The sequence below is a fragment of the Thunnus thynnus genome, chromosome 21 (assembly GCF_963924715.1).
Source record: "Thunnus thynnus chromosome 21, fThuThy2.1, whole genome shotgun sequence".
Classification (NCBI taxonomy): Eukaryota; Metazoa; Chordata; class Actinopteri; order Scombriformes; family Scombridae; genus Thunnus; species Thunnus thynnus.
The window spans coordinates 18,848,586-18,990,680 of NC_089537.1; the positions used below are offsets into that span (position 1 = coordinate 18,848,586).

Consider the following 142,095-nt stretch of genomic DNA (forward strand, 5'->3'; position numbering starts at 1 on the left):
CCTAGTGTGGACCAGAGCTCTTCACTCTTTGCAGGATTACAATGCAGCAACCAGGTTACACGGGCACATCAATGAGCTTAGCTTTTAGACCATGAGCCACTATGTCTGATGCCTCAGGACTTGCTGCATATTGATCACAGCCTGTAGTTCAGTGGACAAACACAGACACAAAACCAGAGCAGGCTGGCTATCACATTTCCATATCCACTCTAACATGATGGTGCTTATTGATTGCTCTCATCCCAATGGCTGCTAATAAATACCTTGTTGCTTCAGCTCCTGTAGTTTTTCCCTGAGCTTGCATCTCTCCAATATGGATCCCTAGTACTGCGTAAATCCCCCATTTGCTCTAAGTAGGACCATCTGCCATTACTTTCTAATAAAGATTAAATATATAATATATAAAGATTTAAGATCTTGGATAATAGTGTCGAGGCAAATAGATTGATAATGATAATAGATGGCTTTAAGACAAGCAGAGCCATCAGCTAGGGCAGGGAGGAAATCAGGAAATGAATAGCTGCAGTAATTGCGTGTGCGTGCGCGCGAGCGTGTGTGTGTGTGTGCGCACGAGCATGTCTTGCCTGGCAGAATTTGCGGTGCACAACACAGAGACAGCAGGCTGTCTGGCAGCCTTCCATTTGTTTAATTATTTTTCCTTTTTTTTTACCCACCTGACAGGTCTTCACTCATTCAGAGTGTTGTGACAGTTGGTAGCAGCAACATCCAGACAGATGAGTGAACGACATTATACTGAGCTGCTCACTTCTCTGTGCTGTCCTCTCCGTTAGCCTTTGTACACTTCCTTTGCTGAGGCAGCGTGTCAGTTTCTTATTGTAGGTCACCTCAATCATAATGAACAGGACTGCTCGATTCTTAGTAGTCTAATACTACTACTTACTAAAGTAAAACAAGTAAACTAAAGAAAAAAGTTATTTAATGATAATATAGGTGATTTACTTTGTGTGTTATAGTGTACGTTTTGTTAATAGTTCTTCATGTTTTTTACAATTATTAATTTTAAAAAATCATTTAAGCCTTGCAAGCATTCAGTGTGTAGAACATCAACACGGCACATACAGCTTATAGAGCTGTTTGTTCATTGATTACAATAAAAGTGTACTGTAATGATGTTTATTTTGAATAATAAAAAAAATAATGAAAACAGAAATCCAGGCCAAGAAATGGTCAAGGACATGACCCCCTGTAAAACCACAAAATGTTGTTTTTACATTTTGGGTTTTTGTACTTATTAAAGAAATTTGATATATTGTAAAAATCCGCTTACCAACACCTCTAAACAGCTTTAGTGTTGGTAAGCGGATTCCTTTACCTTCAGACAGACCCAGGCTAGCTGTTTCCCCCTGTTTCCAGTCTTTGTGCTAAGCTAACTGGCTAGTTAGCTTAGCATAAAGACTTCTCATAAATATAAGGCTACCAGCTGTAGCCTTATACTAAACAGCCAGATATGAGAGTGGTACTGTATCAATCTGGCATAGACGTATTGAGTGGTATCAAGAACATTGGTAATACAATAAGCATAGACAAGGTAGTGGCCAGAGTAGGGGAGGAAAGGAAGGGAAACAGTCGTTTTTCTGTCTGTATCCACCTACTGTACCAGTGCTTGAATGTTTGGAAAGAGGAAATGGAACTGGGAAAAAGAGACTAAGAGGGAGAGAGGGGTGGCTGATCCATAAAGAAACATAAATAGACAAAATCAGAAAGAAAAACATAGGGAAAATGCAGACAAAGCAGGTTCCTTGCTCGAGTCCTGTCTTCCTTCAGAAAACAAGCCATAAGTTCCGCTGAGCTCGCGCATCAAGAGCTCCTGTCCCTCTGGCTGTTACCCATGAGCACAAGGGCTGGACACCCATCCCATCCTGTCCCAGAAAGACGCATCGTCCGACGTGGTTGGGGTGGAGGGGCAGGTGCTGCTCCCCAGTGGGATGACGGTGGGGGGGAGGAGGGACAATGTATGCAATTCCTGTCTGGCACACTGTCAAGCTCTCACGGGAACAAGGCACAGGAAGTGTGTGTGTGTGTGTGTGTGTGTGTGTGTGTGTGTATGTGTGTGTGTCTGTCTGCTACTATTGGGACTCTACTCCCCTCCCCTGTGAAAGTGAAAATCTGGTGAGGCAGCAGGCATAAGTGGAAAAAACTGCAATGCACTTGGATGTGATATAAGGTCAGCAGTACTGTATATGCACACAGACACACACACACACACACACACACGTGCATACACACACACACATACACCATAAATGCCTTTCAGCAGGTCTGTTGTAAAAGTCAAACGATCCATTTGAGCCCCATTATACCCCAGCTCCTCCTCTGCCTCGTATGGAACAGATTCAGACAAACTCCCACAGACTCACATATTTACAATCAAAACATTTATCAAAAATAAATCCAGTGTTTCACTCAATTGACAATCCTCCAGGAAACATGTTCAGCAGTCAGAAACATTAGCAGTCATGGTTTCAGCAGGTTGAATTCTAAGAGGTTATATGGTCTTGAAATCCACACAGTCTGTGCTACAGTGTAAAGTCATATTAAAGTTGCAAAAGGCAGCTTCACACCTCGACAGCATGTGTTGCAGCGAGAGATCCTCAAGTGTTTGGGCTTTTACAGGTTTAAATTACTTTTGCTACATCCACACTAATATGTTTTCATTTTAAAACACATAATTTTTGCTACGTTTATGCATGACGTCCACACTGATCCGGCGTTTTCAAACCCCTAAAACAGAGACTTTTGAAAACGCTGCTGACCCTGTTTTAGTTTGAAAACTCCAGGATTGCATTTTAGTCTTGACAGGTGGAAACAGACTGTTGAAAACAATGACGCAGACACCCACGTTCGTTTCCTGATTGGGTCTTATCAGTCATGACTTATATCGTGTTACTTTCAGTAACAGTTCCACCTCGTTGTCGGTCCAAGCAAAAAAATCTCTGGTATTACTTTTCGCTATTGTTGTTCTTCCTCCATAGTATTTTCTGCAACTAAGCAACCAACCGCAGAGTCCATCTTTTTGTGGTTTTATTGGCGGTTGGCAAACAGCTTTTGGGTGCTGCCAACTACTGGATTTTATCAGTTCCACAGTGCAAACTATTTACAGCATTCACCCCAAATGCTCCCATTCACAACACTGTCCATTCTATAACCCAGGCCCAATTGCCTGAGTTCATGCAAATCCCTCCCTCAGTGTTACATCCAGCTCTTCTCCAGACATGTCCACAACGTTCAAGAATCTCCTGGCAGCATCCAATACCATCTTAATCCTTTCCGACTTTGCCTGTATTTCAACAGCACAATTGATAACCATGGCAATGAATGCCAAAAGGCCTTTCTTGTCCATGCAGATATTTTGTTCAGCTCCATTCCTTTTCTGCTCCAGTTCCTTTTGTATGGCCACTATCTTGTCTTTTTCTCCATTCTCATAACAGCTTCGGTGTAAGACCATCCTTTTTCTGCTCTGATCTTACTCACTTTCACTTCTTTAATCCTTTTTGTACACTGTGATGACCCCGCATGGTGCTTCCCCTCGCAGTGCGGGCACTTTGCTGGCTCTTTAAAATCCTCCATATTGCAGTTGTCCTCCTCCCACATCTTCTGACTCCTCTGCACACTGCAGTAACATCTCCATATCCCTGACAGTAGAAACATCTGAGAGGAGCCCTCTCATATGGCCTCACCTTGTAACACACATAATCCAGGCACACTCTTTCCAGTGCTTCTCCTTTAAAAGTCAAACATATCGACTTACTGTCCTTCTTTTTTTTTCCTTTTCTGAATCTTTTCATTCTTCTTGCTTCAAACACACCTTCAAAATTCTCAGACGACTCAGCATCGGTAGACTGTTCCAAGTCAGAAGCATTCCACACAGCTATAATCTTTATATGTACTGATATCCAGGGCCCTGACATTTAGATACACAATCGATAATGACTATCTCTCTTCTAGTTATCCTGAATGACTTAACAGCTCCAACTTTTTCTTCAACAAACTTTCCAACCTCATGTGGATTCTTCCTCAATTGCTGACTGGAATCACTTGAAACACTTGATAAATACTTCTTGCACAGAGTACACAATCTGTTTCATGCTTACAACAGCAGGACGGAGATCGTTTTTGTTTTAAAAAGCTGTTTTAAAATGAAAATGTATTAGTGTGGATGTAGCCTTTATTATCTGGGAATATTGTGAGGAGATGTCAGATGATGAGTCCTGTGTGTTCAGGATGCTTTGTGTTTGTTCCAGTTTGTGGATTACTAGTTGTTAGATGTAACTGTGGTTTGCAGAGTAGCATGGTTTCTGGGTTCAAATCTACAGGCTGTGCTGGGGTTTTTCTGTGTGGAGTTAGCATATTTTCCCATGTCTGTGGTTTTCCTCTCCCTCCACAGTCCAAAGACATGCATGTCAGGTGAATTGGAGACTCTAAATTGCCTGTAGGTGCAAGTGTACATGTTGTATCCTGCCTCTCTCACTGGCATAAGCAGGGATAGAAGATGGATGGATAGATGGATGGATGGAGATTACATTACATTTACTGTTAGTAAATACCCAACAGGTTTTTCCTGTTTTCCTCAAAGACACATACTTTAGCTCTTGACAGTCCTACTGGTAGACACATTAAACATTAGGTTACACCACAGTCTCTGTCTTGGCAATGCTGCCACTCATTTGTTTAGACTTGGAATGCAGAGTTTGAAATGATCCTCTGTGGGTCTGTGGGGCTAAGTAGAAGCCAAAGCGTGGGCGCAGAGTGGAGGAAGTATACAGTGGCCTGGGTGAAAGTTGGTCTAATCTGTGCCAAGTGTGAGAGGAGGAGGTTGTGTTAAGGCTCCGGGAATTATAAAAACAATGTGTGGCAAGTGACGGACCCTCTCCCGGTGCCCCGAAGGATTTTGAATTTATCCAAAGAATGCCATATTGTTGCTTTGTCAGCTACACAGTTTCATCACAGACTCAATTCCTGAAAGAAATAAAATTGCATGAGTTTGTTTACAGTTTTACAAGAACGTAACAAATGTAAATGTAAATAATATAACATGCATGAAAAATGCATGATGGTGTGTGCTGTAGTACAGCTGCTAGCTAACATGTCTAATTGCCTCTGAATAGTGTTAATTAAAATGCATCTGGAAATGGAGGATTGTATCTATTGCATTATAACTGAACATCACCTTAACTTAAATTTTGTTACTTTTACTACTTATTTTGTGTAAAAAAAAATCCATCACACAGATTTGTGAGTTCAGTACCTACAGCGGCCCTGAAAACTCAATGCACTGCAAGTTAAGAAAACAGAAACCATCACCAAATACACAAATGGTGAAACAGAAAAAACACAAATGGGTTAGGGGAAGGGAGGGAGGGGATCACAAGTACTGGCTGCATTCTGAGAACCAAATCTATATTTGCAGTCTTTTTGTATTTGGTTGTAATTTAACTTCATGAAAGCTTTTGCATTTTTTGCTTCAAGCATTTGATGTCTGGTTGATCTTGCGTGAAAAAAAGGCCATTAGATCACAGGAAGGGATGTGTTTATATGTCTGTCGGAATAAACAGAGTAAGAACTACAGTCGGTATTTAGCATGAAATGATAGTCACCAAAACTAAACAGACAGAGTAAATGGCTGCAAACTAAAACTACATCTTTAGAAATACCCCCAAAAAGACACTGATTACAGCACTTCATTTATGATTGAGGTGATATCTGGGAAGTGCACTGTAAATCACCAAAGACCGAGACAAAATGATGAAAAAAGAAGGCCACAGATTGCCACTTTTACAGGATAATACCAGTGTTTTTGATGCCTGTATTTCCGTTCTTGCGGCTGGTGTCTGCACGCAGTCTGAGAACAAGGAGAAGCCACTTGCATGTCATGTAAAGCATGAGCTGTTTGGGTGAAATATACACTACGCTTGTTCCTGACAGGCAACTTTGTCTGGCATTAGTGATTTTAAATCAGAATAGCTTTACAGTACGGTGCAGGCAAAAGGTTAAAGGTGCAGTATGAAAAGAATTACGATATAAGTCAGATGAAATAACAGTGGCACTGCAGTGTTTGTTCAAGTAGATGTCCACCTGCTGTGCACCATGACAAACCTATCATAAGCAAAACAGCGTTTTATCACTTTGAAAACACCAACTGGAAGCACAATATGTATCCTTAACCAGAGGCCGACTTCCCTTTGTTATTCTAACATGGCTGCTTTATCTGGAGGAGATCATTTTCACATAAAAGGCATGATACAGTATCATTCATTACCGTGTTTCATGCTGTATAGTACACACACATACATGGTATCAAAGACCACAATAAAAGGCTGTCCTATATTCTTCACAAATGAAAGATACACACACACACACACACACATAAACACACACACACACACATACATAGACCTGACGGATTACAGCCAGCATCTGTTGCCCAGATATGAAGATAGTCGCTGCCACAGCTGTTATCCAGAGGAAGTGGAGCTCGGCAGGGAGGCAGCCCGGGGCCAGAATGCAGCCAGGGCTCGGAGAGGAAAAGGGAGGATTTTATCAGCGTCTCCATCTGTGGAGGCACAAGACAAGATGAGAGACACACCTTTCATTAACCTTCACCTTCCTCCTCTTGTTCTCGCATGTGCATGTGTGAGTGTTTGTGTTTATGTGGTCAGATGGCAGATAAAACGCTGGCAGAGCAATTTAGTTACAGAGAGTGAAACGGGTTAAAACCCTGCTTTCAATCTTTGTTTGAAGATTTTTCTACAGTATTCTATATCTACTGTATCTATATGAACCGCGTTCTTCAAATTTGTTTTGTATTTCATTTATATTAAAATTTTGAGGATTGTTTAATTGTCCGATATGTTCCATCTTTGGTGTTTTTATCATATTATGTTTTGCACATATTACACATCCATTTCTTTATCTCAGTATCAAGGCATTTGTTGTTTAAACCCTACCAGGAATTAAATTAAGACAAATATTTAAAATGAAAGAAACAACAGAAAAATATCTTTTTATGAAAAAAGAAGCAGGCTAGAATCCATTTTGTGCATCATTTTGAAATAAGTGGTTCTGGACACTTGGCGACAGTTAATTTTCTAACCCGTGGCACAAAAGAAGAGGAAGGGATAGAAAGTAGAAAATGCTTGACTTTATGCAAATGAGGGCACATTTCTTCACATGTCTTAAGACATATAAAAATACTCTGCTTTGAATAGTAATTTGTGTCTAATATGGTTTTTTACACCAAAAACATTCAATTACCTTGTTAAAGTCTTGAAAATTACATCTAATGCTTCTCCCTCTCATTGAAACATGGAGATATAAATATGCTTTCATTTCAAACTGCTGGACGCAAGATGTCTCCTACTTCATTGGAAAGTCCATTCTCAGTGTTTGTGCACTGGAGGTTTCAAGTTTGGCTCCAAACTAGTTGTGATGTCACAAATCATGCTTGTAGGTACACGCCTTAAATTCAGATTTTAAGTAAGCACAGAGAAACTTTCCTCCTGCTGCAGTTGAATGTGTAAACAGCCCTCTAGTGTCAAACTCTGCACATATGTCATTATACAATGAAGATAACACATCCAACTACAGCCATAGTAATCAAAACACATTTTTGAGTGGAGGGGGACTTTAAGTTCTTTAGTGACAAAGAAAAAGTGATGCAGTGTTGGAACAGGAAGTCTTTACCAGAGTGGGGATAAATGTCTTGGGAAGAGAGGCATATTATTGTAGTTTGAGAAATTAAATTGTATAAATAAGTAACACAAAATATTCTGTAAGCTTTCTCACCAAATAATGCACTCATAATTTTTCAAATTTCTGTAACCTGTGCTCTCTCACATACTTCATACACACTTACATATTATACATAACACGTGTTCCAGACCTCTGTAATGCATTTCTACTGTATTCTAATATTTATCTCGTCTGGTTTTATATCCTGCAGTTTACTGCTGTAATGACCATTTCCCCCCAAGGATCATTGAAGTTTCATCTCATCGTCTCTACCTCTGTCAATCCTAATTCAGGAGTGTTGACCCAGGGAGTAATATTTTTCAGAAACAGCTGACCTTTGTCAGGCTGAAAGTGTTATGATGAGGAGACCTGTAGCTTAACGCCAGCTGACAGGTTTGACATGTAAGATTTGATTGGTGCCAAGGGGTGTGTCAGACACTGACATGAAAAAGAGGAAAAAGAAATTGGGCTGTTAACATTCATGAGAAATGATCACAGTGTCAGAAGGACAGCATCCACTTGTCATCGCTCCAGACAGCACTTATCTATTTGACTGGCCATCTTTCTTCTTCTTTCTTCATCCCAGTGATGTTTGAATCTATCTTTCTTTCATTTTTTCTGTCCTTCTGTCCTTCCTTCCTTCACTCTTTTCCTTACTTACTTTCTTCCTTCTTCCCTTCTTTCCTGTCTTCCTCCCTTCCTTCCGTCCTTCTTTCCTTCCTTCTTTCCTCCCCTCTTTCCTCCATCCCTCACTTCCCTCCTCCTTTCCTTCCTTCCTTTCTTCCTTCCTCCTTTCCTTCCTCCCTTCCTTTCTTCCTTCCTTCCTTAATTCCTCCATCCCTCACTTCCTTCATCCCTTCCTCCCTTCTTTCCTTCCCCCTCTTCCTCTCTTACTTCCTGCCTTCCTTCCTTTATCCCTTCCTTCCTCACTTCTTTCCTTCCTTCCTCCATTTCTTCATCCCTTCTTTCCTTCCTTTTCATCCTGCATTCCTTCCGTCCTTCCTTCCTTACTGTACTACCTCCTTCCCCCTTTTCCATTTCTTTACCTTTCCAATTTTTTAATTTCAAATTTTTCTATCTTCAAAACTGTCTGATCGAAGATCAGTCCAAGCGTCACCATCCGCCTTTGTCAACTTTTATCAGCCGGTTGCACAAAGACACATTCAGTGAAGCTCTGGATGCACAAATATCACACATATTCTATCACTGCTAACTAGAGATAGAAGAGCTCGAGTTTGCAGTGTGATCAGAATCAGGGCACAATGCACATGCGAGCAATATAAATAGACAAGGTGAAAAAAAAAATGCAGACATACTGTAGATAGGAATAAATAGAGCCACAAGAGATGTTTAGCATCATGAAGTAGATCTCAAAGCCTGTCGTCAAATGCTAAGTGCATATCCCTGCTTATCAGCCACCTGTCCATCCAGCCCCCTCTGCTCTCCCAAAGCACCTGAGCTGCTGGCCGCTCTTCACAGGCCTGGACCCCACTGTTGTGACTGTGGGAAACATGTGACTGAAAGACTTAATGGGCAGTCTAAATCACAGGCCTGTCACTTTGTGCCTTCATTCAGATTAATGTGCACACCAACCGGCCAGGCATTAAGCCCCACAGGCCCTCTCAATGACACACCTCAGCGCTCTGTGGCACACTGCTGCGCACCTGCTGCACACAAATACACACTGAAAACCCACACGGAGGCTTGTCATGCTCCTTAAGAAGCTCATGCACTCAAAACACACACGCCTTCACCAGGAAAAGCAAATAAAATCAGCACACTGCAACCTTGGAAAGAGATGAAATGGAAAGAGTGAAACAATGGGAATGTCGGGGAATCAAATGTATCTCAACTGCAGAGTCCTCCAACAAAAACAAGACCATGGCCTTGCTACTCCATCTCACCATCAGCCTTCAGCTAGCAACTGAAGCACTTAAACATGTACTGTAGGACATCTCCTCATGATTAATATTATTAGTTTCCATTCAAATGTCCTGTAAATTTTAAATGATTGGTTGACATGAGACAATAAATATGAATCAGGTGTGTTTCCATAAGCCTGGGGGATGAATTAATATGATTCCTCAATAAAAGAATGAAGTAATGTTAGAAAGATTTATAGAAATCTGTTCAAAAGGATGTCAGCTAAAGATTATGTTTCACTTTTACTTGGAGATTTTACAGACAGAAATGACAGCACATCCAACATCTGTAGAGGTTGCTGATCTTTGCTGTTTACTGCTCAGTATCTTAAATGACAAACCTTTGTCACCTTAAGTGAGCATTAAATTTTTTTTTTCTTTTTTTTTTCCTGAAATGTGTCCACTTCTACAGTATCATAATTTCTTTGAAAAGACTTTGTTGGAAACAAAGCTTCTGACACCCTGAGTATCAACAGTCTCAGTCACTTCCCAAAAACCGGTTTCATCCAAAAGAATCAGATGTTAAGTATTAATTCTTTGGGATTCGGCAATGAATTAGTGCCTCTTTTTTATTTTCTTGGGACAAGTTCTGTAGTGGCACCTGATATTGCTGTCTTGAAAATGCTCATAAATCATGATGTCTTCTCTTTTTCGCTTTCTTGGAGCTCAAAATAAATCTCAACAGCATCTGGCTAATTTTAATGAAAATAGTTTCATCATCTGTTGGAGAGAAGAGGAGAGGAGAGGAGAGGAGAAGAGAGGAGAGGAGATATGAAAGGATGCTCTGCCCTCATTTGGTAGAAGAGAGAAATGCAGCATTCAGGACTGAGACCTCATAAAGCATCAACATTCAGCCCCTTCTAACTTTTCAAGTATTTTCTCCTTGAAGATAAATTTAGTACTCTTACAAAGCAACACTAAACACTGACCTATCACAAGTTAAATTTGGATGATCAAACACTTTGTACATGCATAGATTATATTGTAAAGGCTCAGAGGGTTGCTACAAGCACATTTATTAAACACAGTTTTTCTAATTGTGAATCCAAGATACATTATACAGTATTACACAAAGACTCGATTGATATGAAGGAATAATGTGTCATTATTATGCATAAATATGCAACAGTCCACAGTATGTGTACTTTCTTAACAAATATTATGGCCTTAACTATCTAATTCATACTTTCCAGTGTCTTATACAGTAAATGTAGAAGAACAAGGTACCGTATTGAGCTGTGAGAGCCATCATGGCTGACAACAAACGCTGATACCTAAAGTCAGAGTTTCTCAATAGAAAAACAAAACACCAAAAATAACAGAATGCTTAGCAGGAACATTGCCAAAATACCCCCACAAGGAGATTTGACCATTTAATACTTGTTCAACACCACTGAATGAGGTTATAACTACTTACAACTCAGCTACATCCTGATTCCAAATTTGTTTTAGCGCACAGAAAGACAAACTAATAGATGGACAGTGAACATGCACTACTTAATTTGCGGACTTCAATGACATATATATATAAAAAGAGACTACATTATATTCTATTGGAGCCTAAATTATCAATTTAAAGAGTGTGTGTGTGTGTGTGTGATATTTAATTTTGAAGAACTTTTAACCCTATCCATTCTCATCAGCATAGTTTTCAGCCACAGCAGGCAGCTATTTCCACTGTCCCCTACCTACCCAGCAACAAATACAGAGTTATTATTGGACTAACATTCATCAGGTCATAGGAAACACAACTTCAAATGAATGATTGTGCTACGTGTCTGCTGGATTTGAAAATAAGCTACCATATCAGCTTTATAAAGTGATGATATGTCCGTATTTTGTTTACAGCTTGTTTCTGCTGCCACCAAATGGACAATAAAGCACTTGAAGCAGGGTTTTGCTGGTAAGCACCATGTCTAAAAGACTTAAGTTTCAGGCAGAGGACATCCATCAGCATACTGACAATCTAACAATTACATTTTCCAAGCTAAACAACAAAACTAATGTTAAGGTGTAAACTTTGCATGTAGAAAAAAGTTCTAGTCATTTTTTTTATGTTGTGGAAAACTGTGAGAGCCAAAGTGAGACAAGAAAGAGTTGTTATACTTGAAAGAAACTATAACAATAGCCTCCAGTGTCTGTGGTCATGTCAGGCCTCAGATGCTCAATTATAACCAGTCACTCTTTTATACAAAGCAAAGCTAAAGGTTTCTGTAAGCTTCATATAAAAATAAACATAGTTGTCAAGCCCATTGACTTCCAGTAGCACCAGACAAACAAAACACACTTGGTCTCTAATATTTCAAACACAAAAACACTAGCATGAGTGTTCTTTTTCAGTAACCGGAAATAGTCCTTCTAAGAGCTCTTTTCTGGGAACAAGCCATTGCTATACTTCTCTTCACTGAAAGGAGACCCCTCACATAGTAGCTGAACAATGTTTGATTTTTATGGCATTGTTAAAGGACGAACCATTTCTATGAAATGGCCTCCCTTGGTAAGAGCCTTCTTATAATTTCCAGACCCCTGGTTGAGTGTAGCTCTGTATTACACCAATTAGAGCAGTGAGTCATATGTCACTAGCCACCGGAGGATTCTGCCTCCTCCACTCTATGCTATAAATTTACCTCTAGCTGTTTCACTGGCAAGGCCTATTGTCGTTCAGCTGCTGACTGACAGCTGAAACTGATATGTTACCTACACTCTGGGGTCAGGGTGTTGTGGTGAGGAGTGTGTGTGTGTGTGTGTGTGTGGAGGTGAAAGGTCAGGGTTCAATCCAATATTACAGTATAGCGCAATTGCAGTCATTCATCTCCTTTAACCACTTTTTTTCTTTTTTGCTTGACTCACCTTCAGTCTCTGGGTGACACACTGACAATTCTACAACAAAACACATAGGTTAAAGGGTTTTCTTCACTGTTCTCTAGGTTCACAGCAAGTAAAACAACAAAGAGCTCCATTTTTTGCTCTTTCTAATATGTATCAACCTCTTTGACAGTTATGTCAGGGATTTGGCCCAGCCCCTAAGGCTTAATTAGATTAATGGAAGAGATTGGAAAGTATCTAATGACTTATCTCCTTGTATCACTGGACGGCGGAAAGATGGAGAGGCATGAAAAAGTGAATGGACACTAGTCTGCTTCCTCCTCCACTCGTCCTCTCCTCTCTTCTGCCCGCGACAAGTCAATGGTCCTTGAGAGAGCTCGGAGATGCATTACACGAAGCCCACGGCTGAGTCAAGCCCCGTCTGTATCACAGTGGCATTTCATTGGTTGTTCCTCAGCGTGACAAGAGGAATGGAACAGCAGAATATGGGCTGAGTGTGTGGGTGATAGTGGTGTAATTTTATTCTTAACGAAAAGCCAGCGTATGAGTGTCTTACTGTGATAAGGGCTAAATGAAAACAGGAAAATATGCAAAAAATGTGTCCTTTTGATTATAAAGTCTACTGTGAATCACAGTCACATGTGTGCTGCACAATATCTACAGTAGTAGAGTGCTTAAATGTACAGGTTGACTACTGGAAAGACAAAACATATGAAAACTCTTTAAATTTTGCTTAACTTAGAACCTGGAAAGATTTAAAGCTGCCCTGTAGTGTGTTTGACTACTTGTGACAGTTTGGAGTAATGTTTTGATGAGTGGGTCCACTTTTGTTGTCTTTTGTAACAAACAGGCCTCACACAGAGGGAGAAATCAGGATCTAGCTGTAAAACTGAATACTTCTCACTTTATATTTTATATTCTCAAAATCATTTATGGTAAAGTCTACATGTTTTTAAATGAAAATTAACTTTCCAAATACAGGGTTGGGAGGGTTACTTTAAAAATGTATTCCAATATAATCACGAATTACCTGTTAAATAATGTAGTCAGTAACGTAATCCAAGTATCACAATATTAAAGTAACATAACCTAATTACTTTCTGTTACTTTTGGATTACATCAATACCAAATATGCAATAAAGACAATAGAAAAGAAATATCAATAAGAGGACTTCAAGTTAAGTGTATTCTGTAAGATAAAAGAACAATGTAACCTTAAAAAAGAAAATGGGGAAACCAAGATATTTACCATCAAAAATCTGTCCTCTGCTCAGTGTATTTTTAAAGAAGCTCTTATACTATATGTGCAGCGGCATCGTGGCCTTCACCGTGTTTTTTATTCAGATTTATCTGCATCATACGAGTTTTCTCTAATTCATTCAGTATTGAGCGTGCTCTGCGACCACTGACACATTGTCAACTCCGGGCGAGTTACGCACGCAGTCGTCTCGGTGGAGAGCCGTTATGTGCGCTACAAGCTGTCATATACTCAAGCTCTCTTTTGACTTATTTGTACGAGTCTTTGGGACTGCCACAGTGCATAACGACCGTCCCTGCCTGCCCTCGCAACATAAGTTCACTGTGTGTGAAATGTGTGTACATGCGCCCGCTGTGCGCACCTGCGCGCGCCATGTGTCATCATCCTCTACTCACATCATCGTGGATCAGTGAGTTATTTTGCCCTCCCATTCCTGCTCTGCTTATTTGGGACTATAACAGTACATTGTAGTATATCGTTCTTTATTTTAAAATGTATTTTAAAATTGTAATCATGCTAATAATCCCAGTTTTTACTAAATGTATCGTTAATCTCATAACGTCTTTTTTTCTGTAACCTTTTTTTGGAATCCCAATTACGTAACGTCGTGTATTCTGTTACTCCTCAAGCTTGTCCAAACACCACTACAATGCATCTGTTTTAGAAAAACTAAACCCAGGATCTTACCTTTTCTAGGTAAAAACATGTCAGGGAGCTCAATGATTGGTGGTCCCTCTATAATTTTGTAGAAGGCCTGACCAATACACCTGAACACTTCTTTGGAGGGCCATTAAAACATACCGATCAGATTTTACCTCTAAGAAGGAGGTAAATATATGTATATATTAATAAAAGACGCCAGCTGGAAGGCTCACAGAAGCCAATAAGGGCAGCAGCTTCTACACAAGGAAAGTAGGGATACTGTTGTTAGGTTTCTGGTAACACTGTCTTTGTGACTGATTTTGGTGAGGAATGAGAAATATCTGGCCAAAAGTTTTGGTTATTTTATTTTTGTGGATTTAGTCTCAGAGAGTTTTGGAGAGCATTTCTGAACTTTTTTTCTAAGTCCAATAGTCATAATTCACCACTTTCACATTATTTCACTGACTGACATTTAGTGGCGGTAATGTGCCCAGAAATGTACTAATGTCCTAGAAAAAAGGCAAGAGAGATGAAAACTGCTTGCTAGTAAAAATTGATGGAAACAATGAAGGTTTCAAATTACTAAAAAAATCAACTTTGCAAATGTTCCCAAAGGAAGAAGATGAATCCAACACTTGTGTTTGGCCTCAAGGATACAACCACACAATGCATTTTAGTGAAAAACACTTTAAAGAGGACATACTATGCTTTTTGTGATTTTTCTTATTTTTTTTAATATTGTTATAATGTCAGATGTCTGTGCTAAACATGGTCAAAGTTCCAAGACTTGAAGTGAACGTATATAAAAAATGGTCCCTGCAAGTCAAAAGCCAGGGCTTCGCTGTCAATGTTGCTCCTTGTGATGACATCAGATTGTTTGTTTGTGCCTTGTTTATTTGTACCGAGGGGCAGCTTCCAGAAGCTAGCCAATCAGAACAGAGTGGGCTCATCAGGAGGGGGGCCTTAAAGAGACAGGAGCTAAAACGGCCTGTTTCAGACAGAGGCTGAGCTGAGGGGCTGCATAAAGGGCCAGTATAACATAAATAAGGAGTTTTTTTAAACTGTAAATCATGTTAAGATGTTCCAATAGAGCTCCAGAATATAAATATAGACCCGGAAGTGTGCATGATACATCCCCTTTAATGTAAACATAACTTTGTTTACAAGAAAATTACACAGTGTACCTTTAAAACACTACATTTGTGAAAAAATGAGTAAGAACCTCAACCTCATTAATGCTACTTGTTCTTCAATGTATTTAAGTAAGTAAGAGTCAAGTCAACCTCAACTCCACTTGATTCCCCTTTTCTTTGTGCCAACTAGAAATACTGATACTGTGTTATTGACTTGCACACACATACACAAAACACAACATAAGCAGACACAAATAATCAGGTATAATTGGGTATATTATTTAAATCCTACACAGCATACATGTACAGTATGTGCTGCAGTGCATGGAGGATGATGTGTCAACATCAGTTGTTGCAGTTGTCATGACAGGACAAGTAGTAGTATTCCACTCATGATAAGTGCAGTCTGTATGCACAGACAGTCCACCAATGCCTCAGCCCTGCTTTAGTGGTCAGCCATAAGCCTATTGGGATCTTATATGACATGGTGATGGGCTTAGATGCCGCTGGTGATGGTGGCAGCTATTCTCTGTGCAAGAGTATTAGCGGTGCTAAAAGCAGTACGTAATACCATCAGGGCCAACTGTGTTATGAGGACGTGTTACTTTAACTGAGGGAAGAGGGCAGGGGATGAAGCAAAGGTTCACAGTGACGCTCTTTAGCTCCTCAGGAGTCAGTACATTCCCTTCCTAGTCATTTACGGACAACACAGCAGATGCACCTTTAGGTTTCTGGACATGTTTAGCAAGTTGAAGGGCCTCCTCAGTGGCCCACAGGTGCCACAAGCTTCTGGGACCACCAGTGTAGCTCCTAACCCGGCTCCAGACCCAGCTCCAAAACCTGCTCCACCTCCAGCTGCAGAAAAGGTAAAACATGCAATGGAATAAAATTCTTCTGTGATCCTCTTGCAAACTTCTGTTAGATATCATACTGTTCAGTATGTGCCAGTAACAGCAGCAGCAGCCAAGACTGAAACCAAAAAAAGAAAAAAAGAAATATTGCATCCAGCTTGTAATACAGCAAGTCTGGTTACATTTGTTTCTCCTAAGATCACTGCAGTGGCTTTTTATCTGTCCCTCTATCCATTTAACTGCTCAGTGCTTATGCCAACAAAGAATCAAATAAATTTGTTTCATTACAAGGACCTCATTGAAATCGCTCATTACCCGACAGGCACTTTTAAATTCATTTCATCTTGAACACAGCAGATTTTTAAAAGTGTCTATCAGGCATGGGAGTAATTTGTCAAATGCTAAATTCACTATGCTTTAAAAACGCTCTCTAAATTAAAGTGTCTCTCTAATGACTGGGCTTTGACTAATGAAGTCGACTATCTGACTTTGGGGAAAATGTTGATTTGTCGTGTAGGAGGAGAAGCCAGCCGATAAGGAGAATGAGGACAACAAAGTGGACAAACCGCAGGGTAAGTAATAATTCATTTTAGAGGCTGAAATGGCAGGTTTAGAAGATAAATTGCTGTATGTCATTGTTTGTTTAGCTTTATGTAAGATGGGCTGTCATCTCTCATTTTACAGAGGGTTCAGGAATATGTTGTAACCCTCTAAATTATATTTCTGTCCGTTAGTTTCGAGAACATACACTTACTACAATACACAAATATCACAGTTTCACTCATGTAACTTGATTATTTGATCACTCTTTTCTCGCTCGCTATGTCCAGATGCTCTGACTGTAAATATGTGTAGAAGCATTTTGGATCTTTATTCCTGTAATCCTTTTTCAAAACAAAATTTGCAGAGTATCGGGAAGCCGCAAATGGCTGCAATCAGCTTTTGGCACACTTGTAAGTCGGCGGTATTGATCAAGAAGAAAAATCAGATAGACAGAAGACAATAACGATGCACACAATGACAAAATTTGACTGTTGACAGCTGATCAATATGGAAAGTTCAGCTCTGAGCTTATTGTCAGTCCAAACATCAGTTTTCCAGGTTTCTGAGGTCTATAGGAAATGTAATTTTAGTGACTTGTTGATTATGTTGTTCATAGCTTAGATACCTTTCTTCTAGAGATTTTAGAATCAAGGACAATCACCCACTTTCACCCAAAAGAGCTGGTCATTCTCTTACTTAATGTATCAGAAAGTCAGGGAGAGAGCAAACCAAAACTCCTAACCAATCTTATGACTGCAGGACATGCCGTTATGGACATGTACGGATGAATCTGGACTTGTGGAAATTAATAGTTTCATCCATGACTTTGGTTCAATTTATGCACACTTTGTGTCCTTCTCGTCCACAGTATGTCTCAGTCATGTATTTAACCAGCGCAGCACAGATGCCAAAAAAGGATTTAAACAACTGTATTTTGCCTCACTGCTTTATATAGCCCTTTCTTGAACTGTGGTTTGGACTGTTAGCATTTTAACATACTGATACTGTAAAGCCACGTCAACTATACGCTGTAGAATCATCTGGAGGGCATTATTTTTCAAGGAACTTTGAAATCATAGCACTTTTCAAAAAACAAGTTACAAAGTGATTTCAAGTAAAATAAGGAGTAAAAAAGTTAAATAAAACATATAAATACATATAAACATATAAATTGAGATACAAAGGCTTTAAAAGGAGCAGTAAAATCTCTTAAAGTAAAATTTGTAAAAAGTAAAACTTGCAGGTAACTAGTGAAGGGCAGCAAGTATTGGTGTGATGTGGTTTCTTCTCTTAGAGCATGTCAACAGTGATGTGTATAACTTGTAGTCCTGGATGCTTCACCTACTGAGACCAGAATAAAGTGTATTACAATAATCATGTCTCCAGGAGATAAAATGTAACTGTGGTTGTCCACCTTTCTTAGAATCAACTCCAGCCCCGGCACCGGCCCCGGCTCCGGCCCCAGCCCCAGCCCCGGCCCCAGCCCCTGCCCCGGCCCCAGCCCCTGCTCCAGCTGCAGTTCCAGCTCCAGCCCCAGCAGCAGCCCCAGCAGCAGCCCCAGCCAACCCTGATCAAGCAGGAACTGAGGGGTAAGATATATACCTGTTTATTGTTTGTTTTGTAGAGTGATGATCAACAAGCATAATCAAATAATTTAGCACCAATCACAATGACATCGATACACCTTCATCAGCAAGTTTTTCTCTACCTGATTTGTTCTCAGCATTAAGAATATGGAACAGCATAAACATAAGCAATTAAAGAGACTAGATGTAGTGTTTTTATCCCTAGAGTATCTGCTCTGTCTCCACACTCAACATTAGCCTACCAAAACACACACCTGCCAAGACACTGACACCACCAACTAGTATCAAATTAATCAGCCAGTGGACACTAATTAATCAGACTCCCTGGCAAGATGGCAGAGAGAGACACAGAAAGCCGCATGTGAGATCTTAATCCCCTGGTGCAACATGCATATTAACAAGAGGATGACCTGAAAGTGGATTAAAAGCTTTTCAGCTTTTTAGATGTAAGAAGCTCACCAGGGCTGCTTCTGGCCCAGCAATAAAAGCCATGAGGGCGATAGGTAAAGACAGATACAGCTGATCCTCACAGTTATAAACACACTTGTCCAAATGAGGAGACTTGATGTGAATGTTTCATCAGTGAATAACAAGGGAGTGATTGTAAGAGCTGGGGGCTCTGTGTGGAGCACAATTAGAGATGCCTGCAACCAGATTGAATGATGTGTGGAATAAATAGCCTGTGAGTGTCAAGAGTTCAAAGGTTATGTTATTACACTGTACTCCACATGAGGGCTGATCTTTGGCATGATATAAAAGAATATTGCGTACCTCTGATGAACATAATGTAGTGTTCTATTATTTTTATTGATTACGAAAAAACCTTCATCGACTGACTAATTAACACCCGACTCTGCTGTTCGCCTGAGCTCTATGAAACTTTATAGCAACTTTCAGCTTATTATTTTTGTTTTACAGTGCAACTATTTTGGTTCAGTGTCATGGCTCTCATAGCATTGTTATTGGACGCAGCAGGCAGCTGTTTTTAGTGACAAAGCTTTAAAAACAGTTGATATGCTACTTGTCCAGCACCAAACGACACACAGAGTTGTTGACTACCTGATGAATATAGTTGTACATTTAGCAGCTAATCAGCCAAATATTTCCTTCAGGAGTTAGTGGAAATCAAAAGCAAAGGCTAAACAGAGAGTGAATATTGGACTTAAATCTGACCTGGTGGCCAGAAAAATAACTCAAAATGAATGCTAATGCTATGTGTCTACTGGATGTGTAAATAAATAGGAAACTGTTTGGTAGCCAGTTAACTATATCAACTTACAGGTTGATAATATGTCACAGCTTTGTTTTCACTATCCCCAAGTGGCTAATAAATCGGTTATTGCAGGTTTATACAAGACCAAGTGTCTATACAGCCACACTTGCAGCTTCGTTGAGACCAGGGTTGCCAGGTCTGTGTGACAAAACCAGGACAGTGGCCAATCAAAAGGAGCCCAAAAACCAACCCAATACCAGAACTCAAAATATGCCTCTGCCAAACCATATACACTGCTTTTAAAGTCCAACAGCATGGCTATCATGCCCAAATGTATTGTAATATCTACAAAGTAACACAATAAATATTAAGTGTGCCAGCATTAAAAGCAGTTTTCCAGAGTTGGAATTGAGAGGCGGGCGCTGGGCGGCGGAGAGCATTATAGCACCTTGTGTGTGTCTGTGTGTACGTGGGTGGTGCGTTGGCATGTGTGTATATGCTGATCTGGATCAGCATATACACGCAGTTGGTAGGATTTATGTATAAATAAATTATTTCATTTAAAACATTTCATTTTATTTATGGATATTATTCATGTAATTTGCATGCAAAATAGGTCTACCCAACTAGCAGACAAAATTCAACCTACGGCAACACTTCAAAAGTAGCCCAATTCTGCAGGAAAACCACAGACCTGGCAACCTTGGTTGAGACTTTACTTAGGCACAGCAGTGCTTTAATCCAAATGCTAACATGCTCACAGTGATGATGCTAACATGCTGAAATTCAACTGTTAATATTTACCATGGTCACATAGTTTAGCATATTTGTATGCTAACATTTGCTAGTAGCACTAAACATGTTTCCACTGAAGCTGACGGAAATGTCTTTAGTTATGCAGATGTTTGGTCATAAACCAAAGTTTTGGGCATGTTAAATTGCACCAGATGAAGAGTTTTGAAGATGCACATTTTGTGTTGATCTATCTAGTAAATGTTGAATCTTGAGATATTTCAACTGATAAGTGAAAATTTTGACCTGCTGGTTAACTATAGGTAGTTATTAAAATGTATCCTCTGTGCACCATGATATCAGTACCAAATAGTGGAGGTGGGGGATGGTGTGTTTGTGGTGGAGGGATGGGTAGGAAAGTGAGTGAGAGGAGGAAGCCCAACTCTTGGAGTGTTTGAATCAGTCTCCTCAACTGATGTGTGCTTAACCAGAACTGAGTTCACATCCTCACTGCTGTGCAGGAAATCTCCCACTTTGTGTCCAGCATTGTTCCAGCTCACTGTGATGCCTCCCTCATGATGCATGGAAAGAGTTTTTCTGATTCATGAGGGAGTGATAAAGAAACAGGCTGTATGCTTTTTGATTATTACAAGTATATTTTATTAGCTTTGATTTGAAGATCTTAAATTAAATATATTGTTTTTTTATGTCACCAGTTATGGTGCAGTGCTGATTGATTTGTAATGACACATATGAGTCCCTTTTCTGGCTCCTTTGAACCAGACGTGTTACTGAATTTTGTCCACTAGGAGGCGACATATGAACACAGATTCCTGTGTTTGTTGCACTGATTCTGGCTGTCAGCTGAGCCTTTCCACTTCAAATGACATTTCACAGTTTAAATGTCTTTATTTGACATTACAAATCACAATTACTGTACTAAGTCATGTGTGAATGGTAGTTCCTGTAGACTCATTTTATTTACATTTATTTTATTTACCATGTTATATTTTGCTCTAAAGTGTATCACGAGGAATTTTTCTAAGAAAGTCTTATCCAACATAAACACGAACATTGTAGTAAACTGTTCATTTTTTTCCTGACCTTTCTTTTCCTTGTTCAGACAGGAGGCGGCCTCACCTCTACCCATAGTCATCAACAAGTACTCAGATGCGCAGCTCAGAGCCATAGCCAAACAGATGAAAGAAAGACTGAACATCTACAAGGAGAAAGTGACTGATCCACACGCTTCATCTCCAGAGATCAGCCCTCCTGTCAGTGAGTACAAACACAGATTTATTGCGTTTCAGCTGTGTTATAAAGCATAATATTTGTGATATATGTGAATGTGAATATCTTGTTAATCATAAGTGACACAGTTTTCAAATTATGAGTATTTCCTGTAACATTGAGTCTTAATGTTGTCCTTTCAGCACCACTGCTGCGCAAAGACCACTACACAAAAGTCATCGAGGAGAGGAAAAGGCAAGCAGAGGAGGAGCGGATAAAGAAGGAGGAGGCTGACAAGAAGAAGAAAGAGGAGCAGGAGCAGAAAAAGAAGGAGGCCGAGCAGAAGAAAAAGGAGGAGGAAGAGAAAAAGAAAGCAGAGTGTAAAGATGAGAAGGAGGAGGAGAAGAAAGAGAAGGTTGACATAAAGGCCAAGTTTATTGCATTTTTCTGGTCTTTTGTTGACATTCTGCTGAAGCCAATAGAGGACAGCATGGACTCTGTGGTGGGGACGACCATCGACCCTTTCACAGGTAAACTCCTAAATCTTAAGACTATGGTTTAAGTTTAACAGGCACATTAAATTCCCATCATCCCCTCTCTCTGCAGACCGTCGCTACATCGCCTGGCTGAGCGTGGTGACTCTTGCCTTCAACTACAACACCTGGTTCGTCACAGCCCGTCTGTGTTTCCCGTATCACACTGAGAGCGCCATCCCTCTCTGGTTCGGACTGGACTTGCTGGCCGACGCCATTTACCTCATAGACAGCATCATCTTCCAGCCCCGCAAACAGTTTGTCAAAGGAGGAGACATCATAGTGAGTCTTGCATAATCCTTTTTTTGTGTGTGTGATCAGTTTTTATCAATATTTAAACATGATTATAGTGGTGAGGTTACAAGTTGATAGATCACAAATAAAGTAGATGAACATAATCACAAATGTCCATTCATTAATCAGCACAAAATTGCCATTCCATCTACAATCTATTAATCGCTTGGCAGCTGTAAGGCTAGCGACCCAGAGACGTCTCTGCTCAGCACAGAGTTCCAAGTTGGAGCTGTTATTAAGTAACGGGACTTCTGGCAAGTAAGAAATTGTTTTGGACAATATATATGGCATCTTTAAGCTTCTGAAACCCTCTTCCAGAACTCTGCAACCCTTGGGCACTCCCACACCATATGAAAAAACGTGCCCAATGCATTTTAGTGCATAGCAATGCAATGTGCAGGGAGTGAAATATGTTCTGTGTATGAAAAATGAGTCATAACCCTAACCGATAGAGGCTGTCACATGGAGACTGAAAACTTTTTTTTTTTTTTAATATTTTTTCTTTTTATTATTCTTTCAGAAAGACAGACAGTTGACAAAGAAGAACTACAGAGAATCAGAGAGATTTATGGTATGGTATTTGAGGGATTCTTTGAACTTTGAATTTTAGGATGATGTCATCTTAGTGACCTCATACACATGTCTCTTCTTAACAGGTAGACATGGTGTGCCTCCTACCTTTCGACTTCCTGTACTTCCAATTTGGATTCAAGTCCATTTTCAGAGCCAATCGTATGCTGAAGGTGAATTTACTCATGTGTTTCTCCTGTGTTGAGGAAAACATTTTAAAAAAACATGCTAAGGTGACTTTCTTTCTTGTCTGTTGCTGATTTGTTCATGCTTGTTCTCAAGGCAGATACGTTTTTCGAGTTCAGTGACCGTCTAGAAAGCATCATGGCCAAGGCTTACATCTGGAGGTAAGTTACAAGACATGTAGCAGCTGTAGTTAGCCATCACTGTTGTTATCATACATAATAATACAAAGCCAGGATGTGTTTGACTTATCATCGGGTCAAGACAGAAACTCATCTTATGAAATTGTCAGAGTAAAAACATAAGTAAGCTATTCCTGCAATTTAACAAACTCCTTAAACGTCAGATATCTCCCTTTTTAAATGGCATAACCTCTTTACTCATCCGTTAGAGTGATTCGCACCATCGGCTATCTCCTCTTCATGCTCCACATCAACGCCTGCTTCTACTATGTGGCTTCAGAATACCAGGGCATCGGCGAAACTAAATGGGTTTACTCCGGCCTGGGCAGTGCGTAAGTGTTATTACATTAACGCTTGTGTATAGCTAAATAGCATTCTTGTTTGTGTTTGCATATTGCACAGTTTTAAAGTATCATTAATGTGTAAAGTGAAGGTATAAAATCTTGCTCACCATTACTCTCGCTATAGCAATACTACTACCTTAATACTATTACCATACAGTTACCCAATAACTTACCATGTTTTAACTGTCAAAGTGTAGTCAAAATGAAAACTGATACTTTATATCGATTTATATCGATACAAGATAATCCACTCAGTATTGTCATTTCAATTAAGATTTGTTAAATAAAGCTCTATTTAATTATTTAAAAAATAACGTTTTTGAAAAGTTTAGTGCTTTATGAAAAAGTAATTGCTCTTTTGTTGATAAAAAAAAATAAATTGAGCTGTAAACAACCACACATGGCAAAATTTGACCAACATGAATTTCAGACATAACATAGAGCTTTTATCTGTCTTTATTTTGTCATTACGATGGCTGCTGCACTGAAACAGAGTTCCAGTCTTTTAAAAATCATCCCTTAAATATCTGAAGAAAATGCCCAAATTTAAAATCCATTGTATGTTCCATCTCTGCTGCTGCTGCAGTTACCTCAGCTGCTTCTTCTATGCGGAGAAATCCCTGCTGATGATCGCTGAGTTGCCAATTCCTGACACCATGTTCGGACAGATCTTTCAGATGACAAACTACCTTTTTGGGGCATTCTTTATGTCCGTCATGCTTGGCCAGGTAGTTTCTTTCTTTGTGATATTTTTAATCACTGTTTTATGTTTTCTTCATTATATTTTTTTTCTATTTTTTTTTTTGTCTTTTTTAATGGTGATTTGGTCGATCTGTTTTGGGATCTTTTTTTCCTTTTCTTTCTTTCCTTCTTTTCCTTTTTTTACCTTTTGACCAACTGTCATATACTTTCTATTTCTTTTGGGTTTTTATTTTTTAAATTTGGCAGCAAGACATCCAGGGAATCAAACTCGAAAAACAGGAGTAATAACAACTCAAAGCGTTCACTGAACTCTGGACTTCCGCACTCCCTACTAAACTCATGCGCACACATACTGTACTTATTCCCCTTTCCACAAAACAGGCCAGTGACATAAAGTATAGTTTATGACAACCCCTCTAATGCCCCCCACCCTCTCCACAGGTACCTGCGATGTTACTACTTTGCTGTCCGCAGTCTGATCAACATCGGGGGTCTTAACGAACCCCACACCGTCTTTGAGATTACCTTTCAGATGACTAACTTTTTCACGGGCGTCTTTGTGTTCTCCAGTTTGATTGGACAGGTAACATAGAGACTCGTTCTGCCCCCGTAGCATGAGTCACGGTCCCACCTTCCTCACTTCATCTGGAAACTTCATAGTCTTTTTAGTGTAGTGATGTAGAGATAGAACGAAACCTGTCCATTTAGGATTGATACTGCCGATCACTAGTCTCCATCATCCATCACTCCATATGTTGTTGTATTTTAATGGTTCCCTGTAAACGTCTTGACTGTCAAAAAGCTTGTCAAAGGTTCTAAATGTGGCATTTTAGCATCTGGAAGACATTAATCCTTCTTTTCTAATAGTTTTCCAAAGGTTTCCTTAGTTTGTGTATTTATTCTCACTGTCATCCTGCCTCAGATGAGAGATGTCATTGGTGCAGCCACAGCAGGGCAGACCTATTTCCGGACCTCCATGGACAACACTGTGGCCTACATGGTGACCAACCACATCCCCTCTTTGGTGCAGAACAGAGTCCGCACCTGGTACACCTACACCTGGGATGCTCAGGGCATGCTGGGTCAGTAGACACTGCATGCAGTGTGTCAGAAACTGTCAGAAAGCCTGGAGTTATAGGGAAACTTCAAATCTTCATGCACATGTCATCTTAAAAACAAGACATGGTTCTGCTTTCCCTTGTAGCTCCAGACTCATTTGACATCCAATTTAGACCTAGAACTAACTTTTCTGTTTTGTTTTAATGATTTCAGATGAGTCAGAGTTGCTGGATAAGATGCCTTTGGTGATGAGAACTGCCATTGCTGTGGACATCAACCTGGCAACTTTTCAGAAGATTGATCTTTTCAAGGTGCAGGCACACTGAAGCACATATAAACACAACAGACACAGTAAATCAAGCATATTCCATTGTATGTTAAATATATTTTTTTTCCCACAGGGCTGTGACCAGCAGATGTTGGTTGATATGTTACTGAGGCTTAAGTCTATTGTCTATCTACCAGGAGATTTTGTCGTCAAGAAAGTGAGTTATCTTATTGTCATCCTGGATTTTAAATGTTAATTTTAGTTGTTTGGCCAAAAATAATCCATCCCTCCAAAAACCCATCAGTGAAACCTTTGTGGAAATATCTGCTGCTTACTCTGTCAAATTGTGCCCATTTGTATTTGTCATTTTCTTGCTTTGTTTTCTCTGCAGGGTGACATCGGTAAAGAGATGTACATCATCAAGAGTGGAGCGGTGCAGGTGGTGGGAGGACCTGACAACAGTATTGTGTTTGTCACACTGAAGGCTGGCTGTGTGTTTGGAGAAATCAGGTAAGATAAAAGGTTATGCTTTCTAGCTGTCAGTCCACAACAATGTATTGCTTCTAATCAGTTTTTTTATTCTCAGTCTGTTGCAATCATCCAAAGATGGAGGAAACAGGCGTACAGCTAACGTCAAAGCTTACGGCTTCGCTAACCTCTTTGTCCTGGAGAAGAAAGACCTCTTTGACATCCTCGTCCACTACCCGGAGTCTCAGAAAGTGCTGGCCAGGAAAGGAAGGTGAGACAGAGGCCTGGCTGAAGACAACACTTTGTTTGGTTTTACAATAGTTTTGTCATCACTCACTCATACACAATACACAATAAAAAAACAGCATGTATCGTTATCATCACATACACTGACCAACAGCTTAAACCCCTAAAAGTTGTAAAAAGCTGTTTGTATTAATAGTGATAGCCTCAGCACTTATTGACAGTTGCAATTAAATCTTTTACGATCAGAGAGAATATTATAAAGTGGATCCACATCCTTACAGTCCTAACTATCTTTTTAGATCTGTCTTTTTTTTCAAATATTTGCTTATATATTAGACTAGATTGTGTTATTAGATTATTTACACACAATATTTTCTCCACTGTAGGGACAAAAGGAGATTTTTGATACAATTGCAACAGCTCAACAAAGCTTTAACTTACAAGTATACATACAGGCACTTTATCAGTGAGCATTTGTTCATATTGTGTGTAGGAAACTAATGAAGGCCAAGGGTCCAGCAGCAGTTAAAGTTGAAGAGGACAAGAAGAAAGGACTGGCGCTGTTCGGACCCAAACCTCCCACACCCAAACTGCTGCGTGCTGTCGGTGGAACTATTAACAAAAGAATGATTGACAAATTGAAGGTAACAACTCCTTTCTCTCAATTACTGTTTCTCACATATCTACATTTGATCATAGTAAAGTCATTGCAGTTGTGCTGACTGCTTAACATAATGTACTCTATTCTTTTTTTCCCCCCCAGAGTGCTGCTGGTGGCCGATGATTGTATGTTATTTTTATTTTATTTTATTTTTATAATAACTCCTTTTTGGGAGTGAATGTACAATTTTATTTTCAACCTCTTACTGCTCTTTTGTACTGAGCGTGTTTTGTTTTATGTTAAGATGTTGTTTGAGATGGATTATTGATAGATTTGGTTTGACATATCTGGAACTCTGCACAGACAAGGTTGACCACAGTGACCAGTTACATCTAAATTAGATGTAACTGGATGAAAAGAAAATTCAAAATTACAATTAAAACACCTTTAAAAAAACAAATCTATTACCCAACCTGGCTGAGACAACAAGTGGTGCTAAGCTAACAACAAAAACTTTATTCACATATGTATTTCCAAACTGTTGTGATGAGATGTGCTGTAAATGATTCCAGAGACTGTCTGTCAACCTCAGCTACTGCCCCTTGTGGATACTGCCTGTTGTATACTGAATATATATTTTTATAGTTTATAGTCTGTCTGCTTTTATTGGCTATATTTATTTATTTATTTAAGTTTGCCAATGCACATTAGTTGTAAAAGCAGACAGAGATTATCCACCATTATAACAATTTATAACAATCACTGAAAGTAATGCTGACTATATAATATTTGATTGATTTGATCTCCGCCTATATCTACTTAAATAAATAATATCCAGCTCACTTATAGTTGCATCCTGTCAGTTATATTCTGTCCTGTTTGTTTGTTGTGTATCTGTCTGTCAGTTTTGTGTTGGTACACTAGGAGTTAAGGACCAGACAGAGAGAGAGAGGTGCTAACTAATCCAGTTAGTCAGACAGTGACATTGCGAGGGGGTTAATTAACTAAGTGATTTGTGTGGTTGGAAACTCTACAGCCAGAAGTGACTGAAATAACCTCAGCACAGGCTAATTTTGTTAGCTAATTTAAACCGTGACTTACTATCATGTAATTCATATGTTATCACATAATTGATTATGTTATATTGAAAAATGCATTCAATTCTGTGTTGAATGTAGAGGTAAAGCAGAGAATAGACATTTATTTCAGTAAGATTAATGGCAAAAAGAGTAACCAGTTTGTAATAATAACAATAACTCTGATTATCAAACCTTCAGTACTGTGACTGGGTGTAATTATTATTAAGAAGACATGTTTGTATTCCATATCAACTATCGCCATTACTTATGTGCCAATAAATAAATGGTCCATGGTAAATTGCCACTTTGCTGGCAAGAAGACAGTTGTCTTGCGTGACACTGATTAGTGGCACTGATAGCTGATCTGTTGACTCTGGGAGAAAGAGCACTCCCCTTTACAGGGAATTAATGGGCCTTAGGAATAAATTACCGCAGTCTGTTGTTTGGATGTGAGACGTGGACTACTGTGGCTCATGGGATTCTTGTAAGGATTAGTGATCCATGGAAAAAGGGGTCTTCAGGAGGAGAAGTGGATGAGCAGGTCTGTTCGCTGTAGCCCACACACAACCGCACCATGTTCAGCAGGTTGAAAAGGTTGATAAAGGCGCCCGAGCCTCCCCCTGCTCCAGCCGCTGCCCCACCTTCTGCAGCAGCTCCACCAGCGAAGGTAAGGCCTTGACTACCATTATTACCTTTGAAAATTCAAGAAACTAGAATAGAAATGTATTTTTGAAAACATTTGTTTTACCTTGACATTTGTAAAATCAATGCATTTTACTTGCTAATTTTATAAAATTGTTAATATTTATCAGCTGCCCCCTGAACAGCTGTCTGGCAGTTTTCATACGTGCAAATATTAAATGAATCAGATTTTGTATTTTCTTCTTGTTTGTCACACACATGTTGTTTTAAGGTAAACAGTAAGAGCCTCTGAAGCAGCGTGGCACTGATAAAAACAGTTGTTGTTGTAGCTTCAGCAAAGAGGCTGGGCCTAGATGAGCAAAGTTAAGAAGGGAAAGACAAGAATTAATTGCCAGGGTCATTGTGTGAATTAGCAAATATCAAAACTGAAGCCTGGGTCTGGATTTGTTGTAGTAGCATTTTCAGCATTTTTAGATGCACTTCCAACAAAATAAGTCATACAACCGGGTCCTACTCTGTCTCATAATTTGTCTGTCTCATTTTCGTCTGTTCGCTACTTCGTTATTTTGTCTTTCCAGGAAGAAAAGCCTCCTGAAAAGAAGGATGAAAATGAACCGCCAAAGAAGGAGGATGAAAAGAAAGAAGAGGAAAAGAAAGAGGAGACAAATAAAGAGGAAGAAAAGAAAGAAGAGGAGAAAAAAGAAGAGGAGAAGAAGAAAGAGGAAGAACCCAAAAAGGAAGAGCCAAAGCCAGGTGAGAAGTCTTGCTTTATTTAGTCTTACTCCATCCATCCATGTTCAGTTTTATACTGATTATAATGTTACCGCATACTTGTTTTCCAGTAACGCCAGATTACGCTTAGTGTTATATGTACCTTCTTTACACAGACCTGTACAGACCAGGATTTGGTGTTATTTTCTATGCTCTATATTAGTTTTTGTGGAAGATTGTGTTGTATTGGACTCTCTTTATACACTTTGATTTTAAGTTTTGCTAAATGGAATGACATGGACATGAACTGAACCATACTGAGTGAACTCTTATTTACTGACTGGAAATGCAGCATCTTTCTTCATAAATATAATGCAGAAACTATCAACAACATACTGACATAAACGCATGATGCAAACATTCTTATGTAATGGCAAGTCTTGTGCAAGTCGGTGCACAGCAAAAATGTTGACACTCAAGTTTTATTACAGTGTGAAGAACACTATGCTGTAAATTACATGCATGGAGACTGATGTCATATTTTATCAGTCTGCAAAAATCAGATGAGGATCAATCTCTTTTTTTTTTACAACAACACTGATATATAATGCAGAAATGAGTGATTTCAAGTTATGAGGGAACTGTTAAGCAGTTGGTTCACTGTGTTGTTCTTTTTGTCTCGGGTATTAATAGCTGCTGATATTAGTATTAAATTTCATTTTTTAGAAACGGATTAAAATATCTTGCTATCATTTTCTTACAGCTCCAGCTCCTGCCCCTGCTCCAGCTGCTCCAGCTGCTCCAGCTGCAGCAGCAGGTGCTGATCCTGCTAATCCAGAGGGGGCTGAAGGGTAAGAACACATCATGCACCCAAAGAAATGACTGATCAGATGACAAACTAAAAGTCAGCATATAATATTATTTTTAGTACTGATGACTGAATTAATTTGCCATTCAACTGTCATCTTAAGCTTTCAAAACTCACTTTTTTTTGCTTTGCTTTGACTGTTCTCATGGGATTCATATTCAAAATTAGATTTCGGACATGAAAAGAAAGCATGAGCCCTTCCATAAAGTAAGCAGTAAAGTACCATTTTGGACATTAATTGAATGATAGTACAGTGTTCAACTCAAGCATTAACTGCTGTGGAGACCAGATGACAGATGGTCATCTGAAATTGTCGAGGTTGAGAAGTTGTAAAAAAGGCTTAAAAAGGAGCGCTGACATCTGTGCACAGATAAATGTGAGAGAAGAAGATATATTATCTCTGAGCTGAATGTTTATGTTGGATATCAGATGTATTTTTTCCTACTGATCTCACAGATCATACTTCAGTATGATTTTTTTTTAATCTGACTTGAGACCATCTTATCCAGAGAATGTTAGAAAATCAGGATTCTACACAGAGATTGGATAATCACAACAATTATCTTCTCTTGCCGTACAACAAATAATTCATAAATCAATAAAACCTTTCCATTATGTGTCATTGGACCTTGCATCTTGTTCAATAAGTGTTTGTTAGTCAGTGTTAGTGATGAGTTACTTTGTTTGCCTGTTTGAGTAAGAAGAAGATGACAGAGAATAATTGTTTATTACTGTTGATAAAAGAGACGATTGCTGGATTGGGAAAACCTGCACAATTTAACACCTAAATTTGAAGAATGTTTGTATTTTCAGCTGATATTGTTGGTACTGCATCAGGGCAGTGGTGGAAGAAGTACTGACATTTTTACTTAAGTAGCAATACCTCACTGAAAAAATCACTTATTATTACCTCTGAAATGCAGTGTAGAAGCAGTATAAAAATGCATAAATTGGAAATACTCAAATAAAGCACAAGTACTTCAAATTTGTACTTTGGTACAGTACTTGACAACACTCTGCACTCTAACAATCTTTCAGGTCTTTTGTGTTGCCTCCAGGCTGAGATCATATGAGATTAAATTCACTGAGGTCTGTTTGAGACAGGAAGAGGATGTTTTAAACATATATTTTAAGCATTTAAATCACCACTCAACATTATAGACGCATTAAGCAGTGCTGTTTCTATGTCTCTAGTCACTGTATTCAAAATACAAGTACTGTGATACTAGCTGAGACTGTAGTAGTGATTAAGAGCTACGCAAATAAACTTGACTTGGCTGAGAATACTTTGATCCTGCTTGAGGTTGAGCTCTGTCCATTTTAGGAACTCCTCATTAGTTTCTAGGAATCATCGTAGCGTACTACATCAGCTTCAGACAGCTTACATGGACAAGCTGTCATTTAACTTCAAATGATTTGACTTTAGGCACTGGGACTAGGGACTGTTGCTCCAGTCTGACATCCAAATGTCAACATCTTGTATTTACTTTCCAAACAGGATACATTAATCCTTTTCATGTTATTGTGCAGACTGACTCTATATAACTCCCCACATATTATTTTATCTTTCCTTACAATAAGACACAGTGACTGCACGCACTGCAGTAACAGCAGCCACAATAACACCGTGACTTGCAGCCTGTGACTCCTAAAGTAGGAAAGGAGATTAGGAGCTTAGCAGTATTTGTGACTGAGATAGAGACAGCATTCACATGCAAGTTGGAGAGTTGATATATTGTTTTTCTGATAATGATTTATATTATTTTTTTGCAAGACAGCTTCAGCTGAAACAGTCTTGTCTAAAAGAGAAAAAAAATGATCTTAATCATATTTTCTCTTAGAGGTTCAGTTAAAAGTGGAACAGAAATCCAACCTGTTTGTGGTCTCGCTGATGTTTGGCCTCTTAAAGAGGTGATGTAGGGTAGTGTGTCCGCCTGTTTTTTCTTCTACTACAGATGCTCAATAATCATAACATGAACTACACTGTCATACCTGATAATGTTATTGAGAATAGAATACTCATTAACTGAGAATGCTCTCTTCTGGTTTATAAAAAGGAAATTCTTATTTTAGCAAAGTAAACCTCCCTGAACTTTTTGTCCCTCTTCTCTTCTTTCCTTACAGCTCTTATTATCATTTTTATATTATTATATTTTATATTTAAATATTATTTCTCTCATTAGGACCCTTCTCTTCCCTCCCATATAATTCAGTGTCATCTTGTCTATGGTATTCCTTAATTCGTCTTTCTTTTTTGATTTGTATTCCTGTTTTCAGTGAAGAACGCCCTCCGACTCCACCTGTTGTCTACACCCGTTACACAGATGACTGCCTCAGATTTGTGATCAAGAAGTTAAAAGAGCGGACGCAGACGCTCAAAGAGAAAGTCAGCGACCCGTATGCTACTTCTCCAGAGATCACCCCACCTGTCAGTAAGTAATGGCGAAAACAACCCAATGCATACATACAGAAAACAAACCCACAAACAAGTGCCATTCAACAAATCATCATTCTGTTCTGTTCAGCGCCCATTCTGAGGAAGGAGGACTACATCAGATTGAAGGAGGAGGAGCGCATCGCAAAAGAGGAGGCGGATAAGAAGAAGGCAGAGGAGGCGGCCAAAAAGGCAGAGGAGAAGAAGAAAAAGGATGAGGAGAAGAGGCTGGAGGCAGAGAAGAAAGCTGAGGAGGAGAGGCTGGCAGAGGAGGCCAGGAAAAAAGCCAAGATCCTCCCGGACATCAACTGCTCCTGCTTCGAGGTCCTCCTTCTTCCCATAGAAGAGAAGATGGATACGATCCTGGGGACCACCATAGATCCTTTCACAGGTGGGTGAGCTCATTGCAGGCTAAGTAAGTAATGAGATGCATAAAAATACTGAAATCTGTGTGTTTGTCTCTGCAGATCGTCGGTACATAGGCTGGTTGACTTTCGTAGCGGTGGCATACAATTACAACGCTTGGTTTTGCTCTGCCCGACTGGCCTTCCCTTACCACAACCCCTTTATGAACCCCTTCTGGATAACTTGTGACATTCTTAGTGACGCAGTGAATGTTATTGACATTGTGGTTTGGCAGCCTCGGCTTCAGTTTGTCAAAGCCGGAGACATTATTGTAAGTCACAATATCATTATTGTATTTTGTGTTCCACACACATTCTGAATGTTATCACTGTATATAATTAACATAAATACTTCTATACTTTGCAGAAAGACAGAGTCTTGACTAAAGAACATTATCGGAAATCGCAGCGATTTAAGGTGAGAATGTAATATGACCAAATCAAATTACAGAATTAAACAAACTTGTTGTGAAACATAACCAAATTTCTTTTTTTCCTCTTTTTGTAGACTGATATGATCAGCATCATCCCCTTTGACCTTCTCTGCCTGTATTTTGGATTCTCTTCTATATTCCGACTCAACCGCTTCATCAGGGTAGGCAGGCAGCTGATTATTTTTAACTGAAGATGTAAATGAAGAAAAACAGAGATTTTTGTTTGTGTGACTTCATAGTTCCTGTTCAGTTTCTCCTCTTTTATTCCTTGTGTGTTCTAGATTGAGTCTTTCTTTGAGTTCAGTGATCGACTGGAGAGTATCATGGCAAAGGCCTACATCTGGAGGTAAATGCTTGTGGAGTAAATACAGGAGTAAAACAAGCCTCCATGGAGATTAACACTGATTTTATTGTATTCTTAGTACAAAGGCTAAATTTTTTTTTTTTTATTGTTAGGAATATGAGTGGGCTCTGTTGCTAAATTGTTTGGATTAAAGATTGGTTTTTGAACATCATCCATATTATGTTGAATTAATTATTATAAAATTTTCTTCACATTATACATCTTCTGCTGGTTTCATGGCAATATACAGTGTATAAAGTACCAGTCAAAAGTTTGGACACACTTTCTCAGTCAAGAGAATAGGAAGGTGTTGGAACTGCATTGGCTATTGATTCCCACATGGATCAGTGATATTTTATCTAATCTACCTCATCTATTATTGTCTTTTTCTATTGCTCTCTTTCTGATGCAGAGTGGCTCGCACCACAGGCTACCTGCTTTACATGCTGCATATCAATGCCTGTATATACTATAGTGCCTCAGTATACCAGGGTCTGGGAAAGACCTTATGGGTGTATAGTGGAAAGGGCTCAGCGTACGTACTTTTTACATTTGTCTTGTTTATGTTTGTGATATTTATGATTTAAGGGCCATTAGTGGCATTGTTAGAGTTCTCCATGGTGCTTTCACGCCGACATTCAGGCCAAGTGTCTCTGTCTCTCTCCGTGGTGCTGAAACACTGTGAGCCCATCCCTCTTTCAGCCTCTGTCCATGGTGCTGAAAATGTCATTTGGTCTCTCTATGGCTGCATCTGAAATCACTATTTTCACTAGTTTGCCATTTTATTAAAGTGTCCAAATTTAAGCTCTATACAGCACATCAAAAATTCACACAGTGGAATGAAAAAAGTAGCATCCATCGTATGTACACTGCTTCCCAATCCCACAATGCAACAAGTCACAATTTATAGATATGAAAATTCCAGTCATAATTACTATAGAGTAAATTACTGAGTATCCATTATATCAGGGGCAGTTGGAGTGATGCCAGATGCAGCCTATCTGTCTAGCTGGAGCACCTGTAAATGCCCTAACAACCACAAGCATCATTTAGTCATGCCCTTCCAACCACCCAGAATACCCTAGCAACCACCTACTGACACCCAAAAGATTGAGAAAGCAAGATTAATGTGGCAAACACCTAGCAATACCATACCAACCATTTAGCATCACCTCAGCAAAAACCTAATCTGATACAGCTTTATTTAAGAAGGAAATGTGTAAACTTTCTTCAGAAAATGTACCCTTTACCAGTGTTACACCATCACTGTTTTTATGTATTATGTACCCTTTAATGATTCCATATATTTCTCTAAATGCACTGTGACATTCCCCTGTCATATGGGTTGTATGTGTTATTGAAAAGAGCAAAACATAGCATGAAGGTACTATAGTGTCTTTTTATTAAAATGAAATAAAGATGCTTTGCTGCATGTTGTCTGTGTTTTTTCACTCTTTACTGTCCTTCCACAGGTACCTGCGTTGTTATTACTATGCTGTGCGCAGTCTGATCAACATCGGGGGTCTTTCAGAGCCTGTAACCATCTTTGAGATTTGCTTTCAGATGGCTAACTTTTTCATTGGTATCTTTGTGTTCTCCAGTTTGATTGGACAGGTAGGAGGATTCATAAATCTATCATGTGGCAAATGTTCGAGGATCTTAGACCAGTATATTTGTCCCTGTCATTCAGTGTGTTACTAAGTACTCTTATCTATTCTTAATGCACTTCTTATCAAAAGCTTTTCTCTGCAATTGTAGAACATATTTTAATTTAATTTCTTTTCAACACTCTCCCTTTCTTTCTTTCCTTCTTTCAGATGAGAGACGTCATAGGAGCAGCAACAGCAGGTGAGACATATTTCCGGGCAAATATGGATGAATGCGTTGCCTACATGAACACCTATACGATCCCCAGGCATGTCCAGAACAGAGTCCGGACCTGGTACAACTACACTTGGGCTGCTCAGGGCATGTTGGGTGAGTCTTTTCTTTCTTTCTTTATTAGGATTAGCACCAGCATTGCATTGGCTATTCTTCCTGGGGTCCACCACACATACAGTCATACACACTACACTATACATATACACTATAATCACATAAACACGAGAAACAAAACAGCTCATCTCATAGGATGAACAATCAAGTACCTATAGAAGAAAAACAAAATTGTCATCTGTTCAACAGGAAAACACTAGTTTACTAGTTTACAAACACACACAATTCAATTATGGTTCCTGAAATGTTTGGAGATACTATTTAACGATATTTTAAACCTATCTTTTGTATTTTTTTAACAATATGCACTGGCAATGAATTCCACCTGCTAATGGCTCTGTACATTACTGTTTTCTGTATCATATATGTTTTGCTTTAGGCAACATGAACCTTCTTTCTGTTGCATATTGATTTTGATAATTGTGTTGAACAAACTGAGAAAATAATCGTTCATATAATATCTTTGGTGCTCTTGTCACCAGTATACTTCTGATTAAACTTAACAAAGCATAGGTGGATCTCTGACTGACAGCCCAGTCTGTCATGTATGTCTATCTGTAAGAGCACTGTAAAGCACAACATGCAGATTTATTTTGAGCTACTTGTAATTTTTTTTTAATCTGTTTCATTGAAGCACTGGATCAAATCATGAAACACTAACCAATCTGTGACAGAACTAAAGCATTTAGAACTTGTCTGATGACATGTGGTGGCATAGCTTTTAAAACTTTACTCAGTCTCAGAGCACTTTATCCCAGAAACCTGATGAGACACTAAAACTCTACTCAAAACCAAACTGATGAAACTCTTTTAAGATTAGTTGATGCATAACGCAGGATACAGTACTACAGAAAACTGGAGAGGACATGTGTTGTGTTTACTATCTTCCTTTGTCTGTTTTTCTCATGATCACAATTTCGTTATCTTGACAGAACAAGCTGTGCTTTGTTGTGGTCACAAAATCACAAATCAAAGATCAGTAAATAGTAATACACACTGATTTTTTGTAGGGCCTCTTCAGGCTTCCATACTGCATTACTGCATTTAAATTAAGAATTCCTTTGAAAAAAAAAAAGGCAAACCTGTTGGTGGGATGACTGAATAATGATGAAGTATCATTTACATGCTGCCATGTTTCTCTTATCCTTGTTTCCTTGCATGCAAACACGTCACCTTCAGATGAGTCAGAGCTGCTGGACAAGTTGCCTCTGGTGATGAAAACGGCCATCGCTGTGGACATCAACCTGGCGACTTTCCAGAAGATTGCACTGTTTCAGGTGTCGTAACATTCACTGTGTTCTTGCATTAGAGCTGGGAAACCAGCCTGTGTCAGGACTGTTGACAAGAAGACAAACTAAACAATCAGCCCACAGTCATGAAATCATATGACATTGTTTTGAAAGTTTACCCTATTTTTCTGTCAAGACACATTGGCTGAGAAACAATGAATGTATTTGACTACTTAACCTAAATATGGAGTCAAACAGCATGATAATAACTGTAGCATACTGATATTGTTTCTTCCAGGGCTGTGACCAGCAGATGTTGGTGGACATGTTGCTGAGGCTCAAGTCTATTATCTTTCTACCAGGAGATTTTGTTGTGAAGAAAGTGAGTATTTGTGAGAGCGTGTCCGTCTCAGTGTGAAACAGTCGGATAAAAAGATTGTTAAACTATGGTGATGATCATGAAGTAAACAACCAACAAGGTTTTGTGATCTGAGTGTAATGCTGACCAGTGTTTCCATCTTGCGCTCTCCTCTGCAGGGTGACATCGGTAAAGAGATGTACATCATCAAGAGTGGAGCGGTGCAGGTGGTGGGAGGACCTGACAACAGTATTGTGTTTGTCACACTGAAGGCTGGCAGTGTATTTGGAGAAATCAGGTTAGTCTGCAGGAGCATTTACTAATCATGATGTACAGTACAGTGTAAAGGATAACACTTATTGGCATGATAATTATAATATATTTGCTTTGGTCAAATCTTGTGCCATCATATTTTTCTTATCTTAAAGCTAAATTACACCAAATTTTAACATTTACAAGTCTGTTTTAAGCAAGAGGGTGTAGTAAGAATAAATTGATTTGCAAGCTTAAAATGCTGTACCTTTGTTACAATATGGGCATATTAGCATGTTATAAAGATGCTACTTGTATCAAAGTATGAATAACCTACATCCTGCAAATTAACTTATGTTTTCTGAACAGTATCAACTTAACAAAAGCAGTGCATATCACAGGGCTGTTGAATTAAATTGTATTATATTGTGTGTTCGTTGTTTGTCCCATGCGTTTCCAAATTGTACGGAATGCCAACACCAACTTTTTTTGTTAGCTGAGTGTTCTACCCTTAATGACTAAAAAATTCATATCAAACCAATTCTGTGTTAACTGTCATGGACAAGTGGTTTATTTCTGCTTCCATCTCCCACAGTTTACTACAGTCTGCCAAAGACGGTGGGAACAGGCGCACAGCAAACGTTAGAGCACATGGCTTCGCTAACCTCTCTGTCCTGGAGAAGAAGGACTTGTTTGATATTCTCGTCCACTACCCAGAGTCTCAGAAAGTGTTGGCCAGGAAGGGAAGGTGAGTCATGTTCTAACTGCGCAACAGAAAGAAGAGTTTTGGTCAGATTTTCCTCAAGTATGCAAAGGATTTATTGTGATTATGGCTGTTTTAGTGAATTTTTTTAAAACATCAGTCAAATCCTTGTTATACTACTGTACATAAGATGCAGCTTGTTAAGGATTGTGTGTATATGTGTGATTGTAAAGGAAACTGATCAAAGCCAAAGGCCCTGCAGGTGCTAAAACAAACGAGGAAAAGCAGAAAGGACTCACCCTCTTTGGACCGAAACCACCAACACCAAAGCTGCTCAAACTCTTTGGCAATATGCGCAAGGTAAGTTTTCACACAGAGGCAACATTCTTCATAGAGAGATAGCTGCTGAGTAGCAGGTGGTCTGATTTAGCAGTAAACAATTTGAAGTAATTAAGTAAATACCTTTTCACTTTTTAGAAAATGTAGCATTGAACAGCTACAGTTTTAGAACATTAAATCTACCAGAAACACTGATGAGCCTCTAGTATAGTATTAACTTTGTGTCTTTTTTTTGGTCTTTTGTCCACAGAAAAATGCAGCAGAAAAGAAATGAGATATGTGATGCTTCTGAGCTTCAACATTTCACATCTGAATCACTTATGTTCCACTTTTCATTGGCTACTGAAAGGCTCACAAGGCAACAGATTCACAAGGAGAGTTGTGACATTGTTCACTTGTTGCAATTTCTAGTCCATTCCAACACCAAAGCTTTCAGATAAATGATGTGACAGTCTTTAGCACAAACATCTAACTGAAACCAATGAGATGTAATGAAAAGTTGCAGAAACTGAGTGGAAATGTAATTATAATCTAATGATATTCACCTTGTAAACTTTTTGCTTTAGAGATAAAGAAATGTCTAAGTTTGGATTGATTAGTGCCAGTAGCCAAAGCTGTGTGTGTATATTGTAAATTGTGCTTCATTTTTCATATAAAACAATGTGGAGATCTTTACTACAAAATGTGTTGTTTTGTTTCCTCAGGATGAGCTCTTTCACACGCCAGACTATGATTCTGTCTGTAGTTATTTAGTTATTTTTTTAATAAATGAATTAGAAGAACTGGAAAGTTAGCGTGAGCAGCGACAGCATTGATGTTTCTGTGGACACTGTGATACTTGTTTCCACCATGAAATTTACCACTATTGGAAGACATTATAACAGACATAATTCCAGCCTATCAAGCTGAAAATTTTCTCCATGAAGAAGCAAACTTTGTACAGCCACCTTTCAAGTCTACATAAGGTATTTCATACTCCAATGTTAGTTGCATGTTTGGGTAGCACTTTTAATTCAAGACTTGTTAATTTGTCCTCTTATTCTTACGCTTGCTGACACTTTTTATTCTTTTCCTCTCTTCCATTTTCATAAAGCACTTTTGTACAATTTTTTGGATAACTGCTATGTGATTATAATTATTCACAGGTTAACTAGATAATACTATACATTATGGTAACAAAGGAGAGACAGGAAAGATACACTTTAAAAGTCAGTGTTATTTGGTAATGATAACACCTGAGCAGCCTGAAGCTTCTGACAGACATTATGAGTCCACTTCACAGAATAAAACGCACATAAAGCTATAGAAACATGATTGCTAATTTAAAAAAGCAGTGTAACATGACACATAATAAATGGGAAAATAAAAGTACATACAATTGCAGAATAGGCTGAAAACAAAAGTGAAAAATAAGGCGCGTACACTGTTTTAGTAGCTTCCTGTTCTCATTCACAATACTGCAATTGGACATTTTCTCTCAATATGCAGAAAGCAACTGATCTTAACATGACCTTTTGTTTAGTTTTGGACTGACTTTTTGTTGAGACTGTGACCATCCTCCCCCTCCAGCTGCTCTGTGATAGTGTACATTTACAGTAAGTTCTGGAGTCTTCACGGCTGTTAAATGAGTCTCTGTTCAAAGTCAGATGTTTGGGTCTTGTAGTCTGCAGGATACTTGGCCAGTGTCGTCCAGTTTATTGCACTGGAAGTCTTTTTCTAAAGACAGTTCTTTAACTCTGGAGCTTCCAGAAGATCATCTGTCTGTCCTCTCCGCCTGTGATCACTGTGGTGCACAACTCATTCATCCACATGGCCGTGACCGCACCTGGGCAAAGACATAATAATTATCTCCGTTTTCTATAAACATAAAGCATTCAAGAACATAAAAATGAAACTTTTTATATTCCAAAATACTGCATTGAAAGTGCTACTTGTAGCATTTTTACCTCATGAAATTGTTACTACATTACTAACAAAGACTTTCAGCTTCTTCTGGCATCTGCTATGTTTTTTATTGTGAGCCACTGGTTCAGATTTGGTGAGCAATCCACCAAATCTAGTTTTGCCTTCTATATAAAAGGAAAATTGTTTCTGGCACAAAACTACTGACCACCAATGATACAGCTAAAGCTTTCAGAATTTTATTTATATATAGATGGGAAAAAAAAGAGAAAAACTGATGGAAAAAAACGTGTCTCGGTGATGTAAAGGTGTACTCCAGCACCCAGTGACATCACTGTTGGGTGTGGTCAGAGGTGAAACAGGCTTGAAAGTTGAGGGAAGCGAAAACACTGCTTTTTAGTATGGTGTTACATTATTCTTTAACCAGGTGAATGTTGAATGTATTTAATCTGTACCTGAGTGAGCAGGGATCCTTGTGGTGACAGTGTTGCTGAGCAGGTCCCACAGCAGGAGGTCACCAGACTGCCCCCCACACAGCACTGAGCTCCCGTCCCAGCAGAAACACCTGGAAACACACACAAATATTAAAGGTTAAATCCTACTGACTTCCAGATTCCACTACATCCTGTACATGTTTAAGTACTAATCCTGTTCTGAATTAATCCAGGGCAAAAAAACTGTCACTTCATAGTGGAAAAAATATATAATAATGGTTCTTAGATATTCTATGACTTCCTGGCTTTCCAAGGACCTTCTGCTTTGGGTAAAGCTGTAATTTGAGGTGAGAGTCTTTCATTCTCTGCAGTTGGTGGGATCTTACCTTTGCTCCTCTTCAGCTTTCACAGATGAGATCACCATTCCCGTCTGGACATCAATAACCTTCATGCAGGAGTCAGCACCAACACTGAGAACATGTCGACTATCTGAGGATGCAAAAAAAATCAAAGTCATTTATTTTAAAGTCTGGCATGGTTTCTAGGCAACCCGAAGGTTCACTGTCAGTTGTTTCTTAAAGGCTAATTTACTTTTCTAAGACAGCGGGGCTAGGCTAGTTTAGGTTGATGTCTCGTCTATCTCTACTCTCTCAAAAGGGAGCAGATTTGTCACACTGCTCAGATCTTCAAAATTCACTTTTAGGTGCCCAGATCATTTTCATGTCATTTATCAGTTCAGCTCTGATAAATAACAATGCTGTTTAGTCAAAGACAAAAAGAAAAACTGAGATGTCCACTTCTGTAATGTTGGCAATCAAATTGCCCTTGTTTTGGCAGTAAAAGTTTGACTCATACAGCAAAACAAAACAAACATATGCCAGCCACTTTGATACAGTGTTAAAGTTGAAATGCTTTGTAAGGTGTAATAAGGAGCTTAAAGAGCAAAACAGAACCAATTACTGTAATGACTCTTGAGAAAACAATATTTTCCCCTAACTGAAAGGCAGTCTGTAGGCTCTGATGAAAAGTCAAGCCATCAATCAAGAAGCCCCTTAACTGGATTGGTAAATAGATATTTATCACAGGTTTCTGTAAAGGCACACCTCTAGCATATACCTTGTATCAGGGCAGATAGTGTAGATTACATATATATATAACCTACCAGTTTCTCATAAGGTTGAATTCTAAGACTTTCTCTTCAGCGTATAAAAAAATAAGTCCAGACTTTGCAATTACACACCAACCAGAGCGGTCGAACACGTACCAGGACTAAAGGCCATGTGATGGATGGTCCCAGCGTGGCAGTGGATTTGCTGCAGTGTTCCATAGCTGCTAGTGTCCCAGATGGTGACGGTCCCATCCTTACAGCCAGACACCAGCAGAGTCCCTGCTGGATTCAGACCAATAGTGTTCACCTGAAGATGAGAGAGATAAACAGACAGAAAACAAGTTGGTTCATTTTCAGCGCTGCTTCTACTTTTCAGTGTTGGACATATATATAGATATGTTTATCTTTCAAGATAATTTGGTTTTAAGAGGGTTTTAACCTTTGTAAGTATGTTACAAAAGTGAATATCATTTCTATTATTCCATACAACATTAAAATATGCATATTGGCTTATCAACTACAAAGACTATAAAAAAATAAACTTTTTCCACCCTGATAATGAAGATATGTTGAGTCACAAGTCATAACAGTCAAACAGGCAGAATCCTGACCTTGAATCAGACCCCATTAAGCTCCATTTCTTCTGTATGCATCAAGGATATTATATCAACTTTACAATTTTGTAACTGGTTTAAATACAGACACATTTCTTCAGTTTATAAGTAAACCTTACATATAGTATGTAAACCACAGTTATCACCCTCACTCACCCCAGCATCATGTTCCAACTCAGCCAGCAACTCAAACTGGGATCTCTTGTGACTGGATAAGCTATCAGAAGCACACTGCCAGACCTGTGACATGAACAACATCATTCACTGTCCTCAACTGGCAATTAGACATTAACTGAGGGTTTAATCATAAAGACAAAATCGTCATGTTGTGGCATCATTAGCGTGTTTCCGAGACCCTTGAACTTACCTTGACAGTGGAATCCCAGGACGCCGTGTAGAGCTTGTCATCAAACCAACACATTTCACTGACGGCATCATCGTGACCCATCAGCGTGTCCTGCCGCCTGCCGTACGGGATGGAGTAGAAATAACTAAGGAAGAGGAAAGTGCGGGTCAGCTGAAGTTTTATTGGAAAAACAAAATCAAATGTGGACATATTTTATACGTACACATTGTTGTCCCACGAAGAACACACTACAGTTTTACCATCTGCTAGCATCAAACATGACGATAAGGCCTGAAAACAGTCCAGAAGTTCAGAGAGAATCAGCATATAACAGAAAGCAACACAGAGAAAAAAGGTGAATGTGAAAGTAAAGTACAGCTGTATACCATGTTAGAGAAAGACATGCTTCTCTGGAAGTCCTTCAACTCTTTGGAAAACATTTTAAGTGTTGAGTCTGGAAGAAAGAGTGACACAGTTAACGTGCTGTACAAGGTGGAAACAATGGAAGTTGTCCTTTTATCACCTCAACACTAATCTACACTGACTTTGTAAAAGAAAAGAACAAGAGCTTGAAAAATGTTTTCCGGACCTTGAGATGTGGAGAAAACAGCTGCTCCGTCTCGAGTCACAGTGATGCCCGTCACAGCCCTGCACATTCAGCAGAGGGACTCAATTATTTAAAAACACACCACAAACCTGAATATCCTGAAAAACTTCTGCAAGTAAACAAATACATTGGTAGGAAAACTTGGAAGTACTTTATAAGTGCAATATTCTGAAGTCTTTAATATTTCATGTCAAAAATAAAAGTGTTTCTACACGATGACCAACAAAATAGCAGTTAAGTGATCTAGAGATGCATTTTTTCCTGTTATTTTCTGAACTAGTTTTACAGCGGCCACCTGTCCTCAGCTGTTCCTCTTTTACGCAAAACAAGTGTTCTCAGAATACTTTTTAATACACTGCTATTTGCTTTAACACTGCAGCTGCCTGCTACCTTCTTGCTTTGCATGCACTTCCTCATATACATACCAGAGCTTTCATTTCACTTTACACAGTTGTGTGTGGATATGAAATTTTTATTTGTACCCTGACCTAATTCTAGCCAACTGGATGCCTCCTGACTTACTCCTTATGGATCTTGTGGCTGGACACTGGTTTCAGATTGCTCATGTTTGCCCAGGCCATCTTCCTGCTCTCCTCTGTCAGGTCTTCAAAGGACGAGTCTTCACCCGGAGAGGCTGGGAAACAACAGAGAGAAACTTACAGTATGGATATGTGGAGATACATGCGGGAAATATAAAAATAACATCTAAACTATGTTTTATATGGTTGTGGATGTTTTCTGACACATCTTTTGCCTCCTGTTTGTTTTTATGAGAGTTTACACACATGACAATGAACAATAAATCAAGCCTATCATGGATTTCATGTAAATACACCCATCACATTCACTGCAATACAAACTGCCTCCCAATCTGCAAAAAGAAAGTTCTCCATTCACAAAAAAACTGGACTGAATATCAGATCACTTGTCTTATCACCGTGGTGGCAACGTAACTGTGCTGTGTGCAGTTTCTCACATCATTATATATGTGTTTCTGCAGTGCTACCTGGAGACAGCTCGCTGACTTGTGAGTTGAGGCTGGAGCTTCGAGTGATGTTATGAAACCTGGGTGTGATCCTCTGAGGGTGAGGGCTGGTGAACAGCTGTTTAGGCGTCTGGCCAAACTCCAGTATCTGTGTCAGCATGGCGATTCTCTGGTCAGGGTCCTCGATGCTTTTCACAGACATGAGGGTGAAAGTTAGATACATGATGCGGTGGTAAATATTTGGAATGATAGTTCTTGAGGGATTTTCTTTCATACCTATCACAGTCGATGCCACCCTCATAGGTCAGAGGGTGAAACACTGAAAGACAATGAGATAAATATTAGCCTTTGTCCATTGTTGGTGGATTTAATGTTGAAATTAGCTGTCATCTATTTTACCATTATGGGCTGCTACAGCTTCACTGCCTCTCTGCTTAAAACCAAACACCAGGTCAATCCACTCATGAAGGTGCTCTGACACATACTGACTCTCCAGGGCTGTCCTGTGCTTTTCAAGAAAATCACTGGCATCTGGTGTGATGACAAACAAGACAAATATACATAGACAGAAAGAATAATTTACTCTACCTCTTCATAAAATTACCAGTATGACAAGGATGACACTTGACACCTGGGGTCAGATAGAGTTTGGATGTATATGATCATCAGATGGTCAACAGGAAGTTACCTGAGGCCCATGGTGGGAGAGTGACATCACAAACTAAGCTTCCGTTCTGCCTTCTGCCCAAATCAAGATTCAGTCTGTTCTCCAAGAAGCTGGAGTCATTCCCATAAAACTCTGGAATCAGCTGCATGACAGAAGAGATAAGTCAGATAACACATGTAACATATCTATCTACAGAGGAATCATATCAAAACACACTAGAGACTGCACTGGGAGACATAAGGTACATCCCAGTTCCCTTGATTGCATCTACGTTTCCCTCACTTGCTTCCTTTCCTTGCATCTTAGTTTCTCCCACTGAAGAGAGACACAAGGAAAAGATGCGAGGAGAGTGAAAACAAGAAAATGATTTTAGAGACATGACGTGAAGCGATGTCTATTTCTGATGACAGCAGCAGCTGATCACAGCTGGATCAGCTGTCAGTCGGCTTTAACAGCTGGAGTGACTTTTGATGGAGTTTGTATCTGCACACATGTTGACTGTGCTGATACAGTTATCACTGCCAGCAACTGTTTTCTCTCTGCAGCCTGTAAGCTGTTTAACAAACACCTGCACATGAATAAAAACCTGCATTCTGTATTACAGTACCTGCAATACTGTGAACTGTGTCCTGCTCAGACCCATGAACCATTTCTACTGGCAGAATGCGTTTATATTATTTATTAATTATTTGCATCTGTATTTATTAATATTCTGATTGTTAATTCATTATTTAATAACCCAGAATATGATTACGGTGTTATTTTAACACTGGAAATGACTTATTTGGCTAAATGTTTTAGGGAAAATGGAAATGATGTAACTCATATCAAACCTGACGCTCAGCCTCATGTGTGCCTGAGTGGATATGATGAAAAATCATGTAAAACTGATTCTTGCTGACAGACTCTCCCTGACTTTAATTTAATTTTATCCATAATTAAAGTTAACAGGGGAAATAACAGATCATGAAAAGAAAAATCTAATAAATGAGGAAAGTTGTTTATGGATCTTTTGTTGATCAGTCCTACAGTTAACACAGATTTTTAACTAGATGATGAATCAGAAAACAAATAAAATATAGAATTTAGGAGTGATACACTTGAGTTTAATTTGTAATCTGTCTCCACTCAGTGATGTTGAGATGTATCAGATCAGTCTGACCAACTGCAGCACCCAATAATTAACTGATACTCATTTAAGGGGTGTGTTGGCCAGTAAAGACTTCAGGAAGGCTGCTCTCGTGTATCCTCACTCATGGCTCCTCAGAAATAAGCAGAAATAAGCGCTTTTGGACAACCTCCATGATGGTGGACCGTAACGGCTTCCGTGTTAAGCAAGGAGTGAGGAACGATCATGCCAACAAATAACTATTACACAGGTAAAATGATCCCATCCATGAGAAACTTTCTGATTTTTCCATATTGTAGCCACATTATAGCATCAAGTCTTCACTATTAAGCAAATATTTGGGGAATATGGCCCATAGTGTCTCACTAACATAACGATAAAATGTGCAATAGATTAATATTTTTACCTCTTTGAAGTCCGTGGCCCCGTCTAAGCAGTTTTTCCATGTTTCACCTATGCTGTAACAAAATAAATACATGTTAGTTCATACAAACATGCAAAATAATATCTTCACACTTTTTTAAAAGCCCAAATACTCAATTTAATTTGGTGATTTATAAGATTAAACTGTTAAACTGTTAAATACCACATTTCCTCACTTTTTCATACATTACAATTTGGCATGTTGTTATGTTCATAAACTGTCAAATTGATTAGAGAAATACTGTAATCGTGTTTAGTTGTTACATGCTGTTCAGACATGATTTCAATAGGACTGTCAAGTAACACCAGTAGATGTGAATTAACTGTGTCCAACAGCCAGTTTCAGTATTCACGGGGTGTTGAACATGGATCACACTGAGCTGTTATTTATGGTGAGCTGTGCAAGACACAAACACGCCTCACGAAACAGGGGGAATAACATTAGCTCACATATTTACAATAAGTGCAAAAGTGAACAACAAGTAATTAAGAAACACAAATAACAAAAAAAAAAACTCAAATTCTATCATCTAAGTTTACTTTCAAATTACAGTCTGCATTGCCTCACTGATGACAAGACATTTTAAAAACATTATTTTAGTTGTAGGCCAGATTGGTGAACTGATACTATGAACAGTGTTTGTTCACTTCACAGTTGAAAATGTATGTTTGACTCGACAGAAATAATTTACCTGTTAAACATGCGATCTGCATGATCATAGCGGCCATTCTGAAGACACAGCATGTGCTCTGGAGCTGCAGAGGAGAAGACAGAAAGTATTAAAATATTATCTGGAAGGTAAAAAACAAACTTGGCTTGAGTGTTTCAGCAGAAACAAAGAACCATGTATCAACTAATTCTGTACTGCTCCCATATGAATTGTTTCCTTTCATGCTCTTTAGAGAATTTGCTTCTGCTTTACTTGATGAATTTTAATGTTAGTGTTTGACCTTTTAATTAGTGAACTGACAGGCTTTGTACCAAACAAACCTCAGTCTACAGCAAACCCTGATGTGATGTTACAGTAAATACAACCTCGCGCACGAAAACAGACGGTGTGGTTGAATAGTGGTCGAAACGCATATAAACACACTGAATACAGGCGGCGTGTGCTGCGGTTTGTTGTGGATGTGTATTAGTATTTAAGTACATACCAACTCTGACCAGGTAAAAAAGGACATAGCCTGGAGATGAGTAGTGGCTGCCGTACATGAAGCGAGGCTCAGGCATGCCTCTGTAGCGAGCCTGAGAACAAGAGAATGAGTCAATGGTTACTGAGGACACTCAAAAGACACAAACATGGTAAAATCAGCAAACACTCAACTGAACTGCAGATAGAGAAAGAAAGATGACTAAAGTTTGAGTCTTTGCCCAAGATACAGTAAGTTAAATAAAACCCACTGACTACATCTATAGTAAGAATTGAATAAAATGTGCTCAAGCAGTGTTGTCAGTTTTTCCTCGTTACTCTAAGCAGCAGAGTCTCACCAGTAGCCTGTCCAGTCTCTCTTTGTTTAGGGCTCCCACTGGTTTGTTCAGGTCTCTGAATGTGGCGGCGTTTGTCATATCTGAGAGACGGAGGAAGGATACACATTAACACTGGATACATCTTTAATATGTGTGATTACAGTGAGAATTAAAACCTCTACTGCTCTACTGGCTGAGCTAGGCCACACATAAGTACATTCATTGTATCATCAGAGGTGGAAAGTACTGATCTGATGCCGTGCACCTCAGGCCTCTGCAGTTTGTTGTATATTAATCTATAAATATCTGCCTTTACTGTTGACCCACCCAGCTGCGTGCTTGTATAGTCCGCGATGACCCAGGGGAAGACAGGATACTGGGAGAGGTCGTTGCAGCTGCGGTCAGCCAGGTTGTTGAGGTGGAGGAGATACTGGTAGTTACTCAGATGGCCACGCTGCCACTGCAGCATGTAACTCTCTGCCGTGTGTTCTGTCATGTGGTTCTCTGAGGAAAAAAGAAGAAAAAAATGGTTCCAGTTATGGAATGTGTGTTACAGGGTTTCACCAAAGGCTAATACACAAGATATTTTAGGAACTGAAGACACTTTGTAATAAATTCATTACTGTCTTTGAGTTTTCTCACCCAGGAACGTGGCGATGTAGTAATACATTTCATCTCTATCTGCTGTGTTGTAAAACTTCAGGTAGATGTCAGAACAGAAGTCGTTCTCAGTACAGAACACCTCAAGACCCTGGGTGAGTAGAGACACGTGCACACAAACACATCATTAACCTATTAATACACTTAACTTCAGTGTCAGTACTCACAGTAACGTACTCACCAGTGGTCTGAGTCCATGACGTCTTTTGTAGATTCGCCTGACTCGGTGGAGTTTGATCTGAATCACCTGTTCCTGAAATGATAAGTCATAGAAAAACAACATAAATACCTGAGCTCATAGTTCATTTGCATTGAGGTGAGGTGTACTGCAGGGGTCACAATGTGGTTGCAGCCGGTCCAAACAGATTTGTCAGCTCACCGGGTATCCGTTGAGTGGCTGGAAGTAGAGGTTTTCATCTGTTATGCAGACGTGGCCTGGATTGCACACCAGAGGCATGACCATCTCCACAGCACACTCCATGTGAGGCTTCTCAGCAACGCTCTGAAAGCTTTACATCATATGCCCTGAATATTTGTAGTATCAAACAGCTGGATGTGACACTTTTTTTGGATTATTATATTGCATTAAAACACTGAAAGTACCTAACACAAATAAAATGGCCACAAAAAAAACAAGTCTGTGATGTCACAGACAGTGGAGGGAGAATCAATGCAACATACCAGTTTTTGTCAAATGATGATCTTGCCAGTCGTGATTGTAAATTGGCTGCAATCTAGAAACACAAATGAAGAAATGTATAATTGGATTATGCAATGTTACTTTATAATCAAGGATTGAAGGAAGAAGGATAATGTGGAGTAAATACGAGAGGTGGAATGAATTATTTATGATTTTGTTTCCTAGTGTTTAATCATCTTTCAGGCTTTAAAATGCCTTCTCTGTGCTTGAGGTTTGAATGTCTGAATGACTCACCATTGCAGTCTGGTCTCCAAGCTTGTCCAGACAGGATGCTCTGTGGAGCTGCAAAATTGACCAAATTAAAAAGGAGCAAAACAAAGCCAACACATACCAGAGCATTTAAGCAAATACAGCCAGTGCTTTGATTTATGTGCTCCTGAGTCTCTTTTGAAAAGAAAGATGGACTAATCACATAACAGCTTAGTTCATTTAACAATTACACTCTGCTCTATTCTCCAGTCACTGTGTTAACACTAGGTGTTAGAAATTTCCGCTCGGACCTGGAGCCATCATTGTTTTGGAATAACTACATACCTGAAGTAACGTTTGGACGATATCTTCTGTTTTACTCCAAACCTCCAACTGAAAGGTCATCTTGTTTGTCCCCTTTATTCAATGAGAGAAGAATGATTCATTTAAATTAATGAACACATCTTGGAGCCATTTCTGAGTTCTCTACACAGATTTTGGGTTAAATTTTACTGTTTTATGTGTCAGGATTAGCATGAAAACTGGACTGAACCTCCCTTGTTGTCAAATGTGATGCCCCGAACACACTGAACCAAAGTATCCAAATGGTCCAAATCCACATTTTATCTGAGCCTGTGATCACTCAAATGTGATTGATTGAATTTCATGCATATATTTACCTCGACAGCAGAGTTTTGCCCTCAGATTCAACTTTTTTAGTTTCGGTTTAAAATTATTCATAATAATAATCAGCTCAGACTACGGTCATCACTGTCTTAGGCTGTGGCGATAACATGCTGATCTTGGTGCAGTCAGAACAACCAAAGGGAAGATGTTTTTTAAGCTGAGAGTAAAAATGGGCTACAACATGATAAATGCACAGACTTGCTCTTCAGGACTTGCATGAATGGATTATCATAGTACAAACACAGCAAAGAACACAGTGACATCTGTGCAAACAGCTGAGAGCACATAAAGATCAGGAGATCCTGTGTACAGCTTCGGTTGACTCACCCTTTCAATCCTGTAAGGTGCTATGACATTACTTTCTTTGATGTAAATAACCTGCAATTAAAGTGAAAATGGAAGTTGTTTATTTACTTTGAAGACCTGCAACAATAAATAATACAATTATTACCATGTATTAATAAATATTAGTACATGAGGACTGACGAAAATGATATCTTGAAGAAAATGATAACTCACCTGTCCACATAAAATAGAGATTGTAGATGGTTTAGGTCTATGAGGAAAACACAGATCAAATAAGTTCAAAAGTGAAAAAATATCACTTTAGTCCTTTACCTAAATAATGTTTGAAGGGAAGTTACCATCAGCACTAAATCCAAAATTAAAACACTGACACTACGCCCCAATAATTTGTAGATGTTGGGTTCAAACATGGTTTCTAAGTGTAGTTAACATTTATAGGCTACTTTAAAGTGACCAAACCAGTTACACAAACTAAATAAACATCAGCGTGTGAAACCATGCTCACTCATTGAAAGGGTTAGTCTCGTGCTCCGAAAACTCAATCTTCTTACAGTCTCGAAGAGGAATCTGCAGTTAAAGAAACAGACACAGAAACGATGTACAATCATTTACAAACACCTGGTTGATGTAGAGACAGACATAGAAAGTACAATACAACATCTACACAAAGATGTTTGTCATTTCAGTACGTTACCCTTATTTTTTCGTTTTGCTCAACCTGCATATATACTGTTAGTTCTTATCATTTCTGCTTTTTGATAGAAGATGACCTTTTCATGATTCCAATTTATACATTTTAGTGCTGTAACTGCCAACTTCATTATTTTTTATACATAATTTCCAGTTAAGTTGGAAAATAAATCATTTTATCTGGAAGCAATGGTTAAAAGACATAATATACATGAAAATATGATTAAAACCAACCTTTATAATTGGCTCTTCGAGATCCTCTGGATCAAAAATGATTGATCTGGAACAGACCTTGAATGAGCCTCTGATTTTTCTGGAAGGAACAAAGGAAACACTGTTAACAACTCGCCCCTTCAGTTTAATATAACCACACTAATACTAATAAGACTGCAAAAAGGATCATACAAACATAACCTGATGCATGAATGAATATTGTGCACAATAAGGAAACAGCTTCAACAGTTCTTTTGGATCAGTAGTCGGTATCGGCTGATGCCCAACGCCCAGGTATCAGTACTGGGAATGAATGATGATCAGTGCATCCCTATGCTTTACAGTGGTTTTTTATTAGAGGCTCATTAATAATTAACTTTTCCCCCCTCAGGTGGATGTAATCACAAGAGGCACAATGTACTGATTATCACAATCACTGTGTAAACACAAATTATAGTATCATGAATCTTCCCTATCTGCTTATTGGGTGTATATTCCTCTTTCTTTGACCTGGCAATAGACCAAATTTATGTAAATATCTTGTTCTGTCCGGTTGTTGAGTTTCTTTTAGTTTGCTTAAGCCTTCCTAACAGGATAAGATCATGTTTGAACAGCTGCTCTTTACAAACCAAAGGAAATACAACAAGCGTTAAAGAGTTAAAAGAAGCCTCACTTAAGAACGCATCTAACATTAAGGTTTTCAACCATTGCTATTTTAGTTGTAAGTTCACAAAGAAACACCATCCACAGTCTTTGATGTTACAGTACAGTGATTGGAGTTATTAACTACAGATCATTTCTGTTAATAAGTTACCTCTCCTTGGTTGAGCTGGTTGTCACGTGGTACGCGGTGTGCTGTTCAAAATAATATTCCTCCAAATCCAGCAACAGGAGAGAAAATCTGGGGAAGAACAGCAACACAGGATTGTGAAATAACAGAAGGCAACAGCTAAATGTCAGCTAAAGTGTGTTGATCATGTAAACAAAAGGGTCAATGCACCAGTAAAATCAGAAAACCCAGGATTGCAACCAGCTGTCTCTCTGAAATTCATTGAGGGATCTTTTAATACACTGATTAATACTAGACAACAGATTAATCTAAGTTATTATTTTTCTGATGCTGTTAGATGGTTTCATGTTTTGTGGACACAACTGTTAAAAAAGACAATATTTTTAATGATCATCTTCAATTTATTTGGTCAGAAAATGTTGGATTGGGCCTTTAAATATAAGTACTTGTGTTTAATGTTGAAAACCAAAGTAATGTAGCTAAAATCAGTCACCTGTATTGGATCTTCAGGTTTGATCATACTAGCATTGTCTCTCAAGATGAAAGCATGCATTGAAAACTTGAAAGCAATGTTGCAAATAGTTTTTTTTAAAGGAACAATCAAACTTTCTGGTTAACTGCTAGCCTACACGTTTTGCGGTGATCGAAGCTTTTTTTTCACTTTTGATGAGGTGACACAGTTTCCCACGCTCTCTTTTGTTTGTGCTAAGACAGGCTAAACACATCTGGGACATATACTGAAGTATCTCTACAACTCAACCTGACAATAAAGCGTCTCCTAAAATGTTGGAAAGTTAATTGAGGGCATCACTGCACTGTGGGATTTTTAAGCATCTAGCCTATATCTCATTGACGATTGTGACAATGATGCTGTTTTTGTCAAGATTTAAACTACACTTCCCATAAATCTTGTTGCTCCATGTCCTATGTGCTCATTCCTATTCTAAATGATTTCTGGTTGAGCCTTTCAACCATTGCACCATCCATAATTTCCATAATTTTGTTTTATTTGTTTACTGGACAAACAGCAGCTTCTTCCCATCAAATCCATCCTACACAGTGCACAAAGTGCAGCACTGAGGCTGGTAACACTCCCAGTCTTCCTTGTGTTAATCTGCTTTTATTAGGATCATTATGCCATACAACAAATTTTGTTGGCGTTATAGTGCTATATAAAGAGCTACATGAGGCATCTTTTGTCAGACCTTGTCATACAAGTCACTATAAAATAATAATAATGTAAAAAAAATTTAGAGAGTCAGCAGGATCGGTCCTGCAGCTCTCTTCAGTGTGAAATATTTCTGCAATGCATTACATTAGTACACCAAAACACTGTGAATAGTAATGTGGGTTTAAATGTGTGACATTCTCACTTCCTTCACTTACAGAAAATAAACACCTCTGTCACTAGCTTGAACTTTCCCATAACAGCATCATAAGCACATTTTAAACACATTGCAAGTAGATGTTAACCACTGATATATCCAGAGAATGACTAAAGCCATTGTGGCAGAGTAGTATATCTACATATCAATACAGTACAGTGAGTTGAGCTTGGCACAGCTGCAGGAGTTGGGAAATACATTTGGTTAGACGCAGTTCATAAACATTCACATCATCATAATGAACACAGTAAACCTGGAGGCAAGAAAATGAGTTGGAACTATTCATGACATGTTGACTTGTCATAGCAGGAGGAGCACAGGTGTATCTAATAACATTAATAATGGCTGAAGTGTCCCAGGAAGGCATTTCAGTGAGTCAGCAGGATCAAGGTCCTGAACTGATCCACCTCAATGAACTGCAGCAATCACTGATGTAACTAATCACACCTGAGTTTCCTGTAGTGAAAAGGTCTATATGCCAAGTTAAGGCAGGAAAAGCACTTGTTTAAATAATAATACTAATGATGTTTGTATTCCACTTAGCTGAGCCAGTTCCAGTTTACTGACATGGTTTAACTGGGACAATAAATGGAATGGAGCCAATAGTCGTGTTATTATTTACATGTCTGGAATAAGACTTCTGTTGAAAAATGCTGGAAATTGTCCTTTAAATGCGGTTTCTATTTCAGTGCCATTATACAATTCTGTGTTTTTGCTGTCATGTTAGCTTACATACAAATGATTCCAGTGACTTCCACGCAGTGAGGTATACAGATTGTAAAAAAAAGAGAGCACTGGTATCGGATGAGCACTCAGTATCAGCCAGTAGCATGAGCTGAGGTACCAGAATCAGTATCGGGAGAAAAAGAGTTTGATGCATCCCCACAGTAAATATGTGAAAAGCTTTGTATTAGTATGTGAATTAGATATTGAGGCGACATCAATGGAGAGTCATTTTTATATGTTCACCACATTGTTATCACCTGCGATGATTGAGGCAAAAGTGTAATCAATCTTTAGATCTGATTTCTCTGAACACTACACTAACAGACACATTATAATTCAGTTTCACCACCAGTCTGCAGACAGCTCTTCACAGCTGTTGCTGAAATTGTTTACCTCCATTCTTCAGAGCTGAGCAATTCTTCTTCCTAGCCAAGTAGATCCTGACTGAAAGTGCAACGCCTCACAATAGATCAGAACCACAGGCAACACAATTTAAAAAAGCTTTTAAAGGATGAGTCATGTGACCCTTCTGGTAAATTTGGAACATATATAATTCAACAAAGACTTATTCAATACTACTTTCATTTGTTCACTGTGGCTCCTATATGGTCAATATGCACTTTAAGACAGTGTTTCTCAGACTTTTTCACGTCAAGGACCCTTAAACTGACACAAATTAAACCAGGGTCCCCCATCTGATAAGATTTTTGACCAAAATAGTCATAGATTCTGTCATTGTGTTACCTATGGATGGAATTATAGTGAAAATAAATTATTCACCATTTTGCTGGTGACCCCCTGGAACCCTCTCAAGGACCTTTGGACGATATTTTTTAAGCTTACATAATGTCATTTTGAGAAACTTTTAGGATTGTATGTGTTGTTCTCTTCTTCAAATAGAGAGGACGTGTCATAATAGTTAACTCTGAATAGACCAACACAGTAGGAAAAATGGATTAGCAGCAGCTGACAGTCACATATTCTACTGCACATTAAACTCCTGCTCCTCTCTGAGGCCACTCTTTCTGCCTTCAGTAATAACAGGGCATCACACACAGACAGTGCAGCTCTCATTAGCTGAGTGGCGCAGCCTGACGTTACTAATGAGATCACACAGTCGAGAAAAAACCGCTGCTGCTGCAAAGCTCGGGCTAAACCCGCAGAGAGACCCCCCTTATCTGAAACAATGTGATGTTAACACCAGGTGAAGGACCACAAACCTTTCCTTGGTTCGTTCTCGCGTCTTTAAAAAGGCCATGACTGCACACCATCCTTTGTAGAAACTGAACACCGACCAGCCTCCCTGTAAACACGGAAACTTGCTGAACAGTATCACGTGACTGACCCTGGGACAAACGAAAGAGGGTTCACTCTGACGCTATTTCGGGATACCGTGACTGCATTGCAACATTTCACCCAGACAGAGGAACGTTTCTTTTTATGGAGGACCAAACTTTTATCAATGACAAAATTACATTAGTGTGTGATTCGTTTTTTATATAGTCTTATATTTAACTTTTTTTTTAATGGCAACATATTCTGAGTGGTAACCAGGCTGTGTATAACAATACAACATAACTGCTTGGTGCAGTGTAAGTTTTAGTAATTACTAAATCTAATTGTCCAGAAATATGTTTATCAATAGGACTCAGTTACATGTTATACTCTGTATTTATTCATTAGTATGAAATAACTAGATTCACTGATGCCATTGTCAGGAGTGCCAGTTTTCCTGGCAAAAAGCCACTCATGACAAATGAACTCCTAAGAAAATTAATCTTGAACGCTGAAATTGTTTGCAAAATGCTGCTTATATCCACTTAGCTTAATTTCCATACTTCTATGAGGATAAACCTCTCAGTCTGACTTACGGTTGCAACTAATGATTATTGTCATTACATATTCATTTGATGACTGATTTTTATGTCTATTTCTAATTGATTATTTTCTCTGTAGAATTTAAGAAAATAGTGGAAAATTAACACCATTTCCAAAATAACTTGTTTTATCCAACCAACAGTCCAAACCCCAGATATATTCAATTTAAATGGACATGAAAGAACACATCCTCACATTTGAGAACATGGAAACAAAAAAGTGTTTGCATTTATGGTTGAAAAATGACTTGATTAATTTATTATCAAGATAGCTGGCTAATGTTCTGTCAACTGACTAACTGATTAATCGATTAATCATTTTACCTCTACCATGACTCCATACAAGTCCTGAGGTTCATGTAAGCCCAATTAAATATTTGATAGTAGCGAACTTGCATGCACTTGCATATTTAATACTTTATAACTGCAGGTGAAGAACATACCACAAAACATATTGTTATTTTTGTTTTTCTGCAAAAAATGTACTTCAGAAAATGAGCAAACGCGTGACACACATTTGGGGCAGTGAAATATCACCCTAGAATAGACGATCTTTGTCCCGCGACGTCTTGACGTGTCATCTGGGACTGTGAGGGAAGTTTCCGATCTTAAAATGTCTCTAGTTTGAAACAGGCTACATGTAGCAAAATGTAGTATTTGTAATGTAGGAAGCATGTCCCCGCTGCAGTGTGTCGGCAGGTCAACATGCAGTGGAAAAGATACATCACTGGTTTTGCGTTTAGCTTCGTTTTCGTTGTATCATATTTCACGAATAAGGTGAGTGAAAAGGTGGATTGGAAACAACATTAGTTTGGAGATAATCACATTCTGTCTCAGCAGAGTTAAAAATACAGTGTGACTTTTTAATTTTGTAATTAAAAACCAGTTTATTTTGCTTACATTAATCAAAAATACAGGTTAAAGACAGCAAAGCTCCATCTCAATTCCTGTATTCACAACGTGCGGTTCTCAAAGTGGGGTCCGCGGACCACCATGGGTCCTTGAGGGGGTCCCAGCAAAATGGGGAATAATTTATTTTCAATATAATTTCATCCATAAGTGACAAAATTTATGACTATTTTGGTCATGGGGTTCATGAACTTGCTGTAATAAATCATCTAAAAGTAAACATCTGATCAGATGGGGGACCCCGGGACAAAATCTTATCAGATGAAGGTCTGAGGTCTAATTTGTGTCAGTTTAGTTGTCCTTGACGTGAAAAAAGTGTAGAGAACGTGACTTATGTCTTTGAAAAATCTGGAAAATTGCAATGTAACACTTAAGAGCCTTTTCGAATTGCTGTTACGAATCAGGCGTGATCCTGTGAGCCATCACAGCAGGACTGTCAACACAATCTCAACTCTTATCTTTGTAGAAAACATCTGTAGCAAATGAAAATAAAAAGGATGAAAATGTTGTAAAAATGACATTTCACTGAAAAGCTGCTTTGTGTTGTGTGAGAAGGACTGTATGCAGAATGGAAGAATGACTCCCACCAATAATAAAAAAACATCCGTAGTTAAGTTTGTGTGCAGATTAAAATGGTAGAATTTTGAAAGGGGTTTGGTGCCAGTGATTAAGCATCTCCTAGTGTGAGAAGGATGACAATAAAGTGGAAACACAGAGAGTAAGAGTCATGCAAAGATGAAAACAAATTTAAAAACGTGACCACCATGATAAGGGAAGTGAGAGGGATATTTACATTAGTGTACTTGTCCATCATCCATCTATTGACTCAGCCTGTAATCTTGCAGGCAGCCCAGAAAAGTCAAATCCAAGGTGTGAAAGTCAAAATTAGACCTAAAACCTAAATTCTCTTTTTTTTCCAGTTTGTCTTGTCTGTGTTGAAATTCACCTATCCAACCTTATTTCAAGGGTGAGTAGCTGAATTTAAATGTGACATCTCTTTCTGAATTAGTACATGGAATTAAAAAAAGGTCAAATGTTACATTTGAATCTTTCATACAACATTTCAGAACTAAACTTTGATAACAGTTGTTGGAAACAAATCTGAACTGGCAATGAATAAGAGAATTGAACTGTGTATTTTAATTATTTTATCAATGTTCTACTATCTAAATGACAGAAAAAATACTAATTGCATACATGAAACCTGCTGTTTTATGTTTGCTAACAAAACAAATGTACATTGGCTCAGATGGCAGACATTTATCGGCGCTGCCCTGCTTCTACTCTCTGGAAAGCTGGGATGGGTGGAAATGAGCCGCATCACCAGGTACTTAATTTCTTTCCTTAGACAACTGTAGGATTGATGTTCAGCTGCTCTTTGAAGAGCTTCGTTTGATATGTTTGAATGTTCTGTTTCAGATCAGCTGCTCTTTCCTGGCTTCCAGGCTCCCTCCTGTTTGTGGGAAACATATATGCTGGTTCCAGGGCCTTATCACGCATAGTAAGCAACATAACCCCTAAGCTGTAGATTTAATGTCAGTAACACAATACAATAACTGTATCTTGAATCCTACAGCAGATTGTTGCTTTGCTCTATATTAATACAGGTTGTGTCTATGGGCTGATTTTTCAGTGGTTTTGATAAAACTCTGCTTTTCTTCCTCATCCAGGACATTCCTCTCTTCTTCACTCTTCAGAATTCCTCTCATGTTGTCAGTTACGTAATCCTGAAGGTTGTCCACAGAGAGGTAAGTGTGACTATATACAACTATACTCCCTCATCTTATTCATGATAAGTTAAAGGAAGCAGACCAACACAGCTGCTCAAAGACCTTGAATAGTCTTATGTTGTACAAGCTTTAACTACAATATATCTCACTTTGACCTGCTGTTTTGATTTCTCTTTTTAACAACAGAAGACGCAGTGGCTGAAATTGATCAGGTTTGTGCTGTGCTCAGTAAAGAAACTAGAACAAACACGATATTTAAAAAAAAGCACAAAGATGAAAATTTCCCTCCTTCCAATAACGAGACGACATGTTTAATTGTGCTTCTTCCTCGTGTAGCATATGTCTCATGCTGCTTTCAGCCATCAACCTTCCCCTCTATGATCCTCAGGTAATAATTCCTCATTATCAAATGTTGTACATTACTTCTTATTGACTGTGCTAGATCACGTGTTGTACTTGGCATCATACATCCAAGTGTTTTTGATCAATTAATGCTATAAATCTATTCAGTTTACATGTTTGCCCACTTTGTAGGTCGACTATAGCGGTTACCTGTGGGCTGTTGGTCATCTGTTCTGTGTTGGTAAGTGTTGATTTTAATTTATTTAAGTTTTAAAGAATCTGTGGCTGTAAATATATATATATATATATATATATATATATTTATGTATGTTTAATAATTTCAGTCTCGTGATACAAAAAACAAACAAACAGACAAATGTTTCATTTTCTTTATAAAATAATATGAGAGGGACAATTTAATGCAGCCATGTGTGTGAGATTTGGAGAAAGAGTTTAGTATAAATGTCATGAGAATAAACTGAGATGATTGAGTGAAATAGCTCTGGGATTACATAAAGGAAAGATTAGTGGCACCAGGTCTGAGTCTTGAGGGACACCACAGATAATTAGAAGAAACATAAAGTTAGTTTAGACCCAAACCAGATTAGATTACAGTAGAAACATCGGTGGTGTCACCTTGAAAATTACAGATTTACCAGATACTAGACAGATGTCGTAGGATTTTTTGTGTAATGTTAAAACAGTGTGGGTCTATAAGTGGTTTAGGAAACCAAATAGGATATTTTTGATTTTTTTCAGGTGCATACAGAGTGTTTCAAGTTCACTACAAATCCAGTAATTTGAGGTAAGTTTAAACACAGTAATGCACATTTAATGGCAGTAGAAAACATATAAACAGTTAACACTAAAGCATGTTCCTGTTCTCACTGAAAAGTTGTTATTTTTTCCACACATTTTCATGCCGCATGACGCTTCACTGAAGACACTTGTGATGTTTTTGTTGTAGTGACCTTGAGCAGCAGTGCATTAACTATTTGTTCAGGTAAGAATAAATCTAAATGATCTGGATGTGATGCTGAATTTGTGGTGTAGGAACAAATACAGAAATATTACTGTCGGAGTATTACTTTGGATATAAAGTAACAAAATAAGCACAAACCACTGTAATTTAGGGATGAAACCCATGTGAATTTGCACACTCTGACAAAGTTTTGAAATGTCTAAAATGATCTAAACTCAAATTCTTTAAAAGGTTTTGAATACAATTACTACAGTACTTGTACATCATACTGTACCTGCAGAACTATTTTCTCATTGGTCTATATTGCCTTTCATTTTAGAGATTCACTTCCTTTCAGAAAGTTTGCTATTGTCTCAAAATAACCTCAATGCAACATACTGATGGTCTTCATGGAACTCTATGAGAAGCATGATGACTTAAAGTTTCCAAGAAAACTCATACATCCCTTTTCCTATGAAGTCAGTCCTAATATAGTATAACAGAAAGTCTGGAGGGTTTGCTCATCATCAAGGTTTGGAGGACATTTATAAATTAATGTGCAGAAGGAATTTCCAACTACATATAGATATAAATAATAGCTTACTTGCAGACAATATTCTGAATATACTTAAATATTTATAGACTCTTAATGCACATCAGTTGACTCTGTGGTGAGTTAGAAGGAGACTCTTAAGTTGCAAGTCCAGTGTTTTTTTTCAAATAGTTGCACCAACTGCAGCTTCAGGTGTTATTAGAGACTAATTCTAGTGTTTTCCTTAAACAATAGTGTACTGCTGCTGGCCGTTGCTGCTCACCCAACAGGTAAGAATGATCATGTGCAGTTGTGCGATGGAGATATTTACATTGGTTACATGGTCTGCAATATGGCATTCCATGGCAACAGATTAAAAGTTATAATATATACATGTGCACCTCACAAACTGACCTTTGCCTCTCTGCAGGTGACCTCATGGGTGCCTTGGAGTTTCCCTCCCTTCAGTCCCACACATTTCACTGTGGTTGCTGCGCCAGGTGAATCCTTTCAATCTGTAGAGGATAAATAGTTTTTTTTTAGTTTATGTATATATTGAATAAAGCTATCCAAGTTTGTTATAAAAATAGGACTCCAGGATTTTGCATTGAGACTATTTTTGTGGCAAAAAATTGTCAAAAAACCATCTGCATAACCTTGTGGGATCTAAAAAGAAAGATTTAAGACTATTTATAAGATGTTGAGGCCTGCATGTCCAGTTCTATCTTTACATGGTCACACATACATACAGACTTGTGTTTGAACATTCTGGAGAAGTGTTACAGCAGCAGCAAAGACTTAATATTTGAATTCACCAACCCACTCTCATTATAAATTGTGTGTTATTTCACAGTGCTTTGCTGGGGTTTTTGTTGCTGTTGACCACAGTCAAACTTAAAAGTGGATTATCTCTCGAGCACTTTGCAGTGTGGATTTTTTTGTCTAAGGTGATTTTCTGATTTTCTTTGTCATATATAAGCATGAAAGGATTTGTAGCAGGGTGCACTTCTAGAGGCTCATAGCCAACACGGTCATAATTCACACAAAAAAGAAAGAGTGAATTGTTATTAGTAAAATTTGAAATGGGCTGACCTGCTGCCTAACAGGAAGTAACTGTTTTGCTATCTTTCTTCCCAGGTTACTGCCATGTCCCTCTCTCCATTAGTTTTCTACACAGAGATTAATGCTCCATCTCTCATATGGTAAGTACCTCCCCCACAATGAGATTTAGGTACTGAAGCGTATAAATAACTGCCATGAAATCCGAGTTTGTTTGTATCAGACCTACAGTGCTGATGTGGTTTGTGTTTGTTATTGTTGCAGTGTGGTCATCAGCCATGTTGGAGAGGCCCTGCTGGTGTACTCAGAGAGAGAAGCTCAGTTGTAAAAAGACAACAGAAGATGAGCCTTACTTGCACTTCTTTAAGAGATTATTTTCTGGGAAATAGATATATTTTTTCATTTTTGTAATTTCTTATCTGCTGACCAAATAAACTTATCTTGTCTGTACCTATTGCCTTTACAATATGCTTTAATCTCACATGTCAACAAAATAATATATTTCATATTAAACTTTAAGATTTCACTGATGTGTATGTTGAGCAAAGTTTGTTTTAGTCCAGATGATGAAGGTAAACTCAGGTGTAAAATCCATTTCCTTTAAAAATCAACACTCCATTTACATGTAGTTATTTTTTTATTTATTCAGCATGTCCCAAACATACTCACTCAACAAAAAACAAAATCTGTACATATAGACAGAAAAAAAGATGATGCATAATCATCCTCGATGTATAAAACAGTGCTTCATTGTACTCCTCAGTAAAAGCCTGTTCTTCATATGTTTCTTTCTGTAAATGGGCCGATTCAAGCAGCTCTACAGAGAAAAACTACTTTTTAGCTCTCCTGCTGGTTTTTCTTTGGGGAGAATAAAGCATTGAAAGGTTGTCTTCTCCGGGAACGCGCCTGTGGATTCTTCTCTTCCTTGATATAACCTACAAACAAGGAATAATAGCTCTCAGGGTTCAATGTGGTACTATGATTTCTGTGTTTTTTCATGCATGTTGAAATGTCTACTGTTATATTACCTCTTTCAATGCATGTTTGAGTTGATGGGAAACCGACTTCCCAGAAGTTTTCAGGAGTGGAAGGAGGAATATAAAGAAAACGGTGCCTTGAGCATTCAGACAACTTCTTCTGTTTCTCCTCCTCTGGGAGATGAGCGTAATACTGGGAGAAAATAAATCATCATCCTTAAAATATGATCCATCTTAAAAGATGTTTTATATTCAGCTTAATAAACAAAATACTTACAACTTCACATTCCTTGCAGGTAGTGCCCTTCAGTTTCCTTCTCTCATCTTTCTTGCGAACTACCACCACATGTGCATATGTTGGTCTAATCCAAACAAACGGAGAGAAAACTTCAAATTGTGGCGAACTGACAAGTTCTGAATGAGTTGATGTATAATATATATTCCCACTGACAGTAATAGTGAGGAAGTGTTTCTCACCGTGCTTTGTGCCCTTTCCTGTGACCTGGAGTGCTCCCTGGAGCATCTTGTTTGAAAGAAGAAGAAAAAACCAAGGACAAACAATTTATATCCAACGTCAAACACAGACATACTGGTCAAATTACATGATGACAAGTTTCTCTATCTAAAAGCATACCATCGTTGTCCTCCTCCTCTTCCTCTTCTTCTTCTTCCTCCTCCTCCTCCTCATCACATGGCTGGCTCTTGCCTACGTGTGAACTGCTGAATGATTTGTACTCCCCGTAGGCTGTGGTGTCAAACATTTGTTCCAAACTGTCATTTGCCTTCTCGCCTAGCCCTTGAAAACCAAAACACAGAAATGAATTATAAGACCTATGATTTATTTCTTCTCAGCACATTTTATGTTGTATGTATGTTTTGCACAAATGCAATCAATCTCCAACATTGCTTCAAAAAGACCTGTTAGAGTAAGAGATCAACAGCTTGTATCGACAATAAGTGACCAAACATTTGTTTAGTTATATTTACCTCCATCCTCTCTGTCCTGGCTGTCTTCTCCCCGATTCTGGAGTAAGCTGTGACTGACCCAAGTGCAGTCTGAATCTACTAACTGCCCGTGAGTGTATTGCTCTTCCTTTTGCTAAAATACAGAACAGCCTGATGTAAGAGACTCCACATACCAAACATGTCCAAAAGAAGATATTCAGATGAACATTAGCAACAAAATATAACTTATCCAGAATGTAGATTCCTGATCAAACATTTTTCATGTCTTTTCATATAAATTCACAGCATAAGTCATAAGTTGACATTTTCTAACAGGATATTAACAAGATATTTGCTTAACCATATTACCAACTCAACCTCAAAGTTATCAAGTTGAAACTACAACAAACACTTGACATTTTACAAAAAAAATGGAGCAAATTGAGCTTCACAGGTCAGTAAAATGGACCCAGTGAGTGTAGCTGTGTAGGAGATCATGTGACTGCACCTCGTCTTCTCTCCACTCACTGTCGTACATGGACAGGGCGAGCGCGGGGTCGATGCTCCACATGGGCTCCACTTTGTGCTTTCTTTCAGCTGGAAAAGCACAGTGAGAGGCAAAATGAACAAAGCACCATAAAGGAGACATATCAAACTTTACAATATGTAGTTATTTATGCTAATTATGCTAAAAGTCTTAAAGGATCAGAAAACATTTGTGCCCATGCTTATTTTAAATTGGTTTTGTTTTCAATCAGAAGAGAGAAAGGACTGTCATCCAAATTCTTGCATTGCTGAGGCCATCAGACGTAAGACAACTTACCATCTTCTGCATCATGTTGTACGTTGTTCAGATCCTGCAGTGGGTTTCTTCTCTGGTTCGCTCGTTCTCTAACGTTCCCATTTGGCTTCTTGAAAGTAGGACTTGCACAGGAAATGTTTGGCCTTTCGCTGAAAGTTCCGTTCTGTGCTGACTGAACCTGTTCAATGTTAAAGGCATGACATTTTAAAACCACACGGAATTATTGTTCTGTTCTGCTTATCTAACTTTTTTTTTTAGCAGCTGAAATGCCATCAGTGTGGAGCGCTGTGTTCCATGGACGTCACAAGTAAATAACATTCTTCACCAAAACTGTGTGGGCCAAAAGATTTCTTTTAAAAGGAAGCAGGACACTTTACATTTAAAAACAGTGCTGCAGTTCACCTTTGCTAACAGACATGCTGGCTGGGAAAAGAGAGAGTTTTGAACACAGATCTAACCTTGCAGGCAGATGGCTCCTTCTTGAAGCTTTGACTGCTTAAAGGTGCGGAGGTTCTTTTGACTGGTTCAGGTTCTACGTGCTGGTCTTCCTTCTGTTTGTCTATACTTCTCTGGATTCCTTGTTTGTCCTCCTCCCACACCTCTGGGTCACTGTCCTCCTTCTTCCGTTTGGCTTTGCAAATGGAGGCCTCTTCTGGGAAGCGTTTGACACGAGGGAGCAGAGACGGGGACCTCACTGTGGTCGAGTCTGGACTGTGGATCAGTGTGGATGCAGAGGAGGAGGAGCAGTAAGGCCTTTATGGAAGGAAACAAATGTGGCTGAGTGATCTGGATGCTTGGTTTCAAAACTGATGATGAATATAATCAGGGAACAGCTCAGGCATGCATTGCTGAATGGCATGAATTTTTCATATTCTACACAAGTTTTGTATTTACTTCTACTGTAGAATTTGTAAATTTATGACTTTGGTGTTAGTTCTTGCTCACAGTACAGACACAATAGGCTGCAGATGAGTGTCCACACTGCTGATGTCCTTACTTTAAACGAACATCACACTTCCAGGGAGATGTTGAGCTGCTTTGCTGAACTTCAGTGGTCTCAGTGTTCTGAGAAGAGAAAACAGATCAAAAGATTACGGATATGATCCTAATAAGTACTGAATGAGTCTGAACGTCTGTGCTAAGAAATAACTATTCAGTGCACAGTGAATTTCCTGTAAAAAAACAAAACAAAACAAAAAACAAGGATGACAGTAGAAGTTGAAAGATAAGACATATTTTCAGGATTTACTTCCAAGCTGCTTCCTTTACAAAACACAGTGAAATGACTCTTTTGGACTGATTTTTCCTACAATCTGTGGAAGAATTTCAACAGCAAATCTGTATGTTTGACTCCAGCTGTCAACTAATGGAAGTCACCTACTCAACAGCATCTCTCTTAAAGCACCAAATACATGAATTATAATCACTGATTACACTCCATCTATATGAACCTACCATGTAAGGCTTGTTAAGAAGTTCTAGGCCACAGGTTTCTGCTATCGCCTCTTCAATAATGTCGTCTTCTGAAATGAGACGCATCTGTTCAAACAAGTTGCAACACCGTTTACACATCTCACAATCAAAGTCAGCAACTTGGCACATATGGCAACTGAAAATGTTTAACTTCAAAACCCAGGCCAAAATGATTAAATTATCATCAAGTCCAATCTGTGATGCAAGGGGAGAAAAGATGCTGATGTATTTTATTTTTGAGTTTTCAATCACCAGTCCTGTGAGTAGAGCGGCAGTCTAACCTAACACTAGAACTGAATCTGAGCAGATAGGGTGAATTTACAGCAACGCCTCTGTCTGTGCATGTGAATAAGGCAGATAGGGTGTGTGTGTGTGTGTAGATAAATGTTGTCAGTTGTTGCAGTAGGAACTAAAAAAAACTGCATCCTGAAATACAAATTTATTTAAATAATCTAAAAAAAAACCCAAAAAAAACCCAAAACCACCAAGAGAGACTCATGGTGCACATGGAAGGAAGGACATACTGAAAAAAACTGTTTCCAATTCTATAAGTACAGGCTTCCTGTTTTCACATTTCTTCATGTTTCTTAATTTTAAATGATGATATAATCGGGGAGCAGGGCTTGAAATCATACTTAAAATCTGGGATGTGTCCAATTCACATGTATTGGGTACAAGCACTTCTGTTCTTCCAGGATTCTTTGGATCAACCGGCTCCTTATTCAGGTCTAAAGAAAGGACAACATAAGTTAGAAGACTCAGCAGGTCAGAAATAAGCATTAAAAGTCTGGCGGTGACTATAAACCAGACTGACCACTGAAGAGTGAGTTGTTAGACTGTGGTAGAGGTATCTCTGCGTAGCGAACGTGCTTGCTTTTGTCAAGATTTTTTCGTTTCTTCAGTTTGTTTGCCACAGGCAGCGAACTCGGCAGGATCGGTGAGTCTGGGATGATGCCCTCTTCCTGTTCTGGGGATGAGGCCCTCTGGGGTCCTGAGCTGATGAAAATAACACATGTGATGCTTAACGGGGAACTGAAACTTCACTGTAAATGCAGAACACTACAGCTTAAACACTCACTAGCAGACAAAAAACCTGTGCCCCCAAATGTATAGAGGACACTTGAAACCTGACTTGCAATCAAAGCAGAACAGAAACCACCATTACAAAACCTTTAGTAGCTGTCTTGGGCTGCTTTTACATAACAAAAAATTAAATAAAAATATCTTAATATTCAAAGTCAAAGAGATCATCTTAACAAAACATAGCTGTAATACACTAAAGAGCTTACCGGGTCATCTTTAACTTTAGCAGCTCAGCATGAAGTTTTCTGTTTTCATCCTCAAGGCCGTTTCTTTCATGCTCTGCACAGCAAGTTTCACACACACTACATCACAACTATGCTCTATTATCACAAGAGACATATTTTGTGGTACACAATGACAATGTTAACATGCTAATGTTTAGCAGGTGTAATGTTTAGCATGCTCACCATCTTATTTTAGTGTTTTAGCATGCTAACATTTGCTAATTGATACTAAACACAAAGTATACATGAGGCTGATGGGAATGAAAACAGTGTACATGATGTCTCCTGATTGGTCAAACATCTGTTGTGTTTATTTTTCTCCTCCAATGTCATTAGTTTGGGTATAAGCCAAAATATTGGACTAATTAAAATTTTGACATGATGATGGCACTAGATGAAAAATTGAGGCATTACCAAAGTTACTGCGATCCATTCTGAAAAACCATGAATGTGTACACATAATTTGATGGCAATCTAATAGTTGTTGAGATATTTCAGTCTAGACCATAACGGTGCCAAGCTACTAGTGTGGCTTAAAAGGCAAGCCTGGAAAAAAAAAAACTTACTGAACTCTACACACTGAAAAAACAAGGCATTTAAAGAGCCGAATTACTATTTAATCACAGCTCTTTGTATCATTGGTCAAAGAGGAAAAATGAGTGAACTCACTCAGTTTGGTGATGAGGCGCTCGTTCTGATCTTGGCTGTTTTTCAAGTTCTCCTCTAAGATGGCACATCGGTCACACTCTCCTGCTCGGAGCCTGGAAACAAGGTAGTTGTTGTCTTTATCTTGCATAGTTTCAACTTAAATGAGAACCTTTTCAGCTTATGCAGTTTTAAGATACAATTTACACGACAAAAAACCCCCCAAAAATCAGCTGACAAGAAAACTAGAGCGCACATCTCTTTCTCTACTTATATTCATATACTCATATTTGGTGCATGGATTAAATCAAAAATACACTTTTTTTATCATTCAACTTCTATTCCTTAAACTGCTTGGAATTCACTCATCTGTAAAAAAAAAAAAAAAAAAACTATACCAGGCCTGAGTGGTAGAGCGCCAAATACCTCTGTCTTTGTTTTACAATAAATTGTACCTTAAATTAACAATTTGTAGTGAAACAACAGAAGGACTGTGCTGTGCTGGCTACATGCTTACTACTCACAAAAAAAAAGCTGGAACCAGGGTATAAAATGCAGTAGACATGTTACGAGTCTTTGAGGAAGTTACCTTTCCTCAAAGAGACTGACGGCATCCTGCAGGGTTTTGTTTTGCTCCTTCAGCTGCTGGTTGCGCTTGTAAAATACCTCAAGGCTCTGTGCATCTCTGCGGAAAAACAAACAACAATGTCAGTTCAGCTAATGGAGATGATCTGATATTAAATGTCACCAATCATGAATAACTTGCAAAAACCTTGCAAAAACGTCTCATTATTATCCTTAAAAAGGTAGAATGACATGGTGTACTCACAAACAGCGCTCCTTTTTCAACTTGTTCACTTTTTCCTCCAGTTCTAAAAAAACATTTAAAAATGGTTTCAAGGTTTATTAATGTTTCATTTAATGTTGCTTATAATTACACAGAAATCCCTTTGAACTCTTGCCTGTGTATCCATTAAGACCAATAAGGAAGTTCTCTTTAAGCTCACATACAGTACATCATGTTTCTGTTACCTTGAAGTGCATTTTGGTGGCACTCTCCGAGTTGCCTCCATAAATCCTCAAAGAGGTCTGGTTTGGGTGTCCTGCTGCTCAGGCTCGGGCTGCTCATCCTCCATTCACTGCCAAAACTCAGCCAACAGCAGCCCTGCTACAATCTGCCAACACCACCTGGGGAAAAATATGTTTCATCCCATGTTTCTCAGTTTATTTCTGATTCAGTGCATGCACATGTTGGACCCTCAATAACTCAATTATGCTACGAGCTCAGGCTTCTTTCAGTGTTGCCAGCTCAGCTATACCTCTTTGTTTATAGTGAACAATAGCCTTATTTTGGCCCATATCCTTCATCACTTTCCTACCTTGTAGAGTTATGGCGATATTTTTTCCCAGGATGTCAAAGTCATGATCCGCCCAACTCTGCCTCTGATTGGCTTACTCTGATATTCTTACCCTAACCAATCTTATCCTTCATGCCTAAACCTAACCAACCAAACCAACGAAGGACGAGAACTAGCCAATCAGAGGCAGAGTAGGGCGGGTCGTGACGTCACCGTGCTAGGAAACAAGCTGGCGTCCGTATGTTATGTAGCTAAGTTTATATTTAAGCTATTAAACGACGAAAGTATTTTTCATTTCAGTTTAGCTTTGATCTACTAATATATCCAGTTGCCTATCACGTATCATCAATTTATAACACTTACCGTTGGTGAACACTGGGAAAGTCACACTTTGAGGCTCTCTTAACAATAACACTGGACACCACAGGTTAATACCAAGTGTTAACTAACACATCGTACACAACACAAAACACTGAATTATTCATCTCATTTCCAAAGTAAGTTAACCATAACTTACTTAACCCGCCGGTGTTTCGGTTTAACAAGTGACCGTGTTAACTAGTGACTTTCAGCCGAGTGTGTCGTGGTGACGGCAGCTGTTAAAACACAAACAGAACACGTAGCTGTCCTTGGAAAAGCCTCAAAAATGTTACTCAGCTGAAAGTCATCAGTTAACACGGTCACTCGTTAAACCGAAACACCGGTTATTCGCACCTACCGCTTTACCTGGCTGAAAAACAAAACAACTTTACACAAAACACACGCTGAAGTTACTCAGATAGATTCAAAATGAACAAGACTTACACCAACGAGTCCAAGAAAGACACAAAGGTTTATAAAGGATGAAATAGTTAAGATAACATGTCAATGTAGCGTTAGAAGATAATTAACTCCCATGGATGTATGCTAACTCCACAACAAAATCCTAATTCGCGCGCCGAATTGCATGCTGGGGAGTCTTCTTCTTCTTCGTTTCCTTTCTCGGGTTTTAAAGGCAGTTTGCATCCTAAACGTATCACTACTGCCATCTTCTGGAGTTAGTTAACTCCTATACATACTATAGCGTCCAGTATGTCAGATTTTCTTCATTAACCCTGTTCTCATCAGGCATCTGACAAAGCACTTTCTGCCTTGCCCCCTATCACCACACTCCAGTATATTCTTTACTCCTGCTCCTGTTAGCCCTAATCTTTTCATTTCTTCCATCGTGTCCTTTCTCTCTGCTACACATTTCCTGCAATTAACAAGAACATACTCTACAGTTTCTGATACCTGGCAATGATTACAAAAACCAGTTGGATGCTTCCCTATAATGTGAAGTGTACTGTTCAGATTACTGTGTCCTATTCTTAACCTACTCGTGACTGTCTCCTCTTTTCTATTTCCTTCTCTACTTCTAACTATACCAACTCTATTTTGAATGGAATGTAAATGTCTTCCTCTTGTCTCCCAATTCCAGTGCTGCTGCCACTCTTTATTAATTTCTTCCTATATAATACCTTTTCCTTTCTGCACTTTTATTTCTTGCTTTGACTTGAAGTAACTTCAAATCTACCACAGTTTCTAGCGTCCACACTGGGATTATAGGCCATATTACAGTTGGACAAAACTCCTTCTCATGCACTCCCAAGTCTCTTGCTGTTGCACCTCCTGTCTATCCAAAACTTAATTTTTACGCTCTCTCCCTTTCCCAGCTGGCCTGTAACACTCTTTTGGTTGGATGACTATCTCCATGCCCCCTGAGATTTACCCAATGGTTTACAAGCAGCTGTCTCTGACGGAGACTCAGTGGCATTTCTCCTCCCTCAGCTTGCAGTGCACACACTGGCGATGTTCTCACTGCCCCTAAACATACTCTCAAGGCCTGAGCCTGAATTACGTCCAGCCTCACAAGAAAAGACTTTGCTGCTGATCCATATACCACACTGGTGGTATATGGTCTGCTTTTTACAGGTAGATTACATATCATCATCTAGGAAACCTTTGTCTATGTCTCATCCCACAGTTCTGGCCAACCAGAGTCTTACTATAGTGCAGAATTTTAGATACCTTGTTGTTTATCTCGATACCTGCCTCACATTTGAAGAGCATAAGAATTGAAAAAGAAAATATACGTTAATGTCAGATCAAGCCATATCTTACTCTTCTGTTTCAAATACATATCTTTATGCCGTCATACTTTCAAAAGTGTCCTACTGTCTCCTAATTTGGTCTCTTACTACCTCAGAACTTACTGAACCAATAGTTAGCCTCTACAATTGATCATCTTAAATTTTCTCCTTGGGCACATCATTATGTAGTACTTTAGCAATCCAAATGATTACATTTTCATAATTATAGCAGTATACATTTGTACTATCTACTATATTATCACATTCTCCCTTCTTCACTTTGTTCTATTTTGCCAAGACATAACTCCATAAGACTTGGAAGAATGACCAGAGCTATTACAAATGAACTGAACCCTACACCTGCTTTTAATAACCACTATGTTATATCCTTTTTACAATTTCAACATTTACACAAATATTTCCTTCCTTATTCTGAATCTATCTGGATAACATACATACAACAGTTTGTGGAATGAGGTTGTGTAATTACTAATGTGAAGACATATTTTCCTCAGTGGCAAACCGTTTGTGGTACTGTTGACTGTCTGCCATTGTTCAAGGTCAAAAAGTACCAAACGACACAATAAGGGAAGACAACATTATCCTTATATTTGTTTTTATTTTTGGTCTTTCTTTAGAATACAAAACAAGAACCAAAATCACAAAAATAACATTTACAAAACAGATTATTTAACTGAGGTGACTGAGGCAACATAGAAAAGCAAGTCTTGAGACGGTGATATTGGTGGGTTAGCCTGGAACCTCGTGGGTAAAACAGTGAGCAATGTCAAAAGGTCAGGTTATCTTTATAAACTGTTTTGAATTAGTGCTTTCCTTCAGTAGTGCTATTCACAAATGGAGTTTTAACAATATCATATTTGCCTAACATGTGCACAGTTAGCAGTGATTTAATGGTGTAGTGCTTCAGACCTACCCTAAGAGCAAATTGATTATTGTGACATGTAGGTCTAATATTCTAGACATGTTGTACTGTATGGCACCATTTTGAATGGTTTCTATTTTTTAATCCGCTTTCATACACGCACATACACTCACACGCAGAACTGTTCCTGCTCATTCACTCTCATTAAATGGGTGCAAATGATTTCCTACAGCTTCCTCTACTTTTTTACCACCAAGAATACGTCTGGCTAAAATAAGTGAATAGTTGTAACATTGATATCACCCAAAAGTGTTCCAAACAGAAAATAAAAGCTGCTTCAGACTTCTGGAGAAGTCGATACTCTTTTTCTAAAAAGATTGACATGGCAGGAAAAAAAAAAAATATAAACACTTAGAATGATCAAGTGTTGGAATGGCCATCAGTCAGAGGCACAAACTTAAAAGTCCCATCTTTTTCCTAAAATACAAAAATGGTAAGACACAATGCATACACTGCATCACTTAGAGAAATAATAAAAACCTAGCATCACTTACCAAAACACAAAGCAGTGAAAATAATACAGTTTAGTCTGCACTCGATTGTGCAGCTTTGTTTTTGCATGAACAAACGTTTCTCGTCTTTTTCTTCTTTCACATTTAAGACATGGTCACTGGTGATTCAGCATTGCAGATTATTACTTTTTTCTTTTTTTTTAAAATTCCTTTGGATGTGTGCCTTTTGTTGATTTTGCATCTGTCACAGCAGGTAGATTGAGCTAGCATTACTTCATATATCTATATATACACATGCACTCAACATCATATCATATGTATCCCCGAAATTAAAAAAAAAAAAAAAACAACAAACAAACAAATTCCAAACTCCCTTTTCACCACTTAAGTGTTTAAGCTATAAAAACCTGCATGACTGTCTACGAAAAAAGTTTGCATGGAGGCGTTGCCGTTTGATGTGAGATATGCAGCAGGTTGTAGAGGTGCTGGCGCTGGGGTGTGGCGTGGAATGCAGCCTTATTCCATTAAGAGGGGGCATGGGGATGGATCTATTCTTCACCCCCCTCTGCCTATCCAAATGGGCCTCTTTCTATGTAGTTAGGTTTCAGATTCACATTATGCTGGAAGAAGAGTAACTGGTGGCAGACACCGACAGAGCAGGTCTTCACCAATAGCAAAAAACACTGGAGTAGAGTGTGAATGCATATCTACCATCCTCTGACCTGCAGAGAGAACGACATGTATACTGTAAATATTAACTGTGTGTATCTCTAGTGAAAGTGTAGACAATAACTGTCATCTAAACATCATACTCACGCTGCCCTCTCTTCACCACTGTGGGGGCACATAGCTGTAGCTGGGTGTGCCAGGAGGCCGATATGTGGGCATTGTGACTTGGTGGGGAGCGACAGGCGCTGGTGATGGAGTCGTCAACAAAGTCCCTGAGAAGCAGAGTGAGCATCGGTGTAAATTCACATCAATCATTTCTATTCAATAGAGATAGTAATAATAAAACAAACTGCAGCCCACCAGCTGACATAGCCATGGTGGTGCCAGCTACCATCCCCATGGCAACACCGTTGTGGCGGGGAGGAGGGATCGGCGGGGCATACATGGCTGCAGGCATCCCGTTGGGCTGAACCACTGTCGTGTGATGGATAACATGAGGTGGCGCAGCATACAGAGGCTGTGTGTAATAAGTGCCTTGTTGTTGTGAAGGTATTAGTGCCTGGATCAACAGAACAACAACATGTTACAGTTCAAATGAAACAGCAACATCAAAAAATTATCTGTTATAGCATCAAAGTTTTAAATTTAGATCTTTGATTATGACGCCATCTTCAACCTTTTTTTTTTTTTTTTTAAATCAATGATATATTCATACTGACCTGTGCATAGGGGTTCTGTTGGGGGTAGGTGCTCCTGACAGGGTAAACAGCAGCAGGGTAGGGGTTGGGTGAGGAGGAGTATGGTGGGACAGTCCCTGTGTTGGGAGAGCAGGACATTTTGAAAGGAGTGCCTGGAGCGTAGCCTGGGTGGGAGGAAGAAACTTCACATTAATGCTGCTGATTATCAAAAGTACAGTCAGTGGATGTGGAGCAACAACAGCAGGAATGATACATCAGTCCACTTTCATTTAAATCTAAAGCTAATCCACCAATAGTATGATTGATACAGTTTGTACAAGAAAACACTAGGTGACAAAGTATTGTGTATTTGTTGAAGAGAAAAGTCTGCAGACTGAAACTTTGAACTACATAAAACCTGTAAGCAATTATTTTCTCATCTGATTCTTTTTGAAGAAGTGTTGAAATCCTTGCTGCAGCACAAACTAGAAACATCTCCATTAGACAATGAGTGAAACTGTTTATACTCCAGAGACAGTGCAAACATAATCTTTCAAAAAGCTATCTCAATTTTCTTTACTTTTGTTGTTTTTCAAAAAAAAGGTCATTGCATGATTGTATTTTTACTTTGAGATACCTATACCTATGATACACTTAGTTAACATGAAATGCTTTGAACAAAAATTGTTGAATACACTTTATTTTGTATCTGTAGCATCTGTGATATATGAATCTCAACAAAACCTTTTGTTGTAAATATCTATATCTATGTATTAATAAACTCCAGACAACAGTGGGTCTTATAAATGTCCGCTTGGACTTTCTTCTTACCGCTGGAGAAGGCTGGGTTTGCTCCTGGGTACACACTGGGATTATATGCTGGCGCAGCTGCTGCGTAACCAACCGGGAATCCAACTACCATGACCAAAACAAACAGAACCAGAATTAAATCCTTTTTTCCCTCTTGGCTTAAGGCATTTTCTCACAATTAGGATATTTACTGATCACTGACACATAAAATTACCTGGGTAGCCTATACCCTTAGTATTGGTAAAGGGGACCCCTGTTGGTGCAGGGCTGTAAACCGGATTCATTATGGTCTACTGCTCACAGAGGCTGCAATAAAAGAAGCATAGGACATATGAATTCAAATAGCAGCCGAACTGAGAACACAACAACATGTTTTCACCTTTGCATGTGACTAGCACAGTGCCCGTTCAAAACATGCCTGTTCAGAATGGGTCGATTGTTTGGCCTCAGATATTGCTGCTTGCAGCTTTCTGGAGAACCGCTCATCCAAACAATTTCACACTCGATACTACACTTCCATGGGTCCTCAGCAATAAACCCGCCAAGTGTGAAGTCAATCGGATGAACGGTTGTCAAGAAAAACGAAGGACAGACAGACATATATACAGAGACTCCTTCCTTTATGGTTAGATGAAAAAAGCACCTGGCTAACACAGATTCCTGAGGGTTACTGCAGCTCTTTCAGGATTTATTACACATCTGTCACCTATGGCAGATTAACTACTCCATATATATGTTCCAGGGGCCAAAAATGCACCAATACATCCTATAACGTACACAATTTTTTACATTTCAGTGATTAGAATGATTTAGGGCAATAAAACTGTATTGGGGATATAGTATAGTTATCTGGTGAGAAGAACAGTGAAGTATATCAGAAAGCAGTATGAGATGACCACAGTCAGTATAGATATTCACTAGTGTATTTGTGGACATGCACATGAAACTTATAGAATTGATTCTTTATTTTTTTAATGTGCTGTCCATTAATATTTTACACGAGTTTTCACATTTTGTGGGAGAAGGTTTACGCAAAAGGAATAAAGGAAAAATTAAAATCCTAATCCTAATCCTAGTGCTTCCACTCACTCTGTCCACTTGTCACTTTGACATTCTGTGGAGGGAATGGCAATACACTACACGAGAAGCTGAAAGATACATGCAGGCATTATGAAACAGTCCTGTAAAACACACGATTATACATTTATGTATCATTTCAGATTTCTCTTTCTTTATATACAACTTTCTTAACTCCATTACCAGTAGTATTTACTTCTGCTGCACATGATGCTCATTTGGAGAAAAAACAAAAAAAATACCAGTGCTACCATAACACAAACATCACCCCTCAGTGCTGCCCTCTAGCGGTAGCCAGAATGCATTGCATCCTTTTACAAAACTGCCCCTTCAAATACATTTTAAACACGAATAAACGCAAAATATTTGAGGTCATATTGGAGGTGAAGCTAAGACAGTGAAACCACTGTAGTGATGACAGATGTAGCATCGTCTGTAATTATGGAGAATACAAACAAAAATCAATTTTACAGTCTGTTTTTTTAATGGAAACCACGAGAGCTGACGTGATGACGTGATAGCTTAAACAAATCTCATTTTCATTGAATATGCTGTATGTACAACAGTGACATATCTCAAACAGTGAGCAGCCCTCAGCTAGACTGCAGATTTTAGCATTGATTCTTCTTATTCCCTTCCTTCAGCAAACACGCCATGTAGGCTACTACGCAGTAGCAATTATAAAACTTTATTATTTTTACCTTTAAGAGCGAGATACTTGATGGTTGTGCTTATATGCCTGATCGATATTAATAATTAGGAAAAAGGTATTACGGTTTTTCTTTCAGAGATGACGTTACATGTTTCCTTTTTGACAGGTTTTGTTTGCAGAGCGAAGGTGAACGCAGCGGGGCTTTGTTATAATTAATTAGTTTTATACATAAAGATTGATTATGCGTGTTTTTTCCCCCACTGCAGGTATGTTCAGATGTACACACTGACCTGCTAAACACCTGCCTGACCGCGCAAAACCCACAGCAGCACTGTCTGGACAGCAGCCAGATGTGGACAGCTTGTCAACAGGCCGCACAGCTCAGCTCAGGAGGCAGCCTGTCCCACACATAACACACAAGTCTCCTAATGTTGCTAATAAACCACAATAACTTACATGCTAACTGTTTTTGACCGTCTGGCAGTCCTCTCCTGTGGTCTTCTGCTGTAAAAAGGAAATTAAGCTAGCTGGTGTTTTGCTCCCAGATGCTTTGCTGAACTCTTTTGAGCACCCTGGCGTCACTTCCGGGTGCTGTCACGTGGTCGGCCGATTCTAAAATATTAAATAACGCGTTGCTTAATCTGGTAACCTTTTTCATTTTCTTGAAATGTGTTTATCCCCTTTTAAACGTCACATCAAAAATTCAATTTTTCTCAATTCACACTGAATCTCAAAAATTATGAATCCGACTGGACAGGAAATAATATATTAAATAATTTATTTGTAAGCAATTGCATCCTTATTTGTTGCAGCTTTTTTGTGCTTTTTTGTTACATAGTCGCTACACTTTAACATCGCAACATTGTAACGTCAAATATCCAAACACCGCAACATCGTAGCAAAAGCGACTGAGCTCATTATTATGGCTGCTCTGCGGTCCTTGCAGGTAAAAATAATATATTTGACGTGGGCAGCAAGGGCTTATTTATCTGACACCATCTCTAAGCTGAAATTAGCTGTTTAACCACAACCCTAAAATAGTCAACATGTCGACAAATTTATTTGTATGTGTCTTTGACAACGCTGTAATATTTGTTTTCGCTCTTCTAGGACCTTGACGCATCGTTTCCATTCAGCCATTGAACTGGGAAGAGTAGGGTCCATACTGTTGTGGTTTCAGTGCGACTTATGTGTGATTTAATAGGTGAAATGTTGACATTTAACTTATATTAGGAATCATTCTGCGGTGTAAGGTGGCTCTTTTCAGTCGGCTGGTGTCGTCGGTAAAGAGCAGGGCTGTAATGTCTGGAGCGGCCGGTGGAGGAGGAGGAGGCTCGTCCTGTTCGGGCGCAGCAGCGGCAGCCAGTTGCAGCTCCGCCGGCTCTCCCTACACCGCTGCCGCCGGAGGAGGCGCAGGGGTGGCCGGGAGGCTGCCAGCTCGAGTCCTGGAGCATATTTTCTCCTATCTGGAGATGTTCGACTTGATGCGGTGCTCGTTGGTGTGCTGGCACTGGAACAATATCCTGGCGGATGAAAACAGCGAGGTGTGGCGCAGTCTGTGCAATCGGTCTCTGAGCGAAGAAGCTTTGCGGTCGGACATTCTGTGCAACCTGCCCACCTACAAGGGGAAAGTAGGTTTATCAGTCTACCATCGAGAACCCTGAATAATGACGAACTTTATTAAAAAAAATCTGCCTGTTAAGTGTAACCTTTGCTCTGCGCGGAACATGGCTGATAGCCTCCTGTATCTCCTGACACAGTAGTAGTAGTAGGCTGGTGATTGATTGCAGTTCATTAACAATCATTTTCAACAACAATTTCAACATGAATTCTCATAGAAATAAATACATAGCATTAAGGCATTAAATCAAAAGAAAAACAAAATCATATTGAAACGTAAGCTTATTATACGTACCCTGTTTACATGACATATTCTAATAGGCGACCCTTTCGCTGCTGGGTTTAGGCGACAAAGTTCCAAACGTTTCATACACTGAAAATAATCATACCTCAGTTTTATATTTGTTCACTACCTCAATTTTAAACATTTTTTCAATTTGCAAAGTGAACTACACACTCTTAATTCCTGGTCACAGCTATTCTACAAATGAACCCCTCTGACAGATGTATATCTGATTGTATATTTGTTTTTGTTTTGTTTTTTTAAACATACCCATTCCCCTAAATTCATACTGGCTCTCTCTAAATTCAAACAGCCTCTGATAACAGTTAGGAAGTAAATCATTGTGTGCTTTGTATGTTATCTGTGCAGTTTTAAGATCAACTAACAAAATTTTAAAGCGTGGAAATTAATAAATAGTTTGTTGTTTGGTTCATAATAATCTGATGGATTCTTATAGCTCTCTTCTGTAGCATGAACATTGGATTAGTCTTGTGTTTCCTCATACCTCTACACAGCAGGTTGTGTATGGAATTATGAGAGAACAATACAGTATATATAGTGAGTTCTGATTCAAGATATCTTTAGTTTAATGTAATATTGCAGGTGTTCTGTTGTGTTGTCAGTAGCCCACATTAGACCATGTGCCCCTATTTTATTAAAAGGACCCAGAGTGAGGTTATTGTTTATTATTGTGTAACTGTCTGCATCGTATGGGGTAAATAATAGACCCACTAAGAGTGAAATATTTAGAGTTTTAGAGCAGTGATACTTATAGACTCTAAATGGGACAGTCTTTAGTTGATATCAGTGACATGAAAATCTTCTTAATTTTCCTGGAGGCCCTATGAAACTTCTTTAAGGAACCTTGGAGGTCAACAAACCTCACTTTTAGAATAATTCCCTCAGTAAAAGATCAGATGCTACACTTGAAAATGGCAAAATTCAGTTTTAAATTTTGAGTGAAACTGCTTAAGATCTATTTCAAATAGATAGAGTCTTTCATTGGAAGATATTGATTAATTAATCTCAAACTGTGATTAGCAGCCATAATCATCTGCTTATAACATGAATTGTGAAAGACTTTAAGCTCCAAAGCCCTGATTGGTGCAACACATTCTGTCCTGCATGGTGTAAATAACAAAGTCCATGACATTGTCTCACCTTGTTCATGCAAGAATCCATATTTAGCAGAAAATGTTTACCAAATCCTGAGTTCTCTAATTACTACAATAACTGATCCCTCTCTTGTCCTCCTCTACAGCTTAAGGCTTTTCAACATGCTCTGAGCTCCCACGACTGCTCCCGCAATGTTTACGTGAAGAAGAACGGTTTCACCCTGCACCGCAACCCCATTGCCCAGAGCACAGACGGAGCACGTGGCAAGATCGGCTTTTCAGAGGGGCGGCATGCCTGGGAGATCTGGTGGGAAGGCCCTCTCGGCACCGTGGCAGTGATAGGCATTGCCACGAAGCGGGCGTCCATGCAGTGCCAGGGCTATGTGGCCCTGCTGGGCAGTGATGACCAGAGCTGGGGCTGGAACCTGGTCGACAACAACCTGCTCCATAATGGGGAGGTCAATGGAAATTTCCCACAGTGTAACAATGCACCCAAATACCAGGTAGGAGATGTAGCCACAACTGTGTCCTCATCAGATTTTGAATAATGTTGAAGGAGTGTTAAAATGTGTGACTGACCGATCCAAATATGACTGTACCATTGCAGGAAATATTTTTTGACCAAAGTTATTATTTTGTATTTGTGTAATCAAACACTACAGTTTAATTGTGTTTGTCCACAGATTGGAGAAAGAATACGAGTGATTCTAGACATGGATGACAAGACGTTAGCCTTCGAGAGGGGTTTTGAGTTTCTTGGAGTAGCATTTCGTGGACTGCCCAAAGCGTGCTTGTTCCCTGCTGTTTCTGCAGTGTATGGAAACACTGAAGTCACCATGGTGTACCTGGGGAAGCCTCTGGACGGCTAGATGCAGGATAACCTGTGTCGCAAATTACAACTAACAGGCCACAGGCGAGTGCGGGACTTTTCCATTCGACGTACTGCCGACCCCGTTTGTTGCAAAGTTTCAAAAGGATTTGGAGGCCAAGTGGTCATGTTTCTTCCAAGCAACGTTATTCACATTCATAAAGAGGACTGTTAACATTTCTACTACAGCTCGACATGAATCCAGAGTCAAAGTTTTTGGACATACTGGACATACTACAGGGAAAAGGATTGTGTCTGGACTGCCATAAACATGTTTCTGTACCAACGTGGAAGTATCCACTTTTACAGTTTAGACGCTGGACTGTTGTATTTACAGGAGAGGGGAACATAATTTAATTTCATCCAATTCAGACTTACAGTGCTGAACATTTACCTGAGATTTTACGTCTGCTTGAATGAGGCCAAAACTATTCTATTGTGGCAAATACTTTATGACATAATTTTAACAAGTGACACAGTAGTTGTTATCAAAGCTAGCTGTTGTATGAGTTGACAAGAGTTAAACTATAATCAATGACTGGATTGTTAAGGTTTTATGCCATATCGATGTGACCTGATGTTATATTTGACTTTAGGCAAACATAGAGGACATGCCGACCACCTGTCATGCATGTGCATGGATACTGGCGTATAGACTGTAACATCTGCCCTTTTTAAGTACTCATCCAGTAATGGTGAAAAATATACCTGTATCATGTTAATGTGCGTCCTTTTTAATGTGCTACTGTAGTATTACACTCTATTTATTTCTTGGTTTTATCTATGGTACTATAGATACTGTATGGTTAAACGGCCTGAAAATAAAGTCTACATGGTGCCACTCTTAGAATAGAGATTGTTTGATGCTTGTGTTTATCAGTTGGTTACAGGCCAGTTACACTACATGTATCCACCTCTTTCTTTATGAATCAGCTACCTAAACTAAAAATAACCAAGGAAGATATGAACACAAGGCAACAGCAGGCAGACTGAGAGCCAAAGTTTCCTTTATGGGTTGAGAAAATTCTCCTATTTCTTAAGTTTAAAAGTAGAACATTCAAAAACTGAAAAGCTGACTCAAAAATGTAATTCATAGATGAAGAAGACAAGGCTTTTATTTTTATCTTAGCCCATGAAAGTTTCGGAGATGGATGGTTTTGATAGGACATCAATGATATGCATATACTGTAACTGCAGAAGCTACTATAATGCAAAGAATGCAAAAGACATTATCCAATATGCAAGATGAACTACCTCAGATGTTTATACTGCACACTTCATGTGGACTCTTATTGTTAATGTGGCACAGTTCCTTCAGTGTAAAACTGAATTGCACAACAACATCTGCAGTTCATACTGTACATCACCCTGAGTGACTGCATGGAAAAACATTTCAGATCAAGGCTTTCTGTTCAGCACTAATGTGTTGAACTGCAGCTCTGCTCAAAGCAAATTCTTGTTCAGCACTCAACAGAGGCTGTAGAAATCAATTTCAAAAGTATCAGCTATTTATAGGTATAATAGAAGCATTTTAGGGCTGGTGGCATTTCTATTTTGGATAACAGGCAGATTAAGGTCATTTAATAAGTTTACCTTTACAGTGCATACTGATTTATAATGCACAGGCCTATTTATGTATTTGTTTTAGTGAGCAGCCTGCTGCAAATGTACTTAAAAAAATACTATAAATCACAATTATGAGACCAGATACATAAGTGGGTCACATTAAAGGGGTACTCCAGTGATTCATTGGTGTACTTCCATAAAACTGAGGGACTTTTTAGAGAGATTTTCTTTTAAATGACGGTCAAAATCGAGGCAGCAGAGGCTTGAGATATCCTGACATTTAGTCTCTAGTATGGGTCAAGCCTACACTTCCCATAATGCAGCTCAGTAGTGTCTTTTGTTAGACTGTCCCTGCCCATGTCTTTCAAACCTCACATTTCTAGTTTTAAACACAGGTTTTGTTTTAAAAATTTCAAGCCTCAAGCTCAAATAAACTCATGACCAGTAAACCGAACTAAACATGTAAAGTTGGGTGGAGTGGCTCTAAGTTGAATTCTAGTTAGCAATATGTATCAATTTTAATAAAGGTCTTACTCACTATTTCAAGTACATTTTCAAGGCAACATACAGCAATGTTCAGAAGCAAAAACATGCTAGCCAGCCACTTTCTGAACTTTTTGTATTGCACACACTACAAAACCATGCAGGAAAAAGCCTAAACATGCCACAACAGGAAAACTGCATTAGTAGATCAACAGTCAGCCTTGAGCAACACTGACTGAAAAACATTTCTGCATTAGGATATTTACTTAATAAGACCACAAACTACAGTCTGAATCAACAACACTTTTTAAGCTTCACATTGGTAGCACTTATAGCATTTATTGCAAAAACTGAGGTTTCCACAACAGCATTAACACATTCAACTCATCTAAGTTTAAAGCAATAAGATACAGTATGTTCATATGAAAAAATATTTTATATTTTATATTTTTCAAATCAGTTAACCTTTTAACATTTACTGCTCTAAACACAAAATGTCTGGTATGTTCATTCTCCAGTGAACAGAAAGAGGCATGTTGTATATCACAGGCAGCAGCAATAGCAGCAGATTGTTATGAAATGCACAGAATAAGATAGGCTTGAATTGCCATGGTGAATAAACAAATAAAAGAAAGTACAGCACCTACAGAAACTCAACCTTAATTAACAGGAAATACAAAGAAAAGACATCACAGTACAGGACACACTGTTCTGTTGCAGTGTGATCTCAGCAGTGTAGGAGAGGATTACCACTTTTAATAAAGATTGATTGAATATGTGCTGCCAATGCTAAGCGCTTGACTGCTTTATGTCTTTCTATTTGTCCCTTTCTCCTACAATTTCCCTGTCTGGGTATCTTAATATACAGCTGTCTCTCTAGTCTCCTGCCATTCTGTCTTGTTCTGACCCTGAGTGTCTGTTTGCCAAATTGTCTATCAATGTCAGTCTTTCCATCCTTGATCGTACGATGCCCATCTGTCAGTCAGTCTCTTGGGCTGAATTTCTCCAATTGCAGTATCAAGCCTCCAACAGTATCTGTGCCTTTTACAGCACTGCCCAACCCTTAAGAGCTGCTGAATTGACAGTAATTATACCTCAGCTTCACTTTTCCTCCAGAATATATCCCTGCCTTTGCATGAATGGACACAAATTGGGCTGCTAGTGTCTTGCAAGAAAAGCATGAATTTCTATAGGTGTTCATCATAGTTGACTTTTTCATGGATAGCTTTGTATAAATGTTGCTTAAGTGGACATTTTCCAAGGGCGATGTAGTGCCGCCGGCCCATATAAAGAGCAGATACTGTTATTCGGCACTAGAAACTTTTAAAAGGATGTTAAAGTGGCAATCTTGACAATCTCCTTTCGTTCTCTTTGGCAGCACCATATGGCATTAGCGGTAATTGCAGGTGTGTTCTTGGACCTCACTCGACCTCACTCCCAGTGATCTAAACAGTGTTGCTGTGTGACATTGCGCTAGCATAAGTGAATTAAAGAGTGAGTCTGCTGCGTTAGGTCTGCCTGCCCTCTCTGGCGGATCAACCAATGGGTGATGGAAAACACATCACTAACTGCCCCACTTTTTATTTGAATTAATGGCGGGAAAGTCGCCACTGACCCCCCGGTTCGTAATAATCATAATACTGCAAATGCAAGAGCTTTCATCAGTAGGCCATAGGCTCAATTACCATTGTGTTACCTAATTCGGCGATAGATAGTGACTTGACAGACATTTATTTACATGAAAATCTTCAAAATTATAATTTTAACACATAAAACACTAGTAATGCTGGAAACCAGGGCCTAGTGAAAAGGGAGAGGAGCAACCTTTTCACAAGCAACAGAAACTGAGAAAGCCTACGGGAGTTGTGAAAACCCAAACGATTTGATTGATTCCTGTATCCACAAGAGGGCAGCACTTGGTTTGTGCATGTTATGAAAGTAACTTTACACCACAGAGAAGCCTAATCATGTGTGAATGCATGAAATCTCAAGAGGATAAAAGTTCTCCACCCTCATTTTTAATAAATGCAATATCAAGTAAGCATTTACAGATTTAATCAGTTTTTAATAACCTGCAGCAGTGGGGTGAATTTTATAGTTAAACAACACCTTTAAATATTATGAAACTAATTATGTATGTTAAGTGGATGAGAGGAATAAAATACAGTATATCTACTGCTGTGAAAAGAACAGGTGAAAGAGGAAATTTCAAAAGCGCTAAACCTGAGAAACTAGGGCTCTACAATATTATAGTTTGGTTTGGTTGAATGCTCATTTCTGTGGTGTTTTTGTACTGCAGGGTAGAAACTTCCCATATCCCCCCCTCACACCCTCACCCATGGGACTTTACACCACAACTGCCACATCACGTTCTTGGCTCTCAAAAATAGAATGTAAATTTTCGTACCATGCTGTATCTCAATATGACCATGAAACCTGAAACAGAATAGTGCTCGGAATTAACACGTATGCTGTGTACATCCACACATCAGCGTACAGGTCCAGAGAGCTGTGTGAGAGCTGCTTCCTCTCAATCTGCTCAGAACACAACAACAACACACGCGACAGCTGAGAAATGTCATAGACAGCTAGAAGTGAACATGGTGATTTACAAAGACATAGCAGCCATTTATTCCGTGCAGAGGTCAACCTGGTTGGTCAACTTTAGGGTGGAGCTGACAAATAAAGTATTGTGTCTCCTGTTTGAAGATTTTTATGTTACTAACAAGTCAGAAATCTTCCAAGAGTGGGGATTTAACAATCACTTGCCTGCTAAGTAAGTTTTAAATTCCCACATTTAGTCAGCATGAGTGAGAATGCAGAATACTCAACTTCTGTGGTGTACTTATTTTTAACGTTGTCTCTGATCTGAAGCAGTGCTGCCATCACTTGTCAGTAGACCAACGGGTCAATAAAGCAAAGTTAATTCTAGTATGCAATATTTTTCAGTGGGCCCACATTGTATCGTAGGAGTAGTTATTCTTTCTCTTTCTCTTTGATGTTTCAAAATTAGAATAGCTGTAAATGAAAAACCAAACAGTGGATGTAAGTGTAACAGTGAAAACTGGTTTCATTTTTAAAATTTTTAGTAGCAATGTCTGCCCGTTGGGTGATCCACCACTTTGGTCCCCTTTGCCATGAAATTTGGCATTGACGCATGTTCCCCTCAGGATGAATTGTAATCATTTTGGTGATAGCCTCTCTTTTCATCTGACACCATCATCAGGTCAAAATTTCCATGTGTCCAATACTTTGGTTTATGACCAAATACCTGCAAAACTAATGATATCCCCCAACCCATCAGCTTCAGCTGTACTTTGTATTTGTGAATTAGCAAATGTGAGCATGCAAAAATGCAACACCAAGATGGTGAGCATGGTTAACATTATACCTGCTAGACTTCAGCATGGTAGCACTGTCATTGCGAGCATCTAAGCATGCTGACGCTAGCATTTAACTCAAAGCAGTGCTGCATCACAGAGCAGCAGGTGTCAATACACTTTCTACCGGGTATCTTGTACTTTAATCGTGTTCGGCTGTCTGTCCACCAAGTAAATTAGCCTCAACTTTTGGATTAGAAAATCTTGTTGCCACTCAACTTACAGCAGAGTCAGAAGTGAGAGCTAGAGATGTCCTGTGTGAAAACAGGAAGGAATCACTAACAAATCAACTCTTCAAGGACGGCACCATCACTTCCTGATTCCTAATTCCTTATTCTTACGCCCATGGGTTAGGAGAAACATATGACAAGTTAACAACTGGAGTTAAAGACAAAATAGAACTTAAGATGTAGCCAGCTGGACAACAAAAGTGAGAGAGACAGAGAGACACATATATAAAGTGTGAGGAGAAGGTTCTTGGTTACTTAAAGTAGCCGTGTTGCAAAATGTTAATGTGTTGAAAGTAAAACATTCAAGGACTTCTCCATTACTCACTTAGAGCATGATGCAGTGACATTGTTTGTACTGTCCATCAGGTTTTCAATCATCTTCTTGATTTCCCAAGTTATGTAATGTAACATCTGCACTAGGATCATTGTAACCCTCCATATAGCAAAGTGTAAGTGTGTATATGTGTGTTTTGTATTTGCTGTTGCAGTGACAGGCCGAAAAATCAGGCAGGAAGGGTGTGTATGTTGAGTGGTTTCCTCTCTAGAAGACTGAATGATCAGAACGAGCCGAGGGTGTGAAGGGTGTGTTCTCATTAGGTTTTTGTGGTGGCACTTGTGCTACCAGGCTTAGCTGCGAGTACATCAAGATTACTGTTGTGAGCATTGTGAAGAAGAGAAAAAAAAGACTCTGCTGTGCTGGTTGAGCTGTGAAAGCCTGCATTTGCCTTCCTGTGGCCCGGGCTTGAGAACCTCTTTCTGATTGCAGCTTGTCCATGTGACTTGGTTTCCGTTGACTGCTTGCTTCCGTGAATAGTATAGAAAAGGCATCAGTGCTTCAGTCAGAACAGAGGAAGGCAGCTGAACTTCGCACATGAGAACGCATTTAACAGCGAGTCAACCAGCGATATGGTCAGGGGATCAACCGTCAGTGGCTTGGGAAATCCACACCTAACCACCAGTGTAAGTAAATGCACTGTGCACTCACCTATTACTGCACTATGCACTGCTACTCAGACTACTAAAAGAAGCAATTTGCATGCTTTATCTAAAATAAGAACGTTGAACATATTTTATCATGAATGGTCTTTGGTGTATTTGAGCAAGTTACCTTATTGATCAGATACGTTTGTGCACACTTTGAATCGTGCCTGTGCTAAAACCTACTCTATACTCTATGCATAAATTAATGGCATTTAGTTTTTGCAAAGAATGTTCTTGCATGTAAATCTAGTTAATTTGGATTTTTCCAAATGTCACTTAAAATGCATGCTGAATCATTATTTACGACAACATTGCTTCGTATTGCATGCATTAGTAATGTGCCTTTGAGCTACTGTATGTGTAGCTTACAGTTAAACATTTAAAGTTTGAAAAACCAACCGGCGTCTCTCAACGTCAAGAAACATAAAGTGAAACAGAAATTTACATTAGTAGTCATAATGTTATATGACCATATCACATATTTTGTCATTATGCTGATGAATAGAACCCTCAAATGTACATTGTGCAATCAGTATTCAACGTACTGTACAGTAAATGGAGTTAAATTTATGCCATTCTTACTTGTATGTCTTTATGGTTGTGTCGCATCTAGTAACACTCAAAAGGGCAGAAAAAATGGTACAGTAGAGTGCAGAGAAAATGAAGAAATGTTCATATGACAGGAAAAATAACTGAGGGTTATTAATGACAACCTCTCAAACTGACTTATTTCCATTAAAATGCAAAGATTGACGGTGTGAGTGCGTGCAAGCCAAAAAGGAACACAAGGCCTCCACATACAGCATGTGTCACTCGGTGGTTTGAGTTGAAATTTGGGAAATTTGACCAAATTGTCCAGCTGCTGTTCTCAGGATAAAACATGATATTATACACTCAACATTTAGAGCAGGTTGAGACTGGATCCAAGTCAGAGTAAAAGTAAAACATCGATCAGATTATTTCTTTCCGCTTTCAACTTTACTGTACTGCTTTCATTGTACAAGGTAACCTGCAATTACAAGAGAAAATAATTGCAGATTATAATGTACGGATTACATTTTGACGCTGTGAAAGACCATTTCACCATTTACCATTCTCACATGTTTGACAAGGGATATTGTTATCTTAATATTTAAAGTTAGGATACCAGAGCTGAAATAATTTGCTTAAGACTGCAGAAAGTTTTTAGTTATGACCAAACAATAAACATTTAAGTAGAGTTCTTGAGGTGGGAATAGAGGGCTGAATGTGTCTGCCCGTCTGCTTCTCCTGGTTCTTTCTGCTCATTTGATAATTCTTTTTTGGTGAAGAAATTAATTTCCCCAAGTTTTCATGCACGGAGCACATATTTGCATTTTAAGACCTCATGGTCATTACTAAAATTTCATGAGACCAGACTGGTCATCACATGCAAATCACAGTAACTATGGCTTTACACTGACGGAGAGCGAGGCTAAAGGCATGGGCTGAATAAGTCAGATGATCTATTGCCAAAATAATACTGTAATATTTGTCAAAGATTTGCAAGTATAGAAATAAATAAGTCATCACACAAAGTCTCATCCCTTTTTATTTTCTTCTGAACAGTGAGGATGCCAGTCCACGGAATCACTCCAATCCTGTTTTGCTTATTACACATGTGGAGAATCCTCTCAAGTCATCCACAACACAGCTTGTGCCCGATGGTAAACTGTCTCTCTTTTACTTAACTCCATAAAAGTCCTTCTTGAAATGAACTGAGTAAGTTCACAGGAACGTAGGTGGATATATAGTATGTATGTTATATGCTTTGATGGCAAAAATTTTTTGTGTGTGTGGTTTTATGAATGTTTTATAAATATTGCACTTAGAGTGTTAATCTAGTCTTGGGAAATGAAGTGTCTGTGTATAATATGTGTAATCAGAATTGCAATTAGCTTTTCCTTTCTTTTTTGCCATCATTTAAACATTGGTGCTTTATTCAGTCCACATCAGATGTGTTATAAACATAACCAGGTGACTCATACAAAATTCATGGTGATTCAGTTCATGTTAGTATTCGGCAGACAATTACAATAACATGGAATTTTGTGCGCTCTGATATTTCCCACTTTGCCTAATCAGCAAGACAAAGTGATAAAAATATCAGGAAATACGTAAGTACGTAGTCTGTCAAACAATTAGTCAACAAATGTCAAACAATTAGTCATTTTCACACTAATAGGAAACACACGCGCATAAAAGGTTTATCTTTTTAGTTACGTCTTCAGTTCGTCAGGAGGACCCAGAGCTACCCAGACCAAACTTAATAACATTTTAAACAGTTGACTTCATGGACTCATGGACTGTAGTGGAAGAAACCCGTATTACTTACTTTTGTTACTTACTCACTTTCTCATAGGTTTATGTGTGTTAATGCTGATAAGCTTTTAAAAAACAGGATTTGATGTGCTGTGCTGTGCTGTCCCACTCACTCTTCAATTCATAGCTCTTATTTAAAGGCCTAGCTAAAAAGACAGAGCAAAATCAATTTTTCACAACCCACCAAAAAGCCATACTTATTGATGATTTCTCATTAATTAATTAATATTATTATTAATTAATTAGCATTAATATAAACCTAGTTACAACTTCTAAACCATTTATTAAGTATGTCTCAGTGGAAAATGGTATAAAATCAACTAACAAAAAATGAGAAATGAGAAATAAAAAACTATGTATGTAAAATTTAAAAAAAATAAAATGGATGCTCAAGCAATAAAAGCCAATTATGTAACTTTTTTATGTGATCTAAGAGCAGCAGAATATTGTAAATGATAAATGTCAAAGAAAAAAAAGGCTTGCTAGATTTAGAAAAATAAGCTTGATACAATCTTTGCCAAAAGGAAGCTAACGGATGTGAACCCAAAACGGAGTAATTGCCCATGTGATTTTGTTTCTAAACCTGCCAAAGTAATAAGTCAACAAGCTAGAGAAGCTTTGTGAAAATACATTGACACAAGAAATAGTTATAGTGGACTTGTCTAAAAGCTAATGCTGAACTAGCATTAAGGAGAACCTAAACCCTAACCCGAACATTTCTCTCCAAACAATCTTGGGAAGACAACAATCTCCAACACACAAATGCAAGAACTTAAAAAAGTACTCTCCCCTTCTTTTACAGATACAAAGAACAGCTCTGTGCAACAATTGCAAACTCTCATCTGTACCTGCAGGACTGCCAGACAACATAGAGGAGCTTCAGCTCAACTACAATCACATTCAAACACTACAGGACAATTCTCTTTTCCAATACCCCTTATTAAGTACCCTGAGCCTAGCCTGTAACAGCATTGAGAAAATAGAATCAAACACTTTTAAAGACTCAAAATTATTAGAAAGCCTAAATTTAGCAAATAACAATCTTCATATTGGCTACCAAGAAACTAGCCATGCGTTAAAGAAGCTACCAGGGCTTAGATCTTTAGATCTCTCTGAAAATAAGCTTGATGACGAAATGGTTGCCACTCTCCTCCAAAATCTAACATCCCTGGAGTACCTCAATCTCTCTGGAAATCTCTTGCGGAGGCTGGATGAGACCTCATTCAGTGATCTCTACCAGCTCAAAGAACTCGACCTGCAGAGGAACATCCTGTTTGAGCTTGATGGTGCCTTCAACAGCAATCCCAAGCTCCAGCGGCTCAACTTGGCCTTCAACGATCTGCCTTGCCTTACTGATTTCCACATGACACAGCTGGTGGTCCTCAATGCCAGTCACAACTTCATTGAGTGGTTCATTTCTAGACAAGACCTCAATGACACTTTCCAGCTAGAGACGCTTGATCTGTCAGATAACAAACTACTCTTCTTCCCTTTCTTGCCCAGCCAGAGTCAATTGCGGAACCTTTACCTATCCCACAACAGCGTGAATTTTTATGAACACCTGGCCACATCCCCAAACTCGACCTCAACCGTTGAGTTCTACAACCTGAAGAGGTATATGAGAAACGTAACGGCTCAGTTATGGAATGACAGTCTTCACGGTGACATCTCCTCTCTAGAGATTTTAGACCTAAGTGTAAACCAGTTGCAGTATTTCCCTCAAGGATTCATCCACAGAATGCCTACCCTGTCCAGACTTCGAATGTACATGAACTGTCTGGAAACCTTGAATCTAACTTCAGAGCATTTCTCTGGCAGCTTGTATGAGTTGGATGTCAGCAACAACAGGCTGAACCAGATTGTAGCAGATGAAGGTACACTGACCACTCTTGGCAATCTGTCTTACCTTAACCTTAGCCTGAATAATCTTGACCGGTTATCCTCGGGATTATTTTCCTCATTGCCAAGCCTCAGATCAGTGGATCTCAGTTATAACAATATTGACATTTGCCTCCCTGAGGAAGCTGAGACTGGTACAGACGATATCTCAGCCTGTGTGGATTGGACAAATGTTGTATCCCTAAGGCAGCTTTACCTTAAGGGATGTAACCTTGAAAGGGTTCCACTGTCTGCGTTTGCTGGGTTGTTGCTAACACACTTGGAACTGTCCGATAACCCTGGACTCATTGTCCAACAATCAAGACAAAGTCTTAGCGGAACGTTACAGCATTTAGGTTTAGGAAACACACAAATACAAGACTTTGACTTCTCTGATTTCCAAAGTTTGAAGTCTTTAAACATTTCGGGGAACTCTCTTGTCGAGGTTCCCCCTTCACTCCTAAATCTCGATCTAAAACTGCTCGATTTGAGGGACAACAAACTGTCCACTATTCCCTCAGGCCAGGCTAATACATTAGCCCCAAAACTTCAGACTGTTTTCCTCACAGGAAATCTGTTCAACTGCTGCCAAACAGAATGGTTCAGGACATTTCAAACAACAAAGACTATCAATATGGTTGGACAGTCAGACATTGAATGTGAGGATCTCTTCCAAACACACAGAGTGGAGAATTCCCAGTCATTTATGTGTTACGATAAAGGCGAAGAATCTATATTCTGGTACATTCTCCTTTTTGTGCCTATCTGTCTTTCTTTTGTGGGCATTTCAATCATTTTTCTCCTCACCTTCAAACCCGAAATGTTACAAAAATCAATCAAAAAGAAATGTTTGAAGCCTACATCGTACTGATACTTTATAAACCTTACACAAAACAACACAGTAGACCATATTTTGTATAGTATATTATTGAGATATGTAACAGAATGTATGTTTGAAATAAAGGAGCAATTCTGCAAGAATTATTAACAATTTTTTCTCATAGCTATACTTTGTACATTAAAGTGTGGTTCAAAATCAGACCATATTCCTGGTACTCTGATGTAAAAATGTGGCTGAGTTCTTGTGGGACTAGTTGTGTGTGAGTGTGCATGGGGGTATACGTGTGTGTGACTGTGTGTGGGGGGTGTATGTGTGTGTGTTTGTGTGTGAACATATGCAGAAGTAGTGTGATGCAAGCTGTTGCTATAAGCAGCAGAGGAAACATGAAATTTCCTGTTTTGCTGAGATGTGCAGCAACTGCCCAGTTCTGTATCTCAAAGAGGAGGGGTTTGAGGTTTCCTTCCCATCACTGAGATACAGATGTAACATCGACATGACATGAAATTCCACTGTCACTACTCATGATGAGCAGTTTTGGATACATATATCAATACTCGCTCATCTGCAATTTGCAGAAAAGCAGTGACAGGCCACTATGTTTAAGCAAGTTTGAACAGATATCATCATATCTTCAAATAAGGAACAGCATCAGCATTGCACAGCACATAAACATTACAATGTACTTTCTACCTGTGTGTGTACGTGGATTGCACAGCACATACGCATAACAATGTACTTTCTACCCGTGTCTGTATGTGTATTCAGGGGTGGGAAGGTTGGCAGATCAGTGTGTAGCTGTGCAGAGTGCTGGAGGCTTAACCAGAAAGTAACCAAAATACCGCTGTGGTGATGCTCAGGGTCATGGTGGTTGGAACATAAAAAGAGAAACCGGAGAGAAGCCTCGTCAAAACCTTGAAACACCATCATGTTTACATATCTTCCACATTATATAGTGGCTGCTAAGATAGTAAAAGTGTAAAGACGTTGGTGAGATTTTTACTGCTCAACTGCAGGGCAGGGAGGATTAGTGGTAAGCCATCAAATGGATAAAAATCAAAAGAAATACAGAAATTCAGTTGACTAAGGGCAAGAGTGGAGTAGAGATAAAAGAACAAACTTGTGTCTTGAACGTCTCTAGTTAAAATATCTTAAACTACCATTAAGTTATTTTTAAATAGTGTGAACAATAACTCATTCTGCACACTTGGATCCATTTTGATTAGCTACTTGAAAGTCTTCTGTGAAGCAAAACTATTGGTATATATTGTGTTTCGGGGTGAAAATTGAGGTTTTTGGCTTTAATCGGGAAATAAGCTGAAGATGATATAAAATAAAGATGCCTAGGTAACTTAATAGAAGCAAGAAGAGAGTCTGGAGTGATAAAGTGCCGCTACTGGCCTGATAAAACAGATTAAGAACCCTATCACATTAGGAAAGAATTGGGTAAGACTTGCAGCTAACAGATCATCATTTGCGTAAGACTCTTTGACACTGGTCAAAGATTGTTGACCAAGAGAATTTTATTTGACTACTCAGCTGTATTAGGTCAGGAGTTAAGACAGCTATATAAAATAGGTTAGAGGGCATTCATACAACATGGCTGCCAAACCTTGACAGCTTTGTAGCTAACTGAACATGGTGTGTAAATGTACTCAATTTGATTGCTCAAGCATATTCGGAGGTGGTCAGGGACACATGTGACCCCAAACACATTATACACATTATGACCACCAAGTCAACTTTGTGGTGTGCTTTAAGTGAAGCACAAATAAACTCCCAAACAGACAATTATTCAGTTGATCTGTCTTTTCAAAACAGCTCAGATGCAGTTATGGAGTCCGTACATGTGGCGAGTTACCAAATATACACCGCAGTCCTCTCTGCAAACTTGTGTGGAGTGAAACACTGTGATTTTTTCTTTCAAGTAGTGGTCACAGTTTCTCACTGATAAATGCACATGTGAGGGGAAGTGAAATTCAAACTGAAGTGGTCAAACGAGAGTCATTTGATTTGCATTCTGATAGCAGGTGTATACTGTGGTACATCTCAACTGAACGTAGATACAACGTAGATATATGTGGATGTATAATGGCAGAAGTGGTCCGGGTCACATGTTCGAAATTTCAGAATGTAAATGTGTCCCTGATCTCACCGAACAGGTGCCAAGACAACATATTATTTTGTTAATTTTAGTAACAGCTTTCTGAGACAAAGTCAGTGTATTCTGGTGCTCAGTTGATGGATGATTTGCAGTCATTCTCTGGATGTGCACAATTGGGTGTTTTGGGATAAATTATACAAGGAAATAATGCACAACAAGATGAAGAGCATATAGCCACGCTACCGACTCTGATTTACTCAGAGAGTCTTTGAGCTAAATGCTAATGTCAGTGTGCTAACATGCTCAAAATGACAGTGGTAACTGCTAATGTTTAGCAGGCAATGTTCACCTTTCTAGTTTAGCATGCTAACATTTCTTACTAAGCATTAAAAAACAAGGTGCAGATAAAGGTGATGGGAATGTTATTAGCTTTGCAAATATTTGGTCATAAAATTTTAACCTGATGATGGCATTACATGAAATCTAACAGGGTCATCGAAATGATTACAATTCATCCAAATTTCATGGCAATTCATTCATATGTTGCTGAGACATTTCACTCAAAACCACAAATGTGAACCTCACGATGGCACTTGAGGAAATGTCAGACCACCAACCAAAACTGCCATCCAGCAGTTAGAGCTACACCACTAGTGTGACTAAAATAATACACAAGCAACTAAATGTCTGACAAATAGTGATAATTTTGGGTAATACTATCTATTAAGCAAATCCAGAACAAAACAGCATTTTCAGCAGACATATCAGATAAGCGGCAGATGCGTCATTTTCATTTCATCTTCTCACGTTTTTTTTTTTTTCTACGTGATCTCTTTCCTGCTCTGACTTCTTTGATGTCAAAAAAAAGCCCCAACTAAATTTGTCTTCGTTTTGAAACCCTTGTTTTTGTACCCAAACAAACTCATTTTGCTCTCAGACTTTCTAGATAGCTGTCAAAAGCGATGTGGAACTGCCTCACTAAACTGCTTGATTATCATGTATTATTGTGTGGATCATAGTGACACCAAAGCCTTATTCAAGAGAGTTGAATATACAACGCAAAGGGTGAATTTAGCTCTATTCACAATTTCCGGTGCATCAGGGAAACTTTGAGGGGGCCTAAAAGTATTTTCTGTTTTCTGTGCAACATATGAAAGAAAACAAGGACCGATGAAAGAGGAAGTATTTTTTTTTCTCAGGCATGCTATCTCATCTAATGTGTGAATTTGTGGAGGCTTAGTATATCTAACTGGGTGGGGTTATTTTAAGAGATAAAGATGTGAAAGATTGCAAAAAGTGTCAGGTTTTTGGAACGCAGAATACTGCATAACACAAAATTAAGCTGACTGCTGTGGCTTTTATGAGAATGTTCGCCTCAGATGTTTGATTTCTCAGTCAACTCTGTGGTTTGCTTTAGTTTGTTGTCTATCTCAAAAATCTTACAGCTGACGTAAAGGTTTTTATTTCCTCAGTTGGGTTTTTAGGCTCCACGTTTTTACAACACACTCATAAAAACTTCTGGTAAATGATAACTCCACTAAGGTCAAAAGTTAATGTCTTGACGGTGTGTTGATAGGCACGTGCTGGAAAATGAAATATTGTCCCATGTAAGTCGACACATAAGCTCCTACTTAGGAAGTCAACAAGCAGTTTGCAAAACCCCACTTCCTCTTAACCCTTCCTGCCGGCCAACTGGCAATGACAAAGGCCTTTGCACTGGACAGATTGTTTAGCAAACCAGGCAGCACTTGACATCAGTTGTTAATTTTGTGGCTGCTTTAAGACTGCGGAAAGCGACTGAATGAATTTAATGAGTGCAAAATGTGTTTTAAGAGGCCAGAGAGGTACCCTTATGACACTTTAGAAAGGTCAAGCGAGGCCATTATTAGTCCCGCATGCCTTGGCTTGCCCTACAATGAAATCTTCAAATGAAAACGGTCTTTCAAACTGGGTCAGTGTTCTGAGTGATTTTCTGGGGATTTGTATGTTTCTGGTCCACAGCTGTTAACACTGCAACATGAAGCTCCAGTGGGAGTTGTGGAAAGCACTGGGGAATGTGTCAGGAGAGAGTCCAAAATAACAAAGAGGAGAGGATCTACTCTTTGCCTTTGCTGACAAGACTTCCTCTTTGGACTTGTAAACAGACTTCAGTACAAAATTTCAATTTTCAGCCCTGAAAGCTGTGGTTCAGAAACATCGGCTGACAACTACTGAATTGCTTCATCAGTGTTAAAATGATACAATAGTTTTTGAACTGACACGTCATCAATCCTAAACATTTTTTGGTAGTGCTACAGTAAAAATATGAATATCTGACATATGAGTGCTTTAAAGAGAATGAACAAGGGGAGAAGGTTGTGGATATTGTTCTGTAGAAATACCAAAGGTGATTTGTTTTCTGGAAAATGTTTTGTATTTATGAACACTGTTTGGTTGTGCAATATTCTGTATATTAATCTTTTGTCCTTTGTCTATTGTGTATTTTCTGTATTTCTTTAACTGTCACACTGCACACATAAAAAAGGAAAGTAAAAATTAAATAAACTGTCAAATTACAGTCAAAACATTTCTCCACAACCACGCCTCACAGTAAACAGACAAATTGTTGCCTGTTCTGCCACCTACTGGTTTCACCAGTTCACAATAAAAATGAAGCTGAATGTAAGGGACACATTTTCTTCATGAAAAGCCATGTGCAAAGAAATGAAGAAATAAGATGAAATCAAACAACAGATAAGTGAAATTTTCTTATTTTAATGCATCATATTGTATATTTATTTTACAGTTGTATGCTATCTTATCAGTTACACAAAACAAAAAGCAGCTGTGTAATAATATACTTTAATCTCCCAGAATGTAATGAGACTTTGTTTTTATTTCTATGTGGAGTTGAAATTTAGCTTTAGGGGAAACTGATGAGACATATTAGTTATGTCAAAAAAGTAAAGTTTTCTTTTTACTACGCTTATCTTCAAAGTAAACACCAGTCGACCAAAACCAGTGAAAATAAACATCTTGTGAGCAAATGATGTATTTATGAAGAATACACACAGTAATAACTTAATCTGATAATAGCTGTCTTCTGGTTGACAACTTACTAAGGAATGTGGAAATGCTGGTTTCCAATTGTCAATAACTTAAATAGATATATTAGGATTCAATACTAAGGGAGGAGGAGACTGAGTCGATGGTCTCAATACTGTTGGTGTAGATACAAGAAAGGCAAATGGTTTTAGAAAGGCCGCTTCACTGTGATAGGCACTTAATATGATGTCTGGCATTTGAATTAATAACTGCTTGGCTATCAGCAGATTACAACTCATCGATCAAATGTACTGGAACAATGAGTTTTACGCACTGTCCAGTAAAGGCTCCGTGTGAATAAAGCTGAAACACATTACATACTGTTAAAAAAAAAACCACTATTTATATTTAGGATAACCATAACTGCACTGTAAGATTATCAATTATAAAATAAGACTTGAAATAGTCTGCATCACTCTCCACTTCAAACTGAAGTGCTTTTTTTGCAATAACAAAATGTATATCGCTACTTGGAAAAAATTTGAATTAGCAGTGAGGGAAGAAGAAAAAAAAATCCTCACATAAAAGCCAATATCACCATCTGAGATATATAGTGTAAACAAAACCAAATTTGCAAAAAAAAAAAGTTACAGTTTGGGAGATGTTCTGGCACGTATTGTAGATTGCATGGCATCAAACACAAAAGGCATGGAAGCAAGTTTTTTTAAGAAATGTACTGCAGTTGCATACAAACACATCGGGGAATGGGTCCGTTTCCTTTCCCTTCACTCAATTTTATTCATTCCAGCTTGAATGATCGAAAGAAGAATCTCTGCTAAAAAACTGAGACTTTTTCTTTTCATACAAATAAAACTTACTGTCAAATGACTGAATGGAAGAGAAAGTGAGGCCTGTCCCTGCAACACAATATAAATATGAGATCACAGCTGGTTACAGAGGGCTGGAGGGGCGTTTGTGGGTCTCAGTTAAGTAGCTCCAGGTAGGTGATTGGCACTCTGCCCTTCTGGTTGCCTCTCTCACCCATCAGCCAGTCTGAATCCATGCCGGGGACGCTGCTGACTGTGATCACCTGGAAAAGATAGCGATGCAGTGTTTTACCTTCTTCCATTTATTTGTCAAGGCAGAGAACTGATATAGAAAATCACTGTTTTTTCTGCTTGTCATAGACACCAAATTTATGAAATGCTTGGTTATTATCAACAGCACCAAACCAGTCAGAAGTATTATGACGCACACAGTTGGCTCTCCATGTGCAAGGCCTGAATGTGAGTAATTTGAATGAATGAGATAATGCTGGATCATTGTTGGTCAACCACAGGATTGTAACGGACAACTCTTTGCTTCTCAGGAGAGGGAGCGCTTTGACGGATAATGTGGTTAAAACAAATAAGAGTAATTGAATTTCAGTTTTCCTAATTGAGTAAAACGTTGATTCTTATTTTAAAATAAAAACCTGAATAAACGGCAAAATAAAACAACACAGAAAATGTGTTTTTTCTCCACGATAAGCTATAAACAGACCAAGAACTGTTTCAGACTCACCTCATCAGCCAGCAGGGAAAGCTCGCTGCTGCTGGCGGCGTCGTAGTCGTAAAGGACTCGGGCTTTGCGGCTGCCGCTGGAGCTACGCAGTTCATTGAAGCCGCCCGACGCGGCCGAGCTGCCGTGGCCAGACGGATTGGGCAGGGAGGCCGACACGGGTATGGTGGGGACCGAGATGCTGGCCCCGCCCGACACTGACGACTGGTTGTTATTGGAGAATGACGAGGGGAAACTGGAAGGAGAGGAGATTGAATGAGCGCTGGAAACTGCAGAACGCTGCGCAGAGTTGAGTGGTACTTGGATATTAGGATGTAATGAGTCAATTCAGTTTCAGCCATGATACATCATTTAACCCGTCTCATTTTTTTCTCTCTCTCACTGTAACTATTTGATTGAAGCTGAACTTGATGTGAACTCATCCTTTGTTTCAGTTGTCAGAATGAATCATTTTCCTCTTTCCACTGAAAGGTCAAAACTTGACATGACCGCACCTGTGCTCGCACTGTTTTCATTTTATCTAACAAGAGGATGACAAGAGTATTCGTCACCAATGCCTTTTGTTCACAGGAAATGTTTCATGGGAAAAACAGCAGGTCTGTGATATCTAGGTAATGGTAGTTGAACGGAGCTATTCGTGACACAAGGGGTGTAAGGTGACGGTGGTCTTTCACCTGCCGAGCTGCTTTTGGAGATCCACCATGTACTGGTAACACTGTGCGTAGTATGTAGTCTGGGCCTCCACGAAGTCATTCAAGCAGCGTAGGTGGTGTGCCTGGTAATGCGAGTGAAGAGATGAGAGAGATACATTTTATTGAACTTCCTACATGTTTCACTCGAAATTCCACAAATGCAGAATTCAACAGAAACAGCTTTATGCTTTGAGGTTAGATTTGTAAAACACATCATACAAACAACATCTTACTATACTAAAACCTTTGATATCTCAATTTTTTTTTTAAGACATCACAATCATAGTGGTTTGTGCAAACATTTGTATTTGTTTAATGTCTTCTGCAGCTCTGGAGGAGCTTTGTTAAGTCTGAGAAAGTAAGACAGAGACATCTACAGGTCATCAGGGTGATCTTGGCTAAGCAACAAACATGGAGTCTTAAAGACATGGAGCTTGACCCATTCTACGGACTCAAAGTCACAATATCTCTTTTATTTTTAACCATTTCTTATAAAATGTGTCTATTGTAAGTCCCCCAATTATGGACTGCAATATTAAATAGCTGGAGTTCATTATTAAATAAAAATGTCACTAAAACATTAGATGTTTCTTGATTTATGACTCACTGAAAACAAACCATCTTTGCCAAAAACATCAACGATAATTTCCCCTTAGTGTTATTCATTTAACGGCTGAGATTAAAGCAGGAGACAGAGCGAGGAGGATGTTGGACCTGGGCGGTGAACTCGGAAGGTGTGTTTGTGTGAGCTGGGTTACGTACGTGGGTGCTGCTGACGCCCTCTAGCAGCAGTCGGGTGATCTCTGCCTGCCGGTCAAACTCACTCTGGGTCATCCTCAGCTCCTGCTCTGCCTGAGAATGAGGACACAAAACTTGATTTTTATAAATAAACTTCACCATAGACATGCATCTGGTTTGGAGAAGTGGTCATATAGAATGATGATGATCTAAGCAATCACAGTAGAGTTCAACTTTATGGTATATGTGAGTATTCAGTGATTTACAGACCGCAGGATTAACAGTGCACTTGATTTAAAGACAATCGTGAATGTTTTGTCTCCTTTTTACAAAAGATACAGGCCAGTATGTGTTGCTGCCTCTGATATGATACATTAGGTAATTATTATCAGTATATGAATTGAGTTTTTGTATTCCATGGTCTTAAGCTTGTTGCAATTTAGAGAAAACATTAAATATTTGCAGCCTGGCATGAAAATTATCCATTTAAACTGAATATCAACATATACCATTAGTTAGTCCAAGTCTCTATCTGTGGATATGACATAATAGAGGCCAGAGGCATTTAAAAAAAAAAAACAAAGACAAAAATAACACTTACTGTAAGAATTTGTAAGAAAAAACAGGGGAAAGGACACAACAACTGAGCATGAAGTTTCTGTCCCGAGGGAAATGTTTCCTTTTCCTCATATTGAGCCAAAGGATTCAATATGAGACCTGCTGGAACAATGGTTTGTTCAGACTTGATAAAAAAGTCCAATAAACATATGGTGTGGGGCCGAGACTGACAAGGACAATGGCCTTAGTGTCCTGCACTCTCTACGGCTTCCAGCCAGAGAGAGAGAGAGAGAGAGAGAGAGGTGTGGAGGAAGGGGAGAGTGCTTGATGCGTTTGGGTTCTTGTACGTCTTGTCTACGAGGATTCAAAGTTTTCCATGAGGTACGACGGTATGTGTCATGGAGGAGATTGGGAAAAGACATAGACAGCAGCTGTTGACACTTCTACCAGGGGGGTTGGTGTGGGTGTGTATGTGTGTGTGTTCAATTCAAAGATGGCTCCAACATTCCACTCACCTCTGTCACTTCCTCTGCTCACATCTGCTGCTTTGCGTTTTGAAAACAGTGACACAGTGGTTAGAGCTACAGCTGCTACACCGTCACAGCCAACACAACACATCTTAACACTGTGTGTGTGAGTGTGAGTGTGTGTGTGTGCGCGCGAGAGAAAGATAGCAGCGTATTTTTGACAAAACCACACTCTGTACAGGGTGGCAGGACCGTGGCAGTGCACCGCATAAATATCTGTCATCCTCTTGCTTTCACATTACCGAGCCACCTCAGACTCCTTGTAATCTGGTGAACAGTGGCTTCCTTTCAAGGAGAAGAATGGGCGCTGATGCAACACCATAGATCACAGATTAAAAGAAAGCTGGTGCTGGTGTTAACCAACAGAAACTGCCATTCACACCTCATATGTTTAGGTGATACTCCTCTTTAATAAGAGAACAAGTTTACTCAGGAATACTTTCACGGGACGCACTTTGTTTGTAGAGACTAAACACACCATTAGACTGTTAATGACCACTGTACGCCAGGGGGGAATATTATAATAGTTGTTTAAAGAGAGATGGAAATTAGGCTCACTGGATCTCAAGCAGTAGGTTTATTTTTCTGCACTTTGTAAAAATTTGTGCTCAAAAACACCACTCGTTTACTGTAGATGCTCTAAAGTCTGCAATAAAACAGCTTTGCTGGTATAAACCCCAGTTTTTTAATGTCAGTCCCTGACTCTGACTCACATCCAGCTCTTTAGTAGTTGTAGAATATCTGCAGCCTAGTCGAGTAGTTGTATAATCTATTTTCTTACTGGCACACCCTTTATGTTCCACTCTTGCAGACAGGGAGGTTATGCTTTTCCGAAAGGATGTCGTCTTCCACTGAGCCAAGTCTTGGCTCGGTTGATAAATACTGAGGTCATTAGAGATATCATCTTCAGACATTGTTAACTGAGAGGCAGTCTCGAACTGGAGAGTCAGGACAGAGTATCTGCGGCTTTTAACAGACAGGCTTTTAAAGACCATTTAAATTCTTTAAAAATTAAATATCAGATCTGCTTTTCAACTAGACGCATGATTAAAAACCAGTAGGTCAGCAAAACTCTTTATATTCCAACACCTCTACAACCTCAGACACTGAATAAATAAAATGCTGCAACTGTATTTGAAGATGTTTAAAGACCCCGAGTACTTAGTTCTGATGTTTCAGCAGAAGTATGACGGCTCTTTATACTCCGCCTGATCATCATGCTCTATTGGGTCAATTTGGTAATGCTTGACATACCATGTGGCACGGGGAGAAATGCATCTCCCTGAAACATTACATCTGGAATAGGACATTGCTAGTTTCCAAATTTGGTACAATAAGCAATTTGTCTTACTCGAGTCTAAACGATCTGCACGAAGGACAAAGACAGAAAAATGAGAGAAAATCAAGAAAATGAGGACATGACGGCAAGAAAACGACTGTCCAGAAAAAGGAGAAGTCTAAACTTCCCATAGTTTCTCATGTGACTGTACGCAAGTCACAAGAAATAGAATGGTCAGCTTCATGTTGTGTAACAGTGTGTCAGTCATGACTTGTGTGACTTCAGACACAGGGACAAGAGGACACGCCCAGATAGCTTGTCTTCTACTGAGAGGAATTAGGCACATGATTTTAGAGAACTGAAATTTGTTCACTGATCGACATTAAAATACCATACCAACACCAAACATACAGTTGCAAATAATGATGTATTCACTATATATGTGTGTGTGTGTGTGTGTGTGTGTGTATGTGTGAACTTACTGCAGCTCTTGCGTCAGCCATCCTGGCTTTCTTTAGCCTGGTTTTGGCAGCATCCAGATCCAAGCGCTTGACCTGCAGTAGCTTCCGTTCTTTCTGGACACAAATTACAATAAAACCATCAAACACGTACAGCTCCATATACTGTCACAATTTACCTGCAGATGAGAATAGTGATTAAAAGTTTCTGCCATCATTTACCTTATTGAAGATGTAGAGTGATCGATAATGTTGGGATTCTTTAGTAAAACTGCCTGTTCAATGTGCAGGATGTTTGGAGGAATCTGATGAATGGTCTAATTTTAAAAGGTTACATCAACATCCAGCTGTGTCAAACTGGCCGAATCCTACAAAACAGGGTTCTCTGAATTATCTGAGGTGCCTTTTCAGTTGAGATGCCAAAAACAGACCCTGAGTCATGTGCACTTCATCACCTAACCGCCGCACTGCTGATGTTTTTTCTTCTTCCGCTCCTCCCTGCAAGACTCATCTGTTAACAAAAAAGCTTCTGAATGCCCACACCTTCATATAGGCCTATTTTTACACACTGATTAGTTAGTGGTTGCTAATGTCACGCTGACTAAAAGGCTACTGCTGTAGCTGCTTAAAGATAAAAGGCTTATTATTGACAGCCACTGGAAAGCTAAATTAGAAAGTGTTTTGTTTGAATGAAGTAAAACTTGACTGCAACATCAAGTGGGGGTCAGTAAGACTTTTATTCCAGATCAGAAGAAAAAACAGTGATGATGATAATGGCCTCAACCTGGTAGGTGTCATATTGCTGTGGTTAAACCCTTTCATAGTCCTGTTTGGTACTGTTTCTCTATTTTCTTCAAGTAGAGGGCAGACCTGAACCTAGTTGTGGACCTAAGAAGCCTCCTTTACTGTCATACCGTTTCTGAACCGAGCTTCCTTTCATTTCTGAAGCTGCTTCTACAGATTTGACCATTTAAAGTTCATGTTTTTTAGACTAATTTCTAAACTTTTGACTCTAAATTTCTAAACATGTTGAACTCTGATATTAAACAGAGTTCAACGTGATATTTGATTATCGTGGTTGCAAAATGATCAAGACTATACTGGTCTACACTCTACAGCCACTAGTGTTGTGAATTAGTTTCAGATAAAAGTTAAAAGTCCAGTGAAAAATGAAATAGATTCAAGACTAGGGATGGCTATGGTTAGGATTTTATTGATACTGCTGTTATTGATACTCCTTATCGGTTCAGTTCTCCATCAATACTCCTGTCGGTTCTTTTTCATCACTCAAGAGTTGCTTTTAAATATTTTATTTTAAAAAGAATAAATTCAGCAACAGTAATGTTTACGACAGCAAAGTCACTGTATAAACTCAGTAATATCTCACTGGAGACAAATCTTAAGTATCTGTAACATAAAATAATAATCCTGACATGAAAATACTGAGTGAGGTTTAGAAAGAAGGAAGAACACAGTCAGTATCAGTCCTTCTTCCTGTCCTCTGTCCTCCTCCCTCTGCTGCTGATGTCATTCACTGCCTGAAGGTCCTGCTGGCAGTTTACAAGAATTTGCCAGATTTTAAGATATGTGGCAAACTGAGCCCAACAATTAGGCTACATACAGACTACTCTCGTTCTGGCTTGTTCATAACAATTTACTGTTAGCCTAACTAGCGAGCTGAGGCGGTGAATAAGAGACTGCGGACAAAGCAGATGAATATATTGCTTTTCTACATGTTTATGCTTGTTGAACGGGTACTTAAAGTACTTATTAGCCTTTTACTCATAAAGGTTTTATTGCACTTACAGTAAAAAGCATAGTTGCTACCAACTCAAATAAAACGTTGTCTTTCACTTTACCTGGTTCACTGTGCACACCTCTCTGCTCTGTTGTCTGCTCTGTGTGTGTGTGTGTGTGTGTGGAGGAGCTGAGCCCCGCCCTCTGTCAAACCCCGACACAAAGAGCAGAGGGGAGGACAGAGAGGAGAGGCTGCAGCGCGACCTTAAGTTACACCAAAATGTAAAAATACCCTGGGTTCTTAAAATGTTAGAGCTGGTTCCACTTCAGAACCAGGTTTTGGGGGGCATCCCTCTATTCAGGAATAATAGTCAGGAGTCCAACTCACCAGGATGGTTTTGAAGTCACCCTCTAGAAAGTTCCTGAAAGGTGTCAGGAAGTTGATGGCAGAACTATGAATGAACTCCCGCTCTGCTCCACCAATCTGCTTCTCTGTCTCTCCACACTTTATCAGAGCATTTCCTGTAATGGTCAGCAGCACAAACACATCGTCACTCCCAACACAACACTGACTGTACAATTGACAGACTGTACAATTTGGCAACTCGACCCTAAATACTTCTTGGCAATACAGACAGGCCTATGGATTAGTACAAAGTGCTGTTGTTCAGAAGTAGCCAGAGGAGGGCTCGGTCTGTCACTCACCATAGGCAGTTCCAGGACCAAATTCATTTCCTGACTCGATCATGGACTGGCCCAACAGCTCATGGTTGTTCATTCGCGTAGGGGCTTTTTTCTCCAGCTTCTCGTACACAAATTCTTCTAGCCGGACATCTGCAGATTGCAAGAAAACTCAATTACAAAGTCATAAGACTACAGTGAGGAAGCCAAATGCAGGCAGTGACCTGAGGACAGTTAGTCCAAGTCAGCTCCAAACAGCCTGGCTCAAGCCTGGCCTGGCAACTCAAATTAGCAGCTTTCATAATGTGAGTCAACAAACAAACAAAAAAAAACCTCTCCCACAACAAAACAAAACCAACTTTGCTGTTAAATCTGATTGGATTTATTCTATATTATCACGTGGACCGACGTTGACACAGTCAGCACATCTGTGGTATGTATGTGAACATGGAAAAAGTAGAACGAATCCACTTTACCATATCCAAGACTGTTACACAAGACTGTAAGCAGCAGATGGCCTGTCTGTGTTTGTTGTGCCTGTGCCGCTGTTGTGCTACAGCATTATGGCAACATGGTGTGAGCAAAGAAAGGATGCACAGCTGAGCTTACAGACTTGACAGGCGCCCTACATACAGTACTGATGTATCCCAAACATCAGCTCAGAGATGCTTATCATTTTTTCATGTGACCTTCCTTTCTAGCAAATATGCACGTCTGCAACGGAGCTTGAGACCTTCCCTGAGCAATTGTAGCTCAATTATTATGGAACAGTCTATCTTATAATATCTATCTTATATACAAGCATGACTCAACAGAATATCCACTTTTAAAATTGATTTGACTAATATTACAGGAAGACTTCATTTTCAAAAACTGGGTTGCTATTTAATAAAGTAGTAAGTACTATTATGTCCTAAGTAAAGAAATCTATCAATTTACTGATCGTAAAGTGAGTGGCATTAATTTGATGGATAAATGGAGTTTGTGTATGAATAGAAAGGTCTAGAACTGTCCTGTGTTTCCCTGAAGGGAAGACAAAAAAAAGAGTCTGTCAGTCCAGTCAATTTCAACAAACAGTGAAAAAAAAGAGAAAAAAAGTGTGGTCTCACTTGGGTTGGGCTGTAATAAGACCTCTGTCTGCTTCATGATCCTTTCTGTCCATTGCTTGGTGTTCTCAGCTCTGACCAAAAGATTCTCCAAATGGGCATCCAACTCTGTCTTTTCAGCCTGGCCAAGCTTCTCCTCTGTGAACTGAGAAAGAAAATATGCATTTGTAGTGTGCACACAACTTATTGCCAAGAAAGGGGTACACTAGAGTGAGAAATTTAGCGGGGCTGCGGTGCCATGAAAGGCATCTTTGCTGGAAGGTGCCTTTCCATCTTATAAATGAACGTTATCTGCCCAGCTATTGATGATAGCTCTGATGGATTCTGAGGCCTGCTTTGATGCTTCTGTTGAACTAGTGTTGGCTATAATAAAGACTGAGGTGTCGCTGCTTCATAACACCCTGTGGTGTAATGGCTGTTAATTAAGCTACAGAATATTTTCTCTTAAATGATAACTGGCTCCTTAGCAACACAATAACAGCCAAGAGTGGCCGCTTAGCAAGCGAGCTAACGCTACCTGAGTGGCTAAGCTATCAGCTAATGTTAGCAACAACTTCCACGAACAAGACGGTTAAACTTACTTGTACGGCGCGGCTCAGGAAAGTACCAGCGTCTGCGGCTAACCGCTTCACATTAAAATCCATGACACCACCTGGATAATAAACTCTTAATACTACAGCTGGCTCGTTTCACAGTCAAACTGCCATCCCTGTAGAAAATGTCATTGAAGCAACTTTTTTTGTCGGAGTTCCCACCCAGCTGTTGATCTTGACAAAGATGGTACACCGACAAGAGAGTTCACTTCTCCGCCCGCAGCAGACAACACATTACGACGCACGCCAACGTTAAATTGAAAAGTTGACAATACAGGTTGAATGTCAAATAGTTTTTTTTAATCAACAATGGATTAAAATTAAACAGCAACTACACAGCACAAGGTTTAGTTAGATTACTGCTCGTTTCGGTCGACTGGGCTGCAAACGGCTGGTGATTTCACACTAAGCTAGTACAACGGAAACTAAGGCTTTTAACTCCTCATAATGCATGGCAAACTATACAATTCAATGTTGTATGGCAAGGTAGAATTAAGTCGATTTCCTCATAATAGAAAAACACTGTCCTTAATCTTTTGGCCCTGGTTTATCACGTTAACCCCAAGGCGCTCTTCTCTGCCGAGCGAGGATGGTATTAGTGGAGATAACTCTCTTGCTTCGCAATGTTCCACTTTGCTGTCACTAATCTTTTGTTGCGTTCATATCATGCGGAAATGTTGCGATCACATTACGAGGCGAGCGTTTCAGCCAAGAAGGGAAAAACAGAATAAGTGGGATAATAAAAATGTTCTGTGACCTTCATGAACGGAAAGAGAGGCAAAACTGGCGTATCAGCATATGTTATTGTAACATTCGCCTTTTCTCAATTTCATGTGTTACAGATTTTGTAAATTAGGGTAATTTAAATTATATAAATACAGTACTTTGCCAATTTAATGCAAATGTGCTAGTTGGAAATTGATGTGCCATTTCCCCATGACCAAATCACCTAAATTCATATTTACAAGTTAGAAACTTGGAAATGAAAATGACACAATGAAGGCACCACGCGTTTGCGTGTGGTGGCGCTATCTTCTGTTTTCGAAAAGGTCTAAAAAAGACTGAAAAGGTCACAGGCTATTTGTCAGGAATATATATTTAGGCTACTTACCCACATACAGATACATACAGTAGTTAAAATTATCCGTAATACGAAAATAGAGACAGTCTTGCTCTCTCAATTGCAGTTTCAGCATGTAAACCACATTCAAACTAAGTATAAATACAGCAGCAGCTAAACCCATTCATGATCATTATCGTGAACTTCTTGGAACATGAACTTTTGACTTCACACCCTTTGCCTGTCACCCCTCACTGACCACTGACTGTATAAATAGCCTACCATTGATTTCTTTTTGTTTATGTTTGGACTCACCTTCCCATTCACTTGAATGAGACAGTGTGTTGAAACTTTTTACTGTAAGTACAATATTTTTAAAAACTGTTACATTTTAATGAAAACTGACCATTACTCATGTAATTTTATGTTTCCCTGTGTTTTGGAGCATTCATGGCTTGACTCCAATGATTCAGTGATTGATTCAATGATACCACTGAGGAGAATTTTATCAAATAAATCAACAATATTAACAGAAACAGCACATTGTCCCTTCTGGTGAATATAAGCATAGGAAAATTAACATAAATTTACATAAATGAATATGATATTGATATTTTCCACAGCATACTCTTACGCAACTCTCCTTTTGTTTCTTAAAAAATATCTTGAGGAAGTGGACTTTGGCAGTTTTGGAAAAACAGAAACAGTCTTCAGGTCTGGATGTAATTATGCCAGACAGAGCCTGCTACCTGCTGTGTGGGAGGAAGTCAGGCAGAGAGAGAAATCAAATGACTTCCCCTCTGTAGGCTACCGACACACCTTTACCCACAACCTCGCTACTCAGCTAAACGATGGCTCGAAGGTTTCTTCATCCAGACATTTGTTCCTGTGTTGCGTTTAGGTTGCACAACTTGAACTGCTGTGGGTTTTTCCCATTCATATGACTAATGTTGTTTCTTATTGCACTGCCAAGATGACATGTAACACCAGTTTATATAACGGTACTGATTTACAATATTATTCTTGACATGTTTCAGATTTGAAAAGGCTTGACTAATTGTCTATCATTTTTCAACAAGTCAGTAAGCAACAAAAAAAAACTAATGGACACCAATAGTAGCCTACACTCTGCATTTTTTTTTACAACCGCACTATGTCAAAGATATTAAGGCTTTGGCTGTGCTTCATGCCTGGCTAACTTTCAGAATTGTTGGGGCGGGTGCTTTAAACACGTGAATATGAAAGTCAGCACTTTTAGGAAGGCAGAACAGCTCCTTTGAGGGAGGAATAGGTTGCAGTATCTGGTTCCAGTAGTAAATCTGTGTGTATCTGCTCTTTCACTTCACAATAACAGAATGTGCTCCAGGGAATTAAAAGACTGAAGACCAGTGAAACTTAACCCCAGCAAAATCACTTTCTCATCAATTCAAGGCATGTTGCCCGAGATTAGTAAATGTCAGCTGTCCGCTTGGCAGTTAAAAAGTTAAATTCAGATAATAGAATAATACACATGTTGGTGACATTAAAGTTCTTTATTGGCTACTGTTGTTTTTTGACACAGCTGCTGTGGAGAAATGTGTATCATGTCCTCAACACAGCGTAAATACTTTGCAGACTTTCATTTTATTGCATAATGTGGCTTTGACAGAGCAAATAGATTCAAGTTTCACTCAGTACAAGACTTTAGAATGCGACTGTCATGGATTGTCATGTCAAAGTACATCTGCAACTTTAGAGAGTCTTCAATATTAGCATTGAAAGGCAATTATCCACACTCCATAAATACTCCATAGGTGATAAACAGGACAAATTCAAAGCTGAACTACGATTGTTGACTTTTTTTGACCACATTCTCAGCCAGCTCCAACAGCAGAGGATATCTGAATGTCCTCTCCCTCCAAGACTGTGGGATTCCCTGGAGGCCGGTCTGAAAACACACCAAGATGACAGATGAAAACATCCGGGAGGCAAAAAGCTTTCACGATATTCAAGCTCGCTGTCAAACTCATCAAAAAGAGCTACACAATTACAGACGGCAATATGCAAAGTGATTATATTCATGCCCTGCTGTCTGTCTGGTACAGTAGATACTGTAAGACCTAAAATGTTATCAGTTTAGCTTTTAGTTTGACAGCAGTAAACAAGTGCTATTAATTCCCATTAGCTCTGTTATCAGTAATCTGTGTTTTAAGTTCTTCATTTACACAGTGAAAGTATAGTATTATTACAACCTGGCAAACAACTCTCTTCCCTTTTTTTTGGAGAGTCAATATAAAATTAAGCATTAAAAAGCAGGCGTGTGTGCTACAAATCAAACCTGTTTGTATAATATTTTACTGATACAAAATGAGAAAAATACCATAAACTTTGACTGAGTAGCAACAGAGAGTATGTTAGTGTATTATATGGTAAAGACATTATGAATATAAATTACAGAGTGACAGTATTGTGTTTTTTGTGTTGTTTAGAGGATGATGAATCTCCATGATGAACTGAAACCTTACAAATCTGAAATTGTTTAGCTTGAATGAATTGACACCTCATTGTTTTTAATTGGCTTCACCTTTTTGGCCCATTAGTGCCGTCTTTACGCTCAACAACCAGTTGTGTTGCCAATAACATTTAACACTACTGCTATTTAACTAGACGCCTTTCAGGTTTTGACCTTTCCAACTAGTGCAGCAGTGTTGGAAAGAAGACAAACCGCTTTCTAATAAATGTCATCGTAATGTCAGTACCTTAAAGGGATAGTTTAACAATTTGAGAAACGTGCTTATTCACTTTCTTGCTGAGAGTAAGATGAGAAGGTCTTCTCCCTTGGCAAGAAAGCGGTGGAGTGTATTTCTTCACTTTCAAGCGGTGTCATAGATGTTTAAAGAAAACATGGTTAATATCTTCTCCTGATTTTGACTGATCATTTTGTCATTGATGATTGATTTTGTGTTGAGACAATGCTTCCCGCAAGTTAGGGTAACCATATTATAGACTAAAACACTCTAACATTAGTTTTTTTCAATGAATAATACTCTTTAAAAACACATTCAAAATCAGTCTGGAATGTTAACCTACTCCTACTGAACTTCATCACTGACTAATCACAGTTTTTTAAACCTGACAGCCACATTTCTACAGTACCTGTGCTCCAAAACAGGCTCCTATGAAGGAGGCTCGGCTGGCGGTGCATCCCCCACAGCGCATGGTGACCCTGACGCCTTCATCCAACTGGTTCTGCGTCAGGACTACATGCAGCGCTCCCTGGAACGCACCGGGCAAAGCTGGACACAAACTCAGATTCAGTAGCAGATTGAAACATAAATGTCAGCAAATATTTGTGTTGTTACCACAAAATCACCATCATTTGCTTTACTTTTTCATTATCATTAATTTTAGGGTTATAGAGGGCACTTGAACAGAACTGGCGGGCAGAACTCTTCACGTGTACATTAACTATCTCAACATTTCAGCCCTGTAAAAGCTGAGACACTCAACTCAGCAGGAAAGGGAAAATGAAAAAGAAGGAGGAGGGAGACCATTAGTCAGGAGATCAAAGGCTGGAAGATCTACTAACGGATATACTGACAGGAAGGGTATGCAAGCCATGCCAAGACAACAGACCTGGATCCTGCTGCTAAAGACTGGCTTACCTCATGTGTTGGTGAACACAGCAGGTACAAGCTGTTGGGATGTCTTGGCTAGGTTGTCCTTCACCTGGTGGATATGCGCTTCAGCAGAGATACAGGAAGAGAGATAAAAAGTATTGTTTAATGTATAAACATTGGAGCCCATTTTGGCTGTCTCTGCCTTTTCTCATAACACACATTATGCATCCTTTACATCTTTTTTGGAATGTGTTGCATCTTGATTTTTAGAGACAAAACCCCTTTTGACCACAGACTTTTGCTTACCACACCCTCTGCTTTTTTAAGTATAAAAAGAAGTATAAGATCAGAATAATAGGCAAAATAAAATAAGCTCCACTTTGTACTGCAAAGCCCCCTTTTACTGTACCATCAAACAATACTGTACAGCAGATTTCCCATCAAATCCATCCTGATAGAATACACAGTAAAATGCATTGCAGGGGCTGCTAGCAGCTGCAGGTTTCTTCCAAATATGTCTTTGTTTGTTCACAGATTTTACATTTGGGGGAATATACTCATTTATTTTCTTGCAGCGAGTTAGATGAGAAGATCAGTACCACTCTTACGTTGTCATTAAGTTAGGAGTGAGAGCCAGAAGTGGATTAGCTTAGCTTAGCATCAAGACTTAAAGCAAGGGGAAACAACTACTCTGGTTCTGTAGTTAAAAAATGTAATTACCGGCATTACACCAACTGAAATAAAAAAAGTGCTGATAAGTGCATTTTTTGAGTTTTGGATAGAACCGTGTAGTCTCTCTGCTTCTAGTTTCTAAGCTAAGCTAAGCTTATTACCTCCTGGCTCTAGATTCATATTTGATGGACAGATATAATGGTACCAATCTTCTCATCTTACTCTCAATAAGAAGGTGAATTTGTGTATTTTAAAATTGTTAAACTAAATGTTAAAATGAATAAAAACATATGTAGCTTTACCAATGACAGCCCTGTCCAGATCCTGAGGGTTCTGTCTCTTCGGGTCATTCAACTGAGCCAGAACTGCATCCAGAACATTGTGGTCTGGACCATTCAGAATGAAATGCTCCAAAAACCTGACATCACATATATAAAATCAGACATGCAGACCAGGGTTAAGCATTTCCCTCTTAAAATAATTTTATGACTGCAATATCATCAGTTTGAAGGCTACCATCATCTTTGAAACAGTTTATTACCTCGCTGCAGCCAATGTCACAGCCACACACATATCATTATTCTGGGTGACCCGCATGGCTTCCTCCACTTTCTCCAGCATTTCAGGTCGTCCAGCGTACATGGCCACCACTGGAGCCAGCTTGGTCACACCATCCATCTGACAGTCCACATCACAGCCTCAAACACACACAAACACATATATTATGACAACCCAAAACATCAGCCTGGGGAGATTTTCATGCATTTATGATCTGAATCTTTACCAGTTTCTTCTTTGCCAGCGTCCACATTTCTGAAGAAAGCTTTCAGGCTCCCGTTCCTCCATGGGCCGTCAATGGGGAGAATGGCTTTGGGGCCTAACAGATTACAACAATATCCCTTGATTTGACATGAGTCAATCAATTTTGAAATGATATTCATTATGACATTGTCTATATTTTGGCAGTCCATTTTCAGGTAATTCTGTCCTGCATTGTCACATATAACTAGTCAATTAGTATGTTTCCTGTAATGTGTCTTTCCTTGGACTCTGTTGATGCTGTTTAAGTTTCTGTAGGTGGAGCTCTTTTCTTTGTCTGTTCAGTCATGACGCCTATCACTGCCCATGATGATGACACAGCTCTTCTTATATTCATTCCAAATAAGACATTAAAGGCGTAAAGAGGCTGGCAGCTGCAGTCTGCAGTTTACTGTACCCAAGGGTGCCCTGTCCTGTTATGGAGATTTATAGCAGCACTGTATTTATATGATGTCCTGACAGTAAAAAGCGGCAAAAACAGGGAAGTCTGACAGTGTGGAATATTTTCATGGAGATGGAATTCCCCATCGGCTGGTAGGAAAAATATTATACACAGTGTTATCAGACAGTTACAGAGGCTCTCACATCCTTTTGAGCTGTTGAGTTGATGATTAATGCATTTAGTTGGATATCAGAGTACTGGCTTGTTATTTGGTTATATGAGTTACAGTACAGCTGAACTGAACATGTACCTCCTTTCTTCCGGTAAGGATCATTGAGAGGCAGGTCGTACACTGTTCCTGGGCCAAAGAACTTGTAGATGCGGCGGGTCAAGTCTTGTACATCTACATCTGCAGACACAGGACACACTGTATCTTTAGAGAACCATCGTGTTACGTTTCAGTTGCTTTTACAACTGGAAGAGCAATGCATGTTACTTTTCACATATGTTTTTTAAATTCCTCTTTATGAGACTGTCCTGTCTTATTGTTTGTTCACTGTTAAACAGACTGTTACATATTTCATATAAAGTACATAGTTAAAGAGCAAGTGATATTTTAAAGGTGCTTCGTGTGACTTTTTAATATCATATATCAATTTTAAAACTTGATCATCATTGCTGCAAACAAGTAGGACCATGAAGGTTTGACATGCTAATTTTGCATCATATTTTGCAGGAATTTTTCATTGCTTTACCACACAAAACAGGAAGAAGACTGAGTTCTTCCAGTGAAAAAAAAGCTATCTTAGTTTCTTGCAGTGGCAGATAATGTTGGAAAACTCACTTCCAAAATGTTTAAGAGAAAAAAAATCTTCAAATATGAGGAATCTTTTAAATCTTTGAAGAAAAGCCACCTCCTTGAAAACAACAGGATTTATGGGAAATGTAGTCTTAATTTTAGAAACATTAGTAATATCACAATCTTGACTATGTTTTTCTTTCTCTCAAGTCATTATATGATAGTAACAGTTGATATGTACAATAATAAGTTGGTGATTAAATAATGCTACATCTAACACTGAAAATGTATTGTTAACATAATAACACATAGCTGCTGCCTGTGTCTGGGTGAATTTCAGTACCTCCACACTGACTCAGTGATTCCAGCAGGACATACGCCTGGTCTCCATAGCAGGTCTGCTCGCCTGTCTCCCTGCGGTAGAAAGGATTCGCTGACTGGGGCCGAAACTCCGGAGAGGGCTCAAGATCAGAGAGAACTTCTTTGAGCCTGTCTGGATTGTAGATCCAGTGCATGGGCTGGGCTGCATGGGTGCAGAACACATAAACAGAAAAGAGAGAAGGGGGAGAGAAAAGGGGGGGAAAAAAAAAACAATGGAACATTCAATAGTTTTGTTTTTTATGTGACTAACATGACATATTGTATATACAGTCTGTTGATAATAGATAACTTTCAAAGGGGGGCTGATGGTTGTGACATTGGAGCAAGAAAATCCTGATTCTAAACAGAAACCAAGCAACCGCTCATACAAATAAAAGCTCATCATAGCTAATTTATGCTGTTGTTGAAACTGAGCTTTCATAACCTTGAAGTCATTACAACTTACATAAGTTAAGGAACCACCCTTGTGCTTTATCAGCATGTACAGATGTTGCAAATGGATAATGCTACTGATAATGCTTCTGTGTTATTCTCAAGAAAACAATCAAACACTGTTTGAAATAGCATATTGTGTTACACACACATTTTTTTATTAACAAGCACAGTAGGGAGCTTTTGTGTGGAAGATTTAATATCAAATATGGAAATTGTTTTCCACAGCATGATAGGTAACAAAGGACAAAAAATATATAAAAAATGTGAAGTATAAAATGATAGATATTAGCTTTGACAGTAAGAGAAATAAACACATCTACATCATGAAATAGTAGAAGCCTTCTGGAAAGCATCAGAACATGTAGTAAACCTATGAACTTGATAATGTGGTTTGCAGAATGGAAAGCCCTGTTGTTGTAATTAACTGAGTCCCAGCATCAGTATCACACACAGTTTATCTTACCTGCTGCATCTGCCACTGCTGCCCCGATAATGGCCCCAATGGCTCTGTCTGCCACACTCAAGGCCATCTGCTTTCATTACAGAGAGAGGCGAGTGGAAATAAATGAACTGAAATATAGTACGGCTTTCATCCTGTATTAAAATATAACATTTAAAAAAGACTGTTGCCTGAAATGGATTTCCTATAATGAAATGAAATAGAAATACTGCTCACTATTCTTCTAGGAAATGGAAATGTAGTCAGCATGTCCAAATGCAATTATCTTGTTTTTTAATGTAAATCTTTTCAAGCTTGTCTTCTTGTAGTTGCTGTTATTTATTTAGTTTCAAAGAAGTTACCATGTAAAGGAGGCACCATTTACTTGATTACATTATATCTTGTATACAGATTAGAGAATTATTAGTATTCATTTCAAGACTTCAAAATCCCTGTTAGACAGAGCACATTTGGTTATTTTGTTGTTATATTGTAATATATACTCAAAATATTAATACTTGTATATTTTCATTTGATAACTCATCATCCTTACAATCATTACAAAGTGCTGAATTGTATTTTACGTCAGAAACAAAAACAGACTTGTTTATGTTTACCTTCGAGCCTCTTCGTCACCTTGTAGTAATTCTGCCTTATGTGTTGTGAGACGCTGTGTTAGTGTTGGTTTTCTGACAAGGGGAGGGTCCTACCAGCCTGCTGATAAGCAAACACCAATGGTGACCCAAGAAAAACAGTTCGGAGGCAGAGGAGGTGGTAAGATTGAGGTTGGAAGACTGGACAACAGTTGTGAAGTCAGGTTTATAGAGTTTAACAAACTAAAACTTAACTAATTTTAATAATCAAGTGTCAGTAGTCAACAGAAAGGAAGTTTTATACATGTATGAGGGGTAATTAGTAGCTCTTGACTCCATTTTTACCATATATAATATGTTTGGAGATCATCAGGCAATAAAACCAGTGGATTATTGGTTTGTCAGGCTCTGTGTTGAGGGTGTTCCAGTGGTGGAAGAAATATTCAGATCCTTTACCTGAGTAAAAGTATCAAAACCACAATGTAAAAATACTTCATTACAAGTAAAAGTCCTGCATTTAAAATCCTACTTAAGTGAAAGTATAGAAGTATTTGTTGGCAGAAGAGCAGGCTGATATATTAAATACATTTAACTAAGTACATTATTTATACTGATGAGTCAATGCATAAGCAGCATTTTACCATTGTAGCTGCTCTAGGTGGAGCTAGTTTGCACTGCTTTGTAATGCTCACAAGATGAATCTTGGCGTATTGAGATGATAGGATGGGTCTTATCATTATGTTATTTTATGTAGATTAGTTACTTAAACATAATTTAAGTAATTAAAGCTGTCAAATAAATGTAGTGGAGTGAAAAATATAATATTTCTCTCTGAAATGTAGGGGAGTAGAAGTATTAAGTAGCATGAAATGAAAATACTCAAGTAAAGTACAGGTACCTTAAAATTGTGCTTAAGAACAGGACTTAAGTAAGGAGTAAATGTACTTAGATCTTCTAACTAACCTCAGGAACTGATTCATGCAATAATACAATACTGCTTACCTACTTCTATGCGTGTTTGTGGTTTTTGGCTTAATCCCTTATTAAATACAGTAAGCTGCTAAATTATAATCTTTATTTATAATATTAAGTACTAAAGGGATACAGTAGGGAACAAGTCTATTGATCCATCACTGCTTGTGTTATGTTTATATTTTCTCCTGACTGTGCTGTAGAATTAAAATGCTGTTGGAGACTGTCAGTTCTGCTTTGCTGGATTTTAGAAGCCCTTTGGGAAGATGTAACACTGGGGTCAACGCCAACCCTCTGAGCCTGGGTCTGGACTGTTTCTGTGTTTGATCCCATGTGTCCAAATTCAAGATGGTTTCAATAAGACCATTAATGTTTTCTTTAAATTCCTCAAAGGTTAAACACCTCATTTATTGCTTATTTTGCACTTAATGAACTCTGCTGCAACACCAGAGGGCAAATTATGTTGAAATAGCTTTCAAAGACTCCCTTCATCATTTTGATTTCATCATCCACTCTCTCTCACTGTGAACCTTCCACTCCATTGCCTCCATCCCTTACGGTTCCCCAGCTGATCTTCGCAAGTGTTCCAACTCTGATGAAACGCTCCAAGGCCTGGCCAGGCTTCACTTATCCCAGGCCTCTCATGGGGTCCCAGTGCATTGATTTCTCTTCTGGCCTCCTAAACCAGCAAAATAGAATGCTAAGGGTAGGGTCACACAATCAATATCAGTTAGAAAACAATGAACCAAAGCTGCTAGTGAAGTCGCCTCCACCATTACCTCTGGGTTATGGTTGCGGACATTGTTCTGAGAGAAAGCTGAAGGCATTTACTATACAGCAAGTGCAAACTTGCAGGAATGGAAAAAAAGTAACCAAATCCTAAGAAATGTTTGTAATATAAAAACAACTTAGTTTACTTAAGTAAAAGTTTCATAAAAAAGGAAAGTATGCATGGGTTCAAATAAAGTTCTTTTAATAAAAAAAACATTACGTAACATAACATAACATTCAAATTTATGTAAATACATTTAGTCACAGGTACAAAAGGCATTTCATAAGGCAGATCTGCAGGAAATGGAGAGCATTTGCTTTTTCTGGCAGGAAGATAACATGCCCTTCACAGAGGGGATAAAAGAGCTGCACAAATAGATCAGCCACTGTCACCGGATCAAGTGACACAATGAGCAGGGTGAAGCTCTTTAAATTACAGCCTGGCAGGATAGCAAGAAGATATCGATGGAGAGCGGACAATGTGGCAGTGCCCCCACGTTTGGGAGATGCTGAGCTTTGGGGGCTTTGATCATGTGGCAGGACAGTAGGGGGTGGAGGGGATGCCACTCTGTCATTTGATGCCAAAACTTGCAAAGTAACAACATGTTAGAATGTATGTTGACCTGGACACAATGCTGCGGATCCACTTACAAGCTGCACTTTAACACTTTAATTGAACTCTGTGTGATATTTATTCATGTTGAGTCATTTCTTTTTCAAAATGCAGCAGATACAACTATAGTTGGTAAAGCAAGTTAAAAAGCTCATTACTAATAAGCCTGGTAACAATTATTCTGGTCAGTTGGTCCACCATTTTGTTCCAGACTAAAATATCAACAACTATTGGATGAATAGCCATGAAATTTGGTGCAAACATTCATGGTCCTTAGAGAATGTATATGAATCACTTTGATGATCTCTTGACTTTTCTTGTAGTGCCACCATGAGGTCGACATTTGTGGTTTTGAGTGAAATGTCTCAACAACAGAAGTGAACGGGTTGCTATGGAATTTAGTGTAGACATTCCTGTTCCCCAACAGGATGTATTGTAATAACTATGATGACATCTCAAAAGTCAAATTTCTCCAATACTTTTCTTTATGACCAAATATTTGCCAAACTAATGGCATCCCCATCAGCCTCAACTGTACTTTGTATGTAGTGCTAATAAGTAAATGCTAGTCTGCTTACATGCTAAACTAAGATGGCGAACAAAGTAAACATTACCTGCTAAACATCAGCATGTCAGCATTGTCATTATTAGCATGTTGCCATGCTCGGGTTAGTGTTAAGCTCAAAGCACAACTGCGCTTAAGTACAGCCTCACAGAGTCACTAGCATAACATTGTTTTAATATGACTAACTATCACAGAGCTTTCAGTCATGTCACACTGGTGTTTCAGTGAGGTTTGCACACAATGTGATTTGTGTACCTCATTGTCAGTCAACATAACAGTAGATGTGGTCTTTACATGCAAAATTAGCCATCAAGCTTTTAGATGTTTAGTGTCAGATTTAACCAGTAATATTATCTGCAAAAAATGTTTTATGATGCTGTTGTAACTCCATACTTGCTGTCAGTTTTTACCAAACATCTGACAGATTTCACTGATTAGATATAATCATATTTGATATCTGCACAATTGTCTATGCATACCCAAATTCTACATGCACAAATCTAATCATTCATAAATCTTGAATCTATCTATCTCGATGGATTATGTCTTCATGGTTATTTTGAAAAAGGATGTGGAATACATCTACAAAGAAGCTTTAAAAGAGGCACATAAATGGAAGTAGGACAAAAACAGTTTTTGGCCTGGAACTAAAGAGGCTAAACCCTTAGGAGAGAAGAAGGAGTAATATTGGGGAGCAAAAATACAGACAGACAAAAATCTCTATCTTCTATTAAAAATCTTTAGAACACAAAACAAAAAAGCATCTTATATTTTGTTTATTACATGCTTAACCCCCTTTTTTGGTCCTGTACCATCATCTTGTTTTTTCTCATCACCAATGGACATATTAGCTTTTACTTGATAGTTGAAGCACTTTATGTGTTCTGACAGTGAAAAAAAAAATCCTGGCAGTAAGATCACATCTGCCATATGTGCCCAGACATAATCATGCTGTTTCTTGGAAGCTGACGCAGTTAGTCATTACCTTCTACTTCTGGTCATATTCCAGGTGAAATAACCCAGAAATAGGCAAGTCATTCATGTGTGCATTGATGGAAGGCAATCACAAATCTAAGCCTGTTTTGATACAATTTGAATAGTGCTACAAACTGCATTGCAATATCCCAAATGTATGATTTCCATCAAAAACTCATGTACATTGTGTGTGATAATGGCTGCGGCGCTGAAAAGCTACTATAAAGCATCTTCAATAAAGCACCACATGTTATCGTACAATCTTATGTGTGTGTGTGTTTCCTCTCAGCCTCTGTACAACATTAATCAGGGGAATGCTGATAATTGTCTGGCTGCATGACTGTCCTTCCAGTCTGGGAGAGGAAGCTGAAACAGGAGAAGGGTGCTGAGAGGTGCGCCAGCATCCGGCCGCTGGCCACCTCTCCTGTCATCTGTGCTATGCTAGCCATGGCATCCCGTGTGTGCCCGGTGGAAGACAAAGCCGGACGCTCAAAACTGAACCACACACAAACTCTCTCCGTTCCTGATAACTCTCAATCTGAATACAATGTGTATAAACAAAAGAGTAGGAGTGTTGACATTCTTCCAAATCTTCTGTACAAATATGAGAGGAGAAGAGATGAGGAACTGAGATGCACACAGAGTGAGAGAGAGTGGGCAAAAAAAGTGTTTACAACTGCAAATGCAGGAGACTTATCTTGGACCTGGTTTGCACAGGCCTGTGTGTTCAGTCATCGTATATAAATGTGTTCAGTGTGATTCATCGACATACATTCTTTGCATAGTGCCATTTTTATTCTGTAGGGTTCCTTCCTCCGCCAATATATCTGTCTGTGATTCTCATTTCTATCTGCAAAGTGAAACTAATCCAGAAGGTGTGCACTTCTTCTCTTCTTCTCCTCCATCATTTCTGCAGTACTGTAAGAGCAAACCAAATATAGCACTGTTAATGTGATTACCAGCACATTTCTGCACACCCTGTACTATATAGAGGGTTGTATTTGTTTCCACATATTGGATTTCTCATACTGTCACATTCCGCTCTTTGTTATGTAATGCAACACATTTCAAATGCTCTACTTTTATCACATCTTCTTGTTATTCTGCTACTTAAATCACTGCTGCTTTTTTGCACATCATAATTCAGATTATACTCTGTACCCCTATTTACTTTACAGTCTTCATGTAGCCTGTTGCTTTTTGTTGAGCCCAACAGGGATACATAAATATGTGTATCAATCTAAACTGTATTGCAAGTGCTCTCTCCGATTTCACATTTATGGTAGTTACTGAGGGAGGAAGAAGTAGCCTGTAACTAATCAAAAGGCTACATAATGAACTGTTTGATACATGGCGAAAAATGAAGTAAAGGCAGCTTGCACATACTGTAATACACCACATCATTTCCATTCCCATTACTGAGCAATTTAAAACATTTAATTTGATGCCTGTAAGTCTTACCAGAAGTTTTCTCATTTTATTCACACAGCAGCAAAAAAGATAAACCCGGCTTCAGTTAGGCCATATATTGGATCAGTCATGCTCGTAGTGGTATGATAAGCAGGCTTTCACATTTGCAGATGAATATGTAAGGAATGTAAATGCTTTAGTAGAAAAAATGTGTGTATTGAAGTGTCACTCTGTACATTTTCTATGTTTTAGTAAAAGGCTTATTCTTGAACCATGAAAGTAAACATAAATTTCACAGTAACTTAGGACAAATATCTAAATGTCACTTTTGTAAATGTTTGTTGACATGTTAGCATGGAAGTATATTAAAAAAACAAGAAGTGGTTCTGTTTGATTTCTCCAGAACAGAGGAATTAGTGGTAGGAGGCTGTAAATTGAAATGGGAAATGACTTTATTAGATGAGGAAGGAATCCTAATTAGTCGATCATTGTAGAGAGTGACAATGTGTTTGTTGGAGACTGTTTGTGAGACAGCTGGTAGACTGAAACGGAGGAATCAATCCAGAACGTACACCTAGAGATTTGGAAAAGTGAGAGTTAAAATACAGAGTTAGAGATACTGAATCATAAATGAAACTAGCTGAAACAATGTAGTCAGTTAATACAAAGAAAAATGTCTTTCTCTTTTAGACGGATGCCAGGTAGTGCCCAACATCCTTTTTTCTTTTTTCAAAATAAGGAAGCACAATGTTCTCAAACCTCCATTTCACTGACTTTGAATACCACAAACCTATATGACTCATGATGTTTCTCTGTGACAGATGACACATGGCATACAGTGGTTAACATCAGCTACAGCATCAATAAATACTGTACCAAAACCTCTTAAATATGCAGTTTGTCTTCAACATTTAAAAAAAATCAGCAAACACACCTTTGCTAATGATTCACTCATGCAAATGAAAAATTAAGAGTTCTAAAAACACCTTGCAGCCATGCATAAATATATAAGAAAATACTGTACATAAATCATATGTATACAAATACAACACATTGCCTGTAATGTGTTGATACTGTAGTTACATTTGATCATGGATCTTGGAGAGTATTCATTATCCTATAGATATCCCAAAATTATTTTTTAAAAGTTTAAACTAAGGAAATGCGTGTTTATTTCTTTACAGCCTATGTTGTGTTTCGCGCTTTAAAACATTCAGTGTGGTTGTGGGCTATATTTTGTAATTTCTTGCACTGTAATTTCATACATAGTACTCAACGAGCCTATGGGTTGCAAGCGGAAGAGGTGAAGAGCTGGGTGAGGGGGAGGGAAGAGAGACATTGAGAGAGAGAGCGAGAGAGAGAGAGAGAGAGAGAGAGAGAGAGAGAGAGAGAAGGGTGCGCTCCATCCACAGCCTCAGTTCACCGGACTGTCATCCTCCGAGCGGCTGCCTGCATCCCTGCCAGCTCTCTACCGCGGTCCAGGTCTGTTTTCATCCAGTTTTACAGTTGGCGAATACAGCATGGATACGATTTAAGACGCACCGCCGAGCCGCCAGCAGTTTCACTCGCTAAAGAAACAAATTCTCTTAAAGCTCGTCCTTTTGAAGTCAGAATAATGATGGAGTATTGGAGGCAGTGCGCGCTGTGGTTAATAAACTGCAAGGTGCTTCCAGCTAACCACCGGGTTACATGGGAGTCTGCACAGGTATTTGACTTGGCCCAAACCCTCCGGGATGGAGTCCTCCTCTGCCACCTGCTCAACAACCTGAGACCCCAGTCCATCAACCTGAAGGAGATTAACCTCCGACCTCAAATGTCACAGGTAAGAGACGACCGTAGGCAACCCTAATGCCTGTTCCTTCGTCGCCAAACTACAACTTAGCCCCAATGGAGAGAGCGCAACCAGACTTCGTTAAAAAATAAGCTAGTTTAAGGTTTGTCTTCTTCTGAGCAATTGTACATACCTGTATGAACATGACTGGCACCTATTATAAACGAGAATAGCTATATATAAAATTCGGCATGATGTGATACACAAATTAGCACTTGGTAGATAGAAAATCTCAACTTTAATAAATTTGGTTACACCGCTCGTTACCGCCTACACGGTGTATTTTGGTGGCGAAAAATTGTACGAATAACAAGTCGACACATTATATTAGTGGAAATTTTATTCACCCATTGAGTACTTGTGTGTTGGATCTGATCCGAAGACAATATAGGCTCCTAATCAATGTGGAGAGCTCTTAAATTTTGTTTTATGACATGAGGACGCTTGCCAGGGAGCAAGGAAACACTAAACTGACAAAGAATTGAACGGAGTTTGGTTGGCACCTATCTGGGCGAACTTGGTGAGATATAAAAGTTGCGCAAAGGTGACAAACCCTCCCACTTTCCCTCGGTCTTTTACCTAACATTATAATATAAGTTACTTATATTGACAGACTGTTTTGGTAAACACTGAACCGTTATGTTGCAGGAGCTCCTCAATCTGCCCTCTATAGGTGATGTAGACAAACAGTGGATAAAGGTGAAGTGGGGATGAGGCTTTGTTGTGTGTTATCCTAATAAGAGAAGTGGATTTATTTCATAGGATTAACCACATGAATAATCTGGTATATCACTGCAATATCTATTTTTATTGAGAATTCAAGCAAGAAAGGGATTTGTTTGGCTTGCCTGATAATAAAAAGGAACAAAGGCACTTATGTTTTTATTATTTAACCAGTCTGGTTACATTTTTGGTTTGTATTTTATTTTTTTCGGTATTGCAATACAATGTAACTGTAACATGCTGTAAATACTACTCTACAGACAACTTTAAAAATTATTACTACTGCTAGAGTTCCCAGACAGACAGATAGATAGATAGATAGATGGATAGATAGATAGATAGATAGATAGATAGATAGAGAACTGTGGCTACACTGCTCCTGTTTGTCAGATACCATCTGCTTCACAATAACAGGACAGCTGGAGTCAGGACCAGATTAATATTCGCCTTCATAACAGTGAATCTGTGTTTCTGGCTTGGTGACAACACACAGTGAGGTAGACACTCACCTACTGATCCTGCAGACCTGCTGCAGATAAATTTGACTGTACCAGTGACACACACGCACTGAGACTAGTCTGGAGTGGGTGCCCTAATGCTCTCATCTGATGCAAAACAGGTGATGTAGGTTTGAATATCAGTTCTATGGATGCACTGTACAACTGATGGAGAGGGGGATTACGCTTGTTTCCTGGAAAAAGCACTCTGAACGCCATGTCACAGCGGCACGGTCAATATGATATGCAGTTACTGGTCTTTCTAAATCAAATTGGATATGTGCTGTTCAGCTGCAGCACACAGGTCAAGAGGACAATTTAAATAAGCATAGAGGATTGTAATGTCATCAATGGCAATGAGAATAACTGTTGAAGGATCTTTTTACTCGGAAATTTCAGACCAAACTAGATTGGGGATGTAAGAGGAGAAGCTTATTGGTCCATTTACATTTACAATTACTGATAAAAGGACGTCAATAGGTCAGTGTTTGCTGTCAGTCATGACATAATGATATACAAGAGAGCTGCCATGTGTCAAAAGGTTGTGAACCATACTTTTGCTCAGTGCTTGGCCTGGCCCAGCCTGGCTTGACTCAGACTGGGTTATTTATAGTCAGTTTGTTTTATGCTTGGGTGGATGGCTTACTCACTTGGTGAGCCAGTCATGATGCTACATTCAGAAGCGAAATTAGCATTGTAACATGCAAGTTCATGCGTGTATGTGTGCATACTTTACACCCATACTCTTGTTCTATAAGGTGCTAGGTGCTTGTTACTGCAGCGTTTTTGAACGACATTCCCCAGAGGTCATCTGTGTGTCTAGGACAAAATATTATCATTGATAAAAGTTTGAGGTTTTGAAGGTTATTCTCATTTCATTGCCTCATCAACCATGGCGGTTGTAACAAGTCATGCAAACCACCTACTCCGAGATTTAAAGTGCATCACTTCCTGTTCACCAGACAATTTATACTGGGAAACACCAGACACTTGTCAAATACGAACATTTTCATGACCTGCCGATCAGTCAATCAGTCATTGTTGTGATAAATGTGCATTTACATTAAAATATGATGATAATTTAATATTTTATATTGGTTCTGGAACTTAACTGCTTTATTTCTATGTCAGTAGATCATGAGTGGCTCCCCCTTTCACACACTTTCACACCATGCGATGCTGGATAACAACTCCCTCTACGAGTGCATCAGTGTTCAGCTAGAAATTGGTGTCATACCCCGCCAGCAACTTTACCCTCCCTGTCTCCTCAAAGTTACATTTACATAACTGAGGGTGGAGTTGCTTCCCTTTCACTGTGCATAATTCATGAGGGCCGTGGCAGCCACTTTATCATTGGCCAATAATAACACATGGGACGCCGCTGTGGCCTCACTCAAGGGACCTCTGAGATGGAAAGACAAAGGCAGTGAAGGGACAGGGCTACAAAGAGCCTGTCTGGCCTCCATAGATGCATCTCCAAGGACATAAAGGACCCTGAAGGGCTAGCCTGCTGTGCTGGTGTTAGCTGCATAATTAAAGCACAATGCATCAGAATCTCTGGAGGGTTCACATGTGTGATGTTGGCATCAGGACGGGTCGCTTCTCATTCTGCAACATAAATTGTGTTTAGGTGATTTGTATGGGCTGCACCGTGAGTCAGTTCTGTTGACAAATGGCTTCATGTAAGGGCAACAAAGAGCCAGCAAAGTGCTTGTACGCAGGATGAAAAAGCAGTACAACTATGAGGTGAAGTAGCTTGGATCAGTGTGTTTACTGAGGAAATAAGTTGATCTGTGCAGTTGCCTGTTCTATGTTGTAAGATTAGGAATGATGCAATGATTAGATGATTGGAGGACCCATATGTTGTGCTGTACTCTGTGCATGGGTGCATGAAATTGTGCAGTTTACAAGGTTTGCGAAACCCTTTAAAATGAAGAGCTCAAAGTTGCAGCTAAGGGCTTCAGTTCAGTATAAAGTACAATTTTCACCCTCTTTGATCACTGTTTTACAGGGCTGTAATGATTCAATTACATAGTCTAGACACTGCTCAACCACAGCAACTGCTGCATTTTGTTTTTGTACCAGAGAAAACACCACATAATCAGTAGTTGTTTTTGTCTCACTCTGTGAAAATCAGGGGTTCACCATCATGAGGAACTATGGATTGCAAATATGGCGCAACAAAAAGACCATGTGGTCAAACAGGCAGCATGCAGTCTTTCTGTCCTTCTGCTTCTTGGAACATTTGGGTTGGTGTTCTGCTGAATCTTAGTTTTTACTGAGATGATTGCAAATGTCTTTCAAACACTGCTTGTAGGAGTTGTTAGGAAGGGAATTAATCTCCTTACAGTAAATGAGTGGGTTAACTAGTAAGCTAGCAGACTGTGACAAAGAATGACATCAATGATGCATTCAGTACAGACTGAAACAACTGCTTAAATACAGGAAAACCAAGGTTCGGTTGGGCTTAGAATGTGTTATAGCTGGATTGAAACTGAAATCTTGAAATTTGCCCTGACACCCCTAACTTGTTAAACCTACTGTTGCCTTGTTTTCCGTGACACAGGATTATAAGCTACAGATTCAGAATGAGAACATTGTCGCGAACCCCACCAGCTGCTGAAAGCCTCTCACACAGACCAGCCGTGAGCCTCGACATACACAGGAAATCAGGAAATGGAATAGAGGAAGGAAGTGAAACTAAACATGCCCTCGATCAAGCTCAGACCAAAGTACTGAGATGTCAGACAGACACAATGAGGAGAGAAGTTGCCTCTCTTCACACAGTGAAAAAACCTACTTTGCTCTTCACACGGGGCTCTTCAAAGGCTTCAAGGCCTGTTCTTCATTTTTGGAAAGTGAAAGTGTGAGAAAGCGAGTCAGGTCTAATTTTAATGAGCATCAAGCGGCAGAAAGTGGTGCACAGAGCAAGAAAAAACATCAATACACAGAAGAACAAGAGAAAAAAAAAACGCATCATGAATTTTACAAACACAGATTCTAAACCAACATGGAAATACCATGAAGACTTAATTAAGACATTTATGAATTAATTATCTGGTTATTTTAATGCGGTGCAGAATACAGTAATGTTATAGCTAGCTAGCAGGCATAGCTTTTAGCATATTTCAACATAGACCCACCGCTGATGCATGTGATTGATTTATTATGCCAGAGCATGTTTTAAGCTGTAATCTTGTGGGAAGACGACTGCAACATCAGAGCTAAGCTGTGACCTTTCTGCTAATCATACAACTCTCACTTCTTCCTCTTAGATTCTGCTCAATAAATAACGCAACAGATTCACACAGAATCTTGCATTTTGACAGATATGCAGCAGGTGTGTCCTGATTGACAAACTGTGGGAGACTTTGGCAGGCATATTACGTCTGTACATATAGTACACTTTGAGAATACTATTATGCATTATAAATGGTACATATGTATATTTTATCAAGCTGAGACCAAAGTTCTGTGATGTCAAACAATGAATAGAAAAAGCTGGTTTCACACAGCGAACACTCCATGCAGCAAGCTTCAAAGGCTGCAAGGCTCGCTCATCACTTGCAAAGACAAAAGTTAGAAAGAGATAGCGTGGGAGAATGAGAAAGACAGAGAGAGAATGTCTTGATTTTCCTTTGGTTCCTTCAGAATAAGACAATTCATATGGGCGTAGAAGACTAGTTAAAACTTACAGCCACGTAATAGTAAAAACATAAAATGAGATGTCCCAAACAGCAAAAGGACATTTTTTTTTTACTCTCTATACTTTTTTGGGTAGGAGTATGGGTATATAGTGTGATCTCAGAGGAAATAAAACCCACTGAGGCACTGCCTCTGTAAATGAAATGTCAGTACTTGATAATAAACCAGAACATGGTCTGAGATGAGTGAGGTGTGACTGTGTAAAGTGATGTGGTGAAGTGTTAAAAGTACTTATTAATACGTAATGCCTCTTCTGTGTGTGTGCGCGCGCTCGACACACACTTTAAAGTCATAGACTCACTGTTCATACAGTACAACACACAGTCTCCCTCTCTGTCTCTCCTTCTCTCCCTGTTCCACATCCACAATCTTGGACACATGCTTGCATATTACATTTATATTCTGTCATTTGGCACTTTCACCCAAAGTGACTTACAAGTGAGGCAAAACAAGAGAGCATTAAATGACAGTGACTCAAAAGAGCCATGGTACATTCTCATATAGTTGACTGAGTACAAGTGTAACAGGAAAGAGAGCGAGACAGGAGGTTTTTTTTTTTTTTTGTTAAAAAGTGAGAAACGACTGAAGTAGACAAGTGCATAAGAAATACCTTTAACTTAGCTTATCATAAAAATATGTTTGACTCATAGTGATATAAAGTAAGCATTAAATGAACACAAATCTAAAGAGCTCACATATTACTATTCATATAAACCTTTTACAGTTCACGTTTTCTACAACAGATGTTGCAGCCCCCACCTTCTAGTTAATCAGCTAGTTAATTGCACTCACCTGGCGTTCCAGGTGTGCTGTAAATCAGTCTCAGATCAGATGTTAAGAGTAACCAGCACTGCAGAAACCCAGGTTTATGAAACACTGTAAGCAGCAACAGTTGCAAATGAATTAAGTCCAGAATACATTTATACAACCACACGCTGACATTTTTAGGCTATGGTATTTTATGTGATTGATTATTTGAGGAAACAAAATCATTGCTTTACAAAATTGTAAATTTGCTGCTTTCGTTGTTGTCCATCATCTTGTGTTGAAAATGTCCCTTCCTGGGTTGTTTCTATGGGAACAATAAGGCGTGAAGGATGAGTCAGGTTTAATCAGTGACCACACTTTATACTTAACATTCTCATCCATATTGTATGCATACTCATCAATTTGACCTTCTCAATTTGCATACTAATATTGCACATACTAAAAACTGCCTGCTATTAGTATGCAGTATGCACGCAGTCGGACACAGTTTGAGTCCCTTGATGACTACCCTTGAGTAGCAGAGGCCTTGCTGCCCCCGTTGATTCATTTTGAAGAAAGCATCGCACCTGTCACCGTGTAAACACCACATTACTGCAGCCGTGCATGACACGTCAGCACAAGGCACCACCGCCTCTTGTTTACGATTCCAGTACAGCGTAATGCAGTTGCACTGGTTTGTTCCGCTGTGTCACCATGATGACATGCATATTCATGGGCTGCTTAATATACAGTGACATGGACACAGATATTTGCAAAGACAAGATTATATAGCACTCGTACACATGCACAGTGTACTGACCTTTCGTTCCGTCACCAAGGTAACAAGCCTGCACGGCAGCCAACCGATAAAGGCTATGCTCCAGTGCACATTAAAGTATAGATGATGTATATGCTGATTTTATTAGGAGATATTCAGTGGTGGAGAATGTATCTGCAATCAATGGTTATTATGTTACTCAGTTCTGGCATACATGGTTCAGTTAATCACTGTTGAGTGCTCTGAAAGCTCCGAGAAAGTCAATACTGTCTATTGTCTTTACTGGTAAACCATCATCATCACAAGTGACATTTTAAGTGTAGTCAGAGGCTTACCCACATCGAATGAGACCTCTCAGCGTACAGTATAATTATGAATATTTTAATAATAAGATTAACCAATGACAATAGTAGTTTTGCCCTTTTTTAAGCTTGATGGAAATGTCAAGATGCTATTTGGAAGACAGTGAGCAGTCAGGAAATGTAGATGTTGATCCAGATGATGCCAGCCTATAACCATTGTCACAGCCAGCAGCGATGTGTGTGCAGCCTTTTACTGCCATGTTCACTGTAGTGGAAACCTGGAGCCACGTGAGGTGCATAGCGCTGTATCAAGCTCTGCAGGTTTCAGAAAGCTGATTTAAGACTCACTAAAACCTCGATACACTGCCTAAAATAGAATTTATGGACTTTTGTATACCTTGTGTGTTTGTGTGTGGGGACCCAGTATGAATATGGCCAACGGCTTCTGCAGTTCAGGAGATTATTGACCCTGCGTCTTTTCCAGCAGGGATAGTTATGTATAAAGCATCCTGTGCTGAGCGACTCAGGGTGTAAGTGATGGATGACTGTTGTCTGTTGGAAATGGGAATGTCCTTATTTGTGTAATGAAGACAGAAGAAGGAAGGGGTAAGAAACCCTGCAAAGAATGTAGAAATAGTAGTGTTGCTCATGCTCGTATGAGATAGCAAACACAAGGGATAGGGCAATGTAACGAGGCTCTATATTGTTTTTATTATTAACGCAGTGCGTACAGTTTTATGATACACCATTTCCTGGGAGGCTCTAAGCTGGCAGAAATAAAAATCTGCAGGAACTTTGAATTCTTGCTGGCATGAAAATTGACAAATTTACAGTTTATCAGCTCAAAATCTTTCCTCTCACCAGCTTAAATCTAAAAAGCATTTGATAATACTGTGCCTTCAAAAATCCATATCGATCAAACCCCCCACCTAAATGGGCACAGACGCACACATGGATCAAACAGTAGTTGACTATGCTTTGTCAAGTAGCACAGCAGAGCCTCTCTCACCCTTTTTTAACAGTATCTTGCATGAGGTAGAAAATCAGAAGGGAGTAGATGGAGGAGAAGGAGGAGGGGTATTGTCTGCTTTATGCATCAGTGTACTGCTCGCACATTTGGTGTGTAAGTTTTACTTTTCAGTTTACATGACATTCAACCCTCCGCCACCTTTTCCCCCTCATAAACCTTCTCTTGAGCCAATTACACATAGCTGAAGCTGAAACTACTTGACCTGCGTCGCCGCAGCCAAGAGGATTCATATCTCACGCAGTAGCACTAATTCAATTCCCTTATCTAGTGGGGGGATGGAGTGAGCTGACTGTATACGTGGGGGTCATTGGGGTTAAAACCCTGATTTAATGGAAAATAGCTTGGGAGACACTTATTTGTGTTGTGGGGGAGGTAGAGAGGTGGAAAGGTAGGGGGGTGTGAAGGGAGGTGGGGTTTCCGCCTTTGGCCTTATTGTCATTACATTAAGGAAACTCAGAAATATGGCGAACTAGCTATATGTCTTTGACTGTAATTTCCAAAGTAGATGAATCTAAAATTTCAGGTCTTGAAGTGTGAACAGGGAAAACACAACCTTTTCCAAAACTGTGACATATGACGGCTCAGACATGGCGGGGTGATGAATTTGTCAACATGAAATAGCGATTTGATCAATGTGCAGCAGAGCAGGACTTTATGAAACATGTGAAATTAGAACGCTTATGTTGCGTGTATTGAAAGACAGTTTTGTTGATCAGTCAGTCTGTGTCTGTCTTCTGACTAGATGATGGCTGTGATGCACAGTTTTTGTTGTTGTTGCAAAAAGAAGGAAAATGAAGAGATTTAGGGGGTTTACCTATTGTTACAGTGATCTTTGTGACAAACAATTTGCAGAGTGGATCGGAGCAGAATAGAACAGAGTAGAGTAGGATAGAGGTTTTAGATGGTACCATTGATTCAAGATTTTTGAATGTTGGAGGCAGTGATGCGGCTTGGAGCATCCGCTGCAAATAGAAACCAGAATTTTGAATATGACCAGACTGATTCTAAGTTTCTTGTGTGGAAGTATGACATTTTATAGATGTGAAAATTACAGTTGTGTGACCCTACACCTGTCAGTGATGATGAAAAATGATGATTCCTATGATGTTGATTCTAAGTGTCTGAAATACCAATTCACTGATCACCACAGAGTAAGCTAGTGTCTATAATATAGGGAGTTATGAATGAGTGAATGAGGAAGTCATTTCGGAATCAGAACATTACTATTTTTATTCACTTCCTGTGGAAACTGAAATGTTTCGCTTGGCTGTTAGGCCTTTGCAGGTGTGTGTAGTGTTATTAATTAGTCTTAGAGGTGCTACAGGTTCTCCGGAAAAAGCTTGTGGCCTATAAATACTTTGTTTGTCTAATCTTCACCTAAAGATGGAGATGACCAATGAGCCGTAGCCTTGAAAAAACAAAATATTTCCTCCCAGGAAATGTGATAAGAAAAGAGGTGATAAGGAGTTTGTCACCAACTAAAAGGGGTTATTCCGAGCCATGAAAGTGACTGGAAAAAGTGACTGGAAAGACCATCTGCTTTGTCAGTGTTTTTCAGTCATGTGCAGTTGTAAACCAAGTCTGTGGATTTTCATTCCAACCCAAGAAGAAGCCCATTTCACAGTTTAATGCACCTTAAACCAGAAAGGAGAAGCGATCAGTTACCACAATGTACTACTGGAATAAAAAGCTGCTGACCATTGCTTAATGTTGACAGTATTCCATTAAGATAAGTAAGTTGATGGGTGTCTGGCCAGTCCCTGTTGCCTCACTGTCTGCTGTGATGACCCCAGTCTCAGGCTGAGAGAGCGTCAACAGACCTTCGCCTACGTTCCACCTCCCATTTCCTGGTTACACAGCTGACAAAAGCTCCTACATGACATGGATGTGACCCGATCGCTTAGACTGTGATTTGTCACCCACTGGTTATGACTTTGAGTCTTGACAAAAGAGCTCCACAGATGAGGGATGTGGACATTATGTCATTCACACCAGACACAATCTCAGTGACATAATCCAACAGAGGTTTGAGATTGAAAGACATATATGCTTTCCAGAATGGTCAAATTTTTTTCTCTCTGCATTGCTTAAGAATAGTTTCTTTTCATTATCTTCTTCATTACTTTCCACACTACTATCTTTAAGCATATGAGAGATTCAAACAGAGAGGGAGCTTTTATCTTTCAAGTGAGATTCTTTGCACAGGCCTTGATTCCCTCTGCAAGAGACTCATCCATTTGATTGTCATTAATTGATGGCCAACGAGGTTTAAACAGTGAGACGGCCAAACTCTAGCTGTCTTTTATTGCAGTGATCTATGAGAGAACAAGAACAGGATTTCATTAAGCTCCACAATTCGCACAGGGACCATAAAAGGCTCCAGCTTGTTGCTATGGAGCTTTGACTTGTATGAAGGAATACATAAGCAGAAACTGGATACTTATTGTGGATACAGAGCGCGACCTGGCTCATATCAATAGCACAGCAGCGAGATGGCTTGTCTTACAGGAATATTTTTTGCCTTATATTCCAGATGGTTGGTCTGAGAGATGAAATGCTCGAGTGGGATTTTAAGCCCTCCACACACGGGTCTTGTATAAGCAATGCATTTTGATCCAAACTGAGTCAGTGTGGAGCTTCCTGCTGAGATGTTAAAGCTTAATCTGTCCCTAATTCCTCATTCTTTACAATGAGGTTGTTTGCAGGTTTCATTAAAATGCAGAAATAGGTATACTAACATTGTTGGTTATATTTGCCTTGGATTTGTTACAGTTTCAGTTGGTACATTTATGAATCCCAGGTTTATAATAATAACATAAAACCTGACGATATTGATATTTGAGAGTTTAAAAAAATTCACACAACAATTTTTAGCTGATAAGTTTTTTCATAAACACATGAATTGTATTGTATTTATTTATGGGCACAGTGTACAGTTTTTAACATAAATGATGTACTACACCAGAGTTAGCTCAAAGCTAATTTACATCTATAGTCCCCCACAATCCAAACATACAACACTACAACAACAAACAGTACAAAGCAAAAAACATGCAGAACACATTATTCAAAATACAAAATACAAAGCTACACACAATAGCACATCACATACGTAGAGAAGGGCTAAATAATTTTTTTTAAGAATAATTAGTATATGATATGTTCTGAGTGGGACATTTTATAGTTGAAAAATAAAGTCAGAAGTCTCTGGTGGACAAACAATGTGTGATGGCAATGTTTCTACATGACCTAAAATGTTTCTTTAGCATTCCTGTACAGGGTTTTCTCATAGATTATCAGCCCAAATGATGGAAACAAGATTATCACCCTTTGAAGTTGATGCTAGCATGCTAGAAAATAGTTGCTTATTTACACATTGAGTGGGTAAAGATAAGCATTAGCATTCATTTGGAGTTGTATTTCTGGCCACCTGGTTAATGTATAATATTCACTTTTCTTGAGCTTTGCTTTTGGTCTCCACCAACTCCTGTGAAAAATATCTGGCTTTCTTCACCAGCTAGCTGCCAACTTTGTCTTTGTGCTGTTTAAGATGTGTTGAGATGATTTGAAAGAGGTGAGAGTAAAACAATAAGTTGTGGGCAGTAAAACCAAAATGGAGGGAAATTTTGGAGTTGGGTGACAATTCTCACTACACATGAAACCTTTTATATACAAATAGTCATGAACCCTTTGTTAAGAATATTGTTTATAGCCTCTTTAAATTTTCAATTGTTGGCAAATATTAGCATGCTAAAGTAAGATGGTAAACATTAGCATAAGCATTGTCATTCTGAACATGTTAGCATGCTGATTTTAGCATTCAGTTTAAAGCTCCGCCGTGCCGAGTAAGGCCTCACAAACCCGCTAGCATGGGTGTAGACTCTTTCAGTAGAAATAGTCATCAATAAACATTTTCTTTCAAAGTGTATTCAGTTTATAAACCCAGAGCATACATAAAATGACAAAAAATATTTTAACATACATTTTGATTGACACTAGCTTATAGCTTACATACAACAAATACATGCAGATATAGACATGCATTCACAAACATACTCACACACGTTCACACAGACACACACACACACATTAGGCCATTCACTCCCTGAGCCCCACAGAGTCACTAATGCAGAAGAAAAGCTGTCAGTGGAACAGTAACTGGTTGCTTCATGCTGCTACACTCTTGTTAATACAATTCCCCCTCTACTGTCTTCAGCTCGGTGCAGCAGAGACACGGTCTTTCATTTGCGCTCTGTGAAGCTGCTTCCCTCAGATAATATACTGAGGTCCTTTGGGACTCTCCAGAGACTCCAGGCAGACAAGATGTGCTTGTCTGATAAAAGAAAGTGATGTGTACGAGTGTAAACATTCAATATTATTCACTCACTGCTCGCTCTCTGCTTTACGCTGCCTCTTATGTCAGGCTCACTGGCTGGGGGCTTTTTTCTCTCTTGTGAAGTCATCTGTAAAGCCTAATTCAATTGGATTGGAAAGGCATTTCATATTGATGCATGGGCATGCGCCATGCACACAAATCTGATCTCACTTTGTACCACGAGGGTGAAGGTGTGAAGGTTATGTCAGAATAGGTTCCACTGCTTTGTTTTCCAAGACGATACTGAGTTATTTTCTAATAGATTGTCTAACATGAGCACAGGTAGACCTCTGAACATGGACTACACATATTAACAGCATGGTTCAGGGTTGTGCTCCTCTTAAGGAACAGGAAATGGTTAATGAAATCTGTTTCCTGTTAAACCTGTCACCCAAGATGAAAAAGAAGAAGAGATGGTGAAGATGCGCTGTTATATGTAAACCTATCTCTGAAGAATTTCCAATTAGCTTAGATTGCAAGTGCTGCAGATGCAATAACTATACTGGATTTCATTTTGAGAGAGTGGATGAAATGGCAACTAAAAGTGAGGTGACGCTGTCAACAAGCCTCAACTCTTTTTCATTTCTGCCTCTCCTCTCTGAAGTTTCTTCATGACACCTTAAATGACTCAGCAGTTTTTTTATGACTCGAATAACATTGTGATATTCAGACATTTTTTTTAAAGCTGCATAGCCATTCATGTTAGAGTATTAGTTTCCAGTTTAACTACAGCTTTGATAATGAAGTCATTTTTCTTGCACTGTTTGAGTTATATAGTCCCCCTCTGAATATACTACAATTTAGTGTCCTAAGTTGTCTTTTCTCATGCTGATGCTGATCCTTTCTTACTGCAACACCTCACTGTTCACATACACAAGTCAAAACCACACAGCTGGTCTTTGCATATGTGTTGGCAGTGACATCCTGTTATCTTTGTACCCTGCATGTCAGTATTGACATATGTATATGTAGCTATGTAGCAGTTCCGTCATGCACACAACACTTTGCATGGGGCCACATAATCCATGTGTAATGATCTACTTTTGACAGATGAGCCTTTATTCCTGCAAACATTTGAGCGTAGGGGTAAAATAAAAATGTAAAAAACTAGCTTCTAATGCCCGCTCTGCTCTCTAAATCATCAAAAAAAACCACCACAATGCAATTCAGCTAGATGAAGTCACCTTCTTAAACCAAAACCAGAACTGTGGTGGACAGTGATGTGGCAAAAAAAAAAAAAAACATTACTTCCTGAAACATTTCTTTCATCAGCATCCTCTTTAGTTCCACCCTCTATCGGCCACAGGAAGGCTAACGGGCGTAAGTCAGAGATACTGTTGCATGTTGGCTAACTACAGTATGTTGACACCTTCCCCTTCCCTTCCTGCCTGCCACTCTGCACTCTTCATAAAGAGAGTTCCCAGTGTCTGAAACCACTTCAGAAAGTCTTACTTAAATACTGTGGCTTTCCCCCAACGTTTCTTCAGTTTCATTGGTGTTGGTAGGCAGCATTCAGCGCTAACTGTGGCATAATTTGGATAAATGGCGTTCGGGTGAAACCCCTTTAAGATCATTAGCTAAAGATTTTGGTTGCAGACGAAGCAGAAAACATTTACATTCTCAGTGAATGGCCTTGTTCATTAGAGGAGTTACTTATTGATCATTTGATTCAATTTTTCTCTGATCAGGGTGCTCCATCAGCTGTAATTAAGCTCAGTGTATGAAAATTAGCTGAGAATGAGTTCCTGGCCTCTTCCTCTACATTAGTGTTACCTGCAATATGTTACTTTATTGTTGCCAACAACCTTTATTCCCCCATATGGAAATTAGTGCATGACTCAGTTTGAAGTTGTCATGATATCAAGTAAAAGTGGCATTTACAGTATTATATGACAATAGAATATATGTATTCATCCCAGTACATTAAAGGTTTTACAGTTGCAGAAAAAACCCTCTGGTTCTCAAGAAGTGACGTATTTTGCTTTTTAGGTTAAAATTCCCCTCCACTCAAAAATATGTTTCTCTTCTTGTTCCTACTTTTACTGCGCTCATTGAAAATCTGAGTGTAAGGGGTGGGCGTACGAGCATGATTTGTGACTTCACAAGTAGTTTGGAAGCCAATCCCTGTCCAGTTTGCAACAAGTGTGACGGGGGAACTGAAGCCTCCAGTGCACAAACACTGAGAATGGACTTTCAGGGTAGTAGGAAACATCTTTTGTGAAGTAGTCAGTATTATGACTTATGTACATATTCATAGATTCTGGAATTTTTATTGAGGTAAAAGGAGTAGATGCCATTTTAAAGATTTTAAAGTGGTAATTATACTTTATTTTTGAGGAAAAACCACACAAGAAACACATTATTGTTCCAAAAATAATATTTTCATATGTTTTAATACATGTCTGGAGGGGATATTTAAGTGAAGTTAAAGCCAAAACTTGCTGGGAAGAATGAGCAGTGAAAAACATTTCTTGGAGGAGAAGTGTAATAGCAGTGAGGTCTTAAAGACCAAATAAAAAAGAGGGTTAAATCTCTATCAAACTGTAAATTGATTTTACTGTTTGTTTGTTTTTTTTGTTCACATGATCTTAGTGGTGACATCATACTGTACCAGAGAGAGTAATTAATATCTCTTCATTTCTTTCCCTGCACTATTGAATGATCCCCTCCTAATTACCCACTACTCCACTGTTCTACTTCAACAAGAAATACATCATATTAATGAAACAAGATGCTCTCATGGTGGCTATAAACATTGATTCATCTATCTTTTAGAGCTGTGGTCCTCCAGTGTGTCTAGCAGGTCCTCAGCTGCACGCCCTGATTAGACAGTCAGAGCGAAAGCTAGCAGGCAGAATAAAAAAGGAGAAGACTCTTATTCAGTGGCTTAAAAATACACGTATAGCTCTGGAAATGAAAATGAGAAGACATTAACTCATCATATTGTTCATATATATATCATACTGTACATGCACAGTTGACTCATTCACAGATGAACTCTTTCTCTCTTCTCAACACAGTTCCTGTGCCTGAAGAATATCAGGACGTTCCTGGCAGCATGCAGCGAGATATTCGGCATGAAGAAAAGCGAGCTGTTCGAGGCCTTTGACCTTTTTGACGTCAGGGACTTTGGAAAGGTAAGGCAGGATTGCTCAGTGACACAGCAAGAGATGGAGGCTTGTGCTTTCTAGAATAGTTGGGAACGACAGCCTGCATCCACCCTCACTGTCTGCTCAAGCTGTCCCCGTGGACTGAATTGAATTAGTCAAATGTGCTTTTACGCCCACTCATCATTGTGTAGAAGTTATGGAACTCAGTCAAAATTATTTATAAGTGAAAGAGCTCCTTTATCCTGGACTTGGATTTTAAATTATAATGAAGGTCTTGGTGCATAAAACCCAGTGTGTGTGCTTTTATTTGCAAAGATTCATAGAAGCCTGGCCTTTGATTTGGCTCAGCTGATTTTTGGATGATCTTTGCTGAGTACTTGTTTATCCTGATAGTTTGACATTTCGGGAGATATGCTTGTATGCTTTCTTGCCGAGAGTTAGCTTAGAAGAGTGATACCACCCTCATGTCTGTATGCTAAATATGTAGCCAGAGCCAGGAGATGGTTAGCTTAGCTTAGCATGAAGACGACAACAACGATAACTTAGTAAGCACAGAAAAAACTACAATCCCCCATGAATAAACTACAAGTGCAGCACTATACTTGCGTCATCGTAACTTGGTTTTGTATATATCCTTAAAATTCACTAACGCGTTCTTCTTAAGTAATTTTTCAACTTTCTAGTTGTAATCTGTGCTGTGTAAAGACTTGTACAGTGTTCACTCCTGTCTGTCCTGCTGTCGTTACAGACATGTCTAAGCTAGCTGTGACTGCAACTTGCTTCCAGACACGACTCCTCTGTCGAGCTGTGATGTTTAGTCTGCGAATGTCTAGGGCTTATGGGAGATGGTGTTTGTTAAAGACAGCTTAAAATCATAAATATTGAATAAAAAACAATATGAGAACATATGAAGTGAGCTACATGATGTACTGTAAAGAAAAGCTCTGTTCCGAGGCTGGACCTTTGGTTATTGGTGTAGTTACAAATGTGAATGAGGTTTTCTTATTCCTGAAACACAATGCAAAAGTTCCGGTTTCACTTCACTTCCCTATAAATATGGTAATTAAGCGAATGTCTTTTCTTTTGGATAAACACGTGCTACCAGTTTCCCCCTGTTTCCAATCTTCATGCTAAGCTGAGCTAGCTGTCTCCTGGTTGTAGCTTCATATTCAGCATACAGATGTGAGAGTGATATCAATCTTCTCATATAACTCTCAGCAAGAGAGCAAATAAGCTAATTTCCCAATGTGCCGAACTATTCCTTGAATGGCACTACAGGCGCTAACATACACAGTCTGAGGCCTTATTGCAGCTTTCCTCATACTCCTAAACTCTGAGCTAAAGCTGAAGTAAGCAACATGACCCTGCAGTTTAATCGCTTCCTCTCATTAGGGTGAAAATGCCTCAGTGTGCAGACTTTACAAGGGGTTACAAGTCTGGCCTTGGGTTCATTACTTTGATAGGACTCTCAGTCTTTGCTCGCTGTGAAAATGTCTGCGGCTCTTTGACAACCCTGCTGCTGCCCCGGGAGGTTTAATTAGTAAAAGAGAGGGTGCTGCTGGACGCTGGTGCACATGATATGAAGCGTTGAGATGACAAGGTCACGTATCTGAGCATAAAATGTGTCATTTGTGTATGTGTGGAAGACACATAAACATGTTGATTGATTAGTTGCCTCCATTTAATCATGATAGAAATCAGTAAAGAGGCCTCAGAAGTGGTATTTAGAGCATAATGGGAAGCTAAAATCCTCCACTGACACCCATAATCATAGTAACATCAGTGATATTAATATTATATTATGTCATGTCATCACAGTACACTATTTATCAGTTAGAAGGAAATTAACAGTGTGGTATCTATGATATCAGAAGTGAAACACACTGACTGTCTGACACTGACGATTTAATTTGTAGTAAAAAGGAACAACACAGATATTTTAGTTTCCAAATTAGTGTCCATTTATCAGGATTTTTGTGTGTCTATTATGAGATGAGAGAACAAAGCTGCGTCCTATAAAGAAAATATATGACTATCGCTTAAGCTTAATATACTGTAAGGTTTCGAATGATTCATGGAAAAGCACCTCTAAACATTTGTCTTTTGAACTTCCCTTTTCATTGTGAACATGGTGGTCAGGGAGCAACACTCTACTGGGAAACGAAAGCTAGCAGCTTGTGAAATGAAGGGCTGTGAAATTGTGGTTCAGCTGTGCACTGGTAACCTGGCAGCCACCGCACTCGAGAGGGGCAGACTCTTGTTGAATTGCCTTTCCCTTGTTTGACTGAACTTTTCAGCTGAACTTTTAATTGATGAGAACATAATCAGCAAAATCATCCTCAGCAGAGTTTGACTCTTGATAATTTTAGTGTTTCAACATCCCCTGAAAAATATTCCTTTAATGAAGACTCTGACTTATGAAAGATATGTTAATACTGTCTCTTAGATGAACTTGTTAGTGAAGCAGTATCTATTAAAAAATTACAATGCACTAAAGATCTTATGAAAAACTATGATCCTTAGAATAGATAAGGGACCATTGAAAGGTATTACATGGTCAACAGCTCATTTTTTATCCCTGTGTTGCTTAAATATTTCAATTTTGCTGTT

The 142,095-nt window shown here is 39.0% G+C and overlaps 11 protein-coding genes and 1 long non-coding RNA gene across 17 annotated transcripts in view; 6 read left to right on the plus strand and 6 right to left on the minus strand.

The window, feature by feature from the left end:
* The first annotated feature begins 16,102 nt into the window (after window positions 1–16,102).
* LOC137173040 (cyclic nucleotide-gated channel beta-3-like) lies at window positions 16,103–27,981 on the plus strand. Of its 2 annotated transcripts, none has more exons than XM_067577722.1 (18): window positions 16,103–16,396; window positions 16,899–16,953; window positions 18,348–18,513; window positions 21,579–21,733; window positions 21,889–22,215; window positions 22,292–22,500; window positions 23,033–23,083; window positions 23,169–23,255; window positions 23,365–23,429; window positions 23,657–23,779; window positions 24,378–24,519; window positions 25,416–25,575; window positions 25,766–25,863; window positions 25,954–26,037; window positions 26,212–26,330; window positions 26,407–26,559; window positions 27,028–27,178; window positions 27,298–27,981. In XM_067577722.1, the coding sequence occupies exons 1-18, from the start codon at window positions 16,268–16,270 to the stop codon at window positions 27,316–27,318; spliced, it is 2,295 nt and encodes a 764-aa protein (XP_067433823.1). In that variant the 5' UTR covers window positions 16,103–16,267; the 3' UTR covers window positions 27,319–27,981. The 2 variants fall into 2 exon arrangements, with proteins under 2 accessions (XP_067433823.1, XP_067433822.1); XM_067577721.1 differs by lacking the exon at window positions 24,378–24,519 and adding an exon at window positions 24,935–25,076.
* A 633-nt stretch (window positions 27,982–28,614) lies between these two features.
* cngb3.1 (cyclic nucleotide gated channel subunit beta 3, tandem duplicate 1) lies at window positions 28,615–39,367 on the plus strand. The gene is made up of 18 exons (XM_067577723.1): window positions 28,615–28,881; window positions 29,435–29,609; window positions 30,331–30,418; window positions 32,713–32,867; window positions 32,961–33,260; window positions 33,337–33,545; window positions 33,641–33,691; window positions 33,782–33,868; window positions 33,989–34,053; window positions 34,463–34,585; window positions 35,523–35,664; window positions 35,868–36,027; window positions 37,225–37,322; window positions 37,573–37,656; window positions 37,812–37,930; window positions 38,480–38,632; window positions 38,821–38,947; window positions 39,177–39,367. The coding sequence occupies exons 1-18, from the start codon at window positions 28,789–28,791 to the stop codon at window positions 39,198–39,200; spliced, it is 2,253 nt and encodes a 750-aa protein (XP_067433824.1). The 5' UTR covers window positions 28,615–28,788; the 3' UTR covers window positions 39,201–39,367.
* Window positions 39,368–39,666: 299 nt separating this feature from the next.
* nsmaf (neutral sphingomyelinase (N-SMase) activation associated factor) lies at window positions 39,667–56,295 on the minus strand. The gene is made up of 31 exons (XM_067577720.1): window positions 56,176–56,295; window positions 52,869–52,955; window positions 52,076–52,154; window positions 51,657–51,718; window positions 51,365–51,401; window positions 51,173–51,223; window positions 50,504–50,575; window positions 50,204–50,251; window positions 49,951–50,003; window positions 49,649–49,778; window positions 49,451–49,522; window positions 49,252–49,360; window positions 48,937–49,113; window positions 48,631–48,710; window positions 48,297–48,387; window positions 47,834–47,897; window positions 47,125–47,176; window positions 45,611–45,731; window positions 45,322–45,453; window positions 45,199–45,241; window positions 44,944–45,110; window positions 44,460–44,571; window positions 43,920–43,978; window positions 43,717–43,784; window positions 43,554–43,621; window positions 43,352–43,475; window positions 43,141–43,224; window positions 42,527–42,677; window positions 41,649–41,751; window positions 41,284–41,393; window positions 39,667–40,751 (listed from the first exon to the last, which is right to left on the minus strand). The coding sequence occupies exons 1-31, from the start codon at window positions 56,211–56,213 to the stop codon at window positions 40,657–40,659; spliced, it is 2,739 nt and encodes a 912-aa protein (XP_067433821.1). The 5' UTR covers window positions 56,214–56,295; the 3' UTR covers window positions 39,667–40,656.
* Window positions 56,296–57,382: 1,087 nt separating this feature from the next.
* Window positions 57,383–62,891, plus strand: LOC137173283 (UDP-N-acetylglucosamine transporter TMEM241 homolog). Its single transcript, XM_067578036.1, has 15 exons — window positions 57,383–57,609; window positions 58,662–58,708; window positions 58,991–59,068; window positions 59,161–59,242; window positions 59,412–59,489; window positions 59,658–59,683; window positions 59,808–59,859; window positions 60,006–60,054; window positions 60,573–60,618; window positions 60,781–60,816; window positions 61,562–61,596; window positions 61,737–61,806; window positions 62,160–62,253; window positions 62,444–62,508; window positions 62,630–62,891. Exons 1-15 carry the CDS (start codon window positions 57,538–57,540, stop codon window positions 62,691–62,693), a joined length of 894 nt encoding a protein of 297 aa, XP_067434137.1. The 5' UTR covers window positions 57,383–57,537; the 3' UTR covers window positions 62,694–62,891.
* A 98-nt stretch (window positions 62,892–62,989) lies between these two features.
* rbbp8 (retinoblastoma binding protein 8) lies at window positions 62,990–70,844 on the minus strand. 3 transcript variants are annotated; one of them, XM_067578035.1, is made up of 19 exons: window positions 70,677–70,844; window positions 69,547–69,702; window positions 69,344–69,386; window positions 69,104–69,199; window positions 68,539–68,630; window positions 67,852–67,924; window positions 67,377–67,558; window positions 67,198–67,290; window positions 66,545–66,609; window positions 66,087–66,154; window positions 65,548–65,842; window positions 65,111–65,267; window positions 64,796–64,884; window positions 64,330–64,441; window positions 63,977–64,138; window positions 63,820–63,865; window positions 63,620–63,704; window positions 63,394–63,535; window positions 62,990–63,300 (listed from the first exon to the last, which is right to left on the minus strand). In XM_067578035.1, the coding sequence occupies exons 2-19, from the start codon at window positions 69,641–69,643 to the stop codon at window positions 63,203–63,205; spliced, it is 1,995 nt and encodes a 664-aa protein (XP_067434136.1). In that variant the 5' UTR covers window positions 69,644–69,702; window positions 70,677–70,844; the 3' UTR covers window positions 62,990–63,202. The 3 variants fall into 3 exon arrangements, with proteins under 3 accessions (XP_067434136.1, XP_067434134.1, XP_067434135.1); XM_067578033.1 differs by having other exon boundaries at window positions 66,545–66,612; window positions 70,677–70,843; XM_067578034.1 differs by lacking the exon at window positions 70,677–70,844 and adding an exon at window positions 70,390–70,496 and having other exon boundaries at window positions 66,545–66,612.
* A 1,738-nt stretch (window positions 70,845–72,582) lies between these two features.
* fam168b (family with sequence similarity 168 member B) lies at window positions 72,583–77,906 on the minus strand. 2 transcript variants are annotated; one of them, XM_067578430.1, is made up of 7 exons: window positions 77,720–77,906; window positions 75,749–75,840; window positions 75,556–75,639; window positions 74,767–74,861; window positions 74,408–74,606; window positions 74,195–74,319; window positions 72,583–74,100 (listed from the first exon to the last, which is right to left on the minus strand). In XM_067578430.1, the coding sequence occupies exons 2-6, from the start codon at window positions 75,816–75,818 to the stop codon at window positions 74,207–74,209; spliced, it is 561 nt and encodes a 186-aa protein (XP_067434531.1). In that variant the 5' UTR covers window positions 75,819–75,840; window positions 77,720–77,906; the 3' UTR covers window positions 72,583–74,100; window positions 74,195–74,206. The 2 variants fall into 2 exon arrangements, with proteins under 2 accessions (XP_067434531.1, XP_067434530.1); XM_067578429.1 differs by having other exon boundaries at window positions 74,767–74,909; window positions 77,720–77,871.
* Window positions 77,907–78,347: 441 nt separating this feature from the next.
* fbxo45 (F-box protein 45) lies at window positions 78,348–82,003 on the plus strand. Its single transcript, XM_067578428.1, has 3 exons — window positions 78,348–78,894; window positions 80,428–80,784; window positions 80,965–82,003. The coding sequence occupies exons 1-3, from the start codon at window positions 78,565–78,567 to the stop codon at window positions 81,148–81,150; spliced, it is 873 nt and encodes a 290-aa protein (XP_067434529.1). The 5' UTR covers window positions 78,348–78,564; the 3' UTR covers window positions 81,151–82,003.
* Window positions 78,735–87,389, minus strand: LOC137173543 (uncharacterized). The gene is made up of 2 exons (XR_010925202.1): window positions 87,134–87,389; window positions 78,735–78,881 (listed from the first exon to the last, which is right to left on the minus strand). It is a non-coding gene; the product is annotated as an uncharacterized lncRNA (long non-coding RNA).
* Window positions 87,390–87,539: 150 nt separating this feature from the next.
* On the plus strand, window positions 87,540–92,988 carry nrros (negative regulator of reactive oxygen species). The gene is made up of 3 exons (XM_067578426.1): window positions 87,540–87,768; window positions 89,377–89,474; window positions 90,932–92,988. The coding sequence occupies exons 2-3, from the start codon at window positions 89,382–89,384 to the stop codon at window positions 92,876–92,878; spliced, it is 2,040 nt and encodes a 679-aa protein (XP_067434527.1). The 5' UTR covers window positions 87,540–87,768; window positions 89,377–89,381; the 3' UTR covers window positions 92,879–92,988.
* Window positions 92,989–97,683: 4,695 nt separating this feature from the next.
* sh3glb1a (SH3-domain GRB2-like endophilin B1a) lies at window positions 97,684–108,088 on the minus strand. The gene is made up of 9 exons (XM_067578427.1): window positions 107,891–108,088; window positions 107,313–107,454; window positions 106,228–106,356; window positions 105,911–106,044; window positions 103,810–103,902; window positions 100,988–101,077; window positions 100,208–100,308; window positions 99,537–99,768; window positions 97,684–99,063 (listed from the first exon to the last, which is right to left on the minus strand). The coding sequence occupies exons 1-9, from the start codon at window positions 107,951–107,953 to the stop codon at window positions 98,956–98,958; spliced, it is 1,092 nt and encodes a 363-aa protein (XP_067434528.1). The 5' UTR covers window positions 107,954–108,088; the 3' UTR covers window positions 97,684–98,955.
* A 2,391-nt stretch (window positions 108,089–110,479) lies between these two features.
* Window positions 110,480–117,136, minus strand: LOC137172916 (crystallin J1B-like). Of its 2 annotated transcripts, none has more exons than XM_067577532.1 (10): window positions 117,106–117,136; window positions 116,513–116,579; window positions 115,577–115,756; window positions 114,745–114,843; window positions 114,018–114,110; window positions 113,775–113,931; window positions 113,536–113,651; window positions 112,607–112,684; window positions 112,098–112,237; window positions 110,480–110,889 (listed from the first exon to the last, which is right to left on the minus strand). In XM_067577532.1, the coding sequence occupies exons 2-10, from the start codon at window positions 116,577–116,579 to the stop codon at window positions 110,785–110,787; spliced, it is 1,035 nt and encodes a 344-aa protein (XP_067433633.1). In that variant the 5' UTR covers window positions 117,106–117,136; the 3' UTR covers window positions 110,480–110,784. The 2 variants fall into 2 exon arrangements, with proteins under 2 accessions (XP_067433633.1, XP_067433634.1); XM_067577533.1 differs by having other exon boundaries at window positions 116,513–116,582.
* A 6,656-nt stretch (window positions 117,137–123,792) lies between these two features.
* LOC137172914 (guanine nucleotide exchange factor VAV3-like) overlaps window positions 123,793–142,095 on the plus strand; it is a 94,192-nt gene continuing 75,889 nt past the window's right edge. The window contains exons 1-2 of the mRNA XM_067577531.1: window positions 123,793–124,209; window positions 139,396–139,512. Of these exons, the coding sequence (XP_067433632.1) occupies window positions 124,003–124,209; window positions 139,396–139,512 (324 nt within the window). The 5' untranslated portion in view covers window positions 123,793–124,002. The remainder of the gene's footprint in view (window positions 124,210–139,395; window positions 139,513–142,095) is intronic.

Bases quoted from the DNA above. Each gene is read 5' to 3' on its own strand.
- LOC137173040 (XM_067577722.1), top strand. From the start codon at position 16,268: ATGTTTAGCAAGTTGAAGGGCCTCCTCAGTGGCCCACAGGTGCCACAA. The intron at 21,734-21,888 runs GTGAGTACAAAC...TTGTCCTTTCAG, and splicing joins AGAGATCAGCCCTCCTGTCA to CACCACTGCTGCGCAAAGAC. The intron at 27,179-27,297 runs GTAACAACTCCT...TTTCCCCCCCAG, and splicing joins GAATGATTGACAAATTGAAG to AGTGCTGCTGGTGGCCGATG.
- cngb3.1 (XM_067577723.1), top strand. From the start codon at position 28,789: ATGTTCAGCAGGTTGAAAAGGTTGATAAAGGCGCCCGAGCCTCCCCCT. The intron at 30,419-32,712 runs GTAAGAACACAT...TCCTGTTTTCAG, and splicing joins AATCCAGAGGGGGCTGAAGG to TGAAGAACGCCCTCCGACTC. The intron at 37,931-38,479 runs GTTAGTCTGCAG...CATCTCCCACAG, and splicing joins AGTGTATTTGGAGAAATCAG to TTTACTACAGTCTGCCAAAG.
- nsmaf (XM_067577720.1), bottom strand. From the start codon at position 56,213: ATGGCCTTTTTAAAGACGCGAGAACGAACCAAGGAAAG. The intron at 49,523-49,648 runs GTGAGCTGACAA...TTATCATTTCAG, and splicing joins AGCCACTCAACGGATACCCG to GAACAGGTGATTCAGATCAA. The intron at 43,476-43,553 runs GTACGTATAAAA...CCTCTTCCTTAG, and splicing joins TCTTCGTGGGACAACAATGT to TTATTTCTACTCCATCCCGT.
- LOC137173283 (XM_067578036.1), top strand. From the start codon at position 57,538: ATGCAGTGGAAAAGATACATCACTGGTTTTGCGTTTAGCTTCGTTTTC. The intron at 59,069-59,160 runs GTACTTAATTTC...GTTCTGTTTCAG, and splicing joins GAAATGAGCCGCATCACCAG to ATCAGCTGCTCTTTCCTGGC. The intron at 60,055-60,572 runs GTAAGTGTTGAT...GATTTTTTTCAG, and splicing joins TGGTCATCTGTTCTGTGTTG to GTGCATACAGAGTGTTTCAA.
- rbbp8 (XM_067578033.1), bottom strand. From the start codon at position 69,643: ATGAGCAGCCCGAGCCTGAGCAGCAGGACACCCAAACCAGACCTCTTT. The intron at 63,866-63,976 runs GTATGCTTTTAG...CTTTCAAACAAG, and splicing joins AGAGGAGGAGGACAACGATG to ATGCTCCAGGGAGCACTCCA. The intron at 63,705-63,819 runs GTGAGAAACACT...TGTTTGGATTAG, and splicing joins AGGAAAGGGCACAAAGCACG to ACCAACATATGCACATGTGG.
- fam168b (XM_067578429.1), bottom strand. From the start codon at position 75,818: ATGAATCCGGTTTACAGCCCTGCACCAACAGGGGTCCCCTTTACCAAT. The intron at 74,910-75,555 runs GTAAGAAGAAAG...CCTCCCACCCAG, and splicing joins AAACCCAGCCTTCTCCAGCG to GCTACGCTCCAGGCACTCCT. The intron at 74,607-74,766 runs GTCAGTATGAAT...CTGTTGATCCAG, and splicing joins AACAGAACCCCTATGCACAG to GCACTAATACCTTCACAACA.
- fbxo45 (XM_067578428.1), top strand. From the start codon at position 78,565: ATGTCTGGAGCGGCCGGTGGAGGAGGAGGAGGCTCGTCCTGTTCGGGC. The intron at 78,895-80,427 runs GTAGGTTTATCA...CCTCCTCTACAG, and splicing joins TGCCCACCTACAAGGGGAAA to CTTAAGGCTTTTCAACATGC. The intron at 80,785-80,964 runs GTAGGAGATGTA...GTTTGTCCACAG, and splicing joins ACAATGCACCCAAATACCAG to ATTGGAGAAAGAATACGAGT.
- nrros (XM_067578426.1), top strand. From the start codon at position 89,382: ATGCCAGTCCACGGAATCACTCCAATCCTGTTTTGCTTATTACACATG. The intron at 89,475-90,931 runs GTAAACTGTCTC...CTTCTTTTACAG, and splicing joins AACACAGCTTGTGCCCGATG to ATACAAAGAACAGCTCTGTG.
- sh3glb1a (XM_067578427.1), bottom strand. From the start codon at position 107,953: ATGGATTTTAATGTGAAGCGGTTAGCCGCAGACGCTGGTACTTTCCTG. The intron at 107,455-107,890 runs GTAAGTTTAACC...TTTCTTTCTCAG, and splicing joins TCCTGAGCCGCGCCGTACAA to TTCACAGAGGAGAAGCTTGG. The intron at 99,064-99,536 runs GTGAGTCTGAAA...TATCTTTTCCAG, and splicing joins TTTCCCTGCTGGCTGATGAG to GTGATCACAGTCAGCAGCGT.